The sequence below is a fragment of the Alosa alosa genome, chromosome 9 (genome assembly GCF_017589495.1).
Source record: "Alosa alosa isolate M-15738 ecotype Scorff River chromosome 9, AALO_Geno_1.1, whole genome shotgun sequence".
NCBI lineage: Eukaryota > Metazoa > Chordata > Actinopteri > Clupeiformes > Clupeidae > Alosa > Alosa alosa.
This window is the reverse complement of record NC_063197.1, coordinates 8,355,479-8,486,844: the sequence shown is the minus strand read 5'-3', so window position 1 is coordinate 8,486,844 and position 131,366 is coordinate 8,355,479. Positions and strand designations below refer to the sequence as shown.

Here is a 131,366-nt window from a genome sequence, read left to right as displayed (position 1 = left end):
AGCACGCCTGGTCTTCAATCAGCCAAAGAGGACACATGTAACTCCTCTCCTAGTTACTCTCCATTGGCTCCCTATAGTAGCCAGAATTAAATTTAAATCTCTCACTTTGGCCTATAGGACACTAACTAGATCTGCTCCTAGTTATTTTAATTCAATAATCAAGCCTTACATCCCCAACCGCCCACTGCGGTCTTCTGGTGGCGTTTGTTGTGTCGACCAGTCATGAAAACTGGGTCTAATTCCAGACTCTTTTCTTCAGTGGTTCCATGTTGGTGGAATGAACTGCCCAGTGCTCTCCGTTCCTGTGGTAGTTTTGGGTCGTTTAAGAGGGGTCTAAAGACATTTCTATTCAACATATGCTTAGTTGTTTAAGCGCTTATGTGTTATGGTTTATATAATGTTGTTTTATTTTAATTGGGCTGTTAATTAATTTGACATTATTGTTTATTATTGATATTCTCCTTAATGTAGTCTTAGCATGTCATTGTTTTTATATTATTGATTGAATTGACATTATTGTTTTATTATTGCCTTTCCCCTTTTTTACATTGCTTTTTATTAGGCTATTGCTTGAATTGATATTATTGTGTACTACAACTTTTCTCCTTACTATATTTGACCTACATTTTAATCTGTTCCCTGTTCAATTTTAAATATTATTATGTTGTTTTGTATTTATGTGTCGCTTTGGACAAAGGCGTCTGCTAAATCCATAACCATAACCATAACCATAACAATTGCTTGTCATGTGCTGCAGCACGAACACACTATTGCTTCATCACAGGGGTCTTTGTTCGTAATGGAATTCCAATTAGTGTGTCAGAATAGAGCACATGGCAACGAGGAGAGACAGGCCCTCATGCCACCGAAGAGACAGTAGTGCCCTCATGCATCCACTTGTCACAGATTTGGATTAAGTTAGAAACTACTCTGTGGGCCTGAGTTTGGCGGCGATATAGGCAGTGGGAGTTTGGCGGCGATATAGGCAGTGGGAAGCTATGTCAAGGCGGGGACTGAAATGTGGGAGACCTCTCCGGGGAAGTGAAATTGAATAAACCAACCACATGCAACCAGTGTTAAATTCTGATATATCTATCTATCTTTTAGTAATTAACTTCGGCCTGACTCTGCCCACTTTGTGCGTTTGACTTCGCTCTGGCCACAGTGCACATGCACCGTCGGCAAAATACGCTGTCAAACTCGCACCCGGAGTCATTTCTGACCGGTTTAAACATACACTATAATCTACTGTGATGATACAGATTATATAGTATACTGCCATATTGCCATATAAATGACCAGTGCACTGGACAGAAGAGGCCTTCATGGATCTGCTTGTCATGTATTCAGATTATCATATTCTGTGTAATTTCTGACCTATTCAAACATACATTGTAATCTATGGTGAGATGGAGGATACAGTTTACTGCCATGTGAGAATATAAAGATTATACCAACAGATTTGCTCATGTCCAGTTCTTTGAAGAGGGTAAGAGGCAATTAGGTTTGGTTAGTCACATGGGCAGAGCTCTAGAGGTAATTAGGTTTGATGGGAGTCTGTGGAGGACACTGTTGGGTCTCTTCATTCATATCCCTCCCTCTGTTCCATGGGCTCAGGGGAGAGAGGGGAGACGACACACACAGCCGAGCAGGTTGCAACCGAACTAAATAACCTTGCAGGTGTCACTTCAGAATAGCACATAAGGACAAGGAGAGAGAGAGAGGGAAGGAGAGGGAGAGAGAGAGGGAGGGAGGGGAGGGAACAGAGGAAGAAACTGAGAAGCTGGCCGCCATGGAGCTCGTCTGAAAACTCTTCAGGGCGTGATTACTTTCACAATGATTGCCACACACACACACACACTCACACACACAAACCCCACCAACTCGTCTACCCGACCATCTCTACCCATTATCCCTGCTGTCAGTGTGACTTACTGTGAGACAGCCGCCCGCTCCACAATAGCCTCAGACACGGCCTCGGAGAGACCATGATGCATTGCTCTAATGAGGTGTCTGCCCTGGAGCACGGCGGTTTGTTTTTTAGGGGATATTATGAATGGTGGCCTTTTGGGTTTGCCTCTTTAATTTCATCAGTGAAGGCCCATTAAGCAGCAAAGGTCTGGAGGGGAGCAATAGAACCATCTCAAAGGAAAGTTTCACAGAACTCTGTAGGGCAAGGGGGTTGTGTAACCATTCCTCTAAGAGTTGGCGTGAGGGTGTTTTTTTTCTGCTATAATGTAGTTCTTAGAAGTTATAAAAAAGCATTCTCTGGAATTCTATGTGCTGTCAAAGAGTCTCCCTGAATGATTCTGACCACATTTTGAACTTTTGACTTGAGTAATGATTAAATATACCCATTATCTAGACATATGGTTTCATCACGTTATGACAATATCAATAACGAACCATTGATTTTGTTCTTATTTCGTGGTAATTTAATGTTCTCTAGGGAGATGTCAAGGTCCATAAACTCTGGGTCTGAGTAGTGTAACTAATTAAAATTAATAATAATACTCTTAAGTCACATCAGAATGTGTATCTTCAATGTAGCCTCAACACCATGCTGACATTCTAAGAACTCTATTGCATGAAGATGCAGATTCTTTAGTCTCCTGTTTGTAGCAGCTTATCTGAAGTCTTGATTTAAAGGCTCAGGCTGAGTAAATGATCTCCTAAAGAGCCCTCACATAAGTGGACACTTAAAGATCCAACCTCGGTTTATGGGTACCTGATATAGTATTTGCACTGATATGGTTATCTAACCAAATGCCCCCTCTGAGGCAAACTCTTACTATGGCAAGGATTAACCCTCCTGTTATCCTGGGGGTCAATTTGACCCCAAGCAATGTTTAACATCATAAAATATATGGTTCACTTTTCATGACTTTTATGGTTCACAAGTTTCATGACATTTCCTCAATTGAAGGGTACAACAGAGTTAGCATGAAATTTGTACAATAATATGTTTTCAATGTCCTGTACAAATATTTTGTACATTGATATTCCTTGGGGTCAGTTTGATCCCAGCTGTATGAAACATAAGATACATGAATATTTGACACATTATGGATATTATTATTGTAATATGAGAACATATTGTTATTATCATTATTACATATACAAGTACATATTACATATAAGTCATTTTGGCAGAACTGTATAAGTCAAAAGGGGAAGCAACAGCAAGCATTTGGGCTGCTGACACTGGATGGGCAATATTGCCAGCCAGGGTTCCAAGGTTCATAAAGTGGTGTGGGGGGGTGGGATTGTTTTGTAGGGCTTTTGATGGTGGTTACTACACTCTTGTTAAGTACCTGTCACAAAAAAACCTGGGTAACAATATCAATTATAACACAGTAAGATAATATCATTTGTGCTGTTGGACTGAACGCTCTGTTTTTTTTGTATTCTTTGACATAGTGCTTCTATGAAACCCCCCCTACCGGCAAGGGTGTGTGGGAACAGGCAGCTCAAAGGAGTAAGACACATACAGTATATCGGTCATGTTTTTGAGGGTGAAATGAGGGAGTCTCCTTGCACAGCTTTGGCCTCCATTTTAAGTGGGAGCTGAAGAACTGTCAACTTTCAAACACACACACACACACACACACACACACACACACACACACACACGTGGCACCTGGGTGGGGACAGGGTGGTTTCCTGTGCACACCACACACCACACACACCGCATCAAATCACAGAGAAGTGAAATGTGAACAATTTTAGGGTCAATCAAGCTATTGAGCTGTGACCTATTGTGACATCCCTAGTCTGTGTGTGTGTGTGTGTGTGTGTGTGTGTGTGTGTGTGTGTGTGTGTGTGTATGTATGTCTGTGTTGCTACACAATGACAGTGTAAATACTGTGAATGTTTAGAAGGACATGTCCTTGTACATGGCGTCTAATGAACCCAGCATTATGATCATTGGACACTGCCAGCACATTGAGCTTGCTGCTTGTTTTTATGGCCCATGAGAGAGTATTGAGGCTTGCTGTGGTCCAGAATAAGGAAACTGGGTCCGGAGAGATCGTTGGCCGAGGAAGAGAGGAGGCCAGAGAGAGGATGTGGAGTCGTCCTCCGGGGGCTGGCCGCGGTCTCCATGGTGATCCCAGAGCAGCTCTGGACCCTGCTTCGCTCGCATGAGACTAGGTTTGCGGAAAACCACTCTTTTTTTTTAATGGAGACTCCGTGGTCTTTGGCCACTGTTAAATCACATAGTTAGGGTTCTACACAGCCTGGGTGATTTCATGAAGAAAAACACAATACTATTTTCTTTGACTAGCCCTGTCCATCTTCTACTGCCAAGCTCAGCGATAATATCTAACAATAACACATTGTATATGCTCCTGAACTGATTTGCAGACCTGATTGCAGAGAGTAAAACTGAACTGTCTTTTATGATAAATAGAACAATGTTTTATAGATATTTGTAATCATTCTCTCTTTGACACATTCAAGTCAGGCCGTTCTCGCCACCTGAACTTCCTGGGCCATCACAGAAATTACACTCCTAGTGCCATCCTAACAGTGAATCATTGACAGGGATCTGTTAGGAGATATTTAAGTTTCACTCCCAGCTGATGGCCGTGGTTAATTTGTGAAGTTTGTGATACAACCGAGATGGGCCTGAGAGAGTTCCGTACAACCTTGACTGAGATAAGTGAATCTCAGACAACAAAAGGTGTGAAGGACTGGAGATGTTAAGACAATGGCCCACTGATGGTCTCCCATCAAGCTCATACCTGGGATGATAGGAATGCTGTCAGGGCACATTACAATGAGACGGAGTGCGGGAAAGTTCCTCACCGTAGATAAGCACTGATACAAATTCTGCTGGATTGCTCTACTGTTGAGTCTCTTATAATAAACAGCTTAAAATAAACAGCTTTGTTTATTTTGTTGACAAGGTGTCATGTTTACAGAAAAAACACAAATAACATAATAGCTGTCTGTATATACGTTGAATTGTCAGTGAAACACAAGCGATGTATTGATGACTAATCAATCTGTATGGGAATCCTCTGTATTTTCATACTCTGTTTTTTTTTTATCAAAACCTCTGACCACAGTGGTTGTGTGTGTAACTACCACTCGGATTTGATACAGTCAGACGCAGGATCACAGAGCATACATTAAACACATTCTTGAGTCCCAACTGCTTTTCTATCTCCTGCGGCTCGTTCTGGTGTCCTCTGGCCAAAGCTCCAGTGTGCTCTCATGCTGGAGGTATGAAGGGCCTAGGAGAGGGAAGAGAGGCTAGCAGTGCAGTTCTTTGGGAATGGCCCAGTATCAGAGCATTGGCTCTTGGCCCTGAAGTGTGTCTCGGTGTAAACAGTGATTTTGGTGCTGTTGCCGGGGCTATGCTCGAGCCAGGCTGCTCTAGGGGTCAGCTGCAAGCAGGATAGCAGGGAGCAGATGGTTGCTATCTGGCACCGATTACGGCGCCTTTTTATCTCTTCACAGAACTTTGCCAACTGCCCTGAAACAGACTAAAATGGTCCATGCTCCACGAAACATAATGGACAACTTGGGATGGACCAGCAACATTCACTGGTTTTGATACTCTGGCTTCCCAAACCTAAAACCTGGTGACTGTAAGCAGCTGTGAACTGACCTATCCTGCAATTAGCAGTCATCTCATGGGAGCTGGGTCTTCTTGTGTTAATGCAGAATATGTTCAGTGCGTCTACACGGCCACATTTGCAGTAGCTGTTTACACATCATCCACAATGGCCGCTATAAAGCAAAGGTTTCAGTTACACCCCATCTGCAAGGGTGTCCCATACCTCCACAAATGTAGCTACATGGACACATCACACTAAAGATCTAATATTACATTACATTACATTACATTACATTTGACGCTTTTTTAACCAAAGCGACTAACAACATGGTAAACAGTAAGTTTTAGAACAATTCTCACAATTTTAGGACAGTTTAAAAAAACACATTAGATAGGCATAATAGGCAACAGCAGAACAACAAACTATTTTAGAATTAGTGAGAAGTTCTCAGAAAAAAAAAACATGATCATCCTTAAATCATAGTGGAAGCCCAAGTTTCCAAATCTACAAAGGTGACAATGTTTGTATGCATCTCTGTGCTGTTGAAAACTCCAGTAGGCATAAGAGAGAAAGTTAACCTGTTGAGGAGTACGGTCACAAATATGTGATCAGATGCAGCTGGGCCCCTGGGAGTATGATCAGAAATATGTGATTAGAACGTTTTCGAAAAAGGTTCTATAACATGATGCAACAATTCCCCTTAGGGACTTTTCTGCCATTAAACAATTTTAAGAACACTGGAACTATAGAATGTTCGCGTAGAATTCTAGAAGGAGCCAGGAAAATAATTCACTCTCTGGGGAACGGCATTGTCTTAAAGAATTCACTCCTCAACAGGTTAAGTTATGTGCTTGTCTTTCACATTTAAAAGAGAATCAAGTACGGGCTCTGTACTCTGTTTTTCTGTGTCTGAGTAGCAAACTCCATTCTCCACACAAGACACACAAACCCTACAGGCATGGCCTTTTTCATCTCATCTATCCCTCTCTCTTTCTCTCCCTCTCTTTCTTTCATGACCCCCTCCATCTATCCCTTGCTCTTTTTGTCTGTCACTCTGCTTTTCAACCCTCCCCCTCTTTCTCTTACCCTCCATTACCCTTCCGTGTCCTCTCCTTCCCCTCATGAGGGATAGTTTAAAATTCATTTACCAACAGGATAAAATATTCACCTGGTGGGATGCAGCTGATCTTTTTTTAAGGTTCAGAATCTAAAAATACTGTTGTTTCCTGGGTGCTCCACTTCGATGTCTCTGGAACTCTTCACATGCTTCAAACTCACACTCTATTCCTGGAACTGGTCAGGTTATTTTTAGACCTCCAAAGGGTGGCAGTTTTCCAGCAAGATCAAAGGCAGTGTGTCAGATTACAGCACATAGAATCAATGTAATTTAATTTAATTTGAGCTCCCCTTCATTTTTAAGCTCTACTAAAAGTGGCATGTCTTCAGCAGGTGCTCTGTAATGTGATTGGAATTGACCATTTCTTCCTCATTAACTGATTAAGCGTTACCCTGAAAGGATTCATGGGCATAACCTAGCACATTGCCTGGGCATTTTGAAATTCCTCCTCCAGAATGACTTTTGTTTCTTTTTATGTTCATGTTAGTAGGCACAGAGCAAGGCATCTTGGGTCAATTTCTGTTCTGCTTTTAGAATGTAAGTGCTGCTTTTAAATAAAGATTGCTTGCTAACTTGCTACTTATTTACTTAATTACTCATTCATTCATTCTATCACTCACTCACTCGCTCGCTCGCTCAGCCAATTACTCACTCACTCACTCACTCACTCACTCAGCCACCCACCCAAGGTTTTAAAAACCTTCTAGGCCAATCAAATCACAAATGGTCATGCACTATTTAATACAAGTGTAATTGACCGCTATGTCGCATAGCGATCTAATTACTCAAATCACTCCAAGGTGGTCTGGGGTGCATTTAACCACATATGTACCCTGATGCGTCCCTGTATTGTACAGTAACAGTGCCTTCACCCTTTCCGCAACATAGGCAGTATAATGAAATCTAACCACAACTGGTCAGCCAGCATCAATACATTGGAGATGCATGACAGAAACAGGTTTAAATGGTAATGTGTGTCAGCAACTTATGATTTAATTGCCCAAGATGCATTTTAAAAACCAAGTGTGAACAGGGCGTTTGCTGCTTACTTGGGTAGCTGCACTCTTAAAGTGAATGTGTTGAAAACTTGCGTTGTTTTTAACACATCTCTGTGTCCATATAGGGACAACACATTCGTTTTAAGAGTGTATCTCAGTACTGGCCCTGATCTGGCCTAGACTCATGATCACTCTTGAGTCAGCCACTCTGAGAGGACCGTTCTGTGGTTCTTAAAATCAGTGATGCGATTTCCCTGTTTGGTTTTGGACTTCCTTGACCAGTGGTGGTTTTTCGATGAGCCACTTTTATGGGACCACTGCGCTGCCACATAACTTTGAACTCCGCCGTCGGCCATAAACCTCAGAGCTCACCCGAGGGAGAATGGAAAACTCCATTATTGTCATTTCAAACCTAAGGGTGACCTTTGAGTCTCTCACACACACGCTGCCCAGAGCCCAGTGGCCACCGGTACTCATAGCTCACACACCCACAGCGTCCAGGCCGTCACCTGGAGGCAGCCTGCGCAACCTTTGGAAAAGAACAAAGTGTTACCCGAGTCCAAAAAAACAAAAAACGTAGTAGTGACTTAGTCGAGGTGTCGAAATCCTACTCAGCAATGCACTACACTCTTAATGTGGCAGGTTGCTCTTTCAGGACAAAGTTTACACAACTACTCATCCAATCATTGATAAGATCAGTTAATGTTTACACTAACGATGCTGATAACTCAAAGGCTTCTGCAGAAAAGTTTGTTTGTGAAAAGTTATGTTTGTCATTCCAACAGCATAAATACATTTAATTCTCCCAGTCCTTGTTCACTGACAAGAAATTGATCTGGAGGTGCATTTACAGATTTCTGTTTTACATCGTAATACTCTATTCAGTGGAATAGAGAGACAGAGGAGAGTTTATGTGGTTTAATGGTTTCATCATGCACGTTTCATATGCAGTAGCCAACTCAGTACTCAGGTGTCTCATCTCTCCACACACACACTCTCTCTCTCTCTCTTGCTCTCTCGCTCTCTCTCTCTCTCTCTCTCTCTCTCTCTCTCTCTCTCTCTCTCTCTCTCTCTCTCTCTCTCTCTCTCTCAATTCAATTCAATTTAAAAGTGCTTTATTGGCATGACAAATAGTTAGACATTTGTATTGCCAAAGCAATTATTACATACATTGAACATACAGGTATAAGACATGGACATAACAACAGACAAGGAATGTATCAGTGAATTATGTGCCTAAACGGACATTTATATAGAAAGCCTATAGTATGAATTATCGTAATATAATATCATTTTTAAACAGAGGGTAGTGAGGGTGCGCATGTGTGTGGCTTGAGATATATCAGTGTGTGTGTGTGCATGCGTGTGTGTTTCTGTGTGAGGATGTGTACAAATGTAGGTTCGATTTAAGTCACTCACTGTCCCTCAGTTGGTGACAGGCAAGGATGTACTGGGCAGCTATGATACAGCTGGATTTGTCTTCACCCAAAATAAAAGGTAATTTGCTTTGGATTGGTAGAGTCATAAAATTAGGATATTTTTCTTCAAATTTTGGGAAGTAAATTTCACGGATTGCTTGATTGTTTTGCATTCTGTTAAGAAATGGAGTTCAGTTTCAACAACATTGCCATTGCACTGCTTACAAAAGCGTTCCTCTTTGAGCAGCCAGGTTTTCTTGTGTCTGCCAGTTTCTATAGCTAAGCGGTGGCTGCTGAGTCTGTATTTTGTGAACATGTTTCTCAAATTGGTTTCTTTAATTTTAGTCAGGTAATTTGCAAGTGTATATTCTCTGTTTAGGGCCGAATAGCATTGCATTTTGCTTTGTGATTTGGTTTTTGATTGCTAATATTGATAATAATTATCTTTTAAATATGAGGAAATTTGCTTTGGTGGAGTATGTTGGGTAATTTGGACCTGGTCTTGCACTCCTGGGGTGTTAGTATGTGTTAGTAGAAAAGGTTGGCTGTGGACCAGGTTGGTAGGAGAGGTCTTGTCTTTGCTCAACTCTTGGTATTGCAAGGCTTTGTAATGGAAATTGTGTGGGTCACTTAATTTGAGGTGTTTCCAGAATTTGATTGCCCTTTTTTGAATTTTAATTAGAAGAGGATATTGGCCTAATTCTGCCCTGCACGCGTAGTTTGTTGAATGCCGATGGACTTTTAGGATGGGTTTGCAGAACTCAACGTGCAGGGTCTCAATTGGATGTTTTTCCCATTTATCCAATTCCTGATTTGTAAGTGGGCCCCACACTTCACTGCCATAAAGGGCAATTGGTTCTATCACTGATGAGAATATTTTAAGCCAAATTTGGATTGGAATTTCAAAAGGAACTTGTCTTTTTATGGCATATAGAGCCCTGCGTGCCTTGTCTCTTAGTTCATTCACTGCCATGTTAAATTTTCCATTGTACTTGATTCTAAGGCCTAGGTAAGCATAATCTGTAACATGTTTAATTACTTGTGGTCCTAAGCTAAATTAATGCTCTCTTCCCTGATATCTGGATCCTTTTTGAAAGGTCATTATTTTGGTTTTGTTTGTATTAACTGCCAGGGCCCAGGTCTGGCAAAACTTTTGAAGGAGTTCTAGTTGAGTTTGGAGTCCTTTCCCCATTGATGAAAGAAGGACGAGATCATCTGCAAAGAGCAGGAATGTGGCCTCACTGTCGTGCAGAGTGGGTCCAGTGGCGGGTGACTTTTCCAGTATAGTCGCCAACTCATTTATATATATATTAAATAGGGTCGGGCTTAGAGGGCAGCCCTGCCTCACTCCGCACTCTTGAGGTATATATTGAGTTCTTTTGGATCCAATTTTAATGGCGCATTTAGCTCCTGAATACATTGATTTTATAATGTCATATGTTTTACCCCCTACACCACTTTCAATTAATTTGTAGAATAATCCATTGTGCCAAATATAATCGAAAGCTTTTTTGAAGTCAACAAAACAAGAGAACAATTTTTTCGATTTTGGGTATGTTTTTCTATTAGGGTGTGTAGGGTGTAAATATGATCGGTAGTGTGATAATTTGGTAAGAATCCAATCTGGCTTTTACTCAAGACATTGTGTTTCATAAGGAAGTTTAGGAGCCGTGTGTTAATAATACTACAGAATAACTTCCCCAGGTTGCTGTTCACACAAATGCCTCGGTAATTGTTGGGGTCAAATTTATCTCCATTTTTATACATTGGTGTAACTAATCCATGATTCCAGATGTCAGGGAAATAACCCACACTCAGAACTAGATTGAATAATTTAAGAATAACCAATCTAAATTGTCCATTTATACATTTTAGCATTTCATTTAAAATGCAGTCAGGTCCATATGCTTTTTTATGCTTCAGTTTTTTAATGTGGGTGAGAAGGTCCTGTTCAGTGATTGAGGAGTCAACTGGGTTTTGTTATTTTCCGTCATTTTGATGAATATTGTGAGTTGGCTGTGATCTGATAGGGGATCTGTGATCTGTGATTCTCTCTCTCTCTCTCTCTCTCTCTCTCTCTCTCTCGCTCTCTCCCTCTCTCTCTCTCTCCCCTCTCTCTCTTGCTCTCTCCTTCTCTCCCTCTCTCTCTCTCGCTCTCTCTCTCTCTCTCTCTCTCTCTCTCCCTCTCTCTCTCTCTCTCATTTGAACTGCCCTGCACTGCTGCCCTCTACAGTGTGTTGGTGTGGCTGTGGGGTGAGAGGTCAGCGGGCTGGGAGGAACCTGGAGTGATTTAATTTGTTTGTTTGAGGGAGGGAGAGAGAGAGAGAGAGAGAATAAAATCAGGAGTAAAATTTGAGCTCTCATAATGGGAATGTTCTCTATTCATTTTTTTCACGCCTCAGACACTGAAACTAATTAGGAGTTGAGTTATCGTTGTTACATTTTGTTATTCACATGTGCTCTTGGGTTTGTTGACCTATAAAAGGCCTGCGTTGCTACGTAATTTCATCCTAATGGAATCTGTCTCTGTTCAGTGACTTCTTTTGTGAGCCAGCCAGTAAATGGCGAATCCCTCAAAAAGATGACACAAGCTGACACTGTCCTTTGCAGCTTGCATGTAACACTGATGAACAACATTGTTATACAAAAGAGAAGGCTACGCTGCAGCAGGAAAGACTCACATATGACTCATTTGTGTGGAAAGCCAATAATCAGTGATTTTTTTTTTTATTGTCAGAGAGACTGATGATAGCATTCTCCCTGAGCAGTGATTGGCCTCCGTCCTCACACACACACTGATGGCAACAGCACAGATGGCTTGCTTTGTTGCCTTTGTTGTCTTTTAGTCTAAACATTGTGAAGTACCAAAACCGAAAGGCAAGCAAAGCCTTTCTAGATGTAAATATTCATTATATAAATATTCCTCTTGGTAATAGCCTTTTATTCATTTGTAATCCCTGGTAAACCTGTCAGGAGCTTCATCCCCCCAGTTTATGGGGAATGTGCCAGGCAAGTCTACTTTTCTATCCGCGAAGTGGGAGGGCTGGCGGGCGGGCAGGTCCTCCAGAAAGAAATAAAAACTCGGTTTCCTAACTGTACGTGTCTTTAAAGCTCCTAAAATTACACTCGTCTTTGGACTGTGATAGAGAACATCTGGGCAGAGCAAGAAACCTTCCATCCTCGGCTGTGCCGCATCGCGTTAGTCCCCCAGCCAGACGCCGACTCACACACACACACACACACACACTCTCACACACACACTAGGCAGCCCTGCTCCAGGATGCATCCCGCTCTCCTGCCTCGCTCACTGCCCTTACAGCTGCTGGTGCTGACTGCCCTGGTCTATGTCCAGTCCTACCCTTACGACCAGTACCCTCACGACCAGCCCAACTACATCTACGACGAGCCATGGGTCAACCAGTTCCGGCAGGGCTTCAACTTCCAGTGCCCACACGGCGAGGCACTGGTGGCCATCCGCAGCTACTTCAGCGAGAAGGAAGGCATGGACCGGGTGTGGAGCTTCGAGTGCCAACGCACTCCCTATGGCCTCGGTGAGCCCACCGAGTGCTGGTGGGACGACATCAACCGCGCCGGGTTGGAATGGTAGGTGCCCTCATCCTCTGTGCATATGTGTGTGTGTGTGTGTGTGTGTGTGTGTGAGAGAGAGAGAGAGAGAGAGAGAGAGATAGAAAGAGTCACTTTTTAATGAGTGTGTGCTGAAAGATGTGATGGCTGGCTAGAGTGAGCTGTAAACTGTCCATAAGATGCCCAGCAGTGGCATAATCTTGTCCCTGAGCATCTGGCTGGTGCCATTTCGGACTGCGAGATTGCAGATATTCCCAAGTCATCTGGTCTCACAGAAAATTAACCAAGAAAGTATGTGACACTATTTTCACAGAATTTTCAGAGCTAACAAACATGGTCGAATGTCTCATATCATTGATGGATATGTAATTCATTTGTTTTAACAGGCTTAGTTAACCTTTTTGCAAACACCGCGCTCTCCTGTTCGTTTTCTTGTGGGTGCGTGATCCAGGAAACCTACAGAAAACCAAAGATTGGTCGAACTCCAAAAAATTAATTTTCTCTCGCTGATTTATTTTATTAGCAACAGGGGTAAATGAACAAAAGTTTTGGCCTTATGGCCTTCGTCAGTGTGTCAGGCTTAAATTTGGTTTAATCTACAAAACCCCACTGTAACCTGATTAAAATATCAGTTTCTTCCATATTCATGTGTCATTTAAGGCAATATAGCAGATGAGTATATTCAGTAAAAGAATCAACGCCAGGTTGTCTGCACAACTGTGTAATCACCCTCCACTTAGAATCCAGATCTCAGTCTCATTTCAGCTTTCTCTGGAAATTGAAAGGAAATGCATGTTTTTTTCACGTTAACCCCATATTTTATATACATTTTATGGTTCATGGTTTTTATCTATTCAAAAGTGACTTTAGACAGTATAAATGGAGATATTGTGATAAATGTACTGTACTCTAAAACATTTCAATGTAAAAAGATCCACAACAGTTTGCCAGAGAGTCAGTTTGATTCCAAATATGAATGAGACAATAGACAATATGCAATATGCAAAAGACAATAGACAATGTCAGTCACAAGCCAGAAAAAAATATAGCTATGGTTAAACTGTCTTGGAGAGGCTGATGCGGGAGGTGGCTTCCCATCATCCAGGATCTACTGTAGTCACACTGCAATCTTTGTGGAGACACTGGAGTGCTCGGAAGACCCAGACAGACAGGAGTCATTTCAGTATGATTGCGCCAACAATGGAGGGGAACAATAAGGAATGTTTTTGTGTTTGCATGCTTTGCATACCTGGTATGCGCTTGTTGCCAGCCTTTGCATATAGATTTACATACACAATGGGAATAGAGAATGGTCCGAGTGGCGACTTCTCACTTCTCGTCATTATGAGAAATGGACGTCTGATTGGTGTCATTCTAAGAGCAAATAGGGCAAGGACCAGCAGCTGTTCAGCATTAGCGTCTGAGTCATTTATTTATCATGGACAGCTTTATATAGTTGATAAATAGAAACAGGCAGGGATGCGAGGCAGATGTGTTTGTGCCTGTTGCATTTGCGTCCAATTTACTGTCCAGTTCCACACTCTGGCTGCAGAGCGATGACCGCACATCCTCCCTCTCAATGCAAGAACATCGTGGCAAAGTGCAGCTGCTGCTTGTTACTCTCCAAATGACCATTAAAATGAGGCTGCGCACCGGCTGTGTGGCGCAGAAGGCCTGGACACAACCCACCTGTGGTCAGGCTGTTCTCAAGCTAACATGTTATTTCATCTTTATATGCTGGTAAAAATGTCAGAAGCCCTTAATTATAGCATTAGTGTTACGTGAATGCAATGAAATTGTGCAAAATGCTTTTGAACAAGAATGACAGTGACTGTGCTGGGGGGTGTGTGTGTTTTTGTTTTGCTAGTATTGAATGCAGTCTTAAAGACATTGAACAATATTATAATTTCTGTAAAAGCAAATAGTGTTAATGCAGTGCAACAACTATGTCACAGCCCAATATAAAAGTTGAATATCTCAAGATGCATTTCCAACATTTCCATCTTATGTTTCTGGAAAAGTGCAGGCATGGCAATTCACAGCCATATGCATTAGAGGGGTTAAAGCAGCACTAAAGATGATTTCCTCTCGGGGTCCCCCTACAGTTTAGAAGCGCAATAATAAACAAAGAGAAAGAGATTTCATAATTCCTGTAGCATATAACAGCTCTTTTCCATTTCGATTTCGGAAGGGGGGGGGGCCAGTGTTCCTACCCGAACACATAATGTTGCTAGGTTGGTAATCGCCTATGGAGGTTATGTCATGTAATGAGGTTATGTGCCATCAAAATGATTTTGAAAATGTTATGATATCTCTTACCTGTTGAAAACTCTTAAAGGAACCATATGTAAGATGGTGGCCAAAACTGGTACTGCAATCCCTTTCAAATTACTGTAGAGCGGTGTATCCCCTCCTCCCCCTCCCCCCTGACTCGAGGTTGCCAACCCGGAATGCCTGAAACACTACTGACTTTGTGATAAGTAGATAGGTGGAGGGTGGCGCATCAGGCCAAAACACAACATGACATGACAAAACACAACATCAGTTGAGGGCTGCAAATTCACTTTTTAAATGACAATATCCTGGCCGGACTACTGTTGTCAGTGATATAAGTATTTGAAATAAACATGATTTCTTAATGTCTAGTGACTTATCAGGGCCATTTTATGATTAATTGAAATACAGTTCTTACATACGGTTCCTTTAAGGGTGCATTTAAGAAAGGCGTCGGAGAACAGGTAAGTGAATGCTATTTTTCTCAACTAACAAAGATAGGCCAGAGCTGCATGTGTTAGTAATGTATTAATACAGGTCTATGTATAGACAACATCTGCATACTTCATGGCCATTAAAACAAGCTCTACATGCTTCCTGAGGTCAATGTGTTCTGCATGTGTTCTGGTTATCATGGGCTTACCACAGGCTTGTTTTGACCAATGACACACATGTACGCAAACCACGTAAAGGTCATTATTGTCACACAACACACGCCCCTAGGTCGCCTTGCTTCAGCTGACTTTGGTCTTGTTGCATGAACAATGACCAGGTGCATTGCTGATTTGACCAGGAACAATGACCAGGTGGGCTACTGCTCAGTGACCATCTGTAGTAAAGGTAGTAGTAAATGGTAAATGGTCACACAGTAATGCCTCACATTCACCCATTCACACACACATACATACACACACACACACACACACACACACTGATGGTGGAGGATACCATGCAAGGCACCAATCAGCACATCAGGAGCAGTTTGGGGTTCAGTGTCTTGCTCAAGGGCATTTGACGGGTTCTGATTACAGAACAACTCTTCCTCCTCCTGAGCCACCACCAGTACTGTCCTGCAATCCGCAAACAAGGTGTACTACACGGCTATAGGATCAATTAAACAGTAAACAGGTGTAGCATACTACATCAAGGTGTACTACACGACTATAGGAACAGTATAAGTTTATATACTTTTTTGATTCCGTGAGGGAAATTTGGTCTCTGCATTTATCGGGGTCGGGGATCGAACCGGCAACCCTCCGGTTACAAGCCCGAAGCCCTAACCAGTAGGCCACGACTGCCCCAGTTAATCAATTAAACAGTAAACAGGTGTAGCATACTTCATCGCTGCAGGAACTCTGAACTGGTGTACTACATCGCCACAGTGTTACAGGATGCAGGATGTACAATGCTACAGGAAAAATTAAACAGGTGTAGCAACAGGCACAGACTTTGCCTCAGCTCATTTGTATTTGTCATGTTCATTCATCAAGTAGATCCTTATCAAGTCACCTGCAAAATAAACATACCGGTATGTCTTCATTCAATTTAAGTTCCTGGGCGTTACCATCTCAGAAGACCTCACCTGGGACAGTCACACTCAGAACACTGTAAAAAAAGGCCAACAACGTCTGTACCACTTCAGACGATTGAGTCTGAATCTTGAATATGTCTTCATTCAACATATCTTTAACATGATGAGTCAGTCATATGGTTGTGTGGAGTAGGGAAACCGTTGGCAAACAGAGAGCAACGTTTCTAATGGGGATGATGAATGTGCTCAAGAGTACTCTGGGAGTCGGATTACAGCGCACATCATGACAGCTGCCTGCTCCTCACTGCGTATGAATGGCATGCCTGCCTACGCATGGAAACACCTACAAGTGAACGCGTGCTGGCTGATTATGGATTGCAGACTGTGCGGCATGTGATCCCAGGGCCTGATGTCAACCCTTCTTACAATGAGTTCCAGTCCATGCATTATGATCTTATTCAGACTACATGTAACTGAGTTTTATTAACTTGTTTTAGAAAACAACATCTGAAAAAAATAAACAATCAAAAGCCTCAATCTGGCTCCCAGAAAGAAACAAAAAATGTGTCTCCCTAAAATATCCAGAGAGAAAAATATAGCAAAGAAACAAAAGAAAACCAAAACACACAGGATTGCCAAACAGACACGACAAAGCACCATTTCCTCTCAGTCTCATTATTAGACATCACACTGATTCCCTTGGCAAATGCATGCACTCTCAGGGGACAGCAGCCCTCACAGGCTTCCTAAGGGGTTAAAGCAATCTAAGAAACAGGCCCCTCTAATCAGAGGCTTGTTTACTCCTGCTGCAGAACAGCAGCATGGGACCACATAAGCTGTATTATTCAGCACAAAAACGCCTCCCAATCCGCTTCCCAGACTGGTCTTATGGGTTTGTTCGACTTGTAAACTGCGGGGAGTCACTGCACTTTACTGCATCTCAAAGACCAAGAGGCGCCACAGAAAAGCGTCCCTCACAAAAGCGATATTTACAAAACCCACCTGAGGAGGCAGAGTGACTGGATGGGATTGTGATTAAATGTGTAGTTATAGTCTCTCGGAGCTTAGTAGTTTGTGTTTGACTACTACGCTACAGAAACCTTGCATAGTGTAGCACAATGTAGAGACGAAGAGCTCAGTAAATTCACTCTTTAAATAGAGTTAACTAGCTGTTAACCAGCAGTTTGTCTGTTCGTATAAGTTTGTTACAAGTTTGTTATGCAATCTCATGTAGGCTGTAACATGTCGTGCGGCCTGGCTAAATGTATACTCCCAATGAAAGCCCAAATAGGGCACCAAAATTACCAGGGCAAGGGGCCCAGGCATGAACTTCCTCCTCGAAAAAAACACGACCGCTGAAGCCTATGTGGCTCTGCTAACTGGAATGACCCAAATGATTTGTGCCACAGAAACAGAACTCAAAGAGTTGCTGGAGTATCCGAGGCATTTGCCAGCTTCAGTCTGGCTCCCTCGCTTTGTACTTGGTCCATGTTCTGGTGGGGCCTTTATCCCGTATACTGGCGGTCTCTCAACGTTTCCACAAAACTTTCCATGTTGGGTCTGCGCTACAGGCCCATAAATGTCAGTGCCATATCCTTTTTATTTGGAGGTGCACTCGTGTTTGGCTGGGTATTATGGTGAAAGCACCTCTTGCCCTGGGGAACCCTGATGTGGTTTGTCCTTACATGACCGTCAGTCTCCAGTGAAACATGACCAACTCTCTCTCTCTCTCTCTCTCTCTCTCTCTCTCTCTGTCTCCCCCTCTGTTTATGAATTCACATCGTAACTCTCGAAACGTTTATCAATCTTTTCAATGTTCCCGGATCAAAGCTGTCAGGAAGTGATGGAAAACAAAGCTAAGCTGGTGAAGCAGAGAACTGAGGAGTAAACTTCATGTCAGTCAGTGTCACGGTCAGCCCCTTCTCATTCACGTGCCGTCCTCTCCCTCCCCTGCGGCTTATTCCTCTTACTGGACAACAGACAGGGATAGCCAGAGAGAGAGAGAGGGGGAGAAAGAGAGAGAGATGGGGAGGAAATGAGAGAGAGAGAGAGTGCTTGGTAACGTTTCACTGATGATTGACGTCTGAGAGAGAGTGGATAAACAGTGAGAATACTGTGAACTGTAGGTATCAGAATCAATATTTATTAGAAGACGTAGGTGCATCCACAATGGCTTATGTAATGTCTCTAATGAACTAGTGATCCCCAGAGCCTGTGTTTGTTAAAGTGGCACGCAGAAAGGGCTGGGCACCAGGTTAATTGGATACACCAACACTGCCCATCATGCAGTGGAAAATCTGCCCCTCCACCCAGCCCTCCATAGAGGGTTTCCTTTGTGCATGTCTGCCCAGCCCAGATAACCCCCACCCCACCCAAGATTGCTTGGTTGATATGGCTGTATGCCTCCTGTTTGAATAGGAGAGGAGTTAACCAGTCTTGTTCCAGATGTCTGTTTACCAATGTATGAATGTGTGTTGTTCAAACACAGACTTGAGTCTTCTGTATTTTCAACCACAAAAGATAGATAGATAGATAGATAGATAGATACTTTATTGATCCCCAGGGGAAATTCAAGGTCTCAGCAGCAGCATACATACAACACAAACACATTCTTTAACAGCAGAAAGAGTAATTAAAGTATATAATATAAAAACACAACTAAGCAGTAAGGACAGTAGAAGATAAAGAATATACAAGGATACAAGGATACAAGGAAGTTTATTGTCACATGCATATAGTTACTGGAAGTAAGAAATGCAGTGAAATTATGTCTGGTGTCAGCCTTTTTGTGCAAAGTGCATAAGAAAGGTGAGGGAGGATTGGAATTGGGGGGTGCACCAACAAGGAGCACCCAAGAGCAATGAATATGCTAAATATACTAAAATACAAATTATACTAACACTTAATACAATATATAAAAATATACTAAAATACAAATTACAAAAATGCAAATTATACTAACACTTAATCTAAATCAATTCTAAAAACAGTATCCACATAGTGGTGATTAATAAATGAGAGGCGCTTAGATAAGAGTGCATCTTTGTACACTAACTTAAGAGTTGTTTGTTTTGGTTCTCTTCTGAAGTGTGTGTAAACAAGGCAGATCATTGTCATTGATTGCTTCACACACAACCCCATATGTTTCATTTGTCCACACTTCATTGCATGTGAACACACATAGCTACTTCCTGAGGTCCCTGTACGATGGTGGACTTGTTTACCTCCACACAAAGTGACTTGTTTACCTCCACTTAAAGTGCGAATGCTCTGGGTTGAACCCTTCCACACCCCACCCTGTGGATCAATGGCTGATACTCTTAAGGGTTCCCCCTCTCACTCTATCAATGCAGTCACTTTGATTTGCACTCAGGCAAAGAAAATATCACTCCGCTGGGAGAGGCCTTGCCTCATTCCAATTGGCTGGGCTCCGTTGCCCAGGGTGCCTGTGTTGCCATGACAGTGCAGGGGCAACATGTGGCTGATGTCGCTCCGTGGCTCTGTTGTGATGACAACAGCCAGTATGGGCCATATACAGGTTGTTCTGTAAACAAACCCATGCTTACACAAAACCCGAGGACAACACTGGTGCTTCGGGTAACTCAACACCACCTGTGACTCCACACACACACACACACACACACACACACACACACACACACACACACACACACACACACACACACAGAAACACACACACACACACACACACACACACACACACACACACACACACACACACACACACACACACACACACACACACACACAGTAGTCCTTTAAACACTGTTTTCTTTGGCTGCTGCTATTTCAGATTTTCTCTGATTGAGCTTTGCTAACTCTGGCTGTGATAGATCAAAATCTCCAGAGCTTAAATCTCTGAACGAATCAGAAAGATCACGGCCTTGCATCAAGAAATCAGAAAGATCACGGCCTTGCATCAAGAAATCAGAAAGATCACGGCCTTGCATCAAGGCCCAAGTTTCCACCTCTGCACTAGGCTTGTATCTAATTAATTCTTCACTAATTACAGGGGAATAACTGACAGGAGCTTTCAGATGTGTGGAGTGTGGAATAATTGTGAATTAGGATACAGATCATTTTCGTCATGGTGACAGTGCCAGAGACATCAGTGGCTCCCAATGGGGTTGTTGTTCTCCAACTGTCGACGTGTCAGATCGGTTCTTCTTCTTGCATTCCTGTTACCTGCTGTGCTTATGAGGACCCACGGGTATGTCTCATCTTCACTGAGACAGATGTGAAAACCAGCTAGACATTACAGTGGGATTCATGGTCTTCAAGGCATACAATTCAAGTTAGACTAAGGCCAAACCGACCTACAAACAAATTAAAGTGTGTGAACAGGGGGATGACAAGCACTGGCTCTATATATAATTTGACAGAAAAATGAGAATACATCCATTATGTGCTTAAATTACACAAGAATACATCCATTACGTGCCACAACCACTATGCTTCCAGAGGTGGTGTAGAAATGTTTTTGCAAAATTATATCTCTGAAAGGGGTCTTCACTCATGTCAGCAAAGCTGATGACATTTAGCTGCCTGTCTAATGCAAACGAAAAAATGCAAACTGTTTTATACAGCAGTAGCCATCATTGGCATGGTTCACATATATTTTCACCTGATCCTTAAATGCATACAGGACTATTGCCAATTGCAAAAAAACAAAAAACATAAAGATTCATCTGGAAAACATTTGCCACTATAGACATTTGTTTGATTTTCATTACATATTTATGTTATAAGCTTACATTTTCATTTGGGCGATGGTAGTGTAGGTTAAGGAGCAGTAGCCTGAAAAGTTGTGGGTTCAATTCCCGGCTTCCACCGTTGTGCCCTTAAGTAAGTTGCTCCGGGGACTTTGCCCCTCGTAATATAATTGACATTTGGATAAAAGTGTCTGCTAAATGGATAAATGTAATGTAAATGTACATTTTCAACAGTGTGATTCAATAACAAGTGTTATTCTTTCTTTGACATCTACTGATTCCTTCTTGTGCCTTATTCCAAATTAAAGGTCATATATTTCTACATAGCCTTTTGTGCTCTCAGTGCATCCCACCAATAACTTTGGTGTCATGGCAGATTGCCATGCCAGGTAAGCTACAAGAAAACCATTTGCGTCAAACCCATTTAACTTCCTTCTCTTGTGCTTCCCAGGACTTCCATGTGCACCAATAACGGGCTGGTGGCCGGTGTGCAGAGCCAATACTTTAGCGCGGTTCTGGACCGCGAGTGGCAATTCTATTGCTGCCGATACAGCCGCCGGTGCCCCTACTCCTGCTGGTAGGTCTGGGTCAGGTCATTCAAGGTCATTCTAATAACATCATGTGTCCCTCCACCTGTTCACTATGTCAGGACAATGTCTTCACCCTGTAATAAAGACTGTATATTGTATTCCTCTGTAGGAAGACCCAGGAGAATCCTAACTACTATCAAGAAGAATCTGACTTTGTCATCCCAAGCTATGGCTACTTCATCCGAGGGGCCAGCACTACTTTCAGTGGAGTGCTCAGGTTGGCTGATAGTAATGATTTTTCTCTTCTTGCTGCAGATTCCTGACATACAGTGCCTCTTTGTTTGCAGATGTTAAACAATGGCATTGACCGTAGCCATGGAGACAGTAACCTTCTTTCTGGTTTGTTTCAGGGATCGGCAGTGGAAGTACACCCTGTGCAGGATGACAGAGCATGACTGTCACTTTGAGAATTTTTAACTCACGCGAAAAAAAGTTGTGATTTTAACTCACAAGTATGGTGCTTCCACACACACATTTTTTTATACATTTTCACATTTGAACCACTATTATTCTTGTAAATGGAAAGTATCTGTAAAAACTAACTCTATTATATTGTTTGACTGACACTGTGTAATGTAGGCTAGTTGTGTCCTAGTGTGTTATCGTTTTGTTTCTTTATGATCTTAATCAGTCTTTGTTGTTATTTACATTTAGATAGAAATACACAAACAATAATTATTCTCAAAATATAACAACACACTCATGATGTCATGTCAGTTTAAAAACACTCAATATAAACACTTGTAATAAAACTAATAAAATGATACTGACCTAAACAAACCTGCGTCTGCCTGTTCTGAATCTCTCTCTCCATGCTATTTTTTTACAAATACTCGGAAATGTTCATTGTGACACACAAATCGAAACTCCTCATACCTTGCTGGGTTGTGCTAGCTCCAGGTAAATAATATTTATAAATTATTATTATGTTTATATGCTCAAAAGCAGTCAGCAAGTTCATTATCAGAGCGCAGACAGAATGGGCTGTTCGTGCATAAGTGGCGAAGTGCTAATCATTTCTTGAATGTCATTTTTTTTTTATTGTAAGTCACAAAGCTGAATCAATATAGATGAAGTTGAATCGCTTATATTTTCCTCTGAGAGGAGCACACTTCACTGTTTTGTTTTCCAGTAAAGAGACTTGACATAAATCACACTGTATCGCGCGGCCATTGCTTCCTAGCTCGAGACTCTTATCGCTACGGGGCAGTAATTACTGCTGTCTGCTGGCTGTGTTGTGTTGTGTACATGGTGCGTGTCTCACTTACCCTGACCACACCAAGTCTGGGCTGTCAGAGACTAAACCCACACCAGTGTCTCATCCAGCAGCTTTAAAGACGGGCTGTGCCCTCAGAATATATAGCGGGTAGGAAATGGCCGTGTGTGGTATGCTATTGAAGCTTTTTAAATGGCATATCCAAAGACAATACTGGCAAGGCAGCAGTGACCAAAGGGGAAGCCCATCTGTGCTTTGTGTTTAAGTGGACTGGCTACACCTCAGTAGTGAGGGCAGACAGACATGGGTTCTGAAGGTCACTCTCTATGGTCAAGGTCATTCACTCATTCAGAGACATAGCATATGGGACTCAAAATAGAATAGAAAATGTATACAAATGTGCTTTGCCAAGTAAACGATCAGGGAATGAGTATAGATGAATATAGAATAGTGTAAATAAATGTCCAGTCATACCTTGGAACTTTCCAGAAGCAATATGTTTACAGCCCTTAACACAGGCCCCAAAATATCCTCGATTCATAGAATGATAAAATCAGACACCATAATATTTACACATACCACATAAGTTAAGACTGCTGTACGCCTTTAGTCAGCCCACAACCTTTAAAAGATTACTTCATGGGGTATTTCAAGACTGTGGTTTAGCGACAATGAGCTAGGTTAACTCAGAGTAACTTAGCTTTATCACTAAACCACATTCTTGGACCTTCATTCTTAAGTAGCAAGTGCTAGAACATAGCTAGAAAGTACCATGACAGCTGTGAACCGCAGTTATCTCCTCCTCACACATGGGGCCAAGTTTGGTCTGGCCATCTCTCTCCCTTATTCCCTTAGGGCTACTGTTTACAGCACGGGTGGCGGGTCATTGGCTTCATCCCACCCCCTACCCCGTGCTGGGTCCAGGCCAGCAGCTGCAGCCACCCTCTCCAGTGTGGACAGTTGGGTCCAGGCCAGCGGTCCTCCACTCTGTTTATTTATGGCGACTGGGCCAAGCATCACAGAGTAACACGAGCCGTCTCTCCAAGCCCCTGCTCTGCTCTGACCCACCATGACAGGACACGTCACTGACCATGGGGACACATGCAGCTCCCCAGTGTGTTTGTGTGTGTGTGTGTGTGTGTGCGTGGGGGTATGGAGGTCTCCAAGTGGTTAAGTGCACATAGTGTTGAAATTCCTCCTAATGAAATGAACATAGTGATAGGGAGGTAAGGAAAGTTGATTTATTAGTTCAAACCCTTACACATCTCCTAGCCACTTGGTAGCGACACTTCCACAATTGACAGTAGTGGAGATGAGAGATGGATTATTCTCATAGCAGAATGAATGGGTGTGGAGATGAGAGTTTATCAGTTATGCATTTCTGTACTACTCTTCAGCAACCTTTCCAGTCGTTTAAGTGCTAAGCTGAGGGCTTTAATGTAAACACTGTCAATTCCCAAATGCAATTAAAGTTTAAATGTCTGTAATTATGGTCTGAAGCAGGAATGAGTGGGGCTGCACCATTTAAACAACAATCACTCTGGAAAACCAGTCAGTTACGCCAAATGTGTAATTATGGGATAAATCCCAAACTGATGAAAAACACAAAAATATGTTTCTCTGTTTCTAAGTTAGCTCAGTGCCTGTGCTCCACAGGCTGTTCTTATCTCCATGTCCTCCTCATAGTAGCAGTTTATGGCTGATAGGAATGAATGCTTTTCAAATGGATGCACAATGGAGTGAGTATCAAACATATACAAACAACTGTATGCTACATGTCAACTAAAATGAGGGTGTTCAAAGCCTCTTCATAAAAGCCAAATCTGTGTAACAAAGAGTACAAAAACACCCTGTTTTTTCAAAGCATCACAAAGCACGCGTGATACAATGTGACAGTTTATATAGACATCTGCTGCATGGGTGGACTAAACATACTTTGCAAGCCGATTGTTTTGCACTGAACCAAAAGTGACATGGCTGCCACAAAGGACAAGAACACGAGACTGAGGCTATATGGCCCAAGGCTGGAGCTATAGGTCCATCCCTGAAGTCAACAGACTGGATCAAGCATTGAGCAGGGCCAGACCAGCATCAGATCTGGGCCAGTGCCCGTTTGAAGTTGTGGACACGTGATGTTTTTGACCGTGGCATGTGCCGGGTGTGTCGGGCGTACAGCAGAGCTCCATTCTTTAGTGGGCCTCCACGGAAGTCTCTGAGCGCCGGCCCGGGGTCCAGACGACATGTTCCATTAGGCACGCCTCGCCGGAGGACAAACGTGCCGGCGGCCGAGACCAGATTGAGAGCGGCGGGGGACTTTAGAGGCTAATTGGGGATTAGGCACTCCGGTTTTGGGAATAAGTGGCTGATGGCTCCATAGCTGGCCGGCCACAAGCAGATTAGGACATTAAAACCACTGGTCACTACAGGGGTGCGGCCGCCGGGTGAAAGTGTCCAATTCGGTGGCCTGCTGAGGGGGGAGGACGAGTCGGCAACTCAAAGTAGCCACGCCACACGACCACAACAACGGAGCCACACACACACACACACACACATACTGACACACAAACACACATGCATACTTACACACACACACTCACATATTCACACACACACATGCTCTCACACACACAAGTACTCACACACACAAGTACTCACACACACAAGTACACACAAACACACACACACACACATACACACACACACACACACACACACACACACACACACTGTGCAGCAAGAAGACATCTTGTTTTACTCCACACACACACACACATACACAAAGCACTACAGGGGCCCAACCTTCTGTTACCCCCTGAGGTGAGCGCCTTGTTTTCCTTCCCATTCTGTCATGTCACAGAACAACAGGCTCTTGATATCTCCGAGTTTTCTGCTGTGTCTACCTGGCCCTGACCCTCAGAAGACCCTCAGAGGAGCAGGATGGACCTCCATCTTTTCCAGAGAAGTCCAGCTGTAGCCCCTGAAGCACAAAGCACAAGTCACACACGACCACCGCTGTTTCTCACATTTGTCAATAGTCGCACGCCACGGATGTTTCTCATGCTCATGAACACAAGCTGTGCATTAGTGAAGAATGGTCAACATGGAATGTGAATGGGAAACCCTCACTATGCATTTAGCACACATGGGCCCTCTGCACACAGTGTCCAGTGAAGTGGATAGAGAATGGTATTACTGTAACTTATTACACGGCTTTTCAAAAGGCAAGTAGAACGCTCCATTGACTTAAATGGAATTTCCCAAAGTTCTAGCGGTCATTATTTCCGAGGAAAGGACCTCTGAAAAAAATAATGACCGCTGTCAATGGCAACGGAGTTTGTGCTTCTAATTCAGGTATTTCATATCACTACACAAGGACTGGAACTTCATTCAAAAGTGAAAGCAGACGGTTGATCAGCTGTGTTCTAAAGAATGTTTGATTCAAGTTCAGCGTGTGTTGTTGCGAACTATTTGTTTCAGCAAATGCCATGATGAACGGTAACAAATAGGCTAGGCTATGTAGGCTAAAGTCATATTGTGGGGAGTTTATTATTTCGTTTTGGCAAGTAGCCGAGTAATAAGCGGGATAATGTATAGAATGCCGGTCATTATTGGGAAAATAAGTCCCTTCAGGGCGGAACAAGACCCCTCCACTGCGTGTCGGGTCCGGTTCGCCCTGTCGGGACTTATTTTCCCAGTAATGACCGGTGTTCAATACATTATCTGTTACATAATATGGAAAGAGATGACTCCTTTAAAGGCGACTCCATCGTAGTAAGCAGACTATACACTATGTTTTTAGCGTGCCACGTGAAGAACTTGGGTGAATGTAGGCAGTAATGGAATCAGATCTGAAGAGTAATATACTGGCTATGCTCCTAAATCCTGAAACTGTGCACTGTTAATTTAACTGTTGCATTATTTTATTTGAAAGTCGCTTCGGACAAAAGCCTCTGCCAAATCTCATAACCATAACCATAACAATAAACAATTCTGTGAAACAAATGGGCTGTTACTCTTTACAGTAATCTCAATGTTTTCTCCTCTGTTGGAAGTTTGTTTGAATTAATAAATGTAAGCAATCATGTATGTATTATGTGTGTTGTGTGTGTGTGTGTGTGTGTGTGTGTGTGTGTGTGTGTGTGTGTGTGTGTGAGTGATAATGTTGAGGTAAAACCATACGTGCTGGTGTTTGTTTTTTTTTTGAGAAATTTCCATCAAGCTAACCCACCCCCCAACTTTTGTTCTGGTGTAGTGAGTGGGCAGAGACCATCTGAGTGATTTAAAGGAAAACAGGATCTTGTGCTGGCCCTTGCTGTGGTGCCGGTCAGGGTAAACAGCCTCTTCTGCGCTCCTCTGCACAGACAGGTGTAGTGTTACGCTGGGGCCGGTCCAGTGTGGAGGTCAAAGGACACTGCACTTTCTAACCACCTCAATGTGTCAAACAAACTCAACAAACATCCAGGCACCGCACAGCTGGTTCGGTGAAGCACTTAGACTGAAAGGGTTTATGTTACACGATTACAAAACCTTTGTGTTCATTCTAACATCCCACTGCTATGTGCTTAGATTTTAGCTGTGCTGACCAGGGGCTCCCCACACACTGCATTGGGATAGTTGGGTGGTTGTCAGGTTGTTCGTCTGGTTGTGTCAGAGTTACACTAATGACATAATAATTGGCAGATTGACTCTCAAGAGTGCATTCTCAATCTGTCATTGTAAGCAGGATACTCGATTGCACTCAGGGCATTGTCCATTTGTTTGAATATGCACATAAAAAACTGAGAACAGCTCATTCGCTGCAACTCTTAATGACAGGCATTTCACAGAAAAGTAGAATACAAGCTCATTCACCCTTGTAAAGAGCAATTGCGCAAGATGCGTGAATTGAGTGTGTGTTTGGGGAATCGTGTTTCTGGAAATGCACAGGTCAACAAACTCTCTAATGGTGAATAGATGTTAGTTCAGGGCAACCAAAGACAGAGTGAACCGTGGAATTAATTCTATTGCTTGTACCCACAATGCATCTCTGTTCTTTTGGGAAGATTCCTGTGCATTATGGGAACAGAGCTCCATAGTTTTAGGATGAGCCACCGGGCCCTTCCTCCTGAAGTCCCCCCCATTGAGAGTGCTCTCCTGACAAAGGTCTCATTATTTCTTCCATATGGGGCTTCCACGACTTCATGGTTAATTAAACCTCAGGGAATAAATCAGGATTTTAAGAAAGCTGCACAGCTCAAATCTGCTGTGACAAAGGGAACTAGTAATCTCTTATTGTACAGCAACCCCCACCCCCCACCCAACACACCAAACACTTAGCCAGCCGCTTTTCTCAATCTTACTGGAAAGGGCTAATCATGGATCCAATCTACCTCATGGAGTATTAAAGGCGACCTCTTTAAACTTTGATATTTAAGTAGTGTCGCGGCCTTGTGACAATTCCTTCCGCACCGGCAGAGCATGATACAGTATCTCCGACAGAGTAATCATCAGGGCAAGCCTTTAGAGAGAGGAAACTTTTCCTCATGGAAACACCACTGCTCACGACAGCGACAGAAGTGGGAGGTAGGTTGCTCTCGTTGACGTTTGAAGAATGTTGTCTGCTCACTCGGGAATAACTGAGCATGGGGGATTGTGAAATGGTGCTCGCTCGCCCTGGAGGAGGATGTCAGGGTACTAATCCGAGGCCTTGGCCGTTAGCCTGGACTAAGAAAAGAGCAGGTCTCTTTCCCAAACTGGCTTTGCTCCGAACGCAGCCCTGTTTTCACACCGCCTGGCACGCTCAACCTGGGCCGGGCCAAGATACCGCCACCCCCATGCACCCACACTTAGTAACCCAGGGCAACTAGCCTACCTCTTCTCTGCCTGAGAGTGCCTGGAAAATGTGACGAGGTTAAATAATTAAAAAGTTAAAATACTTCAATAGTTCAATATTTCAGCATTAAATAGTTCATTGAGCAATGACAATACATGCATGTTTAACAAGAGAAGGTGCACAGGGAAAAATAAAGCGACTGCACATTGTTAAACTTACATTGCCATTCTCTGTTGTATTGTTGATACACAGGTGTGTTGTGGGCCCAAACTGTTAACATCTTGAGTTTAACTGAGGAATGACAAACAGGAGTCAACTCAAGAGGATGAATGACTTGTGACTGGTTTTCTAGGAGATAATTGTTATCTGACTGACACATTGTCTTACACGGCATGAACATGTATTTCTTTGGAATTGAGTAAACAACTGCATTTAAAACCTTTGTTTACAAGATTGCTACACTTCTGAAACAATTTGGTAAGATTTTAATGCACCAATTTAAGTTTATAAGTTTTAAGTCAATGAACCTTTTCCAGATCCACTCTCAATTACAATTGAGAAGTTCTGCATGCTAACCAGGCTAATTCAGACTAGGATTGTTCCAATTTGCATACTTCTGTACTTACATACCTATATGAGTGCGTATTAGAAGTATGCGAATTGGAATACAGCCTACCTGTCCCCAAGCCCTTGAGGAAATTTGCAGAAGCCTAGCTACTATGACAGCCTACTATAAAAGAAATTCCCTAAAACTGTGCAGTCCTGTTAGCTCGCCTTCCTGTGTCATCTCCGCAGCCTTCCGTTCCGCCCAGTCTTCCCAGAGTGACTGTGACCTCACCACTTGTGAGTGTCCCTTAACATCCCCACTTGGGAAGTGTAACCCAAAACCTCCATTGTCTGTGTGCCTCTCGCTGAAGAATAGATCAAGGACAAACGGCTGTCTCAGAATGGGGCAAAAACCGAGCTAGTCCTGCTTGTTCCTGTTCTGGCTGGTTGTTTAGTAGTGGAAAGACACCAGGCAAAAATTCTTTCCTTTATAAATAGGTACAAGAGCTCCCCTACCCGCCTTTGGCATCAGATTGAATGGCCTGTATATCTGTGGCACCCGCAGTGGTTGCCTGGCGATGGCAAAGTACTCTGGGAAACAACACTCATGTATTGTCATGTCATGGCAATCTGGCAATCTTCTCTCTCTCTCTCTCTCTCTCCTGCTCACACTCTCACTCTTTCTCTCCCTCGCTCTCCCACATTCTCTCTCTCTCTCTGTCTCCTACCTCCACTCTCTCTTTCCTCCTTTCTTTTTTTATCTTCCTCTTAACTGTCCCTCCTCTTGGCAGTTGTCTTGTCTTAGGTGGAGTCAGACCCATAGTCCTGAGTAGCCCTTGATCTTATAGTAGGGTTTCCGTGGGATCACTGTTTGACAAGCGTGATAAATTACAGAGTGCTCCCATTGACCAGATCAGCGGAGTGCATCTGTTTGCTTTAGAGCCTGCTTCGACAGAGAGGAAATACAAATATGATATACAACAAATCAAAGTATGAGTCTCTTCATTCATACAAAAGCATTAGAAATGTGAGTTATATGTGAGTGATATTGAGTCAATTCAGCAAGCTCACTTTTATGACCTTGTGCTGAGACTCTCAGCCTGAAATGTCCTTGAGAATGTAACATTTTTCTGACATTAGTTCATTTACACCTGGTGGGGCAGTGAAAGAAATGCCACATCAATGCGCCCCCTGTGGAAACTAGGACATAATTACAACACCATGGTCACTGGTGTGGAGGTTCACTGTGTAAATTGCACAATACATTATGTGATACCAAGGAAGAAAAAAAGCCGCACTTTGCATACAAAACATGCTTATTACACAGATGCATTTAGGCTTAGCGCCTTCTTCAGTGTGCTCTGATAACAATATGTTATATGCACACATTCACACAATTGCTTACTCATCACACAGATAGTGGAATGGAGTTAGGGTAGGATAACAGCATCTGCTCTTGTACTTGGAACAATGAGCTTACTGTAACATCTCACTGTGACTTAAAACATTACGCCACTCTGAACACTGGGATAACACATACAGCACTTTGAAACTTTTTTTTTATAAAATAAAGATTACATTATTGTTGTTATTATGATCTTATTACATCTTATACAAAGAGTTTTAGATTTGTACAAGGGGCACCAAAGACAAAAAAACATGTTAGTCCCACTACTCCTGGGTGGACCCTTGAGAGAAACAAAAAGGCCCTGAGCAGAACACAAAGGACCCCACGGGCCCCCATCCTAAATAGAAATGGTCTGGAGCTACTGAGCTAATCAGTACTATAGTTTGCACCATATGCAACACCCTGTATGTCCTTGAAAGTCTAGTGAATGTCAATGACAGGGTCACTAGAATCCCCTAATCAATGCCCTCATACTTCCTTTTCATGGGTTTATGGCACCCATGGTCAGAAAATACTGGGTCATCATATTACCTAGTGTGTGTTTTAGCAGTCATCAAGGGGGTGCAATAGGCATTCATGCCCTCAATTTCACAAGGCCTCCAGATGAGGTCTATGATATAGTTTCTATCAAGATTGTCCCCTAGTCCCCTATGTATTCGTCCTCAAGTCTTGCCCACCAGATCTCCATGGATCAGATAACCACTTGACTCATGTGGTGACGTATGAAAGCAGTCACTTCTGCATCTTGTACTGACCCAAAGCAGGTGGCTGCCAGACCATTTTCAGCGTCACACCTCCAGGGTGAGCTGCTGCTATGAAAACGTAGGCTGAATGTCTCCATTTTCACAAGATACGATTTTTCCACTTAACTGCAAAAGGGAAGTAAATGAGACACCCTTATGCTAAGCCGCTAGAACTTGGCAAGAAAGTCCATGTTTACAGTAAACACCGCCATGCTGGGGTAAAACTATATGCGAGCCCTTGAGGATCTGGGGCCAGAGCTGGGCCGGCTCCGCAACAAGGTAGAGTACTATCTGGCCACACACAGTGTAAACACTTCACTGAAGTGCCCACTTAAGATGTGGGCCATAGTGGACTGAATGGAATGGAACATCCCACTACTACCTGTCCTGGTCGAGCCTCAAGGTTAAGCCCTGGGCAGGGGACACACACACAGCAAGGATTTCACACCTCCAATAAACTAAAATAAACACGAAGATATCACCTTTTCCTGCACACCTGCGAGCCGTTCTGGTGTTACCTCTCTTTGGTGTCTACCCTATCAAAATGTGTTAAATGATTCCATGTTGGCTTTTAGTAAGATCCAAGACAATGTAGTATCAGGGAAATATCATGGATGTTCATGTGCTCTTTTGCTTATTGGCATTGCCTTACATATCTGACACATTAGGCCAATATTTTTAGAGAATGACTAGTGCAGTCATGCCTTTGTAGACATTCAAGTGTCATCCTCTCATTATCTTTTTAAGTACTGACCTTTGAGTCAGAACTGTTAACCTCCGTTCACTCTCAAGAACGAGTGAAGGCAAGGCAAGTTTATTTACAAAGCACATTTCGTCAATTAAATTTGCTTTATAATAGCAGAAGTGTAATTACAAGAACATAGCAGAACTAACAGTATGTGGTAATAAAGAGCATGTGCTCTGTACGTTGATAATAGTGTTACAAATAGTATGGTCACAGGAATAACGCCCAGGATATGTAAGGAATCAGTAGTGGTGGATGCCACACTTATTTGTCAGTCATATTGTTTTTTCTGAGCACCCGAGGCTCAGTTTATGTTGCTGCAACTGCTGTACAGCCATGGTAAAAAATGTAACAGCATTTGCAGTCTCCAGTAAATATGACCTATCAGTCACGACACAGCTCTCCCAGAGGAGCTGTCTTGGCAAGAATACAAAATGTTCCCTGGAATCCCACATGGAGACAACGTTTTAACACCCTCTGTCTGTAGAATATTGACTGAAAATGTCAAAAGAAAGTTATGTGAAACTTGAGATATGTAGCATGACTAGGCCTATAGTTTAGCAACAGAAAGTTATTTACAGTTTTTCTCGATTGCTTTATTGCTTGTGTCAACTCTGACATCACATTGTCAAAACAGTTAACACACAGGTCTAAACAGAATCACTCTGGCCAAAATGACACATTTTGCTGGCAAAAGACTGTAACACTCTCAAAACATTTAAAACAAGCAGAAACAGCCAATTTTGCCTTCAAACAACACAACTTGCAGTCAAATCACTGTTCGCTTTCAATCTATCATTACACACTGCACAACAAAATGTTACAGTTTTTCTCGATTGTTTTGATGCTTGTGTCAACTCTGACATCACATTGTCAAAACAGTTAACACACAGGTCTAAACAGAATCACTCTGGCCAAAATGACACATTTTGCTTGCAAAAGACTGTAACACTCTCAAAACATTTAAAACAAGCAGAAACAGCCAATTTTGCCTTCAAACAACACAACTTGCAGTCAAATCACTGTTCGCTTTCAATCAATCATTACACACTGCACAACAAAATGTTACAGTTTTTCTCGATTGTTTTGATGCTTGTGTCAACTGACATCACGTTTTCAAAACAGTTAACACCCATGTCTGAACAAAAGCACTCCGGCCAAAATAACACATTTTGCTTGCAAAAGGCTGTTACTCTCTCACACTGGACAACAAAATGCAAAATAGTTCTCAAAATGAGCATTTTTGCTGTTTGTTCCATTTCTTTCTCATTTTTTTGGTATCAGAAAAAACTGTATGTACCAAATAAAAAATAATTGTATTCATTCCTCCCAAGATGCAAGACCTATAAGCACCTATACAAGACAAATTTCAATGAACAACTTTTCATTGAAATAGACCTACAGTAAAACACCTTTTGTAGTTTTCTTCACCAAATATAGGCAATACAATACTTCCTCTAAATATGCCTTAGATCCATACTTGCAAATAGCAACATAGAACAGACATGGTATCTCTTATGGATGATTGCTGATTGAAGAATTTTGCAAAGGAGTTTTACACAGGTGTATCAGAGATTCAGACGTATGCAAGGAATCTCAACCACCTGTGAATAGTTTTCCTTTTGTTTAGCATGCAGGGAAACCAATAGTTTGGGGTCTTTGAATGACATCTGTAACTGATTTGCAAAAGGTGTGAGAAATGTGTGAACCCAATGAAAAAGTGTAAACACATTTGCAAGAGATGACTTCTGCTGTGCAAAGAAGGTGTTCATAAAGACCAAGTGAATATATCTAAAAAATCACTCACAATGTAAAAAAGTAAAGAGTAAAGAGCATGTGAAGTGATTAAGGTCTGACCCAGTGCACTGACCATGATAATGTGTGTTCGTGAGCATATGTCTCCTGGCAGATTTCACAGGATAACACAGAATGAGCCTAGGCAGGAATGTCTCTTCGCCAGATTACATCATAGCTGCTTGGTTAATGCAGTGGAGGAAATGATGATGAGTCATTGCTCCCCGGCAACCTGTGTCGGCTACCGGTTAATAATTTGTCCCTGTCGTGTGGTGAAGACTAGATAACTCAATAATATATTTGCATGCATATAGGTTTACATTCCAAACGTTTGAACTTCATTTTAGGCTATTTGCATATAATCCAGCATCATGAATAAGCTTGCAGTGAGTAGCCTAGCTAAAAACCACACAATAGGCCTAAAGTAGCCCACAAAACAAAAACACCCACCACATAGGCTAGTTCATGTAGAATTTAGTGCAGACAAAACATACACTAAATGTTTATGACCATCATTGGTCAGAGCCATAGAGGGTCAGAGCCAGAGAATGTCTAATAAGGGACGTAGACGGGCCCTAGTCAGAGCTCTGTCATTGGTGAAGCAACAGTGCCCCTTCGCGTCCATCCAGGGTGGTATTTATCCTCGCATTTTAAACGAACTAAAGGCTCAACTTACGAGACAGCAGTGTGAACGAAATGGTGGAAAAGGGCGTGATATTATTATCAGAGCCCTTATTAGACATTCTCTGTTATTATTATACTTTTGAAGTAACGTTTTAAAATTTGAAAATTAACTGTTCCTTGACTTCCGTCGCAAATATTCTACGTCAGAGTCCTTACTAGACTAGCCGCGCTGCACACGTGTGTTAGGTCTTTTTGCTTCATGATTCGCTAGACTCTGAACGTCTGTATGCAGGTCGGTGAGTATTGATTAGCAAGTAGCATTAACCTAATTAAGTTACAATATTACCATGCTAATATTATGTGTTCTATTAAAAGCTCAAGAAAACACTTGTATCACACGTTGAAAGCATAGTGTTCGGAGAGTAGTTCAGTTAGCGTAACAGTTAACATCTGAGTAACGTTAACGATTGCTAGCTAACGTTAGCAAACTTAGTTGGCTTTTCTCCAGAGTAATCAATCCAATTGTACTTTCTTCATAAGCAGATTGAATATGTTAATATATATGATAAGTGGTAGTGAGTAGGCAAAGATATCTAACGCTACCAAGATTACTATCTGTCTCTTTCTTTACCCTCGTGTGAGCCTACACGTGTTAGAAGTCCAGATATTTTTACTGAGTTACTACTTTGTGATTTGATGGTGGTACTTAAATGAAGGGAGTACACTTCCAGTGTAGGATAATTAGTATGATGCGAGAATAATGTGCACATTGTTGAACAACGCATGTATCCTGGTTTACAGTGAGCCTGTTCCCTCAGTTATATTTCTTAAACTCTGAATTTCTTCCTTCTGTTAGATGTTTGCGATTGGGCGTTAGAATGTTCTGGAATTCTCGCTTGATACTGCGATTTTCAAAGGAGGTCATGGCTGATTCAGGTAAGAAGATCGGTTTCAGAGTGACATAAACTTCTAGTATTACTCGCTGTGATGACGTTTATTCCTGCCATTCGTAGTTTCCACCAGAGGTTGTAAAAACCAAAGATGGCCCAAGTACCTTCCTTGGATGTCTGAGTGAGAATTGATGGTGAATTATACAAGATTACTATGGAAATGTTTTTAAATGTCTTCTCATCATTCAGGTTATACTTGAATACTCCCTGTAATCATTGGTGACTGGGTGGCCCTGATTTACATACTGGCAGCAAGAATAATGGAGACAGTGGTGAGTTAATTGGCCAGTTTTCTTGGCTTGTATGGGACATCGCTGTGATGACGTTTATTCCTGCCATTCGTAGTTTCCACCAGAGGTCGTAAGACCAAAGATGGCCCAAGTACCTTCCTTGGATGTCTGAGCGAAACTTATAATGAAATTGTTACTGCCGTAAGAATGATTATGCTTTCAGTGATTTCCCTGCTTCTCTGTGTTTCTCATTAGATGATGGTCCAGGATGTCTTGGATCTACTGTGTGAGGATACAAAAGTGGTTTGAGGTGAGCTCTCGGTGACCGTCAACTCAAGATGGTAAATCTTGTTTTCTAATTACGCTGTGATGACATTTATTCCTGCCATTCGTAGTTTCCACCGGAGGTTGTAAAACCAAAGATGGCCCAAGTACCTTCCTTGGATGTCTGAGCGAAGTTTAGACTTCATTTTGTTTTTGTTCTGTAAATTTTAAATGTGTTAATTGTTGCCGTGCTCTTTTGATTTCTTAGGTGGACGATGACCGTTCTGGGTCTGCAGTTTCAAGAAGATCTGTTTCAGAATATGGATTCATGTGAGTGTCTATCTGACCCTGGTTTTGACATTGGTCTTTCATCTCGCTGTGATGACGTTTATTCCTGCCATTCGTAGTTTCCACCAGAGGTCTTACGACCAAAGATGGCCCCAAGTACCTTCCTTGGATGTCTGAGCGAGATGATTGCATGCCTGTCTAGTATGAAGTACATTTTTTTAATGCATTTGAAGTTTTTCAAAGACAAAAATCCTCTCCACTTTTTACAGGATTTTGGGTTGTGAATCTAATCTATCTATGTGGCAGTTTTGTCTCGCAAAACCACTGGGAGTGATGACTGCAATAAAGGAGCCCATTACCACTATTTGGTCTTGAACATCAGGTGAGGACTGAAATGGGCTGTTGAGTTGTAGCTAGCCTCGCTGTGATGAAGTTTATTCCTGCCATTCGTAGTTTCCACCAGAGGTTGTAAAACCAAAGATGGCCACAAGTACCTTCCTTGGATGTCTGAGCGAGAATTGATGGTGAATTATACAAGATTACTATGGAAATGTTTTTAAATGTCTTCTCATCATTCAGGTTGTACTTGAATACTCCCTGTAATCATTGGTGACTGGGTGGCCCTGATTTACATACTGGCAGCAAGAATAATGGAGACAGTGGTGAGTTAATTGGCCAGTTTTCTTGGCTTGTATGGAACATCGCTGTGATGACGTTTATTCCTGCCATTAAATAGTTTCCACCAGAGGTCGTGAAGACCAAAGATGGCCCAAGTACCTTCCTTGGATGTCTGAGCGAAACTTATAATGAAATTGTTACTGGCGTAAGAATGATTATGCTTTCAGTGATTTCCCTGCTTCTCTGTGTTTCTCATTAGATGATGGTCCAGGATGTCTTGGATCTACTGTGTGAGGATACAAAAGTGGTTTGAGGTGAGTAAACTGTCAACTCAAGATGGTAAATCTTGTTTTTAATTACGCTGTGATGACGTTTATTCCTGCCATTCGTAGTTTCTACCAGAGGTTGTAAAACCAAAGATGGCCCCAAGTACCTTCCTTGGATGTCTGAGCGAAGTTTAGACTTAATTTTGATTTTGTTCTGTACATTTTAAATGTTAATTTTTGCCGTTCTCTTTTGATTTCTTAGGTGGACGATGACCGTTCTGGGTCTGCAGTTTCAAGAATATCTGTTTTAGAATATGGATTCATGTGAGTGTCTATCTGACCCTGGTTTTGACATTGGTCTTTCATCTCGCTGTGATGACGTTTATTCCTGCCATTCGTAGTTTCCACCAGAGGTCTTACGACCAAAGATGGCCCCAAGTACCTTCCTTGGATGTCTGAGCGAGATGATTGCATGCCTGTCTAGTATGAAGTACATTTTTAAATGCATTTGTAGTTTTTCAAAGACAAAAATCCTCTCCACTTTTTACAGGATTTTGGGTTGTGAATCTAATCGATCTATGTGGGAGTTTTGTCTCACAAAACCACTGGGAGTGACTGCTATAAAGGAGCCCATTACCACTATTTGGTCTTGAACATCAGGTGAGGACTGAAATGGGCTGTTGAGTTAGTTGTAGCTAGCTTCGCTATGATGATGTTTATTCCTGCCATTCGTAGTTTCCACCAGAGGTTGTAAAACCAAAGATGGCCCCAAGTACCTTCCTTGGATGTCTGAGCGAAGTGTCTATGTTGAGCTATGAAACTTCTCTGGGGGAAGATGAATAATGTTTTTCTCCTTTTTCTCCAGAGTTGAGTCGTCTTTCACTGCATAGAAGTGCCACATGAAAAGATGTGCCATGCTGTTCCGTCAACTACTTGGCAACCAGATGGGATTACTGGACATTGGATTCCAACACTTGTGAGGTGTGTGCGTGTTTGTAATTTGAAGGGTCATCTAGTTAGCCATGCTGTGATGACGTTTATTCCTGCCATTCGTAGTTTCCCCCAGAGGTCTTATGACCAAAGATGGCCCCAAGTACCTTCCTTGGATGTCTGAGCGAGAATTTAACTTTTGTTTCTATTTGATTGTGTATGACTAGGGTTAATTGTATTCTTCTATCCACAGGTTTGCCATGCCATTGATGACCACACCTTCCACAACATCACTATTGCAAAACAGTCATTGGTGTTTACCTTCAAGGCCATTCACAGTTAACCTGGCAATAGCCAGATGAATTTCGCTCCGCCTAGCTCCACTCATCCATCTGGAACCGATCCATTGAAGTGTTGCTTCAGAAGGCTGGGCCTAATCAAAAAATGCTTGCATATGATTGAATAAGCCACTTGTCCGTCATCTATTGACGTGCTACTTCAACCACTCACATCAAAGCCAACCCGTGACGCTAATAACACTCAGTCGCTTCTACGCTATGTCACATCTATGAAACTCCCGCCCTGCGTCCTGATTGGCTAAACCGTAAAGGTGGTTGGAGAAATCCTTCTCAATGGAAGAGGTCCCAGATGGATGTGAGTGAAGCTAGGTGGAGCTAAGCGGAACGACATTCATCTGGCTAGGGTCAGGTTAATTCACAGTACCACCTTGGGGCATTCAAATGAAAGGCAGATTTTCAAAGCAAACACAAGGGACCAGGCTTACTGTGTTTGTTGTTTATGGTTTCACATACTTTAGAGGGCTATCCTCATGTTTTCAGGCAAATTAAATAAAGGCTGGATGAAAGAATCAATGTCTTGTGATTAATAATGACTTATATTTTACTTGGGAGTTCTGAAATTGGTGAGTTGGACTACACCAATGATGTGTTCCCAGCTTGAGTGCAAATGTTTCCTATTTTAAATTCCACTGACATGGGAGGAATAAGGTCATGGTTCAGGTATTAAAGCCCTGATAAAGTGTGTGCTTAATATTTGGACGTTTGGAAATTGCGTGTTTGTTAAATGAGCCAGTAAACTAGCCTACAGCCTCAATCACTGTCTAACTTGAATGGTAAACGTTTTCCAAGTCCGATATTTGTCTCCCTGAATACGAGGGCATTCATGACACCCCTGATTGTGTTCAAATTCGCATATTTCTGTACTTAAAAAAAAAAAATAGTGAGTACTCATCAGGTATTGTGAGTAGGAAGTATGCGAATTGGAATATAGCCCCTATATCAGTGCTTGTTTGGCCCACATGATGTAGCGTTATCAGAGAATGTCTAGTAAACGGGCTCTGACGTTACTCATTTAGCCCAATGAGCTGGAATGATATGAAGTTCATGTGTCATCCATGCTAACATTAGCCTCTTAGCTCGTTATGAAATATTGACTCAAATTCGAAGAAAAAAAACGAAGGCCTTTGTAAAGAAAGCGTTTCAATAATTTAAACATGCATGCATAAGTACGTTAAGATAACTGCCACCAACGTGTGTGATATCCGGCGAGAAACACTGATTTAGAAATGTTTACATATCATGGCTTACAGTCCCGTCCGGAGTCGACGTCCACCATTTTTAACGCAATATCCGGTTGTGCAGCAGCCATTTTGTCTGTTCATGAAAGTCCACCCCACACGGTCAAGAACTGCAGTTCCCACTTGGAAAACAATAATAATAATACTATTTGAGTCGCTTTAAAGGTTCTTTATGGAAACGGATAAAGGCTGAAAAAATATCTGGTCATATTTTAAGTTCGAGGAGGCTTCTCCCTTCGGCTTAGGTTTTTGCGGTGTAAGCGCTATTAGAGCGTGATATGTCGTGCGAGGAGAGCTACTTAGCCATCCGGCGGTATCTGACCGACGAGCGGGAGCCATACGCACCCGGAACGCATGGTAATACCAAAAGAAAGATACGCAAGGCAGCGGCTTGTTATGTCGTGCGGAACGGAATTTTGTACTACCAGCGTCGGCAGAAAGGCCAACATGAATTCACCGAGCTGGAAGTTGTCTTACAGGCCGGACGAAGGAAGGAACTTATCGATGAAGCACACATCACTGCCGGAGAACACCTCAACCAACATCAAACTTGGGAAACCATCTCTCAAAAATACTGGTGGAGGGGTAAGAAAAAGTCCACAGGCAATGTCCTATGCAATAACAGTTTTAGACGTTCAGCTAACATTATGACCTTACCCATTTACCACTAACAGCTAGCTAAATAGCTAGCCTTAGCCAATTTACATTAACGTTAGCCGTCCTAGTATATTGACATTATCAGATAGACGAACGCTATTTTCTAAACTCATCATCATGAAGTACGACACTAACTTGACAAAGCCACACCTGTAAGCTTTCAGTCGGAGGCGAAATGGACTTACTTTACACAATATAGTGAGTGAATAGTTCGGTCACATCCAAATTTGACATCTGAGCTAGCTCACTAGACAGGAACATAGCCTCTCATGAACTTGACAGGCATTATGTTGCGCATGCATTACATCAGTTTGGCTTTGCCAGCGTGAAGTTAACAGTAAATTGTAATTTTCACAGGTATCCTAAAGCAAGTCAAGGATTACATTAGAGAATGTAGTCAGTGTCAAAGTAGGCAGGACCGCGGCCGAGCTTCCACCGAGGACGGCATCGTTCAGGGGTTTGGTGGGCGGCCAGGAAGACGCAGAGCTGTCGCTGTTGACGTTAGCGATGAAGAGGAAGGTGAAGATGAGGAAGAAATGGACGATCTGGACTTTGTCTCGTCCACCCAGTCCAAATCGAGGAATCCTCGAGGAGTTGACAAGCACGAACTGGTATTTGTAAGTGACCGATCATAACTAGTCCTATATATTTTTTTTATCAACAGGGGCAGGCATTTGATGAATGGGTTGTCCTTCCCTGTGCTACACTGTGTCGGTAGTTTTTGCGATATTGTTGACATATATTTTTTCTTTGACACTTACATATAAAAACGTTGACACTTGAAATGGAGGGTCTTGGTTACTCACCCCGGACTGGTCCGTTAACCTCTGATTAGTATTCCTGTTAAACTGTAATGTGAGTGCTGGCCAGCAGGCAGGAGAGGCAGTAGGAGCAGCTACTGTACTACACTGTTGTTGGTGGTGTGCCCCACTCGCCTACTGCCCTGCAGCACTCATCCACTATTTTGTGCCACTGAAATGTAATGAAGCAGTAGCAGCAAAATTGTACATAGAAGTAACACAAGTTGTGTGACTCCAAATTTGTGCACACTGTATTAACGACTTCTCCCTTTTTCTTTGTGTCTGGGCAGGTGGACTCCAAGGGTGTGGTAAAACAGTTTTTGACCAAACATGGACAGTCCATGTTGGACAAATTAAACCAGCAGCGGCTCAATAACCAGTTCTGTGACATCACCCTGCTGATCGAGGGAGAGGAGTTTCGCGCCCACAAGGCTGTGCTGGCTGCTTGCAGTGACTACTTTTATGAGCTGTTCATTGAGAAGGGGGCGGCGGCCAGCCATGAGGCAGTTGTGGACCTCTCTGGTACGTTTGGGAGGGAATATAAAAGCATAGCCAGCATTTATATTTACATGTGTTCATTTAGCAGACTCTCTTTATCGAGAGCAATTTACACATGTCAATTATATTACAAGGGCAGTTCGGACGTTAAGTGCCTTGCTCAAGGGCGCAACGGTGGAAGCCAGGAATTGAATTTCTGGCTACTGCATGCTAGACAGGCTCGCTGCTTTCAGACACGTCCTCCACAGTATGTGTAGGTCTTTATCAAACGGAGGTCCAACCCTTCGGGTGATTCAGATATGATGCCAACATGTGGACATTATGTGTGAACGACACTGTCAGACATTAGCTTATTTACATAATGTCCGTCGGAAATACTAAGAGGGATGTGTAAGAGTAGTGTAAGAGCCAACTAAGTATGGAGTTCCAAAAGTCCGGTTATGTTCAGATATATGGCCCAACTGCTTGACATCCGCAGAACATGGAGACTTACACCAAGGCTGAAAGTCTAGTTGCCAACACTGTGTGTCACACGCAAAATGCAAAAAATACCAAAGAGGCAGAGTAATCCACTTTTTAAAATGTCTTTTGAACTGAGTGGATTACTCGGCCTCTCCGGCCCTTTTTCTCCTTTTTAGTGCGAGCTTTAGCTTTTGGGAATTGCTTTCTGTGTGCAGGCTTCGCACCACCACTTGGAGTATAGCCAATTCAATTAATTAATATGAAGTCTTACTAGAAAAGACCTGAATATGAGTATGAGACGAAGGGGGTCTGACCCAGAGCTCATTCCTCGCTGTTCATTGGGGTGTTTGCCTTTCTATTGTAGGTTTCAGCAAGGCCAGCATCTTGCCTCTGCTGGACTTTGCCTACACGTCCAACCTGACGTTTAACTTCTGCGTGATGGCTGAGGTGGCCACGCTGGCCCGTCACCTACTCATGTCCGAGGTTCTCGAGATCTGCGAGTCGGTGCATCGGAAGGTGGAGGAACAGAAGCTCACCGTCTACCAGAGGGGTGACATTCACACGGTGGTGTCGACGCAGACCATGCCCCAGCAGACTGCCACCGACCAGCCGGGAACCTACATGGTTACCATGCAGAGCGATGGCCAGGCTGTGGTCACTCACACTGGGGATGGTGAAGCTGGACAGCCCCTGGCTTTGATTGCCCATCCAGGGATGACTGAAGCGGGGGAGTCCCTTGCGCTGCTCGCACAAGCTGGGCAGGTCGGGGCTGGAGAGTCCCTGACTCTGATGGCCCCCAGCGCGGATGGTGGTGCTGGCGAGACCATGACTGTCATCACTCACAGCGGGCAAGCGGGATCAGGCGAGTCCCTGGCTGTGGTTCAGGCCTGCTGGAAAGTGGAAAATGGGGCACAGGGCGATGCCTCAGCTTTGCCTGAGGGCATGGAGACTGGTCCTTTCCTCATCAGTGTGGACACAGGGAAAGTGGCCTCCCCCGTGGTGGTCCAGATGAATGCTGCAGTGCCCCCTTCAGAGAAGGAGGACCCTCCTCCTTCCACTCAAGAGATTCCTGCTCAGCCTGACCCAGCACCTCCTCCCCCGAAGCGGAAGCGAGGACGCCCAGCCAAAGCCAAACAGGAGCCGGTCCCCGTGGTGGAGCCTGAGGAGGAGGTGGTGACTCCAGAGCCAAGCCCTGCAGCGCTGGAGGAGGCGCAGAAGGAGGAGCAAGAGAGTGGCTCAGATGACCCCAACAGGAGGCGCCTGCGACAGCGGTCCATGGGCAAGGGGGGCTACGTGCGCCTCCACATGGGTCTCGAGCAGGAGGAGCAAGAGGAGGAGAAGAAGGCTCCAGGAACTCCACGTTCCAACACTTTGAAGGTCATTACACATTTACTCATTTATTCCATAATGGGTACAGGCTGATGCAAGTGCCATCTAAATATAGATTTATTATACTATATAGATATAGCATTTCAAGTGCAAATCGTTATAATTGGGTTGTTGCTGTCTTTATTATTTTGAAATGTCCCTGATGTGCAGAAATATATTTTCATAATGTTCAGAAATGGAACAGCAAAAATAGAACACTCATTGATAAGATAAAAATGTATATTTTGCTTGCGAATAAGCACTCCCATTGTGTCAGTGCTGTGAATTATTCAATGGGTGTCATCAATCAATCAAAGTATCAATCAAAGTTTTTGCTGTATTTCCGTTCAGGCAACTCCGCGGGCAGTGAGGAGAGGACCCCGTGGCGCCCAGACCCCCAAGAAGAGCGACTCTGAGGAGACTGCAGCGGCGGCTGCCTCTGTGGCGGGGCCTGTATCAGAGGGGGTGGAGCAGACCGAGAGCCAAGACGTGGCGGCGGTGGCGCCAACGTCGACAGCGGAGGAGGCTGGGCCAGGTGGCGAGGAGGTGATGGAAGGCGTGGCGGAGAAGCCGGCGGCTGAAGCGGAGCTGGACAGCGCGGTGGACGGAGAGCACACGTGCGGCGATTGTGGCATGGTGTTCGAGCGGCGCTACTCACTCATCATGCACACACTCAAGCATGAGAAATCCCGCGGATTCAAGTGTGGGGTAGGTAGCCTCTGTGTCTCTGTGTTTGCGTATCTGTCTGTGTGTGTGTGTGTGTGTGTGTATGTCTTTTGTGTGTGTGTGTGTGTGTTTATGTCCTGATGCAGTCTTACTGCCTCTTAGTGAGGTAGTGCATTTAATCATTATTCTTGAAAAAATGTCATAGTATAAAGTACACACCAGCATAAAATCTCTTTCGCATTAATAACGTAACGTAAAAAGAATACCAGTCTTGCCCGCCTAATGTATTCTTTTTAGACAGTTCCGCATTAGTAACGTAACATAAAAAGAATACCAGTCTTACTCGCCTAATGTATTCCTCTTTCCTTTGTGTTTTAGTTTTTGTTTTGTTGAGTGCGCACCACCTTGATTGAAGTAACCAATACAGTATTAAAGTATAATATTGTGTCTCAACACTTTGTTACGCCCCTTTATATGACTATGTACACTGCTGCAGGTTCCTCCTATGACTTATTACCTCCCTCCCCCTACACAGCTGTGCAATAAAGACTTCCAGTACGCGGCGTCCCTACGAGCCCACATGGCCCGGCACAAGCACCAGAAGACCCAGCGGGCCACGCTGCCCCGGCCGTCGGCGGACGACGCCCCCGTGGGCGACGAGGGGGGCGAAGGAGAGGGCAAGGTCAAGCCTCGCACCAAGCGGGAGTTCGTGTGCGACATCTGCGGCAAGACGCTGCCCAAGCTGTACTCTCTGCGCATCCACATGCTCAACCACACGGGCGTCCGGCCCCACGCCTGCCGCGTCTGCGGCAAGACCTTTGCCCACAAGCACAGCCTGAAGATGCACCGCGCGCTGCATGACGCCGCCAAGCAGTTCCACTGTGGCATCTGCAACAAGTCCTTCGTCAGCAAGCGCAGCCTGGAGGAGCACACCAGCATACACACAGGTCTGTCCGCATGACAAGGAAACAGTTTGGCCAATGTGGTTCATCCCTCTTTGAATAGAAAGAGATCAGAAGTGGTGCAACATGTTGTTGACTAATAGTCAATGCATGATGACCGAAGATGATAATATTTGAATGGTTCTCATGAGTCTCTATTTGTCAGAAAGATGTTGTACCACATTTGAGCTTTTCTGTTCAAAAAAGGGTGAAACGCCCAAAAGATGGTTTCCTACTCTTTGTAGAGTCATTGTAATAAAGTACAAAAAAAAGAGAAATGACTGAAATGACATCTTCCCTCACAGGGGAGTCCAAATATTTATGCACAACTTGTGGGAGGTCGTTCCACAGGGCGTCAGGCTTAAGTAAGCACCTGAAAAGACACCAGCCCAGGCCGGAGGTCCGAGCCTTCCAGTGCTCACAGTGAGAACACTTTTAATTCGCCATCTTTTTTTTTCTTTAGTTCTCTCTCACGCACATGCACGCTCACCTTTTCTCATTTTGTCACTCTCTCTTGAGTTTAGTTACCGTGACCATTCATATGTTGGAAAAGCGAAAGTCAGAGTGATAACCTGAATATAATTTATTAATGAAGTAGACTACTTTCTATTAACACAATGGAACACAAATAATTCTAAAAATATCTCAATTTAAAAATTGCACACACAGTCCTTTTCAATCGCCCACTCACTCAATCTCTCTCTCTCACACACACACACTCACATTCCCTCTCTTTGGTGCACTGCTGGACAGCAGATACGCATGGTTTCTTTATCTGTGTTTGATTGTCTCTGTCTAGCTGTGATAAGAGTTTCTATGAAGCCAAAGACCTGCAGCAGCACATGAACAAGCACCTGGGCCTCAAGCCCTTCCAGTGTCAGGTGTGTGGGAAATGCTACAGCTGGAAAAAGGACTGGTACTCCCACGTCAAGTCCCACACGGTTGCAGAGCCCTACAGGTGAGCTACTTCTTCTTCTTCTTCTTCTTCTTCTGTTTCTTGGCAGATTGCTACTTTTTGTAGTATACCGCCACCAACTGTACAGGAGAGTGTGCTGTGTCTTCACAGGTTATTCTCCTCTGGAAGGGCTGTGCGACTAATCAAATTGATTAATTAATCATCGATTATATTTTGCAACAATGCCTTGAGTTTGAAATAAATCTTTGCTGGGTTTTTTTTTGTTCCAAAATCATTGTTTCTAAAATCATTGAGTAATCCTGTAAAATAATCATCATCTCAAAATAGAAAGAAATAATCCTGATTATGTGTTTTTGCCATAATCGAGCAGCCCCACTTACGGGTGACTGTCTGTTCATAGTCCAGGCACTGATGTGATTGTGTCTCTGTAAGAGCTTTAAAGGTCTTGTACATGAGAGAGAGAGAGAGAGAGAGAGAGAGAGAGAGAGATTAAAAATTTGCATTGTTTTTTTGAATGATGCAACATCCAAAATAATCCTTGGTTGTGCAATTTTTATGTGAATTTGATGGAAGATTATAATTGACTGTTTATGAGCTTATACAGTTTAAGGGAAAAGTCTTTGTCTTTCTTTTCTCAGTTTTCTCTTTGACAGTAGTTCATTGCTAATGGCCAGAGCAACTGTGCAGTAACGCCTGGAAACTAAACCATTTCTGGGTGGCAACTGCTCCGGTCAGGGCTTTAGACCTTGTGAAAGAGAGGTTCATTTATCCCTCGGTTTTTACAGGTCTCCCCCTGTGAACGCCTTGTGATGTTTTACCGATTAGTGTTAGACGTACCTGTGTTTCCTCCTCAGATGCAACGTGTGTGGGAAGGAGTTCTACGAGAAGGCCCTGTTCCGTCGGCATGTGAAGAAAGCCACGCACGGCAAGAAGGGCCGCGTGAAGCAGAACCTGGAAAGGGAGTGTGAGCACTGTGGACGCAAGTTCACTCAGCTCCGAGAGTACCGCCGACACATGAACAACCACCAAGGTTAGTAGTACACACACACGCACATACATGCACATGTGAGTCTTCAAAACATTGTTACAGATAACACAGTAACAAACAAACAAACACTATAGTGCATTATCTAGGTACCCAAAGTGTACATTCAGAGATTGTTTTCATTAAAAATCCCCTCATGGCCTTAAAAGGCTTAAACAGAACTTCACTCCTTCTCCCTCATATCTGTCCTCACCCACTCTCTGCACACTGTTCATCTAGCAGGTTCTTTGTGTCGTGATGAATTGTCCCACTCCCAAGCTCTAAGGATTGGCTCTTTACCCTTATGTTTCACTCATGGACTGATGCCAGAATCGTCCCACTTTGACTGCGATTGAAACGATGGATTGAAACGATTGACGAGTGGTTGAAACAATTGATTGAAACGTAGATCCAAAGCAAAACTCCTCGGCTATGACATTGACTGGTTATTTCACACATGATCTTGTAAAATGTAGCAGACACCATACGGACATGTTAAGGTTAAAAGGTTGATTTTTCTCCAGAGGTGGTCTCTAATGAATGTATCCATGTGTAGTTGCTAATTCAGCTCTGCTTGCCTTTCTTGCCCAGGAGTGAAACCATTCGAGTGTCTGACATGTGGTGTAGCGTGGGCCGACGCTCGCTCTCTGAAGCGGCGCGATGCGCCGCGCTGCCGCAGGCGGCCCCGATGCCCCCTGTGTGCCAGGAGGCCAGCGGCCTCGGCCAGCGCACCCTCCGCAAGCACATGACCAAGCTGCACGGCGACTACCTGCCCGGCAAGATCATGCTGGAGAAGGACACGCTGCAGTTCCACAACCAGGGCACGCAGGTGGAGCACGCCGTCAGCCTGCTGGCCCCCGAGCTGCCCCCCGAACTCCGGCCCGCGCAGCCCGCCGCGGGCACCGAGGAGATCGAGACGGTGCTCATCACCGAGGAGACGGTGGAGGCCATGGAGGCCGTGCAGGCCGTGGAGGCGGGAGCGGCGGCCGGCGTGGCGACGCTCTCAGACAGGAGCATCATGCAGGTGGTGAACTACGTGCTGGCCCAGCAGGCCGGCACCAAGATGGACGACTCCCCTGACGTCATCCAGACCATGGAGGTGGAGGTGGCGCACGTGGCCGAGGTGGCCGAGGTGGAGTGAGACCAGAGAGAGACCACACCCCAGATGGAATAGACAATGAGCTCAGACGTAAGAGGTCAACACCGCATCAGCTGACTCGGTTCTGAATACGGTCTGCAGGTCGCAAACGGAATGTAATGTAAATAAAAAATCTAATGGTTTTGTGAACTTTTGTCCTGTGTTGTACAGAGACTGTATCCATGGAGACTTTAATTAGCAGACCTCTCCTCTTACCTGGTCAGGATAAATACCTGCGCGTGAGTGAGTGAATGAATGAATGAATGAGTAAATGAGAGAGAGAGCTTGTAAAAGTTATGTACAGTTTGTGTATAGTCTTATTTTGAATGCTGTGTTCTGTTTGAAAATAATGTTCTTTTCAGCAGTAGAGCACTGGGTTTAAAAATGTTTTTGAAACCCTATGTACATTGTAATATTTTTTTTTTTTTCATTTGGTTGCAGTTTCTATGCATCAAATATGTGTGTTCTTCCATGTTGTTCTTTTGTTGGGTTCCAAAGGAAAAGCCCAAAACACCTGGCTGTAGCACTGGATAAGGCCGCTGTGGGTTTAGCATGTTCATCAGGACCCTCATGTGTCCATACCTGAAACAACACAAATAGTCCAAAATAAAGAGCCTTTGGCTGCAGGGAGGCTACATGCTGTTTAGTGTGGTTATCTTTTCAAACTCATATCAGTGGGTCTCTAGCATGGTTGCGGCAGATGTGAATGTGAAGTCCAAGGTCTACTACTAGGCTGTCTTAAGTTGCCTTATTTAATGATAACTTGAGTTTTGACTTGACTTGAGACCTTTGAACACGTTGCATTTTGTAAACACCTCCTGTCAGTGATAATGCCGCTTAAAGGATTAAACCAAAAATATAAACTGGGGAAAGGATGGCATACTTCCAAAAAGGTGTGTGTGCATATTTACATTTGATCGAAGACTGTTAAATGTCGCCATCTGCTGGAATATAATGGTCATAGCATTTCGATTTATGAAACGAAGAAGGCCTACAGGTTGCAGAGAGATGTTCGCTTTACTTCCCATCTTATAACGACGGTGGATACACGGAAAAATAACCATTTAGCCGCTGACAAAATAACACTTTATTGCATTTAAAGGTATGACGTTAAGTCGAACAGGTGTGAATCCTGGACACGCACAATACATTCAATATAATTTTAAATGTCCTGTGATCTTGTCTACAACATCTTCGGGCCCTGGTCCTACAGCAAGAACTGTTTTTGAACCTGGGGCTGTCTGGGTTCTCCCTGCGTCCTGGATCAAACTGACAACTAGGCCTGATTCCTTGGCTTGGCGATAAAGTTCAAGTAGAGACTCTTCATTGTCGGCCTTGACCACCACTTTAGGCTGGCCACAAAACTCCCACTGCTGAAGAAGATTCGGGTTTCTTTTCTGAAGCTCCTTGTATGCGTTCACAGCAGCATGGGAACACTGAGCTGCTACTTTGCCTTTTCCCATGTTTAGGTCCTTTCGTACTACGAGTGTCAGCTTTACCTCTTCACCCAAGAGGCCAGTTTTACGAAAACTGCTTCCACTTTTATGCCGAAGAGCTGTCATGATGACAGTCCCTATACGTCCCCTGAGATGCCATCCAAGGAAAAGTCCACAACCGCTGGTGACAACGCCCATTGCCATTAAACCATATGAGGTATCCGTTTGGCCAGTATATGAGTCGGTCATTTCCCTACGTCCACAAACATAGAAAACATGTCTTTTCAATTCAACACCTCGGAAAACATGGATGAGGCACAAGAGAGGGCACACTAATGTTGGTCTCACATTGATGACGTTTAGCACACTTAGCCAATGAGAACTTGACTACACTATTCCCGGGTGTGAGTTCATTCTGATGCGACTTTGAGACAGCGTTTGAAAATGGTAAGATAAAGCATGTTTGAGGCGTAAAACGTACATTTTGAGTTTGTAGGGGCTTTATTGGCAAATTCGAATGTTACCAATGTAACTTTAGTCTGTTTTTGTTTTTACCAGTGAGCAGATTGTTTTCTATAAACCACACTTGATGCGACGAAGCTGCTCATTCATTGTCATGTTTCTCTAGCTAGTTGGCTAGCGCGATATCTAACATTTAAGCACAATTTGGTATTGATAAGTCATCCATATCAAGGATTGCAGTGTTGAATTGCAGGTGATGAAAGTTTAAAATACTTGCAACAATTAGGCCAGGTGAGATCAGTGATTTGTTATCGTTGATTTAGCGCTCTGAGAATAGTGTTCATCATGATCCAAACTAAGTACCTAGCTTTTTTTATCAGCTAGCTTGTGTAGGGTCAGTCGAATAGTGTGTACACCAAAGCGTGTTTGGCTTAAAAAAGACCACTGTGTCTGACAGCGAAACACTCATGTCAGTATCCTCTTTCCACAGCTATTCTATTCCTTCTTCAAATCCCTTGTGGGCAAGGACGTCGTGGTGGAGCTCAAGAATGACCTGAGGTGATTAAACACTTAACCGTTAGGTACATGACATGTGCACTATTATAGTGGCACGTCTTGTAATTGAAACAATTGCACCAAACACAATGATATACAAGTAAAACCACTGATGCCCTTGATTATGTTTTTAAACAAATGTCCATCTTTTGCAGTATATGTGGCACACTTCACTCTGTGGACCAGGTAGGACTCCAGATCTTAAATATGTAGACAGCTTTACAGAACATTTTCCTGTGGCTTACATTAACAGACTCTGAATCTTCCCTTTTTTCTGAAATTTAGTATCTGAACATCAAGCTGACAGACATTAGCGTAACTGACCCAGAGAAATATCCACACATGGTAAGTTGTTGAGCTGTTTGCTGTACAGCACATGAAGAGTGTTTGCTGTTTATGGATGCTTGTGTTTGGCATGTTTCCTTCAGTTTCATATTTAAGAATCCCAATATATTATTCACATACCATTCTCTCACTCAAGCCTCAATATTCCTTGCAATCTTTCTTAGAGGCAGCTAGTTGTGGTATCAACTTTGAAATTCATTCCATCTGGTGAAAATATAGGGCAAACTTTTAAAAATAAGACGTTGTCAATTATATTGCCAAAAGCCACTAATGGGTATGTCCACACAATACTTATATCAGTGTGTGTTGTTGATCCTGTTGATCTTTCTGCTTTTTATGTCAGATAATGGACCATATGCACAAAAGGCTCTTAAGCCAGATCATTTATTTCCGGTGGAGCCAAGTGTTGTAGCTGCTGCTATTGTTAATGTAATTAGTAGTGATGGGCAAATGAAGCTCTGGTGAAGCACTGAACCACTTTGAACAGTTCTTCTTCTTCTTCTTCTGTCAGGTTTTATGGCAGTTTACAGGCAAAGTGTATTACCGCCATCTACTGGACTGAGATGCAATCAATTGGATGTTATTTCAAGGAAAATCATAAAAATAAAAAATAAAATAAATAATAAAAAAAAAAATAAATAAATAAAAAAAAAAAAAAAAAAACAACCAACTAAATCCTATTTGCTAATTGTGTTTCTTTGATAAATGTGATGACAGCACTAGTGATGTTTCCTGATCTAGGCTCACCTAATAAGGTGTCTAAAGAGAAGGCTTTCTTGGCTCGTTCACTTCCCTCTTTAGCTTTTCTCTTTGTCTGGAGAATCTTAAGCATTTTAAAGAACATGATCTACATCCTCTCATTCCACAAAACTCACATTTTCCAGTTGGATGTTTATTTACAACATGTAAGCTATTATTCAAACCAGTATGGCCTATTCTCATCCTTGTAAACCAAACCTCCTCTTGTCTGTTTGGGTACATAGGTTTGTTATTTAGGATATTCTTTTGTATATTATATAAATGTCTACCTTTCTTCTCCTTATCCCATTCAGCTTGCCATATTAAGTTAACTTTGTGTTTGATGATTACCTTAACTTCTGATCTGCTGAGAGGAATGTTTAACTGAACTTCCTCTTCCTTAGTTGCCTCTTTTGCCAGCTTGTCTGCTTCCTCATTACCACCAACTCCTTTATGAGCAGGTACCCATACAAACTGGATTGATATTCCCTGTTGACTGATTGCAAATATGATATTATTAATTTCATTCAATAAATCCTGTCGGCATGATGATTCTCCATTTTGTATAGATGTGAGAGATGACATTGAATCAGAACAAATAACTGCTTTAGGGGGCCTAGCTTCTTCTATCCACTGTAATGCAATAATAATAGCTGTCATTTCAGCTGCAAATATGGACAGATGGTCTGATGTTCTCTTTTTAATAGAGATTTTGTGATCAGGGATATATGCTGCAATACCTGTTTTACCCTCTGAATCTTTAGATGCATCTGTATAGACCTGTGTTGTATCATAATACATACTTCCTAGATATTGCTCTACGTTCTGATACACTCCTCCAGATTTAGCTATCTCTTTGGTTTCCATAATTACCATAGGAGAACAAAACAACCAAGGTGGAGTTCCTACCAGGGGCACAGTCTTACTACAATTGATACCATCTATTTCCAGTTGGTTTGCTATTTTATTACCATCCCAACCAAAGCTACAAATCTGGGATCTACCATATTCCCAACACTTTCGTTAAGAACTTTCTTAGTGGGGTGTGATACATCATGTTCCTTTAAATTAATCCAGTAAGCCATACTCAACTTAATACGTCCTAAGGCTTAAGGGCATTTCTCCTGTTTCTATTTGTAATGCTGGTATTGAAGATGTTCTAAATGCACCACAACATATCCTCAGACTTTTAGCCTGCATTCTATTGATTTCACCAATCAATGTCTTAGATGCTGAGCGATACACAATACATCCATAGTCTAACACTGATCTTATCAGTGCAATATAAATTCTTTTAAGGGACATCCCTGACGCTCCCCAGTTGTACCCTGACAAACATTTCAAAACATTAATGCCCTTTTTGCACCTCTCATTTATTTTCTGTATGTGTTCCTTAAATGTTAACTTGACATCAAACCACACTCCCAGGTACCTAATAACGTTAACTTGTTTTAATGATTGATTATATAACTTAAGTTCTAGTGTGGGATTTATTCTTTTCTTTGAAAAACAAATAAATTGAGTCTTCTCTATAGACAAATGAAAACCCCACTCACATGCCCATTTTTCTACCTTGTTAATAGCCAGTTGCATTTTGGTTGTAATATTATCAATATTGCGTCCTTTTACCCACAAAGCTCCATCATCCATATAATGCTCTATTAATTCTAATGTCGTCTATTGTATTGAAAACATCATTAATCATGATGTTGAACAGCACTGGACTGCATACACTACCCTGAGGTGTTCCGTTTTCTATTGAATAGATGTTAGAAAAATTAACCCCAACTCTCACTTCTATTGTTCTATCCTTTAAAAGTCTCTAATCCAGTTAAACATCTTACCACTAATACCCATTCTATTCAGCTTAATTAACAGTCCCTCCTTCCATAGCATATCATGCGGCTTTCTCTATATCAAAGAATGTTGCTAAGACTGATTCTTTACTGACTTAGCCTTCCTTACTTCATTTTCTAGACATACAACAGGGTCCATCGTGAAATGCGTCCATTCTGGAACCCACTCTGGTGTGGGGAGACAAGACCTCTTTTTTCAATTTCATACATTAGTCTTCTAGTGATCATTTTTCTCCATAAGCTTACATAAGTTAGATGTTAATGCTATTGGCCTGTAACTTTTAACTTCAGTCTTATCTTTCCCTGGTTTCCCAATAGGAACCACTACAGAATGTTTCCAGCCCAAAGGCAATCTTCCTTGCTCCCAAACCTTATTGTAAAGACTTAAAATTATCATTTTAGCCATATCATCGACTTCATTAATCATTTTATAACATACACCATCCTTCCCGATTGAAGTATTCCTAACCCCATTTAGCAGCTCTCCTAAGTTCAAATAGCGTAAATTCCTTATCTAGTACACTCTCGTTTTTATTACATGTTTCCCCAGTAGCCCTTTACTCTCATCCATAACTTTAACTCTCCAAGACAATTCCTCATCAGTTAGGTTTTTGAACTATGAACCTTAACAAAACTTTTTGCAAGCATCTCTGCTTTCTCTTGATTAGTTACTGCCTCTTTATCATTATTTTTAATTACAGGTAGAAAATTCCTTCTAATGCCTCCCATCTTTTTTAATCATGCTCCAAACATCACCCACTTTGACTTCTGCTCCTATTTTACCACAAAAGTTAAGCCAATATGTCCTTTTTAGCTTCTTTTATGACTCTTTTAACCCTTGAGTGTAATTTTTTATATTCCATTAAGTTGGTATAGGAATGATTTGATTTAACAATTTTGAAAGCTTTATGTCTGGCTTTAATTGCTTCCTTACAATCATCTGACCACCAAGGTACCATTCTTCTTTTCCTCATCCCAGAAGATTTGCCAAGAACCTCCTCCGCTGACTCACATAAAATATTTGTAATTGTTGAATTTAACTCATCAACATCATTACTCATTTCTGACATTATTCCCATTAGCCTGCCACTTGCCTTCATGCTATATAACCCCCAGTTTGCTTCTTTCATTCTCCATCTTGAAACCAATTCTCTTCAAGGCACACATTTTGATTTCTAATACCTAACCAAATAATATAGTGATCACTGCCAAGAGAATTTTCACTAACCTCCCATTCACTTACCCCTGCTATCTGATCAGATACTAATGTAAGATCTATTGCTGATCCTGTTCCATGAGGCGCATCATACCTAGTATTCCTTCCGTCATTTAAACAAACCAACTTATAATCATCCATAAACTCCTCAATAGTGCTCCCATTTTCATCCACCTTAGTACCTCCCCACAGAGTGTTATGTGCATTAAAATCTCCACATAATACTAGCTTCCCATTTCCCTCCTCACACATATTGTCTAGCATTTCTCTCAGGATTCTTTTACAAGGGTTATAAAAGTTGGCGATTTTAATCTTAGTTTTACCTACCCAGATCTCAACCAGGACTGTTTCAACCTCTTTATCTGCATTTAAAAGCTCTGTAATTAATCCCTGCTGAATAAATGTGGCCACTCCACCTCCTGCAGTATCCCTGTCTTTACGTGCTGCTGTATATCCATATATTATGAAATCAAGTGATGATTTTAACCAGGTTTCCTGTATACAGATAATGTTGGGTTTAATATCTAATTCCTCAATAAAGTTTTTAAGTTCCTGACCATTAGCAATTAAACTTCTGGCGTTCCACTGTAAAATTGATAGACTCATTCACTGAACTGCCACCTGGTACCTGGCTATCAGAAATTCCTAATACCATGTTATGAATAGAGTCAACTGACAAATCATGAATCTCTAGATACTTTTCTGCTGCTCTTTTAATTATTTTAATTCTATCACTTCTACTTGCCACTTGGGCTGAACAGTTAACCACTTCCACCATAAAAGCAATGAAACTTTTCTTATCCACAATTAAAGTATCTTCAGTTACCTTACAACATTTCTGGGTCGTTTGAGCTTGACTAGGGGTTAAATCTAAAGGGGCCATACCTACTTTAACCCTTGATTTTGCTTGGTTTTCTTTGTCAACCTTTTTAATGGCTTCAGCATAAGTAATGATCTCTTTTACCTTAACATTTTGCACTTGAACTGCTCTTTTATGCATTTCGCACCCTTTGTAGGCCGCACTATGTTCACCTCCGCCAATTACAGCACTTGATTTTCGTTCCTTCCGCACATTTACCATATTCATGTTAGCCTCCACATTTAGCACATCTGGGTTTTGATTTGCACGCAGAAGAAATATGTCCATATCGCTGACATTTAAAGCATCTAGTTGGTGGGGGGATGTAAGTCCTCGTCATATAACTTACATACCCAATCATGATTCGTTCAGGCATCTTAATCTCATCCAACACTAACAAGACAGACAAACTTGGTCCTTTACTTCCATTCCTAAGTACTTGCAAACGCTTGACTTTGCTGACTCGAACTCGTTTAACATTGCTTTTAATGTCTTCTTCTGACAAGTCTGTCGATACTCCAGATATCACCGCCATTATTTTACCCCTTTCTTCCCAGTCTTGGGCTTTAACACTTTTCCCCAGTAACGTTTTAAGTTTCATCAATCCCATTCTCTGATCACTGTCTTGACAAACCACTAACAGGTTACCATCTCTTAGCGTTCTGGACGGAGCGAACTTCTCCTATTTGCTTATAAATTGCTTCACTGACTTTTAATGGGTTTAATACACAGGGGTTTGAAATCGAATCACTACTTTAACCTCAGTCCTAACTCTTTTCGTTTCATCTAGTTTAGTATTTCCTTTTCTTTTCTTCGATGCTCTTTGAATTAAATTCCATTCACCTTCGTCACCTTCGCTTATAGTACTCTCACTATCATGCTCCCCTGACAACTCCTCCAAATCATTAGATCTAGTTTCAAACTTATCCATGCTTAACAATCCATGATCACATCCCAGTCCACCAAACGCCATTTCCAATGGGTCTGGCGGCTTTTTCGCATTCCCGGAAGCACTCATCGCTTCCGACGCCCTCCAAACAACCCGCTTGCCACCTCTCGCCACGAACTCTGCCTCGCGTCCACTCAGACCGGACGCTCAGTCAAACCTCTTTGAACAGTTGATTCGAAAATGGGTTCATTACTCGAAGCTTCAGTAACGGCGACCTCTCCTGGTGAAAAGCCAAGACTGCATCTAAATTATCCCGGCTAGATAGTGGACAGGAAGCTTTACTAGTGAAATAAATCTAGTGCACGCACCTAACCACCCCATCCCCCCACATACGTAGCGTACATGAATAAGAATGGGATATCATTCTTTTTACAAATAAAGATTGATCAGGAGCGATCAGAATAAAGTTTTCCCACGTCTCTCTTACATTGTAATAAAAATAAATCAATACGAACGAACTATGCTTGTCACAGTAGAGGCTACGAACCAAACGGAATGTTGTGCATTAGCCTAAAGTGTTAATGCTTTGAGTGCGCTATAATTCAGACTAGAAACGAGGCCCTGCACGTTGCAGTGGCAGCACGATTGGTTCGCGAGGCTGTGGCGCTGCAAACCACTCAGGTGATTCATTCAGAGAATGAAGCAGTTTCTGCTTCGGACGTCATATGTCAAGGTAATTTTTCCGTACCAAAGCAACCTTCGGAGCAGTGGTTCAAATAGAATTGTAGTCAGGGCCGTTTCAAGGAATTTGGGGGCCCCAAGCAAAATGGACATGGAGGCCCCCCCCACACCGCACGCAAAGCCTACAGGAACCACTGCATAGCCATACAGTTTAAGTTTACCCACAGTTTATATAAATACAAAATTTTGACAGTGCAAATACTGCAGTTGCATATATATACTGTGCATTAGTTTTGAACTTTATAAAGAGTGCAGGTTGTATTTAAAAATCCAACATAAATACAAGTACACACAGTCACACACACACACATAAGATTAACCTTTCAGGCCATCTTCATCTGTGGAGGTATCCTTAGGAAGAGCCTGAGGGCTGAGAAGTTTAAGCAAAGCACCTTGAGGGAGAAAGAAAAGATATGTTAGCATTTCCATATTTTGATATGTAGAAGGGATGCAGTTGCTTTCACAACTACCAATGCTTACTGTAAAAACATCCCAAGCTAATGTTATACATTGACCTAGGCCTACTTGTAGCTTAACATAGCATTTAAGCATTCTGCCGTTTGAGAATTAGACAGACGCACCTGGTGCTTCAAAGACACTAAAAAGCTGGCGTGCATGAAAACTACTAGACATGAAAGTTCCAGTCTACTTTGATGCACAGATTTTATCGTGTGGTTTTCCTAACCCCCATTTGGTAAATAGATTATCACGGTGAAATTGTTAGTAGGCCTATAGCAGAGAAGCTATGCCACTTTCATCAAAACCTATTACAAAGCTATAGTAATGTTATGTCATTAAATACGATAAACAGTGATTCTGGAACAGATCTGCGTCTTCCTTATCCCGTTAATAAACATATTACAGTATGTAACCATATTCCGTCCATTCGGAAAAAAAAGTTGCGCTAATTGTTCTAGTTTGTTACAAGCAGCATGGGCCGTCAGGCAGGTAGTTAACATAAACAATTTTTGCTAGGCTAGCCTTCCTGCTGCAACATTACACCATTTGTACAAGACAAATAGAGCTATTTTATCCAGTGTAATTTATCACTTACCACTATCTTGTTTTTTCTTGTCATCCTCTTCCTTTCTCTTCTGGCTTCCGGACGCATAACTCCGCTTCATTATGACCAAAGATTGTTAAGGCGGAGCAAGATACTTCGTCGTAGTTCATGTCTATGGGCGCGAAATGGGGATCGAATCCTGTCTGCATAAAGAGGCGTGTCGATGACGTATTGACGAAGCGTTGCGTTGCCAACCGGCCAACAGCAGCTGCATAAATAACCGGCGCGAAATAAACGTGCCCGAAATTCACATTCCTAACTCTATAGAACCAAGACCTTAGCATATGTGGTGAAATTCTGAGCTATGCCCATAGACTTCAATGGAGCAATCGCTGCCTCTGCTCTGCATAAAGGGGGATTTTGACCCCCCCTCGTGCGGTCCGGGTTCCCGGAAGTGGCTCCTGATGAAACATCTTGCTCCGCCTTAACAATCTTTGTTATGACTGCCAAGGTTTTATATTTTCGCGGCAGCAGCAGAGACCACAAACCTGGCTGGCTGGCTGCTGTCAGCGACTACTGAGAGGGGCCCCCTTGAGGGGGATCCCGGTATTGCCGGTAACAGTGTCGTTGCACTTTACTGCATTGACTATCAAAGGGGCGCTCACAGTTTGTCGTTGCATTTTATTCTTAACCAGTCGTTGTCTTGGGGCCCCTGGCCAGCTCGGGGCCCCAAGCAATTGCTTGGTTTGCTTGCCTTCTAGCGACGGACCCGATTGTAGTTAATGGTTTGAAGCACGTATCGAAGCTTCAGTGTCAGACTGCCATCACTAGTAATTAGTATCTACATGGACCTGGTTGGGTGTTGCACCTAGTGATTCAGCACGTTACGATGTAAAAGGACTTATGCGTGTGTCAACATTTGTTATTATTGGGCAAACAATATGTTTAGTGTCGGAGTGAACATGTAAGGAGCAAACTATTATAGAAGAGCTGACGCTTCACCTAAAATAAATGAGCTGGCTTAAAAGCCTCCCGTGTATTTGGTCCTTTCACAAGTTTTAGACCAAAAGTGCCTACATGTTTTACTGCTCATGACCATGTCAGTGCTCCTTACTGCTTTCTTAGACAGGAGGGCCTGTTCTACATTTAACAACATGCAAAATCTATGCTGTGTTTGACATCTGTTCTACATTAACATTCAAAAAATTGAAATGACAGTGTAGTAGCATACCTCGTCAAGAGAAAATGAGATGCTGATACAAACTATGGCGTGTGTATGGTGTGTCTGTCTGTGTGTGATGGATTTTCATGCTTGCTCACTCTGTCCAGTTGTCAGTGAAGAACTGCTTCATCCGCGGCTCGGTGGTGCGGTACGTCCAGCTGCCCGCAGACGAGGTGGACACCCAGCTGCTGCAGGATGCTGCCCGCAAGGAGGCCATGCAGCAGAAACAGTGACGGAGACTGGACTGGGATGTGTGTGTGTGTGTGTGTGTGTGTGTGTGTGTGTGTGTGTGATGCTTGTATGGTTGTTTGTTTTCCCTTTTTCTTCCTGTTTTTTCTTTAAATTATGCTCTCTGTGTGAGACGCATGGATCGTAGATGTTTAGATCTGACATGATTGACAGAACGTTTCCCTCCAAATTAAGTTCAGTTTGTTCTGTCATAGGAAGTTATATGATCATCTTTGTGGTAAATGTATGGAAGTAGTAGAAGAATGATTGAGTTCATTACACCATGGTGAAATTATTATGTTCTTTTTTTGACCCCCCCTCTGAGGATTTTGTGAACAATATACTCCGTACTAAGGTGTGACATTCAACAGGTATTTTCTCATTTATTCAGGATTCATGTAAATTGTGTTTGCTCAAGTCTTTAACTTGTAACTTCTTGTAACTGAACATATTTTGTTCATTTAATTAAAATATCAATAATTTTGTAATAAAGTTGAGATAGATGCCAACACATAAATTGGCTGTGTAATTGTAAAAAAATCTGCTGGTTTTTGTTAGTCAGTATACTTTTGGACACAATTATAGCAATAAACACTCATCAACTATGTTCTTTGTCAGCATTATTGATGCTTTCATATCAGGGTTAGCATTTAGCATGGAACATTTAAGATCTTTGTGTCTCTAGAATAAATAGATATAGCTATTTCCAGTGAGGTGTTACATGCAGAGTAGTTTAGATGTAGCTATTTCCAGTTAAGTCTATAATAATAATAATAATTATAATTACATTTATGTGATGGTTCTATCAAGCAGGTGCAGTACCAGCATACTGAATATCTGTATGTTTTGCTTTTTATGCTTGCATCAAGAGTTTTCAACATTTTCCTTTGATTATCATACATTATAACAAACAATCAACAGGTAACAACCAGTTACCTGATGCAACCCCATAAGTTTTTGGTGTGTTATCGACTAGAAGAGGATGCTTAAGCAATACTTTCTCCTTATAGTATAGTAGTATATATACTCTTTTGATCCCGTGAGGGAAATTTGGTCTCTGCATTTTTCCCAATCCGTGAATTAGTGAAACACACAGTGAGGTGAAGCACACACTAATCCCGGGCGCAGTGAGCTGCCTGCAACAACAGCGCGCCGGGGGGCAGTGAGGGGTTAGGTGCCTTGCTCAAGGGCACTTCAGCCGTGCCTACTGGTCGGGTTCGAACCGGCAACCCTCCGGTTACAAGTCCGAAGCGCTAACCAGTAGGCTGAAGTTCCCTTGAACAAGGCACCTAACCCCTCACTGCTCCCCGAGCGCCTTAACTGTTTTTGGAGCCCACATACAAGACAAGGCAGGCTTACATAGCATAATTCTCACACATCATCTCAGATTTTTAAAATGTGAAGTGCATCAAAACACTTGAAGAACCCAATTTAAAGGGACACCAGGCAAGCCTGATGCTTTTTCTCTACGAAACTCCCCCTCGCTCGGTCTGAAGCTCTTTTCCTTTTCTTTGTGTCTTCCGTCAAGGGTTTTCGATGCTTCTTCGCTGGCTCTGCCATTATACACACGTTTGCAACAATCTCTAGCGTTTCGTTAGCCTGCCTCTGTGCTGTAAACTGATCCTGCTTTGGTCGGCGGGTAGGATACACCGAACTTGCAAGTGGGATATTCTTCCTACAGGCAGTAGGGGCGGGCGAGAGAGCCTTCATTCGCCCCGTAATGAGTCATTTAACCATATACCGACTTACGAAGATGATTAATTAACACGAAAATGTTGCCTGGTGTCCCTTTAAGAGGATCAGAGCAGAGTCAATTACAGTGCATGAAAATGCACTGTTCTGTTATCCGAAGTCGTAGGTCTTGAAAAGGACACGTGGGGAATGTATTTTTCACTTTTGTAAACTTTATACTTTTTGAGATATTAATAAAAAACAAGCTTATTTTCCCCCTTAGACTTTGCATTAGCACTATGACATCACAATTGACTAATTAACTTGATTTGCACCTGTATCAACTTCCAGCTGCTCACTATTAGGACCCATCAAAGGGCCAGTTAAACTGATTGCACCTGTATCAACTGCTTTCTGCTTAACTAGGCCAACTCTCTCTGTGTCTCTCCATTCTACAAGGATATAAGGCACATTCCATCCAACTTTCTATCCATTCATCCTCTTCAAACCATTCACTCATCCACCCATTAAACTATCCATCAACATCCATTAAACAATCTGCCTATCAACATCCATTCAACACTATCTCCACACTATCTAATTTTTTAAATTATATACTCTGTCTCAGGCTTTATGCATACAATCTGGCTCTCTTAAAACTACTATTTCCTCTGCCCACAACTGTTTCAAAATAAATGTCCTCACTACAATAATTCACTATTAAATAATTTAACTATTTAACTGTTCAGCCATTTCAACTGTCAGTTGTTATCAACTATGACTCCTGCCAACTGTTTCCAAATAAAAGTTTGTTTGGCATTTTATGTTAATATACAGTATGTTTATATTTTCATGCACTGGTAATTTCCTCGAAATTACATTTTCTAGTTATATCAGTTAACTAAAAGCACCTTGCTATGATTGGAGCACCTGATGACATCTGGAAATTGATTCCAGAGCTGAGCTGCATGTCAGCTCAAGCCACCACACAGCAATGCAATTTGTTAATTTAGTGTTCAATGAACTCAGCATGGTATCAATTATCTTAAAAGGAATGTGGAGAAACACTGCCACCTGCTGGTTAAAGTATAGTATTGCAGTGTATTATTGGCCTCTGTGAAGCCTGGCACATTATTAACCAATAAGGAGCTAGCTGCTTTATCAGGACCAGATTTGTTTGTTTGGAAGGAGAACTGTTGCGCTCTGCATCATATATATTGAAGCTAAATACCGCATTGGGCTCCAGAACTTAGCCTACGTAAGTAGCGCCACCATCATGGTGGGGGCAACGATCACTGGAAGCCAATGGAGACACAGGTGTCTCTGATTGGACATCAGGACAGGTGTCTGATTGCCGTCCAGTGTTGCCCATTATAGGTGTTTAGCCTATGCCACCTAATAGAACTCAACAGACAATATGATATCTAGCTTTCTAATGTCTGTGCTCTGCATGTTTTGTGCATATTATCCTAACTTAAACTGCTAGTAAGAGAGATGCGCTCAATTTTTTTGTGTGTAGTGCAAACATACGTAGCCTAACTGTCATTCTCCAGGCAAACACTTGAAGGATAAAGAGTGTTTGTATGTTTCTTGTCAACAAGGATATGGTGAGTAGGCTATGGTGATAAAGATAGAAATCCTATGTAAATCACTCACTGGTGGCATTCCACTTTCTCAAAGAAATTAGCATTTTTATACACAAAAGTTAAAACACATGAGAAAATAGTTTGACAGCAGCAATCAGCATTGCTTCCTTATGGGACTGTTCAATCCAGTAAACTTGCTGTGGTGGTTTTCTCTTACAGGACAAAACCGTGAGGAAAAGCTTCAGCGCTCTGTGCAAGCCTGGTCGAGAGCAGTTCTCTGAGGAGGAGGTAGGTGGGTGCCGTGCACTGCTCCAATAATTAGGCCTAATCAAGGCCCAGCATGTCCCAGTGTGTCGGTCACGCAGGACATATTCCTCCCCCCCAATGTAACAATATTCCCCTTTCAACAGTCTTACATGCGTTCCTGTGAGGCAAAGACTTGAAGTGTTGTCACATGCTGTTATGTAACAGAGTGTTCCATCCATCCCTTAGTTCTCCGTAGACCCAAGTGCTGTTGAGGTATGCCACGTTAACAGCTCCACTCTACTTAACTTGACACTTGAAGAGTCTGATGACGAGGTACAAGCATTAGCTCTCTTTTGCAGTTACCAGGGAATCCTATTGGAAATAAAAACAAAGCTTTAAAAGATTTTTTTTTTTTTTTTTTTTTTTTTTTTGTCGTTCCTCAGATATCTACTAAGAAAGAAAAACACTGGCGGCTTGGGCCTGAGAACCTCAATGAAACAGTTGCTGTAGAATTTCTAGACACTGAATGAATGATTCAGAGAAATGCCAATACAAGGGCTGTCTTTTATTGCCCTTCTGCCTTCCTTTTAATTTATGTAAATATATAACATTCCTAAAATAAAGCTATCATATTCCATCCAATTGAGGTCTTTCTTTTTTTTTCTTGAAGTACATGGTCAGGGTGGTGATCTGATCTCCAGATGTGCAGCGTAGTGTACACAAGCCACTGACTTCCAATACAGACTGTATCAGAGACGACCCTGATCTTGCACACATCCAGTGGACTGCATAAGATCAGGCCAGCATCTCCTCATTGCTGTGTGGCAATTAAAGTTTCTATTCTATTCTCTGAACACCTGTGTCTGTCATGGCCATTTGAGTGTGCAGTGGCAGAACACACAATGGAAATGGACACAGTGGGACACTGCACTCCTACTACCTCTGGGGGTTGCTGGAACATTTTTCAGCATTTGCGCCTCTGAGAGGGAAGTATCTAGACTCCTGACATGTAGCCGTCCTACCACATGCCCGTTGGACCCTATACCTACGAGCCTACTTCAGTCCATCAGCCCGACCATCGTACCAGCTATCACACATGTGATCAATGCTTTGCTAACCTCTAACATTTCCAGAAGCCTGGGTGACACCGTTACTAAGAAAACTTCTCTCAATCCTGCTCAAGTCGAGAACTATCTCACTCCTGCCTTTCCTATCCAAAGTTATTGAACAAGCAATCTCCAAACAGGTCTCTGAATTCCTTTCACATAACAACCTCCTGGATCCAAATCAGTCTGGGTTCAAAAGCGGCCACTACCGAAACGGCGCTGCTGTCTGTAACAGAAGCCTTAAAGGAAGCCAGGGCGACCGCTCGGTCATTAGTACTCATTCTGCTTGTCTTAATGGCTGCCTTTGACACGGTTAATCCTTCTCTCTATACTCTCTAACATGAGAATCTCCGGCTCTGCTCTCTCCTAGTTTGAATCCTACCTCACAGGACGCTTGTTTAACGCATCATGGCTTGGACCGCTATCTGCACCTCACTATCTCACCACAGGGGTCCCCCAGGGCTCAGTGCTGGCCTCCCTTCTCTTTGCTATCTACACCACCTCCTTGGGACAGATTATCTGTTCGCATGGCTTCTCATACCACTGCTATGCAGACTACACACAGCTCTATCTGTCCTTTCCACCTGATGACCCCTTGGTTTCAGCACGGATCTCGGATTGCAGACATATGCTACCTCCAGACCGTTGCACTCCTCAGACGAACAACGTCTAGCTCTGCCACCGGTACGCTCAGGCCAATTCAAACTTTTCTCATCTGTTGTTCCTCGTTGGTGGAATGCACTGCCAGTTTCTACAAGGGCAGGGACATCCCTCTTCATCTTCAAAAATTCCTGAAGACCCAGCTCTTCAGAGAACATCTCCTCTCATAGCACTACTTACAACTAGGCCTACTCTTGCTGATCCTAGCACTTACCCCCTGTCTAGAACTGACACTCAACTGTTTATAATCAGTACTCACTGATGCACTTATTCTTACTGTACTCTACCTTTTTTAAATTGTCCTATAATGGTTGAGAGAATTGCTTTAAAACTTAAACTGTTTGCCATGTTGTTAGTCGCTTTGGTTAAAAATGCGTCAGCCAAATGTAATGTAATGTAATGGAAACCAATCCTATGATTTGACCAGTCCTAAGATGAGGATTACTGGGTGTAAAGTACACTGTTTGACACTTAGTAGAAAGTTCAGATATGCGAGTCAATCTCTCAATTCGATGTTGTTAAGACTGGACGAGCGTCTCAGACCCAGCATGGATGTAGATGAGTTGGTGTTGAGTGTAATGGTAGCTAGCTGGTACATAGCTGTGCAGTAGGCCTGTATGTGTGTTGGGTAGGCTAAACCTCCCTCCTTAACCCTTAGATGACCTACCAACACCTACACTCTTCTATGAGTGGGGTCAAAAATTACCTCAATTAGAATGAATGCGTTTTATGCTGTAAACTTAAAACATTTCTTTAATTTTGGTTAAATACGATGATGATGATGATGATGATGAATAATAATAATAAAAACATTTAGAATGTTTTTAATTTTTATATATTTTTAAGATGTGTTGCCTCATGGCAACATTGTACCATAATGGTAAAAGTGAAATAATTCCTATTTTTAAGAATTAAAGCTAACTTATTAATTTAAAACACCTATCCTTATAACAGAACACTAACACAAAAATATTTATCTGGTTTTCAATGCATTACAAGTATCATACATCAAAAATTATACATAACAGTTTTTGCCCCCAGGCAACATTGTACCATTGCAGAATGAAAATCAATATTTTACAGTTATAAAGTTATAATAATAATACAAATTATCATATGAAAACATCAAAATCACTGTTATTTACTAGTTAAAAGCTCCATAAATCTCCCCAAACATTCTCAGGTACAGTATACACACACAACCACACACACACACATCTATGGGTTTGCACACTTACACCCATGCATACTCATGCGTACTGATGCACACACACATTACAACATCCACTTTCCCTCTGAGACCTGCACCTGACTTTTTCAAAGTTTAGTAAGCAATTTGTCTCAAAAGAGAAACACAGGGGGTAGGCCTATAGCAAATAGAGGAATCAGTCAGGCCTCAAACTTGGGGCTACAGGGTAGCAAGTCTGCAGCTTCACCGCAACACCAAAAAACCTTGGATGTTGGTATGATAATCAGGGCACATACTCAACTGTAGTGATGGCATTCTATAAAACTTAATAAAACAAATGCATGTTCTTTACATATACAGGTCCTTCCCTATTTAGTATATTTTGCATGGCCATATGCAAATCCGTTATGGTTCAATATTGCCTCAGGGCAACATGCAGTTTTTTGTAATTTTCTATGACACCTACATTGATATGTTATGAAAAGTTGTTAATAATACATCAGTAAATGTATATCTGATAGTCACAGTTGATAAAATTCAAAGGTTCCTAGGGTTAACCTTTTGAAATTTCATTTTTAACCCCACGTATGGAAAAATGTGGTACTGATACAAAAAATGCAATTACTTATTAGATACAAATCCAAATGGCCTCATGTCAGACAGCCTATTTGAGGAATACATGGAAGATTAAACAATACAAATTTAAAATGACCAATAATTTTTGACCCCACTTATGCATCTAAGGGTTAAAGGAAAATTCTGGCTTTTTTTCACATAGATCTTTGTTTCACAAAGTCACTGAGTTCTGTTGGTATGAGAAATCCCCCGAAAACAATCTGTGCTACCTAGCTCAAGTTGCTGCAGCCAACAGTTAGAAAAGCCAGGCAGCTACAGTGCTATACTATGGAGGGCATGGTTTTAAATAGGCTCCCAGAGTGTAGCACTATAGCTGCCTGGCTACTCTAGCTATTGGCAAGGATGGGCAAAAATACATCAAAATGTTTTTGTTTTTTTAATTAAATATCTACCCTAATTTTAAGTGTATCAAAATTCAAAATAGACAGCAAAATTCATAGCCACATGTATCAGAATAAAATACTGTGTTTTTGTATTTTGAAAGTACTAAAAATACTGTTTTTCCATATCTTTCAATTTAATTTATTTTTTCATCAGTACACTGACTCTGTTGATTTAAGTGGACAATGCTTGAGAGCAACAGCTTTTTTCTGCCTTTGAGACATGTACCTGCAAACAATCAATAGATCAATATGCTAACTTGCCTGTTGCATCTAGATCCTAAATGCTGTACAGAGATGCACTCAAAGTCAAAACTGAACTTGTCAAGCAGTACAAAGTGTCTTACAACGTCGATGCATGCCCAGATTGAGCAATGTTGCAGGACAACCACGTATAGGGTGAACCAGTGACGGACTGGGATTAAAAAACGGCCCTGGCATTTTCACCAACCAGCGGCCCACACGGGGACGCGCATGCATGTGCTCGCAACACACAGATATAACTTCACATGCACGGACATGACACGTTTGTAGCACCATTGGTGATTAACTCTAACTTTAATATGCATAAAGACTGAACCAAGAACATGGATATATCAATGCACAACTCCAAAAAAATGAATGCAATATGAAATATGAAAATGAAAAAAGAATAGCCTAGAATACATGGATTTCTATGTAACGTCACGAAAACATGCGTGCGCAAGAGGCAGAAAGCACCATAGAACAGCATAGAACAGTGCTCTCCATGAAAAGAACAAAATGTGTTTTTGTGCTGAAAACTGCACCAATTCGAAATCACGATGGTTAGAGAATGTTCAATATGTTCAATATCCCTAAAGGAATGCATGTCTTCGCCAAAAATGACAAAATACGATGTTGATGCAAATGAACGGCAAACTCTGAAATATAGCCTGAAATGAGATGCTATTATCATTGAGACAACAGGGGACCAGGGGTATATAAAAATTCCGATTGTAGCTTACAGCAGCCGACTATTTAAGTCAAGTTTATTACGTTGTGGCACCAAGCGTCTTCTGCCCCACGGCTGCGCGCGAATGTAGTTTTGTTGATAAAGGGGAAACCCATCAGAGCAGCCGCTCCACAAACGTGTCTTAATTAACGTCATGCAGTTAACAAGGTGTGATAGACAGGGTTGCGGAGAAGAGCAAGCTCCATCACGTCATCAGCATCCAAGTTCATTATAGGACCTCTTTCTCTGTCGCCATCAGCATAAAGGCCTCCAAATTATCCTGTGACAATCGTGTCCTTAGGCGATTCTTGATGAATTTAAGAGTGGAAAAACTCTGTTTACATGGCACTTGAGTACATGACCGTGTTGGTAGGAATTAATTTGCTAACCATATATAGTTGTAGGTAGCCTGACGTTGTCATACTCAAATTCTAGTCAGAATATGAGCAAAGATGGTTGATTACGAAGATCCTTCATGAGAGGCAATTTCCTGTCCCTGGAAATTTATGCAAATAGGGTAGCAGTACACGCCAACGCACATTTATGCAGTGATCGGCTCTCTTTTTAACATTGAGGTCTATGGCAGAATCCAAGAATTTCCCAGAACCTGTCCATCATCGTAAAGCCTGATTTGATTGGTCCGCCCGATTTAGGGCGAGCATACTTACAACCGGACCCGCGTCACACAGAGCAGGTTGTTTGCGCCATGCCCCTTTTGAGGGGAAAACATTCCCTCAGAACAAGCCAGAGTGAACCGGTAGACATGTACCAACCACACAGCTAAGAACCCTCCTGAGTTTCTTTTGCCTACCATGTCCTCAAAAAAAATCCTGACAGAAGAAAATTATGGCTACAAGCCATAAGAAGAGAAGACCGTATGACACTTCTGGTCACTGAGTGGGGTTGTTGCACCACTTCGTAGCCTACTCGGGAGACTGAAGGGACATGTTTTTATATTAATTGAATTAAGCTTTTGTAGGTATCTTTCACGGTCAACGACCGGCAAAGTGGTTATGTATTGAGTGGTCATATTGATTTGTGGTATTTTTTGTTATTATTTACTCCTGCGATTTCTGTACGAATTACGTTTATTGACCCTAATTTGCGTTGGAGTTAATGAGAGGGGTTGTTTGTTTTCCCCCCGAAAGGGGCGGGAACGTTTGTCACGAGTCAAGTTCCCGGATGTGCCGGTCTAACGTATACTTGCCACACAATGGAGCAATGCCAGACCGAACTTCCCGTGGGGCGGGACTAAGTTCGGAATGGCACCCAGGCTAAGTTGTAGGCACAGGTAAAGAGGTTTAACTTCTGGAGAAGGAAATAGCAACAGATTGCACAATTCTTGCAGGTAGCACATTTCTTTCTCACCAGGTTTATTTCTGTATCTTCCTATATCTCCGCGGCATCATCAAAGTCCGACCCTTTGACTGAGGAGACTTTTTCAGGCTGTCCCAGTGCGTGGCGAGATGTGTCAATTCCGACTGTAGATTTTCAACCGTAGCACCTTCACTAAATTTAAGCAGACATTCTCTTATGTTTCGAAGTGCATTTGGGTGCAGTTTATTAGCTTTTATAAGGGGAAAATTCCGAGGATCAAGGCATGCTAGATCGGCAATTCCCCGTGCTGAAGGAAGTAGACGCATTCGGTTTTGAAATTCCCAGAAGTCATTGCTTCATGTAGCCTAACTTTTGTAAACCAATAATAAAATAAAAGATACAGGCAGCATATTTATTGTATTTCAATTTCAAACAATGCACTTTTAAATCATTTGATTGAATAAGGTTACAAAAGAATGTAGACTGATGTAAATATTGAGGGTCACCATGACTGTATAGAGACTCATGTCTGGTATAAATACTGATCAGTTTCCAACTATAAAGGAGGAAAAGGGAGTTAAAGATAAATGGCTTTATCGAAGTCAAGCAACACTATTGATGCTTGATAGAGGGCTGAGAGATAATGTAAAACCGTCTTTACGATAAGTGGGCATCGCAAACCCGACAAGCATGCCGGCCCACGAGGGGCCGCGGTCATTCTGGCATATGCCCAAATGCCAGACCATCCAGTCCGTCACTGGGGTGAACTCAGGTAAATTGGGCTATCAGCTAAAATGGGCCAGATAAGGTTGGAGTTGTCTTTACATTCTAACAACCAATCACAGTTCAAGAAATTTTAATTATTGCTACAATGATACTTGCTTTGACTGTTAGATTGGTCTGAGGATATCAAGGTCAGTGGGGCTTTACCTTATATGGACAGTGGCAGGAACATTTGAAAGGTGAGTGAATTCAGATGAGAAATACATTTCACTAAAATAAGGTTCATATAATCTTCTGAATTGAATGAAGTAATGAAAGCTCTGTATTAATTGCGTCAACTTGTGGTTAAAATTCAGAGAAACGTGGTTGTTGTAACAAAAAAATTCCATCTAACTTGACGGCCCATTTTAGCAGAAATCGCATCATGGGCCACCACGGTCAGCTCAAATGGGCCACACATTTAGTAATTGTATCCCAATATTCTTTAGATTTAAAGAGAAGATAGCTTGATCAAGTCTATTTTGTGAGTTAGATTAGATTAAATTAGATTCAACTTTATTGTCATTGTACAGAGACAACGAAATGCAGTACATGGAGAAAATACAGCATAACATGAGGAGAGGGGAGGAGAAAAAAACAGCCCCCAGACTATGCTCCTATGGGGAGTAGTGTGGGAACAGGGAAAAGCACCTCAGCATCATAAGCACATAGTCGGTACACTTTACAGCATGAAAAACACACGGCTTGCAACAGGGGAGGGAGTGGGGGGTGGAGAGAATCCAGCGCAGGCAAGCAGCCATCTGGTCCTGCAGCCATGTCGGCGCTGGTCACAGACCTGCTTGTCAGACTGGGGGCACAAAGCTATTTTGTAAGTTCCATGTGTTCCGATTATATGATTATCAATATTATGATACACAAAGGGTCTGGGTAAATTATTAATTAAATTATTTTTTCATCGTGTTGCTTTAAGCGAGACATGGGGCAACTTGTTGCAGGGCAACCACATAACCGGTTCCAAGTGTTCCGGTTCCAACTGGTTCCAAACTTGAGGTTGGTGTGTGTGAGCAACGTACACGTTACTCATCTTGCACTGGATCATCTTCCTGAATCTCAATGTTCTGATCACAACAACTCTGGGCAAATTACAAGTCCGCACCAATCAGAAGCTGCATTCATTGTTTTGCACTTTTATGATGTCACTACAACTACAAAAATACACACCTATAAAGTATTTTGATACAAAATTCAAAGCCATTTTCATCAACAAAATAAAATACAAATGACAACATACTTTTTTGTATTTGAAATACTTATTTTAAATACATGTATTAAATGCTGCCTATCCCTGGCTGCAGCAACTCAAACTAGGTAGGCCTCCTGATTTTTCTGTGTTTGTGTTTATGTCCATTTTGATCCAATTTGACCGCTTTGCTATGCTGCCCACCCAAAATTTCTACCAGCCAACCCAAACGTAGTAAGCTAAAACCGCCCCTGCGAGCAATTACCAAGTATTGTGTAAAAATCTTAGTTATGACGTGAATTATGTTTCACAACTGAGTCCCTCAGGCAGGCTAGTAATGAGTCTCTTATGCCAACTCAATTTCCCTTGGAAAAGCAGATTAAATGCTACAAAAGCTGTTTACTGACTGGTATGTTTCTAACGCTCAGTAAATTAATTACTCAGAGCAATTAATGGACCTTGTGTTAAAGAACCTTTAGACTGTTAAACAAAGTTTACTTTAAGAATGTAATCCTTACTTAATGCAACAGCACGGTATGGCATACTGTGTCATTTTGTCATTTGCAGACCGTTGTGCAGTTTGTAGGGGAAATCAGTTGCAGGCTACCGTGAAGGCAGTGCATATTATTTTTGCGAGCTCTTAGACTGTAATACACAGTAGTCGGAGAATGAATTATATTAAATAAAAGCCCTAGTGCTGTTTGGTCTATTGGTACCCTGAACCAATAAAGGGCAAAAATACATCAATATATTTTAAAGTAAAATGCCAAATGCCCTAATTTTATGTGTATCAAAATAAACTACAAAATGATGTTGCCACACCATGTATCAAAATAAAAATATTTAAAATACTAAAAATACTATTTTTATACTTTTCAAACCTTCCATATCTGTCTAATTAATGTATTTCTTCATCAGTACACTGACACTGGACAGTGTTTGAGAGCAACACCTTTTATCTGCCTACAAGACATGGCATCTACAAACAGTCAACAGATCAACTATGCTGACCTGCCTGTTACATCTCGTAATCTATACTGTAATAGAGGTACTTAAAACGTCACCAATAGGCAACCAAACTAACCTATTGAGAGCCACAGAAAGTAAGCAAACCAATGCAATTCTATTACCTTAAAAGAACAACTTCAAACTCATGGTACACTGAATATGGAGAATGTAGTCTCTGACATTGTCAATGCATGCCCAGAATGCTTAATATTGCTTTAGGTGATACATGGAGCAACCTTTTGAGCAGGACAACCGATTGAATGATCATGTTAATTTCCCTACTAATGATTAAAGTTCTCAATAAAAAATAAACTGCCCAATATTAAAGGGAATGTGCCAGGACAACAATACTCAGGAACAGTGCCTCGCAACATTGCTCAGAAAGATGCCTTGTGTACCAGCTTTAGAGGACACATACACATCACTGCCAGTTGTTCCAAAGTTCTTCCAAAAACAGGCAAACTTGTAAGAGTGGGTGAGCAAGTAACCATGTGGAGTGAGTGGGTTAGTGTGAGAGAGGGAGTGTATTGTGTGTGTCAAGGTGTAGGTTTGCATATGTAATTTGCATAGTTATGTCCACTCCATACTAACATTTTGGGATGACAAAATGTTTCCTACCAATATTTTGGCGAACGCATTCGTAATATTTTTGATGTGAAGTCATATTCATTCAAACTTGTCCTCTTAAAGTGTACATCTCCAGGACAACCAAAGCTGAGCCCAAACGCACACACATTGTGTGTAGATTTTCACCAATAGCTTGAGCCAGGCCTGGGCCCTGTGTCTGCTCTCGCCTGTTAATATGGGTGCTGCATGAAGACCAACAGGTAATGCAGCCGCCACACTGCCAACGCACCCAGTGTGTCACTGCAGGTGTTTATTTTTCACTCCAAATGCCAGATTATTGCTGGCCAAATTCTGAACTTGTGGTTAAAATTGCAGGGATGTACTTTTTTTTTTTTTTTTATTATTATTATTATAATTTCCTGAGCGGGAATTCCTAAAAAAAATATAATATTTCCAAATCCTGGAGAGCCTTAATTATGTCTTGAGAGTCAGGTAAGACTGTACTGCACTCTGATCTGTGTATATTGTGGACACAATCATCTGTGTACTGTTATCACAGTATACTGGCATCGCAGTTTCTCTCTTCAATTTTCACTTTTTTTTTTTTATCAAGTGCACTGTTGTTATTTTAGGGTGAGCAAGAATGTGTCATAACTGTTGACCACCATCTTTTTATGTGTAATATTACTTTTGCCAAAGCACAATATGTGGTTCAAATGTGAGGTGTATCTAAATCCATCTATATTTACATGGGCAAATACAGTATACTCTGGTTTGATACATAGAAATCCAATACATTTATTTTACATTCATACATCTATATTGTACAATAAGCTTAATGCAGGTTTTTTCTTTTTTTAAAAAGCCCAATCCCAAATCCAGTCCAAGATGTACAGCTCGAGCAATGATGAATTTGCATGTTTTCAAAGTTGGTGAAAAGCAGTTTAAAAATATACACACTGGAAAAAATAAACATAAACAGACAAACAAACAACAAAAACAGGACAAGTGTTGTCCTTTAGTAGTACCTTAATAGAACTGGGCTGAATGCAAAAGAATTCAGTCACCACAGAAAGAAGGCACCTGGAGTACACAGTGTATGTACAAAAACAACAGAACTGGACAGTACCTGTTTTTAATATCTTTTACTTAAGCCTCTAGTACAAGGACAAAACTGTAAACCTTCACTTGCAAAAAGAAACAAAAACAAAAAACTAACACATTTCTATACAAATACATTTGAAGCAAAATATCTTCTTGGTCATACCAAAGCAGTACCATTTTTTAAATGCATATTTTAACATAAAGGGCCCTATCGTGCAATTTTTCGCCATGCGCTCCACTTTTATTAAACCTTGCGCCCAGGTGTGTGGCAATTAACGACATAAGGTGTGGTCTGGCGCATGATCCAAAAATCGCTATCTTACACCCTCTAAAAATCATTACATCATTGACCAAGAAAACCTTGGCCTATAGCGAAAGATACATATAAAGCACAGCTGAAGACGCACCGTCACCACATGTAAGCAGCAACTCCTCTGCAGGATAAATATCCTTTAGGATTTTTATTCAGTCTTTCGAACATTATTGGGTTAAGTGTTGCTTTTTTCAGGCTATGTTTTCAATGGTAACCCCTTGTCAGTTAATAGTGAAAGTAATTAACTGTGTAGAACTGTTTTGTCGTTAACTATGAGATCACAGTGATGTTAGTTTCACTTTGCCTATGAGTTCAAATAATAGGCGAGTGCAGATGCATGTAGGCTATACTCTGCTAGTCACAAACAGGTTTTAGTAAAGCAAGATTTAGTGGAATCCCTGTTCTATATGGTCTCGCATGCAAGCAGATTCCTTCAAATGCGCCGCTGACTAATCAAAATACCAATGTGCTGTTTGAAGTTGCGCTGCTTGCTGTTAAAGGGAATGACAGATGTCATTCTGATTAAGAGACATAAGAACAACCCTTTTGCGCTTGGCGCCCAGCGTTTGATCACAAAATCACATCATTAAAATAGTGAACATGGACTGGCCACACCTTTAATGTCTATAACATTGACCACCCGTTTCTGATCGCCAAGATAGGGCCCTTAATGTTTTCAGATTGATTCTGCCAGCAGAGAGCAATCCAAGGGATATAATTACACATTATGTCACTCATTTTATATATATGTGACCCAACGCCGCCAGTAGTTGCCAACCCCATGCATTTGTCCTCTTAGTAGAGCAGCTATCATTTCTTGAGTATATAACAGGAGACAATTTGGATATCAAACATTTTCGACACAGTTGGGTTTTCTATTTTTTTTCCCCATGAGGAAGGTCATTCTACATGGTGTACTCAGGCGTTGGCATATAAAACCTTTTTTTTCTATAGTTTACACAATTCTTTACACACCCAGATATTCCCAAAATATACCGCCCTTCGATCAAAATTCCCCCATATACTTTCTGAAAAGTAAGCTCTTTGATATAAAATACTATATTCTCAAAAACTGGATTTCATTGTTTTACATTCCGTCCTCTTTTTCAACAAAATAAAGCTTTATGTAACTCAAAGCTTATAAACACTCCCAACATTTCTTTACATCTATATGTAAATATAAACAATAAAGTGACTACAAGAAACCGTTTGTGGTTCTATGTTCACATGTGGACGAAACCCGTTTAGGATGGCACCGACTGCCCGTACATTTTTTCCCCCTCGTCACATTAACACAGTGTGGCACTACAATTTTGGATGATTGTACAAAGTCAGGGTCTTTTTGAATGCCATGGTCAAGTGGCACGTGTGCACACACGTACGTCCTCAGCATGTCTTGGTCAGGTCCGTGGGCATGTCCGCCGTAGACATGCGGTACTGGATCTTGGTGTTGGTGATCGCTCCGTGCTTCTGTCGGAGGTGCAAGCGCAGCTGGCTTTTGTGACGGAAATGCAAATTGCATTTCTCACACTGAAAATGCACCAGAGAAAAATAACAGAAATAAGTTCAATGCATTGAACTTATCACCACAATTAACCGATTAAATCAGGCAGTACACACTTCTCAAGCAGAGCTTTGTGAGCAGCATGAGCAAGCGGTCTCTGAAGAATGCTTACATGGTAGGGCTTTTCCCCTGTGTGTATGCGTAGGTGGCTCTTCAGGGTCTGCAGGTGACGGAAGCGCGTTCCACAGATTTCACAGGGGTATGGCTTCTCTCCCGTGTGGATCAGCACGTGGGCCCGCAGGTGTGCCACCTGAGAGACAAAAAACCCCACAGCAGCAGCGTTAGCTTCCTCACTCATGTTAAGGCTAGACAAGAGAGCTAGGTAAACAAGCCGCTAATATACAAACATGAGAGCTGGCTACACATTGGAGGTCTCCACACACACACACACACACACACACACACACACACACTCTCTCTCTCTCTCTCTCTCTCTCTCTCTCTCTCTCTCTCTCTCTCACCCACCTGCACAAAACGCGCCCCACAGGTTTCACACTTGTATGGCTTTTCCCCTGAGTGGATGCGCGTGTGAGTCTTGAGGTTGGCTGGTCTGTTGAACTGAGCACCGCAAATGTTGCAGCGATACGGCTTCTCTCCTGAAGTGACAGAAATTAAAGACAGAAATGAGACACATGTTCATTGTTTGCTGATGAAAACATGATGTAAAAGACATGTAAAGGGTGAGCTGTGGCTGGTGTTGTCTGCGTACCTGTGTGAACCGTCTTGTGGCTGGCGAGGTTTCCTTTGTAGCGGAAAGCAGCCTGGCAGCGGTCACATTTGTATGGCTTGTCACTGTGGACCTGAAGCATGTGGCGTTTCAGTGCCTCCTCCTCTGTGAACTTTGAGTCACATTCGTTGCAAAAGTATGTACCGTTTTCTACTGAGGAGAGGAGAAGGGGGCCGGGGAGAGAGGAAGAGGGGGAGAGAAATGCCTCATAAGTGGCGATAGGTTGAAAAAAAACACCACAACAAGAGCTGCTAATTCTGCTCAAATGCCTTCTTAAAACCGATAACCGGCACGGCGTCTGCTGACTGGGAGGGGATTCTTACCAGAGCTGGAGTCGGAGTACTCGGAGTGCATCTCGGCCATCTCCTCGGCCAGGCGCGAGGCAGTGTTTGGGCAGATCTCAGAGTGGCGCGGAGACTGGGAACCGCAGGACGTGCACTTTAAGTGACCCATGTACAGAGACGAGTGGCTGTCACTGCTCCGCTGGGATCCCTCCAGGGTCCTAGCACCCACACCACAAGAAAGGAGGGAGAGAGGAAGAAGGAGGGTAAGAGAAAAGAGGGGGGGGAGAAAAAAAGTCAAACGTCATTTCCCTGATATCTCTCCACCAGAACCACTGATATGACTGCTGCCATCCCGCTTTGAAATTCACGAGACATTCAATGAATTTCACACCGCTAGGCTGCGAGGTAAATCCTCAGTGTGCTAAGAGGATTGGGGTGGATGAGTAAAATTCAATCTGGCTTTAGAAAAGGGGGCCATGGGAGGGGGTACCATTTGACAAAAACTCCCAAAAACCCTCAATATTCCACGGCGGGCAAATGCATAGAGAAAGGCTGAGGGCAATTCTGTCGATTCCAAGACTACATTTGTCTTCTAAGTTACATTAGCGATGAGGGCCCTCTACTATACTGCACCTACTTACAGCCGACAGCTGGCTGTCACTTTTAAGGAGGACAGAGAGAGAAAGAGAGCTTACCTGTTAATGATGTTGTTGAGACGGCTAGCCTGGGGCACGTGGAAGTCCTCCGCGTGCTCGGTGATCTTGGTGCCGGACTGCACCGAGTCTGGGTGCTCGGAGTCCGCGGGGTGCAAGAAGGGCGGCAGTCCAAGGCGCTGGGGTGAGCGCATGTCCGCATCGCGGGGACTGACCTCCTCCTCCTTGGTGCTCTGGTTCAGCACGATGAACTTGTACTTCTTCCAGTTGCGGGCCTTGGGGTCCTGTGAGCCCTGGGTGGCAAGTGGCCGGATGGCCTGCGACAGGGCTGCGTTCTTGCTGCTGCTGGACTCCGTGGGCGAGTTGGGCTGGCAGTCGGACTTGAGCGGGCTCTGCGGGCTGCTTACCAGTGCCTTGCGGCCGCTGGCGGACATGCCGATAGGGTAGTGCTGGTGGCCCATGTCCTCCTCAGCTGCTGGCCCCTGCTCCTTGCCTGCCTCCTTCTGTCCCTGATGCCCCTGTCCGTGATGCCCCTGCTGTGCCTGCTGCTGCGCCTGCTGCTCGGTCGCCAGGCTGGGGTAGCCGTGCTTCCTGGAGCTCATGCCGATGGACTGCACCACCCCCTCCAGGCTCTCCCTCTTCATCTCCTCATCGCGCACCAGCTCCCGAGAGGAGTAAGCGCCTGGGTGGCACACGCCAGCCACGCTGCCCCCAGTGGCCACCCGCGAGTACTCGGCCAGCACCGCCGCGCTCGGGTTCTCTGCCGGTGGCGGTGGACAGTGCTTGTGGTGGATCACTCCCGGCTTGGAGAAGTCCGCAAATGTGTTTTTGGTGTCGGCCAGTTTGCAGAGGGGAAAGGGGAAGCCCTGCACGGGGAACTGGCTGTACAGGTGGTAGGAGCTGCTGACCGGAGTGTTGACCGCGTTGAACATCCCAGAGCCGTATGGCCTCCCGTCCCTGAAGGGGGTCACTCTGCTGGGGAGGTTCTCCGCCATGTCATGCGGCCTGTAGCTGTGGACATCCTGAGGTAACAGCAAGGGACTGACCAGGAAGTCCTCTCTTGGCAGTTTGAGAGAGGAGTCACTGTAATAGAAAGGGAGAGAGAAAGAAGAATGGTAAGACAGAGATCTAGAGACTCTGGACTCTACCTGATAAAGCACAACACAGCACAGACTCGGAGAGCAGAGGTGTATCGGCCCTACCTGGACTTAATGAATCTGTGGCAGGTGTCGACGACATGGTCCATCTGCAGGTAGATGGCTGTGTTCATGACAGTCATGATGAGGCTCTCCTTCAGCGTCAGCCGGGACGTGTACATAAATTCCAGGAGGATGGCGAAGCCCTCTGGATCCACTTTAGGGTCCAGGCTGATGGCGTTCAGGTTGCATTTGAGTGAATCCGTGAAGATGGTATAAAAGAGCCCACTACAGAAGAGCAGGGGAACAGACCACTTATACTGCATTCTGGGAAATATCCCATGATTTAAACAACCCCACACGCGTCTGTCAAACAAAACACAACCAAACCAGTGTAAACATGTACTTGCGACCAACCTGCAGGCCATGAGGACGGTCTTGTGAGCGCGAAACTGTTGTCTGTTGACCAGAATGGTGACATCTGTGAGGATGTCCCTGCTGCGCAGCCGGTTAAGGTTGAGCAGAACATCACTCGCGTGCCGTGTGAATTGGATGCAGCTGTCAGCTGCGCAAGCCATTTTGTCAAGATCTGTAAAGTAAGGAACAGAACAGGCCTCATTAAAACAAAAGGGGCAAACCTGTAAAGTCAGTAACTTTTATTTGCAGAACATGTATAATGGGCATTGCTCAGGGCTAAATACATTACATGTATAAGTTGGAGTAAGCCTGAACTTTAGGACATGAATAACAAGTCCATGAATACATTCTACACAAGGACTGCATTTAAATGCTTTTTCCTTCTTTTTTTAAAACAAACAGAACCAATACAAGGAGGGACAGTCCATCAAATTGAGAACAACAAAGATCCCTTTGTAGATAGATGCACGGCCGTGTATGACAATCCTGTTTTACGCCATTAGATGGCGCCAAACATCGTGCAATGGAACCACAACCGCGTCAACCGCTGGATGCTTCTAGGGTGTACAGTTAGGTCAGTGATTTTACACTCTGTCGTAAGAGCAGGCATAAAGTATTTTGCCCCACTGTATTAAGTTTCTCTAACTTGCAACTCTTGCGTAAATCAGCGAGCGTTTTCTTTCTGTTATTGATTTCCTTTTTTTATTTGGCTGTAGCGAGTAGCCTAAAATCTCCATCATTTGTTAACATTCCTCGCTGACACAAACTGGGCTATATGAAAATAGGTCCAAGTTGTCTCGTGATGGGCTCCGTGAAGGACTATGTTGTGAATAAATGCACAAACAGCTGGTTAGACGCCAAACAGTCCGCGTTTGGCAAAACACTTGTAGGCTAGCCTACATTATTACGAATGACAACTGGAGAACTGAAAGTGATTTTATGGGAGTAACACATGATTTCAAGTGGAAGACACGCATGTAAAAGTGGTGGGCAGTAAACAAGACATAGACAACAGCATTATGACTCCCATAGCTTGCACCAGAAATTAAACCAGAAATGTTTACCAGTCTTATTAAAGAAATCTTTGCCCGTGTTTTACTTTATCTTCAGGTTCTTGGCTGAGCAATTTGAAGATTACTACAGTGAAAATGGTGCTTACAGGAGTAATACACCTTGCTTTCAGCACATGCACCGGGAAACACGGGCGTCTTTAAATAATTGCGCCATCTGAGCATTTCTCACATGTTACAAGTTACATTCGGTCTCGGTGCGGGATTCAGTTTCCATTGGCTATATAACGATAAACAGCTTCATCATAGACATGCGTTTGCTATTAATTAAACTTTAAATAGCCAACGCAGCAAATGTATACCTGCATGCATAGGCTATTCACCTGACAAGCAAGACCCGTCTAAATAGCCTACTATGGCTAGACGAGGAGCCACTGTGCACTATAAAAACTTTGACAACATCAGCATAACAACATTTTATTCCATTGATATATATATATATATATATATATATATATATATTTTATATATATATTTTTTTTTTTTTTTTTTTTCTTAAATAGGCTATAACTCTGTATTAGGCGTCTTTGTGCCGCCACAACTTAACATTGCGAGAGTAACACAACCTTTTAAACCTTGGTAACGGTTTTAGTTTAATTTCTATTTAATTTCTCAATCTTAACTGCCACAAGATGTCAGCACCGCATTGTTCTACCAAAATATTCCGCGATAGAAAAATAAAAACAAAGTGGGTAGCCAGTTTTGGAGTTTGTGCGACTTTAGCTGTCAAAGCCCCCTGATATAATTTTGACAAGAAAATACTCCATGGACAATCTACATTTCGTGTGCATTTAACTTTGTCATTCAATCTCTATAAATGTTCTACAAGAGCACACATGCAACTTGCATACGACATCGGAAAATGAGAGTTAACACATTCTCTTGCACAGTCTTCCATGAACTTAAAATCGAACAGGTAGGCTATCTCCAAGAATAGCTTGTTGAGTCCTTCGTAACACGCAACACGGAGCAGATATTTATGACCGCCTCCCTTCAATGGAAAAGTATCGGCAGGAGCTGTCACCAAACACCTTGAAATAGGCTCCGTTTTTAAATCTGTCACTCAAGCGCTGAAATATCAAAGAGCATTTACTCAATAAGAGTTATCTGCCTCACACTTTATAAAGGTCAGGGTGAGGTATAATTATTTAACCCATTTTTTAACCCAACTGATATTTGAACAGTTATTAATGTGCGAATAACACATTGAGTTCTGAAGCTCAAAAGTATTTTGCCTGACGCACGAGCCTACATTTTTAGCAGGCGATTTCAGGAACGCCCGCGAGCTGTTGCACGGCAGTGACAGTTTGTTCCTCTAAAAGTGTTCTTAACTTTTTTTAATATCAGGGCACGAAAACCTTTGCAGGAGATTTATAAACTGTGAGGAGTGTGATACTGCAGGACGAAGATCAGTTGCTTTATAAATAATCTTATATTACAGCAATGTTTCCAACTCCTTTTCTGGAGCGCAATGTCAAACCTACTCACACTTCTGCGACAGTGGAAAGCTACCAGCAAAGTGAAAAAAAACAAGGTTGTCATGAAGACTAAAGCTAGGTAGTTACGCAGAAACAACTTATTACCAGATAGGCTATGTAACAAACACATTTTACGAAAACTGTTTCTGCTACACATCAAACCAGGTTTCAAAATGCCACTACTCTCAAAACTTCGAGTTAGCATAACATACAACGACACACAGATGATGGCTTTCTGAAATCTCCCTGACCCGTCCCACACTGTAGCCTACCCGATGAAATCTCAGAAAATACGCAACATAATTTATGTTCACACAAGCAATCGTTGCGCGCAAAAAGAAAAATCTGCCTCCACAATTCGTGATCCAAAGTTAATTACATATAGTTCAAGTATCACTTTTCGGAACACTTTACACAACTTGTTTATTTGTAAGTGCCCCCCGTATCTGACAGCTCGGGGTAAGATACTGAAAACCCCATCTTTTATATTTTCTGTTTCCGTCGAAAAGAGCAACCTCTTCCCTACGCCTCCCGACTTGCCGTGGTTGAGCCACCGCGTTGAGAGAGAAGACAGCGGGGCTTCAGACAAGGGAAGATAGGTGGATCAGTTCAGAGCATTGTCAATAACCAACACTCTCCACACTAACTGTATTCCTAAGCATATGACTGAGTAAAACACTATTCGAAATAGAGACCTTAAAAATACAATTCGAAAAAGGTATACCTATGTCATTTTCGAGACCCATAACCTGAGAGCACACGAGCAACATCGCGCCAGATTACAGATGAAGAAAATAATTTAGAATAATCACCTGGTAGTGCTTTCCTAGAAACTTCTTGCATCACCACTTCTAAGAACCCCAGTTCTAAGAATCAGGAGAGCTCAATTCTCGGAATTTGAGCTTGTGACTATACCATTTGTGGAAGGCAGGGGAGTGACACAATTTCGTTGCGCTTATAACTACATATGCTTTGATTTCTTTTAGAAGATGGTACTACTCAACTTCAATAATAATACGTGAAAAATCGAAATAAAGCACGAAACTGTTAATATAAATTGCCAAATTGTACTATATTTTGTGAAAAATATCAGCCAGGGCCAATACATTCTCCCTTTCACTTGGAGGATCCCATGGATAGACGGTCACATGGGCAGACGATTTGGCTACGTAAGCCGTGCCTGTAGCCCAGCCTCAATATTCTCAGAACTAATTTGCTATTCCATGACATAAGCAAAGTGTCCATTTGTAGCCTTTCCTGTATTAAACCCACAGTCATAACCTGTACAGAACAAATGCGGAGCGGTTATTCACACGGACATTCGTTTCTTATTTCTTACAGTAGGCTTTTTATTTCTCCCGTGGTATTTTTATTCTTATTTTCACAACAGATGTATATTGCCGACCTTTGAGCGCGCTTGTGTGTTGGTGGGAAATTATTTATGCTCCTTAAGACGGTGATAGAAAGCTGTTGTTTAACCCAAGGAACTTTTATTGATAGGCTACAGGCTATTGTCGCCCAGTTTGATGCGAGTAAAACGCTCTCTTTAGCCATGGATCGCGCATAATTGTTATTTTGATGCGCTTGTGCGAACTGAATTTGTGAGTAGGTTACTTGTAACGTGGTTGGAACTAGAAGACTAATACCCGCGATCTTTGAGATATTGAAATTTTCGTTGTGCTGCCGTGGAAGGCATTGCATTGTTACTCATTTGGTTCAACTGTAAAACCAAGGCAATTTCCTCATAGGTTCATCTGTTTTTGTTGGACGTGACTGATTTTTACCAATCACTTTCATTCTTTCGGTATGTTCCCCACAAAGCTTACACGTTGGACTCACTTCGCAGGGATAATGACATCTGTAGGTTGCTTCATGTTGGATGTGAAAAGCGGTGCATTGGTGAGAGTTTAAAGGTTTGCATACTGTAGCAGTGGACAGTAATTGATTGACACTTGTGTAGAGTACATGTATTAACACAGACGGTCTAAGGCCATGTCGCCCATACCAAAACAGGTTTCACAAAAATAATGTAGGCCTATTGTTATAGTATGTTAGTTCTACATTTCAACTTATTTAAACAGCATAGCAGAACGTTTTTGCCTTCCTGGACTAGCCGACTGCTAAAATGTGTTTTAGTGGCCCATCGGGCCTATTTGTCTTCGGTTTCTGTAGCAGGTGAATGTCAGGTAGCCTAAACTCCATTAACATTGGAATATACATCTGAACAGTTTTGGCCTAGCTTATGTGATGGACTTAAGAATGCTTCAGACTTACTTCTACTGCCAAAGTATAACACGAATGAACTTTATAACGTAATAATGTCATAATATATTTGATATAATTAAGTAGGCCTATAACTAAATCACTCAAGTATCCGCTGAGAAGTTAAACTGGTGTCGCAGTGGCCTATACCCTCTCGGCCGGTTTGCATAGTGTAGACGGGTTTTCTATCCACATTTTTCTGCCTTCTGTTTTTTAAATGCTATGCATCTGTAAGACACAGCTACTCTGCAAGTAGTTTAGACCATTGCCACATCGTCCGTGGAAAACCTAGTGTAGTTGAGATGAATAGGCTATGTCTTCATAGGCCCTTCACTTTTGGTAGGGACAGTCTCCGACTTGACTTAAGTTATTAAGGTGTTTGTTCCAATAAAATATGACATTTCGACAACTATGTAGGGTAAGTGCGCCCTGTTCCTACTTAATTGCCTATCTGCGAGTTCTGTCTTCCTCCTCTCCGACTGCTTGCTCTAATTTGTCATGTCAAGATAGGAAGAAGGATGGCCTTCAACAAATGTTTCAAATACACTCATAGTCTTTTGAAAAGCTCAAGTTGCATAGCCTTTGGCTGGTAGAGTTGCCGTTCAAGCGCATTAATGGGTTGATTTGATGAATTCACAGTGAGTTGCCCCTACTTCAGAGGCAATGTCTGCTTGTCAAGTTATGAAGTTTGCAACTAGTCCATGCATTTTTTAAGTCCCAGTCAGCTTTGGGCATTATAGTTAATAATTATCATAATTTCAATAATATTAACAATAGGAATTTGGCTTACAATGACAAAGGCAGTATCCTATATAGGCCTGCCTAATCCGACAAGTGTACATTATGTGGATCTTTGTCACCTGGCTGCGCTGGTGCTGATGTTGCTGATGCCGCATTTTAAGGTTATTGTGTCGGTTCAGACAGACATTGTAACGAGTGAATTTACATTAAAGGATGTTGAGAGAAACGTCTGTTGTGCATAGCTGACATCATGATCACGAATGATTCCATGGCCATTGAATCAATCCTCTGTTTGGCTAATTTGATGAGCCATTGTGCATGTGTCACTTAACCTGTACACAGGTTAGTTCTTATTTAGTCAACTTATTTTCTGTGTCATCAGCCAGGGTAATATCATATTAAATGAACTGTAACGGAAAAGAGATGCGGATTTTTAAACGCCTCACGGTGTTTGTTTACACATCATTGTGTTGTAAGTACTGCTTAAACTGCTAAAGCGCCAAATTAAACTGTGCCTGGGGTAGCACACGCTAATTAGCGTCTTTGTATGTGTGTTGGGGGAAAGGGGGGGCACAAAAAACAAAATTAATTCTGTGACCTGTTGGTGAAAATGGTAGATATATTTTGTGAGTCATTAGGGTGGATGGGCGTTTTTGTCCATGTGCAGTAGACCTGTTCTGAGAGATCCATTATAACGTTATGGTAAGCCCCAAATAAATAGTTATACCTGTATGTGGTTAATGAACGGCATGTATTTTTAAAGAATAATGTGGGTTTTTAAATTGTTGGCAATTATTGTGAAATAAATTTGAATTAAACCAAACAAATTTTGAGCTTTTTATTATTATTATTATTATTATTATTATTATTATTATTATTATTATTATTATTATTTTTTTTTTTTTTTTTTTAACATACCACAGCTAATCCTGCGCATTTTCTCTCCCCCAAAAAGGGAAATGCCCAGTAAAATATGAACTTAACCCTGCCTTGCAGCTGAACAACACGCTAACTATTCCTCTTACAAATTCTTCAGAGTGCAGTGTGTTGAGAATGGTCTCCTGTCATATAAGCCTAACTCTCCTTTCCTGCAAATTCTCTAATATTCCTATGCTCCATTAAAGGCAATTTTGCTCAAACATTGCACTGGGGGCTGGAGAGTGGAGGGGAGGGGAGGAGGGGTGCTAAAGCATCATCTGTAGCATCACCTACAGCATGATGCATCATGACCAGCAGGGGAAGTGTCCGGCCACACAGATGTTGTCTGGTTCTAGTTAGTGTTCCCTCATACATGGGCTACATGCTTGTTGAAGCTGCAGACGTCGGGGGCTGGTGTGTAGTAGCCTATGTCTCAGGGGTACGTAAAGGGAAGAATGCGTGTGTCATTATTCACCTCACTTGTCAGTGAACATCAGAGCTTGCCGTCTTATAAATTAACATAACTCAAAACCATTCATGACCGATACAAGCGGACACAGGAGTTGAACCTGGCCCGATCCGCCATGGTTCTGACCCTGGTTTAACAGGGTCTATCTGTGATTCATGCTCTAACATCAGGTGTATGTTTATGCTGATTGCACCTGCACATATGGGGTTAGTGTTTCTATATGGTTATGCACTATTGTATGCTCTCACACCTCGTCAGGGCCTTCAACCCTGCTGATGTCACAGTCAGTATGTTATCACTAGGTTTCTTTCTCATTACAACTGTGTGTTACTTGATCTGGATCAATTAATGACAATATAACACTTTATTTTTTAGGTTATTAACAAACTAAACTCACTATTACTAAGTTTTCAAGCATCGCCTGACAGATTTGTGGTGCTCCAAGAGATGTTTGGGGTGCTTTTGCTGAATGACTACCATAGTTAAATGATAGTGAGAGACTGATGATGTTTGAGCACTTTCTGTCTCCATGGTCACCACAGTGGTGGCTCATCGATGCTTTCGGGTAAGGCACCCATGGTCTGGCCAGTGCCGCGTGGGAACACGTGCCGAAGGGATGCACATCGGGACGTAGTACAGAAATGGGCCTGACCTGTTAAGCCAGCTGCTATTAGGGGTTGGGGGGCAGCATGTTATGCAATCGAGACTAGTTCATTCAGATTTTATGTTTTAGTCACTTTTTAAATATCATAATGATGCTAATAATTAAAGTAGTATTAATCCCTGAGTGTGTTTGTTTGTGTTGGGGTCTCACCAGAGTAGTTCTGCTTGTGGTGGCTCCATGCTGCGGGAGGGCCTTCCTCTCGGCCTCTGGTCATCCCTGGGCAGAGCAGCAGCATGTGCTGGGCTGTGGTGAAACACAAGAGAAGGGCAGAGACTCGTCAGACAAACAGATGCTAATTTTCTCACACACACACACATACGTTAAAATGTTGACTTTTTACATTGACATTCATCCAAAACAGTCTCTCCAAAATAATTATCTGAAATTAATTTGATACTGTTGCCAGTTATTTTTTGCAATAGGTGTATACATACATTTGTTGTTTTTGTATTTAATTAAGTGTGTAATTCCTTGTGTACAGGCTCCTGTGAAATCCTTCACTGCAAAGGGTTAATTCCATTCTCAACAGGCAATGCTCTGGCCCCAGAGACTGATCTGCACTAGTTTATCTTGTTGTTTTCATCTCGTGCCGGTGCAGTCTGTTTTTCTCTCCAACGTGTGTGTGTGTGTGTGTGGGTGTGTGTGATAACGAGAGACGGAGAGAGAATGTGTGTGTGTGTGTGTGTGTGTATGCATACATGTGCACACATACGTGATTTCACATAAGATTTACGGTTTGGTTCCGATGTCATGGGAGACAGAGAAGGAGCACACACAAAAAATCCCATACAAAACCTGAACTTTAGTGACCTCATAGAATGACTCATAACATACAAATCTTGCAGTGTAAAGGTGATTTGAAACCAAGAATGAAGAATGCCATCTTCTGTCAATGGTGTTGGATGGTTGGTTGTGATTGTTTTCCACACCATCCATTCAAACTTTTACTCATTGCTGAAGTTGATAAGTCTGTGTCTGTTAAGTTCACACATTTACTACTGAAAACAAAACTTCTGTTTTCTTCTGAGTCTTTCTGTTTATTTTATTTTAAAATAAAATTTAGTTTGTCATCTGAACGTGTTGGAAAAAATGCATCAGTGTAAATCCAAGGTTAACTAAGTGCACTGCATAATTAGCGCAGTGCGGCGGCAAACACTATTTGTTGCTCCACTTTGAAAGGTCAAAGTGCTCTCCTAAAGGACGTTACTGTGCACAGGCAAGATAATGCCAAACTAGTTGTTTCACATGCACTGTTTAATGAGAACTTAGATATAAACGGCAATGAAAAAATATATACCACACATATACCTCATTTGCCGTAATTCAAGCATTGAATCCCCAAGGCAGCATTTTTATTCCATTTTTTACAACATTTACAAAAAAAGAAGGAATTTGGCAAGTTAGTGCCATTGGAATTTAGCATAGAATCTGTCATGAGTGCTTTTTTATGTAATACATCCATTTTCTGTTTGTTTTTTGTAAACAAAAATATGTACATGTTTTGAATGAGAAATACAGGGTATAAAAATAAGTCAATTCTTAGCCTCTCAAAATCTGTTTCTCTTTCAGCATAGTGGAGGACTACTTCACAGGGATGCATGCGAGCATATGGAGGAAACCTGTCTTCAACTCTTGCCCTCTCACCCTGCGGACATATATTTAGGCTATTTGCTGGAAGAGCTGTAATCTTCCATAGGCTTTTGGCTCCAGAAACAAAACGGTCTCTCATGTTTCCCTAAATAAATTCAGTCATACAGTGCAAAGATAAATGCCTTCCCAATATATTTCATTTAAAAGTAGTATATTTGCATTGCTTTCAATTTGTAATTATACTATATATTTTTAACTTATGGATCTGTGCTTTTTTTGTATATTGAACATTTATTGTGGTGTAATAACATGTTTACAGTCTTTAATTACATAAAATCTTCAGTCACATAAAAATCAAGCAATCAAGTTTTTTTTTGGTGTGGTAAGAAGTAAAGTGTTGAGACAGGAAGAGGTGTTTCTAAAAATAGGGTTCCTCTGCTGTGTTCTCTACCTTGGCTGGCTTCAGCTTGCGTGTGTGGGCCGACTCTACCATGCATGCTGTGGGGGCCCTGCACTGCGGCCCCCACAATGGAACTCTACAGTCATCGTCTCACCGAGTGGGGAGGTGGGTAGAGGGAGTGTGACTCGTACAACCGGACTGACAGTATCAACCACGCAGCCGCCCCTTTACAGACGTTTAACCCGTGAGCAGCTTTACAACGTTCTCCGTCAGACGTTTGGAAGGACTTGACCTGCCGAGTTTGACCGAGCAAATTTGACCTGACCCCAGCTAGTTCAGGATTGTCAATAATAATAACACCACACTGGACATGTTAACTGGACTGTGCATTAACTGTAATGCAATAACAAGAAAATTATATCTACACACACACACACACACATGCAAAAATACACAAACACACACATACAGACGCATACATCATTTGCAATATTGTTTTAATCCCATGTAAAAAAATGAAATAAATAAATACATTTTGTGTAAATATATGCTGTTATCTATCCGGATTCATACTACAGCCTGCTGTAAATCTTAGTTAGGCATTATGATGCGACCATAAATGTGTAAACCTTTGAGTTTATTACTCACTAGAAACATTTCATTCAATCTAGAAGATGTGATCATACAACCCGCTCATAACCTCCACATAAGGTTGGAGATGGCGTAACTTATGGCCTTGCTTTAATGCAAAGCTTATGGGACTCATTTAGGAGCTGACGCTTATGTGAAATTCATCTCTGTGTGTTCCTTACCCCCCTTTTTCTGGATGTGGAGAGATTGAGTGTTTTCTTAACCTTCACACAACAGTGATCTCTCCAATGAAACAGTAAGAACATTTTTCTCACTGGAATCGCCCGAGCATCCGCCCATCTGGATCCGGCGTCCCACTAAAAACACCCCAGGTGTTCGCAAACCAACGGGGAGAAAACGTCTCCAAAATAATTAAGGCCTTTCTCCTTTCTCGCTACAACAATCTCCGATTCAGCACTGCCAAATAAAGACTATGTTGAGCTCCAAACAAAGAGCAGCGTCAACTTTATTTCAATTCACTCGGGGGTTGTTTAAGGCGCTTCTACGCAGTAATGCATAATGCACGACCATAAACCATCCAGGAGTTTGGAGAGAAATGTGTAATTTACCAGGCACCCCCGCTGTGCCCCGCCACACACGCATGAGATAATTACTGCAAAACCTTGGCAAACTTTTACTCAACCAATTCCACACAAAAATAAATGACCCACTTAGACAAGACAGGAAGGGGTTGTAGAGGTAGGGGTACTTGATCAATACCAACTGTTTTGGTCCATTAGAGGGCCGCTGAGCATAAGCTGTGCTTTGCCTCCCCTGTGCTCTGGGATGTGAGTGCCGTATTATCTGAGCCGTTGCATCATCATCATTATCATCATCATCATCATCTTTGTCATCATCATCATCATCATCGTCGCCGATGTTATCGGGAGGCTCAAAGGCCACAGCCACAAACCAACCATAGGGGCACAGAGCCAGCAACTGTTGTTATGTTGTTTGCAGTGCACATCTCATGAAACCTCACTGTTCCCAAAACTGCCTTACTGTTTCTTTGCTATTGCTGCTTCTGCCTGTTTTTGCCATTAATATCAGAGGTCAGTTCTCTGTTCCCACATCAATGGTCATGGCACATCACTAAAATTGAGTGGATACACCATAGTTAGGTTTGTTTCCAGGTTAGAATACTAATTGGAAGAGTGTGTGTGTGTGTCCGTGCGGTCCGTACGTGTTTAAGTTTGGGTGCTCTTTTGTGTGTGTGGACAAAAAAAAAATCCCCATCAGCAATACCGGCACACTTTGTATTTGCTGTGCTACTCAACTCCTGAAGAATTTGAATAAATAAATAAATAAATAAATAAATAAATAAATAATTAATTAATAACCACTCCAACAAAACAACTGGAGCAGATGGGCACCCAATGAGACATTTGATCACAACAGCCGCTAATGAAGGCCTGTGCCTCAGACGCAGCCCCACGCAGTCTTTTACAAGGATGGCAAAAATTTTCTCTTATTCCCGAGCAAAAATTCTGCCAGCTTCAGCGCTCATCGTCAGGGAAGACACGAGTGAGCCGAGTGCGCTTTTTCCGCGGCATGATGCAACGAGGGTGTAACATGCCACGGATCTGCTGTTAGCAAGTACTCTGAGGTCTTTTCAGTTCCTCACTTCTGGAAAAAAAATGCTTTCATGCTTTTATTAAGTTTTAAGAGAAGCTTCCATCCACACAATCCCCTATACCCTCTCCCCAACCCCTGCACACTCGGATCCTTAGAGGACAGTCACATGGACACCAACACTTCATTATTTGCCCATCAGCGTCCTGCTAATAATTTCATTCTCTCTCTCTCTCTCTCTCTCTCAAACACACGTATACACATACAGCATGTTAATGCGTTCATGCCAATACTGTATACAGTGCTGGATGCTGCATTGCTAACGGCTTGCTAACTTCCTGTCTTCGTGTCTTCCCTTCCCCTCAGAGCTAACTCCACACGTGCAGAGTTGCACACTGAGGCTAAAGCCAGGACAGGCTGAGAACCTGGCCAAAGGATGTCAGAGAGGCCTTCATAGAAAGCTCTTGCATCATGAAGAGTAAAATAAGGGCTGGATGGGGGTGGGGTGGGGGAGGGGGAGGCTTCCTGTCACCCAGGACAAGTGCACATATAGTCTATCTACAGGGTGCCTCTGCAGACCTTTGGTGTATGGCTCTGGTTTTATGATGAAACTTCCTTCCTGACAATGGTTACACTTTCACAGTTTCATGAACATCAACTATTGAATAACCATTGTTTATATACTAAGTAACTTACAGTATACTTTGGTTAAAAGTGTCTGCTAAATACCATAAGCATGAATATACACATAAACATAATTGACATGAGTTACATCAAATAATTGCAGCTTGAGGCACTTAATCTCAGGATTTAAAAAGTGTCTTGCTAAAACTGTGGCTGGGCTTTAGGAAATGCTGTCATCTGACTTTTAGCTTTCTCACAGAGATAACAGTATGGTTGATGAAAATCTATGAAGTGGTTTCTGACTGAATAAACGTCTTTGAAATGAAGGATGTTACTGTCTTATCCGCAGCGTCGGACCAGTAATCAGTGGATTCTCTGTTGTTTCTTTCATCCTCTGTATTTGAATTCAGCCTGCAGATAACTTCAGCCTTGTTTTCCAAGTGTCCAACCATCAAACTGTTTTTCTTTTGTGCAGAAACATTATGGGGCCCCTAATCCTTAATATACAGAACATTCTGATCCCGGGAGGTAAACCATGTAACTTGCCTGCATATATGGGCTGTTCCTGTTGACCTTTCCAGAGGCACACTGCAAGTATGATCAGTCCAAACTGTATTTCCACATTTCACAGTTATGAAAATCAATCTACACATTCGTCTACATGACAAAGAAAATAATTAATCTTTAACATTTATCAGAGGTTTAGAATGTAATGGATCTAAATAAAGGGAATGATTAAGAATGTGCCTTTCTGACATTCATAGACATCAAACTGGGAATAGATGCTTTGATATTTCTCAGCATAGGGCACAAAGAAAAATGGTCGTTGTCCCATAAATTGCTGATTGTTGATTTGATGTATACAAGCAACAAGGGCTTGCGGTTTGTAGGGTTATGTAAACATTTGTTAGAAAAAAAAAAATATTTATTATATATATATATATATATATATATATATTAGAAATAATAATAATAAAAAAAAATATATATATATATATATATATATACTACTGCAGCAACTTGCTGCATTAGCCTCAAAATGTATTATTATTATTATTATTTATTTATTTTTTTTCTTCTTCTTCTTTATTATTATGTTAAATGTTCCAAATGTAAAGCACTTTGAGCTGCATTCTGTGTATGAAAGGTTCTATACAAATAAAGCTTAATATTATTATTATTATTGAACGTAATTGCCTTGGACAGTGCATGGATAGAGTGTTCAAGGGTTTAAATCCCTCAACGAGTTTGGAAAGGGTTGTAGGTGTGAGCTTTCACTATAAGTCACTCCCCGAGACTCACAGCTCGATCTCTGCAGACTCTGTCTCATGGATGTTCCTCACACCCTACACTGTAGCATTATGGGAAAATACCCAAAAGGCCCTAGTGACAGACCTGTGTATGGGAATTACGTCACACAATCATACCCTTTTTTTGGGGTGGTGTCTCCTCTTGTGAGCGGGAAGTATTTTTTGAATGACTGGGCAAAAGCCCTTTTTTTTCTTTTTTTTTTGGCAATGTCTGGGAAGTGTGGGTGGCAAAGACCTTTATGATGTTTCAAAGGATTATGGTAAGAAGTACGAGAAAGATTAAAAACTGAGTTTTCAGTCCAGTGCACACCTTTTGTGAGCTACATCCTTTGTAATTAAGCAATCGCTCTCTGAGTCATAGACGCAAGCATTCATTGAGGAACATCAAGAAAGTGTGTCAGCAGAGAGTCATCACTCATCACTCATGTCAGGCTAACTGTTAACTGTTGGATGCGCTGGTCAGGAAGTAACAGGACGGCATCAGCAATACCTCAAACACAGAGGTTTGTGTGTGTGTCTGTGTGTGTGTGTGTGGTTTGATGTTCACTGCATGCCTCCTTGCAAGCCTCTTCAGCTAAGGAATCACCATCTTGTATTTTTTCTCGTGAAGGCTATTTAACAATGTTAGTAACTGTTGGGGGGAGGGGGGATTCAGCAAGGGTTGCATGTGACATATCTATTGCCTGAAGCACGATCAGCAAGATTGGACGTGGGCACACGGTGTTTTATGAAGGCAGGGACCCCCAAAAAAAAATGCATGTCTACTTTTGACACCAAAATGATTGAGATTATTGCAGTGGTTTTGTCAAGTCTCCGCTCTAGAAGGGGGGTGGGGGGACAGGCAGGTGTACATGATGTGTGTATGGGTGTAAGTGTGTGTGTGTGCATATGTGTGTGTATGCATGTATATGTGTGCATGTGTGTACATGTACTGTATGTGTGTGTGTGTGTGTGTGTGTGTGTGTGTCCATGTTCATGCATGCTTTTGTGTGTGTGTGTGTGTCTGGTGTGTACGTATGTGTGTGTGCAGGTGGTGGGCCCAGTGCCTCTGTGTGATGGCCGCCGCCTCTGTAGCCGCCTGTGTGTGTGTGCTGCCAGGACGCCAAGCAGAGGAAGTGGTCTCTGAACGCAGACAGACAACGGCTGAGGGGTGGTCCCACCCCACTCTACCCCACACCAGCAGCGAGCAAGCAGCTGCTGCAGAGACGCGAACGCAAAGACACTGTTCCACTTTTTTTTTTTTTCACACCAAGCACCGTCACATTATTGTTTTTTTTTGTTGTTGTTTTTTGCTGTTACTTGCAAGGAAGCTCACACCAAGGAAGAGGATGAGCGCTTTCAGATCAGCGGGGGTGAAATGATAACGCTGCAGCCAGATATGCACATGCACTGCAGTGAGGTGCCCTCATATCTGATGATTTTGATGTCAAGGATCAGATAGTGGCTCATAGTCAAAGCTTCAAGTGATGGGAAGCAAACCTGTTCAACTAGAACTAGGCATTTCTGGTATGGCACAAGCTGCCATAATATTCACAAACTGGATAATAACTATTGCCTTGTTGCATCCAAGAGAGGCTCAGCTGTTTGTCTAGCTGTTACCTGTTACCTCTTCATACATTTGAGACGTGCTAGCCATGCATTTTTAATTGGAGTTTGCTTAAACAATCTTCCTGTCTTACACAAGGGAAACGCTGTGGAAAATCAGGCAGATCTTCCTGGTCCAACTTTCAAAACAAAAATATCTCAAAATACGAACAGCAAAGAATACCATGATATTTGACCTCCTTTTCAGTTGATGACACGCAAGGCATTTCTACAACTGGAGCTGACAATCACCCTCATTTCAATCACTGATCCATCGGCTGCATTGAGGAATTTTCCACACACAAACACACTACAGTCCCCCTGCCCCTCCCTCTCTCCTTCTCTGTCTCTCTCTCCCTGTCTCTCTCTCTCTCTCTCTCTTTCTCTCTCTCTCTCTCTCTCTCCCTCCCCAGACTCCTGGAATTGTGTGCATGCAATGAGAGCTGGGCGTGCCAGTTGCCCGGGGCCACCACACACACCTGATGCAATGTCAGAGAGGAAAGGAGAGGAGAAGAATGTGTGGGGCGGCATGCGCTGCGATGTACTACACTACACTACACTACACTACACTACACTACACTACACTACACTACAAACGCTCCCCAGGGTTAATGCCACCGAGGCACAAACCTGTTCCGTCTCACCAGGGATGGACGAGGGCATCTTTTTAATGGAGACTGTTGTGAGCAAAAAGCTGGCAGGCTGGGAGTTTGTTGATGGAGGATTTTGTGAATGAAGCCTTGCGACTTTTCTCTGACGCGCGTGACTGCTTTTGTTATTCATCTGATAATATCTTCTAGAATATATTCAGTGTCAGGGAAGCTATTTTTGGTCTTAACACTGAGATTTCACCCTTTCTAAATAACAATACCAATAACAAATTATTATTTATTCATATAATGATGCTTATCTACAATTTCTTTTTATAATCATCTGCTATTAATGTGAGACTGAACATTGATTAAACATTACATTAAAAAGGGAATAAACTCAAACTCAGACATTCACAGTTTGTACCTGAAGGTACAGTATCTCCATTTCCACCACCAGATTTCTAATAGCAGTATATTAGCCAAAGGTTAAATGCTTTGTAAATTTGGTGAACGTAACCATCTGTGACCTTCTTACAGAGCAGGAGTACAGGCATCATCACACCCACAGCAGAGTTTCTAATGACTAGCTCTCCACGAACCAGGAAGTGAAAGCAAGGTTGTGTTTTGTTAGCCTCTGGCTCGTGTGAAAACCACGTTGCCGTGCTGACAGGAATGGCTGGTTGTACCTCAGTCACTGACCAGCATTCAGTCAACCCCGACGGTCTGCTGTTGCTGAACTACTGGGCCTTCATTCAGCCTACCCCCTCTGTTCGATAGATCTTTAAAGATATTACAGAAAACAGAGGCTTGAGCTAAGGCTGGCACTTGCTAGAAGTTCAGACAGATCAGGTCTTGCAGAGTGAGAGTTTGGGCGGCACTCTATAGAGTCTAACAAACATGCCAAGAATGCAGGCTCTTATAAGGAGGAGTGTTTCCTCAGCAGTATGCCATCTGGTGGAGAAGAAGCCAGCAAAGGCTTCGCCTGTTTCGCTTTCATTTCTCCCATGCTCTGTTCTGAACAGGGCTAGGTGTGTGGGATGTTGTTGTTGTTGTTGTGTGTGTGTGTGTGTGTGTGTGTGTGTGTGTGTTTCTTGTAACATAAGCAAAACGTGTATGTGTCAAGAGAATAGAAGCTAAGGTAGTCAAGAAGGTTAAAAAGGGGAAAAGAGAGGGTGAAAAGTAGGGTGTAGTCTTGTAGTGTTTTGAGCCATGTCAGTGAAGATGCTGAAAGTCTTTTTGTCGGTGAAGAATGTCACGTTATGTGATGTGACGTATTTACTGTTGTTCAGCTGAAGGGACAACACCAGCGGACGGTATCCCGGTGTCCCCATCTCTGAGGTCCTGGTGAATTGCGAGTGCTGGTACAAGGACTGTTTCTTACTCACCACAACACAAAATGTCAAGATGACATGAGATGGTTAATCATTGCCAGAACAAGGCGCGCTTTGTAGGCAGTATCTATTGTCACATGCAGTCTTTTAGCCAAGTTTTTATCTGTTGCTCATGGACCAGAGACTGAGAGAATTGATACTATTGGTAAGTAGGCCTAAAGAGTAAAAAAGAAAAAATTATCAAAAATAAATACACATTTGTGTGCATGAGCAAAATAAATCCCCTCACTAATTTTTCAAACCTTGTGTGTGACCCTCTTTGAAGATGGGACAACATTGCAGCATATTGCTTGAGACAATATTTTTTAAAAACATTTAGAACAATTGGTTTGCTCAGGGGCTACACTGAACCATTTTAGATGGTTCTGTTTCAGTCCAAGTTAATGAAAATTGCATTATCACTACAGACGCTGAAAACTGTGCCTGTCCTCAATTATTATCCTCAAAGGACGAAGAAGCAGTTCAATCGATCAAGCAAAGCAACATTGTCCCACTTACCAATAAGTGAATGAGTGACAGAGGGCACAGGAGAGTTGTAGTTCCTTACTATTGAACATCTAAGGAGCCATCATGAAGTTGTAAACTGGCCATACAGTGTCACATTTCAGGGTAGACCTATAGCAGGTGTATTAGACTGCACCAGTCAATGTATATTTTAGGTTCATGCTGTTGCATATGCACTGTACACTTGTTTAGCTCATGGATTCAGCACACAGGTGCCTTTTTTGAAAATCAAGTGGCATTGAGATTTCGACTGTTTTTTAACTGTTTAGTTATATATAAACGTATTCACAGTAACTTACTGGTCAATTGTTGCAAGTAAGTTACTGTGAATTTTACGGTAAATTTACCTATACTGTAGGTGTCATGAAAGTGTGATCCCTACGGCAGGGTGCTTGTTTTGTTCTTGAGAACAACGTTAAAAGTTGGATAAGACAGATCTTGCGTGTAATGGTTTGAAGGCAGTGCTTCGATGTTTTGTCAACATTTACGCGGCAGATGAAGTACTTTCCCCAGAGTTGTGGTAATTTTCCAGAGAGGGAAACCAGCTGCAGAGTGCAGTTCAGGAGAGTTCGTTCAGAAACCTGTCAGACCACTTCTGAGTATGCATGTTAAATCTCCCATTGGGTGTTGTCGAGGTCTTCTGTTGTTGCTCCAATCTGGAATGTTGGGAAGCTCGCATTGATACGCTCACATAATCATGAATGTGCTTAAAATAGGCCTATGGGAATATTTGGATCATATCAGCTACAGGCAACCCACTTCCTCATCGAAATCTGTTTGTTCAGCCAAGCTATTTTAAATGTGTCCTGTTCAAATAATCTATGACAAATTGCACACCAACAATTAGTAAGCCACATAAAAAGCCAAAATGTCAACTTTTTAGTTTTATATATATATTTTTTTCATCTACAATGTTGAAGATCAGTCTCCTGTGTTGCATTTATCTGACTGGAGTTTGAGAAACACTAGAGATGATGTGATAGAAACTCTTTCAAACAGTCATTAGTCCTGCCCTAAAGAATCCTTCAGGCCATACTCTACAAGCTCTCTTCTGCACGGATGACTACTGCAGTTGGGGAGGATGTGAACTGATTCACAGCCTCTCTGGTTTTGGCACTCAGTCTGTTTATTCGTCTTTGGATCAGGGCCTCTATGCTGTCTAATAGGGGGATTTTTTACTGTGCCAAACTCTTTTTAATATCAGAAAAGATAGGAAATCCAATCTGCTTCCAAATACCAATGCTGTGTGTCCATTAGTGTAGTCGTGGGGTGTGGCATCACATGAGCTGTTTTTGCCAGCCCCCAACCCCATCCATCCATCCATCCCAACTCCGCGCACCACATCCTATGCTCATTTCGAGCTGTAAACGCAGTATAATCCATGGCAACATAGAGGCAGGGGGGTTGGCCAGGATGAAAGCAATTCCACCAAGCCCCAGAAATCACCCACTCTCTGAACTGATTTGATTTGGGTATCCTCCAGCTCCGACCAATTCCACATACCCAAAAAGCAGATAAACAAGTACTTTCCGGGATTTTTAATAACATATCAATTTACATGGGATTTCACAGCAGGATTTGCTAATTTTTATATATATATATATATATATATATATATAAATTTGCAAATCCTGCCTATAAGGAAGAATTGAAGACTACTTAAAATATATATATTTTGAATTGATATTGAGCTCTCTGAGTACATTGTGAAAAAAAGCCAAACTGCTGTAGAGCGTTGTTGGTGAACAAAACCAACAAAACTAATCCCATCTGGCCGGGAACTTTCATTTTATTAATTTAATATTTAATTTAATTTTAATTAGGTTGACAACAATCCATGTGCCATGCTTGGATGGACCACACTTTTTTTGTTTTATTATTTTTTATCACAGGTTTAAATGCTGGAGTGATTGTACAGTTCTTTAAAAGCCCTGGACAATTTTTGCACCACAATAATTTCCCCCAAAAGGGAGTTTGTTTTTGTGACTTGACATTATTTGCCCATGATCCATCCATAGAGAGTTGGTCTATATGATTAGTACAGTGGGAGAAAAATGGTGGTTGACGGCGCAAAAGCACTGTCCCTCCCTCTGTCTCTGAACGAGCAGTCTTTCGAATCGCACTCCAGCTTAGTGGCAATTCGACGGAGAGAAACGCCCTGATACACATACGCACCACACACAAGTGTATGCTTTTATTCTTCTATTCACTCTGCAGCATTAAACCCAACACAAACACTGGGCTGTGGTATTCAATAGAAATGAACCCTACTTTCCTAGAGCCCACAGGTTAATGTAGGGACTCAGTCTGGCTTTGCCCTCGTTATCCGGATTGATAGGTCATTCATGAGGAGAAGGCGCTGCTGTGCATGACAGAACAAGGCTGCTAATGCAGACAACTGCCACTGACGTCGAGATGGCAACCTATAGAGTGACAGTGACTGGTCTCAATAGCATGTCTCTCTCCTTGTATCTCTTATCTCTTCACTTCATATGCATGATGCAACTTCATACCAACATCTCTCCTAGGGGAAAGGATTTTTTGTTGTTGTTGGTGCTGTTGTCTGACTTGATTGACTTAATACGCATGAGCAATTGACAGCAACTGACGTGTGTGTGTGTGTGTGTGTGTGTGTGTGTGTGTGTGTGTGTGTGTGAGTCATGCAACATACTTCAGCAACTTCATACCAACATCTCTCCTAGGTGGCGGTGGCGGTGGCGGTGGCGGTGGCGGTGGCGGTGGCGGTGGCGGTGGCGGTGGCGGTGGCGGTGGCGGTGGCGGTGGCGGTGGCGGTGGCGGTGGCGGTGGCGGTGGCGGTGGCGGTGGCGGTGGCGGTGGCGGTGGCGGTGGCGGTGGCGGTGGCGGTGGCGGTGGCGGTGGCGGTGGCGGTGGCGGTGGCGGTGGCGGTGGCGGTGGCGGTGGCGGTGGCGGTGGCGGTGGCGGTGGCGGTGGCGGTGGCGGTGGCGGTGGCGGTGGCGGTGGCGGTGGCGGTGGCGGTGGCGGTGGCGGTGGCGGTGGCGGTGGCGGTGGCGGTGGCGGTGGCGGTGGCGGTGGCGGTGGCGGTGGCGGTGGCGGTGGCGGTGGCGGTGGCGGTGGCGGTGGCGGTGGCGGTGGCGGTGGCGGTGGCGGTGGCGGTGGCGGTGGCGGTGGCGGTGGCGGTGGCGGTGGCGGTGGCGGTGGCGGTGGCGGTGGCGGTGGCGGTGGCGGTGGCGGTGGCGGTGGCGGTGGCGGTGGCGGTGGCGGTGGCGGTGGCGGTGGCGGTGGCGGTGGCGGTGGCGGTGGCGGTGGCGGTGGCGGTGGCGGTGGCGGTGGCGGTGGCGGTGGCGGTGGCGGTGGCGGTGGCGGTGGCGGTGGCGGTGGCGGTGGCGGTGGCGGTGGCGGTGGCGGTGGCGGTGGCGGTGGCGGTGGCGGTGGCGGTGGCGGTGGCGGTGGCGGTGGCGGTGGCGGTGGCGGTGGCGGTGGCGGTGGCGGTGGCGGTGGCGGTGGCGGTGGCGGTGGCGGTGGCGGTGGCGGTGGCGGTGGCGGTGGCGGTGGCGGTGGCGGTGGCGGTGGCGGTGGCGGTGGCGGTGGCGGTGGCGGTGGCGGTGGCGGTGGCGGTGGCGGTGGCGGTGGCGGTGGCGGTGGCGGTGGCGGTGGCGGTGGCGGTGGCGGTGGCGGTGGCGGTGGCGGTGGCGGTGGCGGTGGCGGTGGCGGTGGCGGTGGCGGGCGGTGGCGGTGGCGGTGGCGGTAGGTCGCTCGGTTCAGTCGCTTGGTTGGTTTTGGTTGGTTGGTCTGTGGATAATGAAGCAGGAGAGGACTGTGACATGTGACAGGGACTCGGCCAGGCTCAAGTCAACCTGCCAGTGACCTTTTCTTGGCTGAGTGTTGGGCCCACATGCCCACGTGCTCCCATGGATGGAGGGATGGACGGATGGATGGATGGATGGATGGAAGAAGAGCACAAGGGGGATGAAGAGGTGGAGGGTGGGAGGATGGAGGGACGGAGGGAGCGAGATAGGGCGAAGGACGCTAAAACTGGCCAGGGCACGAGGAGGCGACTCGGAGGAGAAGCGGCGAGGGTGTCGGCTCCGATCTGCCTCACACCACTGAGCTGACCTCGTGCTGACATCACCGGCTCGTTTGCCCAACGCAGTTGGCTTTCTCCCGAGCCGCGAGGACAGCGGCCCATGACCACAGCTGCACAGACATTGTCATCGCGTCAGTGCCAGCTCGCTGGGTCCAGAAGTGACCAGACTTTTCTCAGGGGACCGACAACTCACTTTGAGACCTCTACGACCCCATGGAAGATTTGTTTATATTTGTTTAAATCCCGTTTGACAAACAGTGTTTTACAATGCAGCATTAAGTATTTGATTATACCATGGGAATCAAACCTGGGCCATTAACAACTGGTCAGCCCAGGTCATCTGCAGCAGCATACTGGGTGAACCACTGCAAAGATACCAGATTCAGGAAGTCCTGTCATTGTTGCCCCTCTTCCTTATCCTCGTGCACCAACCCAGTTGATGATAGGTAGTGTACACATAGCTCTGGGCTGTTCTAATTGACATAACGATGCCCAAAGCTTTGCACACACACCAAGACCCAAAGCATCAAGCCTCAGTTTCTAAGATCTCTTCAGTAGAGATGTGAATTGCGGGGTGTATGTGAGTGGAGGTGGAGGATTCCTTATTAGAGATGTGTGCAGGGTGTATGTGTGTGTTCTATCTGATAGAGGAGGGAATCTGGCAGAAGAAGATGTAACTGGCTCTTAGGAGCAAACTATCTTTACCAGGGTTCCCCAGTTCTCTCCCCGCATCAGGCTTTGGATGATGCCATTTTAAACAATTGAGTGGATATTTAATTTCTATTTCTACATTAAAGTATTTTCTCTTGCATTTATTTTTATGCTTTGTGTAATTTATGCAAAACCATGTATATGTGGGTGTACTGGAAAAGACTGCATGCTTCTAACTGATAAACAGGATAAGTCTCAAAGAGTCTGTATGTTCTCAAGTTCAGTTCATGAAGTTCACTATGTTTTAATTATGTCATATGTCATATGTTCACTATGTTTTATATTTAATTATGTCATATGTCAAAGACAGTGTTATTCAATCATTGCAAAAATACTGGGGAAAAAGCTCGAAAGGACACCAGAACTACAGACATTCATTCCACTCTGTATGTGTGTAGTTTACATGGCTATTCATAGCATTGAGCCAATTTCCTCAAATAAAGTTAAATATGTGTTTGCATTATCTCTGCCCTGGGGGAAGGTTAGTTGTAATTTAAAAAATATATAATTTATTTATTTTCTTAGTCTCTTCACTGAAATTGACCCATGAGTCATATTAGAAGGACGGGAATACACCTTGCCTTTCACTGTTGTTCATATATTTTACTGGTTAAATAGTTTTTTTTTTTAAAGAAGGGAAATTGATATATATATTGAAAAAAAGAAACATAACATTTTACGTGTAAAATATTAAACAACTGCCCATTTGTTTCTCCTGGCTGTACAAATCAAAACCCAAACTACAGCACTGTACACAATGTTAAAAATCCAGTTTATTACGTAAGCATAATTCAGTGAAAGGATTCGAGCAGCATGCTTTAGGATTGTTTCTTGTTAAGAGTTTGTCAGCAAATGTCAAAAAAGAGAGAAAGCTTACACTGTGACAGATAAGTGAGTGTTCAGCCTTAGCAATTCAGGTTGTCTTCTGATAATGCTATTCTTAAGAGCAAGCAAAAGCTTGTCCTGATATTAAATATGAATGCATTTTGGGGGGCAGTGGGGAAGGTCACAGAGTGGACCGTTTATATTCGAGGCTTCCGAATTAAATTAATTTCAATTACCGCCTTTTAAAAATAACAGTAGTAATATTTATTTCATATTAAGGACATTCATTTGATAACTACAGTTTGCACAGAGGTTATTTTGTGCTGAATTCATGCTGTCAACATCAACCCAGAATATGGTCTATCACTGACATTTCAATCAATATGTTTATTTGACCCAAAGGCTTGTTGTAATAGCACACACAAACATCCACATGCATTTATACTTTTATAAACATCAACAACCAAAACATCACAACATTCCTTATGTATCCTCTATTTTAATTATGACTGAGCATGTTCAAACTGACACTAAGCAGCAGCCACCTTGAGACAAGTCTCTTTAAACTTTCACAGAGTTTACAAGATGTGGACGTGCTGCTGCTGACCCATGATATGGGTCCCATGATATGTCATCCATGATAAGTTAATCAAGTAAGAACGCCATGGCTCGGTCCTCTGGCTCCTATTTAGTGTCATTATTTTTATTTCAATGAATCTGTTTGCCTTTCATTTGTTTCCGCACGGCTGCACACTTGCAGCCTCAGCAGGACGGAGACGTGCAATACCACTGAGACGGCAAGTGCACAGAAAACTGACATTTCTCCGCAGGAGAGCGGCGAGGGGAGAGAGAGAAAAAAAAGGGGGGGATTCTCACCGTGCTTCTGCTGGAAGGAGTTGGGCATGTTGAGAGCGGAGATGGTGTGAGTCGTGGACCAGCGGGGCACCCTGGTGACAGAGTTCTCGGGGTCAGTCTCAAAAGCAGTTGAAGGGATGATGTAGTTGAAGCAGTGGAGGGTTCTTCAGGTCCCGGTCCAAAAATGTGGCTAACAAGGTTCAGGAATTCTATTTTTTTTTTTATCAGTATTTCTTCTTTTTTTCCAGTTTTTTGGGGTTTTCCCTCTATTTTCTGAAGTGGTGTGATTCAGAAAAAATCAGTCACAGAGCTCAATTATCTGCGCAGCCCTGGGGGGAGGAGGAGGATGAGGGGTGGGGGGGTGGTGGTGGGGTGGAGGGTGAGAAGATATCCAGAGTTCACCGGGAGGGAAGCGGGGGGATTGTGGCGGGCGCGGCGGCACTGGGGTCAGAGACGACGGGCGCGGGTTGGCAAGGCTTTAGCGGCGAAGCAGAAGCAGAAGCAGAAGCTGGCGTTGAGGCAGAAGCTGGCGCGGCGAGCAGCGGAGGTGGTGGTGGCGGGCGGTGTGGGCAGATGCTGTGGTGGCGCTCAGAGGAGCTTGCGAGCTACTGATGATGAGGAGGAGGAGGAGGAGGAGGAGGAGGAGGAGGAGGAGGCTGGTGAGGCTGGTGAAGAAGATGCCGCCGGTGAGGATGCTTGCGCGTGGCTGGCAACACAGCGCAGCGCAGCTCAACACAGCAGATCAGAGCGCAGCCTGGCGTCTCGTGTAGCGTGTAGCGTGGCACACTAGAGCACAGAGTAGAGTAGAGCAGAGCGGCGCAGCGCAGGCTAATCTGGCGCGGGCTCTCCCTGTCTGTCTCCCTCTGTCAGCAGCACTGGAAATAACCCCGGGGTGGCAAAGTTGAGCCTGGCAGGATGGCAGTAGCGCACGCGCGTGGATGCCAATGCCAAAGCGCAGGGGCTGAAGAGAGTCAGCGCACCGCGACTGAGCGCGCTCGGTCGACACTAGCAAAGCGGTCCACAGGGCATCGGTGGCGCTCTCTGCTGATAGGTCGTCTGCGCTCGGGCGCTCATTGATTGATGCGCTGGCGTGGTCCACTTTCCATGAATGTTAAAAATCTCAGGGCATGCTCCATTTCCCCGTTGGAAAAAAAGGGGGGATTAAGCTGTCTTTGTCATAATCCCTGTTTTTTTCCATTTATAATACGTTTCAATGAAGGGGAATCTGAAATCTCATTATTTCACATAAACTCTAAAGCTCGGACTACTATTGCCTTTAATATGGACCAGCTCTCAGACTTTAGGCCATCTGCCATATAAGAGTCTTTCGTGAACAGCAATGACACATTGTTTTATAAACAGAGCTTTTATACAACAAACATTTCAGTGTTCTAGAGTATTAATCTACCTAAGCTCATCCTTGGAACTGGATATTGCTCTTTATCACTTGTCTAGCTGGGGAGTTGATATTACATCACACCAGCTGTCGCTTCAAACCTGGCACAGCCAACAGCGATGGGCACGGATGTGCCAGTTTGCCATAAAATTGGATGGTAATGCCAGCGATCATGCTAAATGATGTGTGCTTCTCCTCCCTCGAACATTTTATTCCTTAGATGTCAACCTTTTCAGTTATTATCACAGATGTTATAATCTCGTGTAACAAACTCAGTCTTCGTTATCCTCTTTTTTTAGGCTTATGCATGGCTGGGTCCACTGCTTGGCTATCCTCTTTATTTTCTTAGATAATTTTGCAGGGCGCTAAGGTCTCTCATGGAGTTGACCCCCTCTGTGCTAAATCCTCTATTTTCCCTTTATTACATGTCTTGACATAAAGCCACCCATATTGGGTTTATTTTCTGGCCACGTATCTCTGCGCCGCAGAAATTAATGTTAAAGGATAAGAAGGCAGAGAAAAGATTTCGATGTGCCTTTTTTAAAGAGCAGACGGTTCCATTATGCTCCGTAAGTAAGAGGAGGCTAAACTGTGGCTATGGAGGTCATGTCTCTTAAGCAGGGGGGGGAAGTCATCGTGTATCCCACTTGCGAGCAGCGAGTGTTTTCCCCTTGGCTGCACGCATGGAGAGACACTGTTAAATTTTAAAGATGAAAGCTGAGAGGCACTCTTAGCAATAACATACACACACACACTCCCTGTGCCGCTGCATTTCAGGCAATATGCTGCAAATGTGGCATAGGCCTGCAGGCATCCGGTCGGAGCAGAGGGCAGAGAGAGAGAGAGAGAGAGAGAGAGAGAGAGAGAGAGAGAGAGCTAGAGGTTTATGCCCAAGCCTCAGCAGCAGCTCTCCACGGGCCTCAGGACAGCGTCTCAATCTCTACAGGGCAAACCTCCCAGCCCAAGGGCTTTGCTCCACTTCATCTTCCCCCTGCTGGGCTTGCCCTTTGTGTGCAGCTAGGGCCCAGCAGCCGGGGGGTGGGGGGTTGGTGAACGGCAAATAAGATATCCAAATCCTAATGCTCACTGGACCCCACTCCACTCATGCCTCTTAGGAGACATCCTTGTCCTCTACCTTTTTTGTGTGTGATCAACTGTGGTGGATAGTTGGTGTTAATCTGTAGGCAATGGGATAACCCTAAACCCAATCCCATCCATATGGGTGGCAGAGTGACAGCAGCACAAAGGCCAAAGGGTAAAACCTAAACTGGCTTTGGAGCAGGTGACAGCAGAAAAATACAGAAAATTAGTCCATCGGGACTGTGAGTGTGACTGCCCTCCTCTGCTTGTGTCATAAATCATAGAGTGAAGAAAGGCTTTTCATCTCTAATGGGTCATGTACGGGGCCTTTCCTTTTTTATTTACAGTAGATTTTTCTCTAGAAATCTACTGTAAATAAAATTGTCTAAGATAAGAGAATGGCAATGAAAACATAATTATTTCATATTTATTTTCACATTGTATGCATTTAAAACATATATATTTCCATAATATTCTATTCTTTTTAAAACACACATACATGTACATACAAACACACACAAGGGCTAACACATATGCACACACATTGATTTATTAACTTACTGCACACACATTAACCTATTTTCTCCATCTGGAAACACTGGTAAAATACATACAGGTATTACCTCAGTTCATTTTAAACATAACACATTACCTCAGTTCATTTTAAACAAGCTCAGGCCCAGATAAGAAGGTAGTATTTCTGTATCATTTCTAAATACAATTTCGGTTGGTAAAGTTCATACTAGTATTTCTGAATTGAGTATAAAACTGTGCATAAGACAAAGGTTATCAGAGGATTTCCTGAGCCCATACAATAACTTTCTTTACAGAAACAGGTCTGGTTTTAATGCAGTTCCACCTGAGGTCCAAAAACCTGTGGCCATTCAATATTGTTTTTCAGCCCTATCCCTAGTTTGCAAAGATTTCTCTGGATTCTCTGAATATTTTCATGCTATTATATATTGTAGATGATGAACTAAAATTTCATGTTAAGAAGCATTAAAATTACATTGTTTCATCATTTGTCCACACAGGGTAACACAGAGTGATGAATATACCCTACATCTTGACTTCTAAGAGACACTGCCTCTCTGGGATGCTCTTTTTCATACCCAATCATGTCGCCAGTTACCCTAATTAGTTGTGAAACATTCCTTCTTTTGTTTTCTTTATAATAACACAACCTTTCCAGCATTTTGTTACCCCCGTCCCAACTATTTTTGAAACGTGTTGCTGGTATCAAGTTAAAAGTGAACATACTTTCCATGAAATAGTCAAATTTGTCATTTTCAACATTTGATATGTTGTTTGTGTCCTTTTGGCAACTAAATATGAGTTTAAGAGATTTGCAGATTATTACATTCTGTTTTTATTCACATTTTACACAACGTCCCAACTTTTTCTGATTTTGGGGTTGAACAAGGTCACAAGAAGGTCCCAAGGGCACATTTTTGCAGGATGGCTATAGTCCCTAGTCCACAGCAACAGTAGTGCCAGAGCAAAGCGACGAGTCAGGATTAACTCAGCGTGTGTAGCTGTAGGCAGGCTGGTGTTTTTGTGAACCAACACTTCCTGCGGTAGAGTTCAGCAGTATCCTCCTGAGGCCACTGTTATCCCAGTGTTACTGAATAGGCTGCACCAGGGGCTAGTGGAGCCAGGTCTAACCCCCCTCCCAGCAGGGCCCAGGCCATGGATGTTCACCACGCACAGGTCCCGAGGCCTCTCTGGGGTTAGGACATGGATACTGTGGGGTTGGTTTCCTTTTGGAGCCAGTGGGGTCAGAGGTCACTTGTTTGTTTGCAGTCCCATTTATTCACTTACATTGATAGATAGATAGATGTTTAATTATCATTATGATATATTAACAACCAAAAATGTACAGAACATAAAAATGATTGACTATACATTATCTCAATGTATATTCAATATATTATAGAGGGAATATAATATAGCCTAGAGGGAATGCACCGACAGCAGTCTGTAGAAAAATTTTGTGAGATCTGTAGCATAGCAGTTCTTTTCTGTTTTGATTTAGGAGAGGGGGCAGTTTCCTACCTGAAACTAGAAAGTTGCTAGGTCGGTAATCGGGCTTCATTGTACTATGTATATTTAAGTGGGTGTGTGTTTGTGTGTGTGAGAGAGAGAGAGAGAGAGAGAGTGTGTGTTTCTGTTTTTATTACAGTGTGTGTGTGTGTGTGTGTGTGTGTGTGTTTGTGTCTCTGTATTCTGTATATTTCTGTGTATCTGTATGTCAGTGTCTCAGTGTGCATTCGATCAATTTGACCAAAAGATCTTGGGAAGGAATAAATATGTATGGGTATTGTAGCATAAATGATACAATTTGTTTTTCCATCAACATGCTTTTCACTCAAAATAAACTAAGGCCATAACAAATTGGTCTGAAAAACATTATTCTTGCATAACAATGTTTTAGTAAAAATGTGAAACAAGTCCATTTGATCTGAACACACAAGGGTTAACGGCTTGTTCCCTGTTTCTAATGGCATCTAAAGCCAGACACACCATCCTCTCTATGGTATCACCGTAGTGTACTGGATGTCACTGACCATTCATGTAATCCAGGCTTGAGAGGAAGTGACATAAGCAGCCCAGTGGGTCTTCAAATCATACTGATGTCCATTATGACAAAAATATCCAGTGTCACAGAAAGTGGTGTAGCTGATGTTGTAAGGGAAGGTAGCATGGCAGACATTTTCTTATTTCTGCCAGGCATTCTGCAAAGACAGCCACAAGTAGCAGTAGTAATGATAATGATAATAATAATAAAAATAATAATAATAATAATAACAACAATAACAAGATGTACCGCAAAGCGGTACAAAATATGACCGCCACTCAGTCCTGCACATTCTCTCCGCAAAAATAAATCACGCTTGTCAATTTGTCCCCATCTCCTACTCCATCCCCTACTCTTGCAACTTTTGTGTATGTAAATGAGTGTGTGCAGGTGCATTTGCTTTTTCATTTTAGGTGGCGCTATACTTTAAATAAGTGGATATGGGATGAGTTGACATGGCCCCTGGAGGCCAACATACAAAAAAAATTGGTCATCCTAGACCTTACGGTTCTTGAGATATTCACAGAAAACTGTGTCTGCCCTACCCTCCTTTCGGGGGGTCCGGCAGGGGGTGGGGGCTTGGGGCGACGGGTCAAAACGATGCCAAACAAGTTTCATGCACCCTGGTCTTTCAGTGTCCCATAAACACAAAATTACTGAAGAAAAAAAACTCTGACTAAGCCTATATACTATGGGTCATAATAATAATAACAAAACAAACATTTTATAACAATAAAAACATCTCTTCATTAAAGCACCCAGTCTGAAACCTGAACACATCAGAACTGTGTCTGCCCACACTAACCTAGCAGCCAACCCATGATTGGATCCAGGACTGATTGGATACAGGTCAGGCAGCCGCGGTCAGATTTGGGCAGCTATTATCGAAATGGTGCCATGACCAGCACTGTCAGTGTATGCAATAACATGACTATAAGGTCATGATGAGCATACAGTCTTTTCCACGAGTGGCTCTTTCCGCATACTGCTGCACCGCCCTGTGCTGCGCTGTGTGGTATGTCAGAGGGTGTTTTAGGGGGAGGGCGAGAGTGCCCAGAGTGACCTTAATCATGGGTTTGGTTGGGGGTGGGGGTGGATTTTTGTATTTATGCTGCCCAGTTGAACATGCTCTGTGGATGTCATCCTCACTTTTTTTTTTTGGCTGGCGTTGGCAGCAGTGAAATATCCCTGGGGACGGAGGGGGAAAGGGGGTCAACAGGGACGTGGTTAAAACTTGTGACATCTACTTGTGCTGCTCCAAATTAAAACCCAGGCAGATACTGTACTGGCACCATGTGTGCCATCACCACAGGTTAAAGATGCATCATTTGCACAATAAAGCTATTTAAAGAATGGTCATGTTTTATTTGAAGGGTCCTCTATACTATACAGAGATACTCAGATTATAAACCAACTGCTGAAATTCTGTTTGCTACAATGCATGGTTAGTGTAAAGGTTAGGGTTAGAGGTTGAGTTTGGACAAGGTGATGTTCAGTGAACAATTAGAAAGACTGAACTTGGATTTCAACCAACCAAATATATCCCCCAAAAAGAAATGGACGATGATTTCAATCGCTTTATTCTTCCAGCACTTCCTTGCTTGTGCTGACGTACATGCAAAATCTGGTGAACCACACAACTCTCTCTATCAGCTTCTCTCCTCCTCTTTATCTGTTTGTCTCTCTCTCTCTCTCTCTTTGGTTAACACAGAGATGCATGATGTAGAATATATTTTTACAAACTATGGATGAATTGATTTATTTTAATTGTTCCTAGCAGGCACTTTTGCACTTTCCCCTGACCTATATCTATTGAGCTACAGGAGCCATACTCTATGGTTTGTTCCCCCTGTATTTGGAATACCTTCAAATACACACTCTTCTAATACATGCACAACTCTGCGTGTTTTCTGTTGCTGTGAAATACACTAAACTGACCTTCAAAGTCATAATGTTGGTGTAAAAGTATTTTTGTGTTATTTCTCTGTTGCAAAAACATGTCTGACTGGCTGCAATGACAATGTGTTGGAATGTTAACTATGTGTTTTACTGTATATAGTAGTACAATGAAACTTGTGTCAGCAGCTGTCTGTTTCTCAGAGCAATCAAAAGATTTCACAACTGCCAGATAGTTAGAGTATCCTGAAAACAAATTCCATGGTCAGGATTTCCACTGATTTAGGGGCATCCAAAGAGGCTTAGTTATGCCTCCACTTTTATCCATAGCATATAATGTCAAGTTTGAATGGAAACTGTTCAGTCATGAAATCCTTCATGATCAGGGCTTAATTTCAGCAACCAACTCTGACTTAAACTCAGATAACTTGAATCAATTATTTACTAGGTCACCGTGATTTCCGTTACATATTCAGTCACCCCTGTCTTGCCCTCTTGTCCTGCCCTGATAGAACCTTTTACTCTCTCTCTCCCCCTCCACTTTCCCTTTTTCTCACACATAGTACACCAATTACAGTATACCAACATAGTACAATTATGCGTGTGTTTTTCCAACCATGCTAGTGACACAAATGAAAGTCAACATTCAAACTCCAACATGCTCTAGCCCTTTGGTGCACTTAACAAAAGCCAAGAGGTTTTAATTCCAACCTCCATGCCTGATTGAGGGTGTGTAAGTTTAATTCACCTTCCCTGACCACACACACACACACACACACATACTTAAGGTTGCCTAAGCTGTCATCGATCTCGGGCCTGCCAGTGGGTTTCCTGGAGAGATGCAGAGCCACAGAGCACATGGTGACCTTTTTTCTCTGAAGGATCAATGATTAATCACGGTGTCAGTGTAAGATAATCTGCCTTTGCAACAACAGAGGTCATTTTTTCCTTCTCTCTGACCCGTTATCGCATGGCTTTGTAATCTAGCGCCCCGTGTCAAACTTACTGTTGTCCCATGTCACCAGGCACATCCATGAAAACTGTTATCATTTCCAATAAAGGTCAGTAAGGCCTAATCACATGGGGTTTTGCATTGGGTGGCATTTACAGAAGGGACAACTCAGAACACTGAAAGGTATGCTTGGAAAAGTAGACACCATCATGAACATTCTCAGGTGTGGTCATGTGATGCTTTTCAACAAAGCAATTTGAACATTTACAAGTTTTATCACATTTCATAAAGAGAGGAAACATGGTTTTCAATCTTTTACATAAGATCGACAAGTCTTTTATCTTTTCTAAGGATGCGTGTCAGACTGTGGCGCACAGACACTGTCTGTGAGCATTAGCTAATTTCCATATCTCTAAAGCCTGATCTAACTGTAGGATCTGTTTAAACACATATGCAAAATCCTCTTGACAATAGCTTCTATCAATAAGGCTTCCTTTTTCAAAAGTGTTATACAAATACATAGGTTGCTAAGTCCCGGCATCGTGACCGCTGGCACAGATGGTCCACCACAGACAGTCAACTTCATTTGTTTGGACCGTCATAGACTTATCTTTGAGAGCAGCTTGTCTTAGAGGTAGATTGATGGGTGGATCCTTCCTGGGTCCATGGTTTTACTGATAATGAGTAGTGTAATTCTCCTGTGAATCCATCAGCCAACAACACATTCCCACCAACTCAGCTATGAAACCTGTAGGTTTCAAGTCTCTCTCTCTCTCTCTCTCTCTCTTTCTTTTTTTGATCATCAGATGTTAGTGTTCAAACATTTGACGTACAGAATTACAATGACTAAATGTAAGAAGTATGCAGAATATAAAACACACTTGAGGGATGACGGATTATATGATTCAGGAAAGATTATACAATGTAATATCTATACTGTCACTTTGCCCTAAGTTACCAGTCATTTTTAAAACATCTAGTCATATTATATTTGCACTGGATTGCAATTGTTCTTCTACTATTTCATATGCAAAAGGACAGAATGGGAAAAATGTCACTTATTCTTTTATCATGTCATCTGTGGGATGATTGCATGGACATTTCAGGGAGTACAAAGGAAGCAGTCATGAAAGGCAGTTTAAAAAAAAAAAAAAATGAAAAGTAAAAAAGAAAAGAAGAAAAAGCCATCCCTTCATCGGTTCAGGCTGCTCACGGACTGCCTCTCAAGGTCGCGCAGCCTATAAGGTGCTCACACACTGCTCCGACAAACGCCATCAAACTCCAAAAAGGGCAGCAGTTGGGTCAGTGTGCACTGCTAAGGGCCGTTCACACCAGGAATCATGACTATAACAAAGTCTCTCCTTGTGTGATGGCTGTTAGCTTTTTATTGTTCTCAAAATCGCTCTGAAAGTGATCCCCAACATTATAGTTCTTCATGTCTTTATTATTATAGTTTATGTGTGAACGTCGTCATTAATATTAACAAGAACGTTTTTTTTTTATAGTTATCGTTATAGTTTTCGTTCTTGGTGTGAACAGCCCCTTAGTCTGTGTGTTTGTTGGTTTGTTGGATGGAATTGTTTGAGTTTGACTGTTCTAAAATCAACCTTTCAATTCCTCAGTGAGGCTACATATGCATAACAATCTGACTAAAGTTGTGTCTACATTAAGCCAGAAAAATACACATATGCATATTTGAAGTAAAAAACAATCTCTGTCCACATTATTATTTTCATATATTTTTTTTTTTCAAAAGTTTTGCGTCCACACTAGAACACCATAGAAGAGTTTGTTGTTGTTGGTGTTAGGAACAATAACTTTCACCAGTTTCATGGCAACTGTATGTCATCGTATCTGAAGCTTGCTGTTTACCCTGTCCACACGGTGCGAACCCAGAGTTTTCAAATTTATCAGATTGAAATCGACTACTCTTTTTTTTATTCTGATTTCAGGAAAATTGGATTAGACAATTTACATAACATTTTTTTAAACTGAAAGATTAATGAAGAGTATAATTAGACTGAAATCTGCAATTTGCATGTCTGGGCAGTGTGGAACTGGCAGTTGGTTTTCTGAACTTTCTAAAAGACCAAAGATCTTAGAGTGGAGCGCTCTATAATCTTTACTAAAAACTGCAACCAACAAACCCTAACCGTTTAGAATGTTGGGTATGTTGTCATTTGTTGGGGCACAACTCCCAAACAAGTCTCACTCTCATCTCATCATACACACAGTGCAGAGAAGACATGGGCCAGTTGGATGATGCCAACGCTCACTTCAATTCAGTTCAGGCAACTTTATTGATCCCAACAAGGGCAATACCATAGCAGCTTACCCAATGAAAAGTCAAACAAAATTAATTAAATGGTAGAGATGTGATAATAATTAAAACAATTTTGATAATTTCCATGTTTGTAAAGATTTAACTGCACTGATGAACATCATGATGAGCCACACAGAGAGTGAACGATTCTGACCAAACTTATGTTAGCACAGATTTAGTCGAACCTGACAAAGTTTGTCATGCAGCTCACAACGCCTGGATTGAAGACACAACAATCAATATTCCACAATCGGGTTAGATTTCTGGCACTTCCGAAAATGTTGTCGGCAGTGTGAACACAACAAAACACGTTGTAGCCTGAACACGTCATAGCCAATACAACTGAGAAAAATCGCAGTGTCTTACTGACTCTGAGAGTTGAATAAAGTTCAATGTTCAGCTCCCACGTCACTAGTGCAAGGCTAGCGATATCAACCAGACTAACCATGGCCGTTGTGCTCTTTAGCAAGGTTCTTAACCCCAAGTTACTCTGGGGACAATGGCTCTTGTAATATAACTGACATATGTTAGTCACTTTGGATAAAAGCATCTGCTAAATGAATAAATGTAAATCGAAAACAAAACAAATCGAAATGTGCTGTACGAATGCTACTTTTCATCAACCCATAGCTTGAGTGGCATATTTTCTGGAATGTTCTTTGGCATTCCTCAAAGGTACTTAATTGCTGCCATGAAACTGTCAACTGGGCTCAGCACACTTGCTCCCAACTGCTGACCAGTCAAAGCTGAATAACTAATCACTGCGAACCAAAGCTCCGCTTCAACCCTCTCTGCTCTGAACCCTTCCTTGGCTCTCAGAGCCACCCTCTGCCCCTGTCCTGACCTATGAGGGACAAACACTCAGGAGACAGAGAAAGGGAGAGAGAGAATGAGGAAAACAGAGAGAGAGAGGAAGAGTGAGAGAGATAGTGAAGGTGAGAGAGAAACAGAGAGAGAGAGGGGCAAGAGAGTGGGGCAGAGAGATAGGTGCTCTCTAAGTCTCACTGCAGGTCGATTTTCACTGCGCATCCCCAGAGCTGCCTCCATCAGCAAGCTGGCCCGCAGACACTGCCAAGTGGAGCCGCTGCCCGATTGATTTTTCTAAGAAGCATCTCGGAGTCCCTGCCTGGCACACCGCCTCCCTCGCGATCTGCAGGCATCGGCAGAGCTGCAGTCCAACTCTCTCCCCCTCAATCTAGACAGTGCGCCAGTCTCCATGCACCCTACTACAGTATGTATTTCTGAAATTCGTAACAAGAGAAGCTGGGAATGGGTCACCGTATTCACAATGTTCCTCACATGCTGATGGGCCTTAAAGTTTAATAGCCGTGTGGGAATGTGTGGTCTGGAGAGCTGGTCAGAAAAAGGTCGGTGACACAAGCATGACATAGAAGGAGGCTGAAGGGGACCTTTAAATGATGAACAGGCCTTAAAGGATAATTCCGGTATTTAGCACATTGACTCCCTTTTCTGGTTTGTTTTGGATGAGCTAGAGTGGTGGACACAGAAATGTTGACGATGGGTCCTGTCTTTGTTTTAAGGACATGTTTGTGCATGCCTGTAGCCAGCCACACTGAAGCAGTCAAAGGCGATTCTAAACTAGTCAAAAAGTCGAGACAGGACCCATTGTCAACATTTCTGTGTCCACCACTCTATTTCATCCAAAACAAACCAGAAAGGGGCTCAAAGTGCTAAATATCGGAATTATTCTTTAAATGAATAATTTTCTTTTCTTGAATTTCCCCTGGGGATCAATAAAGTATCTATCTATCTATCTAAATGGGAATTCTGCCGATTTTTCACATGTATATCTGTTTCTCGAGGTCACTGAGAACTGTCAGTACGAAAGAAACCCGTAAACAATCGGTTTACCTAGCTCGAGTTACTGCAGCCAACAGCTAAAGTAGTCAGCCACTGCGCTACACTCTGGGGGCATGAGCATGGGGGCTCCCTAACATGCCCCCAGAGTGTAGCACCGTAGCTGCCTGGAAACCCGATAGACAGAGATCTACAGTGATGTGAAAAAGTGTTTGCATGTTTGTCACACTTAAATGTTCAAACATATCAAACAAATTTAAATTTTAGTCAAAGATAACACAAGTAAACACAAAATGCAGTTTTTAAATGAAGGTTGTTATTATTAAGGGAAAACAAAATCCAAACCAGGAAAGGGAAAACACTTTTTCGCACCACTATATGTGAAAAATGGTATTTCTCCTTTAATAGTATGTGAGAAATACCCCGAACCTGCAATCCAGTGTCTTCCCTTGAGCAAAAGGAACAGCGATTTACAGTTTTGTTGTCACTGTGGGATTGTGCTCTTAACGGTGTGGTTTGAAATGAGCTCAGGCCAGTTTTCTGCCATTGTTTGGGGAAAACGTTTTTTTTGTGCATGAAAGAAAGGAATCCACGAAAGAGTATGTTTGGCTGCTCCATTGTTGCCCACTCTCCTGCAATTGCATTGCTGTGCGGTTTAAATCTTGCTCCCACACAACCCCGTAACCCCTGTCTAAAGAATTACACTGTGATCTATATTACAGTAAGGCCTGCCTCAGACCATCAGCTCAACAGGAAGACTGAGCTGTAGGCTTACAATACAGCACTGGCTTTTGGGAGAGATCAGAACGGCATTCCAAGTTTTCTTTTTTTCTCCCCCATTTTTAAATATTCTGACTTCACTAAGCAAACAAAAAAATCCTCCCACTTTCGGTAACCAGATGAAGAATACACGATAAGTCACGACAGTAAATACAAACTTTCAAATCCTCAAATTGATTTTGCAAGTCTTCTGAGAGAATAACAATGAGGAGCCTTAAAGAGCCGAGGCTCCTGTGTTTGTGCTGATCCTCTCCCTGTTTTACACTCATATTCATAAGCCGTGGCCACAGGCGTGGATTGTCTGCTTATTCCTTCCTAATGAATATTTACATACTTAAACACTCAAATTAGAATTCATTAGCGTTATCACAGGTCTAGATCTAGATCTGGAGTTGTCTGATTACTAGCTGGGGGACATGTTTTTTTGTGCTTGGTGTGTCTTCCACCTTCTTTCTTTCATTCTTTCTGTCTTTGATGCCAGCATTCACAGGACGATATGGCAGCTGTGCCAAACTCTTTTCTCTATTCGTCCAAGCATATTCTCTTGTGGCTCGCAAATGTGGGCCTCCACAACTAAGCCTTCCAGAAAGAGCAACCACAGAAACGGCTGTGTTGCCCATCTCCAACATCAACTCGCTTCTTTGAATCTCACGCTTTAATGAATCTTTTAGCTTTGTTACTAAGTTTAGATGAACACATATATGAGGATTTATCGATGAAGTGGCAGTGGAATGGTGACCTGGTTAAATAATTGAAAGGGTATTCCATAATGTTATACAATGTTTCCTGAAAACATTGTGGCTTTTCACATCATGAAAGATTCATGGAGACTCTTAGAATACACTCTGAAGGTTCTCCTTCATCTCGAGGAATGCCACTGAGCTGCAGAGGATTGGGTTCTCACGCGGGTCCGCTGAGAGAGAGGGGGGGGAGATCGAGGTCTACATTTCAATCAGGTATAGGGACAACGTGACTCGTCTGTCACCGTTAAGGAGAAAAGAGTGAATGCCATGTGCACAGTGGAATTGTAAAGTTTTTCTCTTGTCCTTCCCGTAGCTGTTCAAGGTCCTTTAGCATGCACATGAACGAAACACTGTGGTAAGTAGAGAGAATTACCCCCCACCCCCAAACACACACACACACACACACACACACACACACACACCTCAAATAAAGCACAACAGGATATCCCTCACAGGAAACATTTGCCTTGACGTTGAGACTTGCTGAAATATATGTTACTGATATATTGATTATTGTGATTATTGTCCAAAACAACTGTGTGTAGCAGGTTATTGCCTGCTTGTATACATACTGACAGATGTTTGGCAGATGTTTTTCTCAAAAGCAACCCACAGTCCAGGTAGAATATGCAGTTGTTATTAAATAGCCATGGACATTGGTTACTGCCTTCGTGTCTCCATACTGATTCATTTGGCAGATGCTTGCAACCCACAGTCCAGATTTATAGTTATCACTGTGTGTGCTCCTTGGGAATAAAAACAAAATCCTTGGCATAATTGACATCTCACTCACAGTTTCACTAAAGGCAAACCATTTGTTAGTTGTGAGCCATGCAAGAAACACTTTTCTCTCTCTTCACATTCTTTGCTCTCTGTGGCTTAAAGTAACACTATGAAGTTTTTCCCATAAAATGATGTTTTAATTGTGATGGTACAATGACTTATACTAGGGAGAATGGCGTCATTGCAACTGCGTCCCTGAAATAGCTGATACTATGTAACTTTGGCGTACTTTGCAGGAAACATGGCCTTTTTGCATCACTTTCCAACATACAGAGCAGTCTGATAGACTTTCATAGGACCCTTCATGACACCAAGGGGTAAATACTAATTCTCACATCATTTTGCTTGCATTCTATTTGTTTCCTATTTGTGAAGTGAAGTTAGAAGCTGTTTGTGACCTCTCCCTCTTCTACTCTTGTGTGTGTGTGTGTGTGTGTGTGTGTGTGGTGTTTGGGATCCTCACGTGTCACACTCACTGCCACAAGTAAAATCAGGCCTCTAACCTGCACTCTATTGAAATTAACTGCCACTTGATCGACAGCTTGAGTAAAAGGATTATTAATGCCCTTTAAATTGTTTTCAGGTTGGTTTCGGGGTCTTTTGAAAATCGGCTTTGAGAGGAAGAGACAGAGGTAGGGAGGGAAAATAAGGGGAGAGAGAGTGAGTGAGTGGAAAAAGGGTAAAACAATGACTCGTGGACCCTATTAGAAAATTGCGAGTAAGCAGAGTTGCAAATAAGCTGTCACACAGTACAAATGGGATTACCTTACCGATGTGCCCTGAAACCTGAACACAAGTAGCACTGCGAGCCCACTGATTTATCTCTGTGCTTGATCTTCAAGTTATGTTCTTTCAGATTTTTTCTGCCATGCAATGTGTGCAAAGTAGTTTATAAAAGCGCTGGAAGCACCAGTTAATCAGTTGTAGACAACCTCTGAAGTCAGTCAACGCAGACACTGCCAGCAGTGATCTAACCCCCACACCTCTCTTCATCTATTGTTATCTATCACAAGGGATCCACGCAAATTGTGGGCAACTTTGTTTGGAAATGCCATTTTCAGCACAGTTTCTTTTCTTTTGGAGTGGCAGCAATGCTTTCTGGGATACCACCACTACAATAATGTATTCCTCTGTTCTCTTAAAGCGATAAAATAAATAAAATAAATAAATAAATAGTGCCGCAGTGTACTAATCTTTGTGAAATAGAAGAGCCATAAACAGCAGCAAGGTTGATTTTGTTATGTGTGTGCTTTATTGCAGATCAGCTGCTGAGGCGCTGCTCAAACTCAGGGTCTGTGGATTTAATTTCTCCTGGATGCTATGTCCACTACAGAAATCCCCCGACCGTCCAAAAATAGAGATCTTTATTGGAGGAGATTATGAACTCCAATGGCAACGTGTTTGTCCTAGAATTATTATCATGCTGACAGATGTGCAATAAAAGTTTTCACTATCATTTTTCTGTCATATCTGCTCAGTGGCTTTATTTGTATACAAAAAGCCTTCCAATGAGACGTTTCATAGCAGGGCGACAGACCTAAAACATGCACTAAAATACTATCTAAACATTGATGGCTTGTTTCCCGTACATGGATTTAGCCAAGTGGTAGACTGAAAGCCTCAATGGATATTTTTACTAAAGTTTTCTTTTAGTCTAGGTCTAGGACTAGGCTTATTCCATGTAGGCCTAACCGGCTCAAGAATCTTTTAAAATGCAAGTCACAACAAATTCACGTTTACGTAGAATTTTGAATTATTACTACATTGTTAGCTATAGGCTAGGTATCTGTTGTGGTTAGCAGTCTTGGGACATAATCCTTATCTTGAAATAAAAACCTGGAATATAGTATAGGCATTTCGGTCAATTTTGTGGTAAAACTATGATTCATGCCTGTAGCTCAGGTTCCTCCACTGCCTGGATAGTCTAAAGCAGTGGCTCTCAATGTGTGGGGCGCGAGGAACTGGAGGGAATTTGTTTTTTGTGTCTATTTTTAATAATGCCTTTCTTTTTTTGACAAGGAAGATCATACATTCAAAACAAAACAGCCACATGCAAACATAAGTGTCATAAACAGACCAACATATGAATTAAAATAACATTAAAATAACATCTTGATCCAGCGGACTGAGATGAGAAATGTAACGTGGAACCAAAATGTGAAATCAGGCAGGGCTTGAAAATTCCCCACCTCCAAAGTGGGGAATGACAGAATAAGTTTGAGAACCACTAGAGCCTTCTTTTCATGACCCTAAAGGGTAACCTACTAGAGACAGGCAGTGACCCCTTATGAAAATTCAGGCCAGATTTGGTTCCACTGTGCCCACACAACCTCAACTTTAACACTCAACACTCGTCCAAACCCTTATCTCAATATGATATCACAAGGTTTAAAATTACACTGGGATTGAAAACAAAAAATGATTTGAGAAAATTGTTCAGACAGCTTCTTTTTTGGAGCAGCAAAAAGCCAGTCATAACATAAGTGTGGCGAACCTCAATCAAACAGTTATCTTGAGGCGCTGACTTCAGGCGTGCTCGTGTGGTGCTCCTGAGCCATAATATGCCTACTTAAAAAATCAGAGCCCTGAGTGCAGTTATGATCTTTGCATTGTGCACGCCATATGCAAACGGGGTGATTTGCCTTGCAAACAACACGTGGTCAAACCCCTGAGCTGTAACGCGGTGAGGCCATAAACTGCTGTATTTATTTTAGGCTATCTTAATTTCACAAAGGTCAGGAGGTGAACTGAAGTGAAATAAAATAATTTTAGATAATTGAATGTATCATGCATTTACATCATTAGGCTGGCACGGAGTAGGCTACTTTCAATGAATACAGGTCTATGTAACTTAAAAAAAAAAAAAAAAAAAAAAAAAACGTTGGTCTCTCAGCAGGCTTCAAACTAGACCACACCTTGTTCATAGCCTCAGTAATATAATAGCCTACATTAAAAATAAAAATGTTTTAACATTTCTATTTTAAATGCATGCTGACCACGTGGATTCAGTTGTGAGTTAAAGACATGGGGCCAGAATACTCTAACGTTAATAGCCAAATATTCATTAGACTATTTAGCAAACAAAGATGTTGTTACAATCACTCACAGAAAAATGGATGCACCTCTCCTTTAAAAGTACGACCACGTTGGCTGTTCAGCTATTAGGCTACACTGCATAATAACACAAATACATGTTATGAGGAAGAGATTGCAACACAACAGGGCTATAACGTTACTGCCATACATGGGCAAATTTCTGGACTGACTAACTGGCGGCTGGAATTTTGCACTGTGACGTCACTGCCTGCTGCTCTCCCAGATTTGGGGAAAAAGAAGTTTCACTTTATGTGGGATTTGAAACTCTCATTCTTAGAAAGCGAGGTAAGAGAAACGAAAAGGCTGCCACGGACTTCTCCCACTATTGCTTCGGTGGTAGATTTTTGTCATAGGCCTGTACCAATGTTGTGTTATATATTGTCTTTGTGCATGAACTCTACAACAAAACTGGGGTATTCTTGAAGATAATGTTTATTCGCGAAGGTGAACGAGTTCTACTGTAGTTCGGCATTGAAACTGAGGGCGTGGGCTTGCTCCGGAAAAGGGGTAGCCTACATGATGTTTTTCTCCCGCAGAGTTTCTAAAGCGTAGGCTACTTTAAACTGTTGTCTGTCCTGTTTGCTAAAGTTGGTACATTGTTGCTCAGACTAGCTTCCTAGCATAGGCGCAGGGACTTCTCTGTTGAATGGTTTAATGGCCATGATTTGTGAAACGGTACGTGTGCTATGACTCGGTAAAACCATCAAAAATGCGGAAGTAGTTGAAGTGGATGGTCCTGCCAGTGCAAGCCCAGGCAATAAGATATCTGATAGGCTAGCGTATGGCCATCTCAGTCAGTGTTACTTTTCTCAGCTTGTCAACAGGGGAATTCTGTTAGCAGCATTCTGTTCTGTATTTTAGTCCAATGTAGACTGGAATGTCTTCGCCTATATCATACATTCCTACGGCATATAGACGTATCTCAGCATAGGTTTCCATTCATAGGCTATTGTCTGACCAGTTTGTTGTGCAATACGTTGCTTAACTGACAGATGCATTACATCGACCATGTTATTCATGTTATGCTGTGAGAAGAATGACACTTTCATTCAATTGCTATTTCACTATTATTCAGTAGCAGTTTTTTTCCCCTAATGTTTTTAGCATATGTTCACAAGTCTGTAGTCTGTAGACTGAAGCTCATTTCTTATCAACATGAAAACTGGCATTCTCACTGCCAGTGATCTGAAAATCAGAGGGTGTTAAAATGACTGTCCTTGCACAAATTAAATCTATATCCAGGGAGCCAACCGTGTGCTCACTTAAACAGTGGCCTATTGAAAATAAATACTATACCACAAGTGGGCAAACACGCCTAGACTATAGACATTGTTCGTCTCAAGTCTGGTTAATGCGCTGAAATATTAATCAGCTACCCCGCAGGAAAGATATTCAGACTTTCGCTTTGATATGAATTTCAAATCAATAACATCAAGGCTTCTTGTGAGCTCAATCATCAAACTGAATTTCTCTGTCACCCCCACATTTTTAAACTCAAGCAGCATTAGCCCCGGCTGTCTTTAAAACCTCCAGCTAAAAAGACATATTTGACAGCCGCACTCAGATGCAAGTTAAAAGTTGAGTCTTGCCTTTGAGCCTATCTTCTTTCAGCGAGAGACACTTGAATCTCTGTGGTGCCGATGTTATCCTTTTTTTAGGAATATTAACTATGCCTTCTCATAACCAACATGGTTGCTTAACACAGAACACCTGGTAGGTACTGCAAATGTTTATAATATTTCATTTGTATTGCATGTTTACAGACTGTGTTTAGGAAGAACCTGTCAGCAAATAAATTGTTGACGAACGTTGTGGTCATTACTTTTTATCCATCATATAGATGACAAGTTTACATGTTCCATAGGACACACAGGTGTCCACTCCTGCAATAAGAGAAGAGAATATGGATCAGATATTATTAATAGGCCTATGACTGACATTGATGAGTTAACTTGAACCTCAGGCCTAAAGCCCTTAGAAAGAAAAACCCTGTATGGCTTTGTTTTGTTCGGAGAATGAAGCTGTCAGACCCCTCTATTAGAAGTTTGCCATTTAGTCTGAGTTAACTTATCCGCCTTAGTCAGTGAACCACCGAAAACCCTGTAGGTTTGGGAGAAAGTGGGACGGCACCTTGATAGTTCTGAACCGGAGAGGATTGTGGGCCCCACAGGCTCCCATCCTTTCCAGAATCTTCTACGGTGGAGGCTGCACAGGAGGTCCGATTGTGTGTGTGTGTCAGGGTTGTGCAAAATTCAAATTGCAATTCTGCTTCCTGTTTGCTACCTCAATTGAAATGCAAGTGAAATTCAAGAATTGAATTGGAATTTAATAGCCAGTTTCAATTCAATTCTGGAACTTTGCACAACCCTGGTGTGTGTGTGTGTGTGTGTCATTGGACACAGAGCATAGGGGTAGCTATTCTTCCTAACGTTTTAAGTGATGCGCCAGAGAGTGACTGATACCTGCACTCATGGCCTCTGAGCCTGTTAGCCTTCTTGTTACCCAGAACCCCAGGTTCGAGTAGGGTGCTGATCTTTGCTTCTCAAAATGCAGGTTTGGGTATAGGATGGGGTCTGGGTGAGGCTTTTATCAATGTTTTGCGTTCTTATCTCATCTCTGAGTCCCAGAGAGGAGACATTTGCATGTTGCATGAACCAGTGGATCATCAATTCTCAACAAACAAAACAAAGAGTCAGACAAACAAACAAACAAACGGACACATGTGCAAATGAACACATAGTGTAGTGCAGCGATCAGACATGGACCTGAGTAATGGAGGGAGTATTTTTAGACAATCATATCTGACCCTGGTTTTGCAGTGGGGTCATAAGTTTAATGCACTGACTGTAATATCCTGTTTGCAGTTGTGGTTATTGAGTCACTTTGTTGCACTGCGTCTCAGTGTCACAAACTTGAGTTGTAAGGACCCTTTGCAAGCAACTGATGAGTTTTTGTAAGTTTTGAGTAAACAATTGGATGCACGGAGTAAAATGTCACTGAATGTCTAATTATTTTTGGTTTCAGTTCTACCCTGTGGATGAGCATCCGAAAGGTCCCGGTGAAGCAGTGACGGAATACCAGAGCTGCCCCGACAGAACATTGAACGAAGAAGGTGTGTTTTAAAATTTAAATTACCAACTGATTTCCAAATAGATCAATCTCTTCAGTGCTTGTGTGTGTGGAAAGTGTGGTTATACAAGGTAGCAATTTTAGGACAACTGCTTTAAAAGCGTGATAGAAATAAAATATATTATTATTTAATTTGTTAGCTATCGGCACGCTCAGCAGTTAACGTCTGTGTTTTAAAAAACAATGTTTAAATCAGTGGAATAACTGATTTGGTGTTGGCAGAGAGCAGTTTTTAACATCCAAGCACGGGCTATTATATATGAGCAGTCTGTGGGGACGAAGTTGTACTGGTTACCTCCTTCACATATCCTGTAACTGTTCAGGTCTAGGACTTCTTATGCCAGGCTGTCATATCGAGCTATCAGCCCAGCCTTCTGGATGTGGGTTTAAGCATGTCCCTTGACCAGTCTTGCACATAGGGAGTGTTCAGGGAAATGTTTAATTACATTTTTGTAATCACAAGAAGTCACTCTATGTGACACCGTTTAACCTTCTACTAAATGGGTTATTATTACCTTGAAGGCCTCCTTGGTGGTTTCAGGTGTGAGCAAGTGTTGTAGCTCCAGAACGAAAGCACTCTTAAAACAGGTGCACCTGTTTCTCCTGGGCGATGTTCAGGGTATGCCTCTTTTATGTGGGAATACTTCTACATCTGTTAATGTGGTAGGTCTATTATATGAGCTAATAGTAGCATTCCTTTGTGTTGCATGAGCATTCTCTGTTGCTTGATGCAGTCAATAGTTATATCTAAATGTCCAACAATTTCTGTGGAGGCTTAGACCAATATACACCAGAGTGAGGACTGTATCATGAATGAGTAGCATGGCCTTGCAAATGTAGTAGCTACATTTAGTTTAGTTTTCACGGTCAGATTTAGCAAAACATCGTCAAGCTGTTTCCTTGGTTTTTTGTGATTCTTTGTTGTGATTTCCTCATGAAGAAGTCCATTTTGAAGGGGTTTTTAACTAACTGCACTCTCTCTCTCTCCCTGGTTGCTGTCTGTCTAGTAGTGTCCTCTCTGTTGCCTTATATGTTTAGCTAAACAGTGTGGGGTGAGTCATAAGGCCGTTGTTGGTGGGTGTGAAGCTCAGTTATCAGCACTCACTCATTCAGTCAAGAGCCTGTCCTCACCTCACATGATGGAGGGGCTGGTGCAATGTGTCTGCCCTCAAAGAACTGCAAACAAAAAATAAAATAAAATAGGGAACAGTCGTTAGAAGTTCATGTTTTTTGCATGTCTCTTTCTGTTGTCCTCTCACTGTGCACTGATTGTAACCTCTCTCTCAATTTGTTTCTCAGCCATCAAAAGGTTTAAGTTGCTCGCTGAAGTCCAAAACATAGCTTAAAGAATGTAGATAGATAGATAGATACTTTATTGATCCCCAGGGGATGTATGGCATTTCAGCAACAGAAACTGTCAATCTTAAAGCAGCGGTTCAGTAAAACTGACTCAATTGGGGTCACGATGGCATTAACCCAAGGCTTGTTGTGTTAGTCTTTTATTATGTTATACATTGATTACATTGCTCCATAGAGAGTTATCTACAAGGGTTGTCTTGGGACGGCCTCACAGGGAATCCATGTCTGCTGTGATCCTATGAGTAAAATGCAATATGTTGAGGACACGGGATGGACTATGTGGTAGCTGGTGGCAATTGAGAAGAACGGCTGACATCACTTGTAGCTCTAGTTGGTGGTGATGTTGTCATCTGTGTGTGTGTGTGTGGGGTGGGGGTGGGGTTCACTCACCAAATATATGTTCATTCACGATGTTGTCATATTTGTAGCATGAATGTGTGTCTATATTGGCATTGGTGGGAAAATTAATTGCGTTACATCATTTCCTATTTTCAGACAGGCCTGGCCCTCAGTGTGTTTACTCCCAGGTGTTAACGCATGTTTATGGGTGTGTGCATTAGATTCCTCTTCACTCCCTGCCAAGTCTCTGCCACCCCACTCACATACTTGCATTTCTTGTGTTGTTCTAAGTGGCCTGTGATAAAAAATCTTGCATAGCCAGCAGCTATAGGTTTTTTAGATGCCAGACTCTCTCTTTCTCTGCCTCTCAGACATAAACACGAGAAGCTGGGCAGAGCATGTGGTTTCTTGATGAAAAGGTATGCTAATAGCCCTCTGAGAGCACTGCTGATTGATGACTGCACAAGCATTCTCCATATTTGGGCTGTCCCAGCAGACTACTCCCTAAGCAGGAGTTACAGGGAAAATCTCAGTGTGGTTGTGAAAGAAGAAAGTGAGCTATCACATTTAGCTCTCCGTCTCTCTTTCTTTCTCTCTCTTTGTGTGTGTGTGTGAGCAGATTTCTATTTGAATATGTATTTGACCATACATGCTATTTATCTTGAAAATGTATCCCCTCGGACGTGCACAGTAGTTTGTGTGTGCTTTGTGAAACGGCCCTGTTAAATATCTGTGGGATATTTCTATGGAAATATCTATTTGTCCGATGTTATTATCACACAGCGTTGCCCAACTTTTGTGACAAGTCTCACACAGTCTGGTTGGCCCTGATTACTGAGCCAAGCGTCTGAGCATAGACTTTAGTCTTAAGACAGACTTCCTCTTGAATAGCTTTCCGCAATTATCATTGTTATTCCCTGCGAACGGTATGAACCACATATTTGGCTCCTCAGTGACTCTGGCGAGCTGAAAAGTGGCATTCCAGGCAGATAGCAAGCTGAATCGATTTTGCCCCAATCTTTTTTACTCCATTTTTTCTCCATATTTGGAAATGTTTACCTCCACATGGTTGCTGAGAGGGTGGATGAGGGGATGTGAGTCATTTTAGCTGCAGCATAAGCCACGCTGAAGGCTACACACTGATTCCCTCTTTCTCTCTCTCTCTGTGTCCGTGGACTTCCAGCTCCCTCTCCACTCGTCTGCAGAGACCTGGGATGCTGTGAGTATCACACTACCTTCCTCTTGGCTTATTCCGCTCGTGCGGCGGGCAGGGTGCGAGCAGGGAGGAAGTGGAGGTAGCCGTTGGAAGTAGCCAGTGAAAATGGGTCAGGCTAGGTGCTCGTTAGCGCTTTGTTCGTTTATGGGTTTGTTGAACTCTGTCACCTGAGATTTAAACAGCTGTATGACTTGTTCACATACCTTAGGGCGCTTTGTTGTAGTTTTTTTGACTTGTGACAAAGTGGGTCACCTCTTGAGAGTCCAGTCAGCGATACAGTATTGAAACGTCTTGTTGGAACAGGAGCCTCTAGTTGATATTGGTTAATGCTCCGATGCAGAACAACACTGCTCATTGGCTGTTGACGGAGGAGGGTAGGCTGCTTGTCATGGAGATGCGATGGGAGTCATCCCCCTTGTCAGTGTGGTCCATTTATTACACTGCCCATAATCTCAATGTCACACCGATCACGCAACCCATCGATGGGATGACATGCTAAATTTCTGTTTTGTTTTTCCCGCCTGTTGAGCGTCTCTTATTTGCTTGATGAGTAACATGGAGTGCTATGGGACTGAAACATTTGAACTCACTGACCTCTCTCACTCTCTCTCTCGTTCTCTCTTGCCATGTGTGTGTGCAGATGTGTTAATATCAGTAACCCAGAATAGGAGACCTAGTGATCAATGTTGATAAATCAGAGATCAACGCATTATTTGTGCATCCATGAAAGAGAAAGAAAGCAAGAGAGAGTTGAGAGATGAGACACCGTTGTCCTGATTAGTGAGATCAATGCCTTGCTGAACAGCATAGTTTTCCCGTCTGTTCTGTGTTTGGGCCGGACTAGCGCCATTATAGATATTCATACGTTACAAGTGTGTCTCGTGCATTTTTCAGCTGTATTGGAATATGAATCTTTGATGAACCGTGCATCAGGGGCAGTCAAGGGATTGTCAGATCTTTCAATGAAGGATTTCTGTCTGTGTGGATTGCCCAGTGACGTAATTTGTGTTTGCAAATCTTTCACCCACTTACTTGGCAGTCTCTTGATCAGTAGAGAATAGCACTCATTGTAAGGGCAAAGACAAAGCAAAAGTGTGTTTCGAAGGATGTTTGAATCATCATTGAATTCATATCATCTTTAGACATGTTTGGTGTAGTAAACGTTGGCATGTGAAGAGGATTTGTGTGTGGTGTGTCTTTCTTCACCTCTTCTATGGGACAAATGCTCTTTAAGCACACTTTAAGCATGTCCCAAAGATGGAGATGCAACAGTGTGTTTAATTCTATCTTTAGATGAACGTTTAAGCTTCTTTAAAGTTTAAATGTCAATTTTTGTATTCAACTTTTATTTTTATAGCTATTCATTTTTCAAGTTACAACTGACAATTATAACAATCTATGTTTGTCTGGTAATATAAGTGTTTAATATAAGTGTTTATACACAGTTGAGGTTACAGTAATTTGTTAAGGTTATATCCATATTAAGATTTGGATTCCTGATTGGGGACTGTGTATGAGAAAAATGTTGACAGAAGACTTAAAGTGGCTGCCAGCAATAGACTATTAGCTAAGAGTCTGTGGCTCTTGGCTTGAACTTTCAGCTTCAGCTTCTATCCACAGGGCTGCCCTGTAATGTTTCTGTCTCTTGTGCCTAGTGCCATGGATACTTCAATACTACTGAGGCCACCCTTAAAAATATTTTCGTTTGCCGTAACCCGACCGACCCTGTCAATTTAGAACCGACCCAAATATTTATTTTTTCCCCTTTTAGTCCGACCGACTTGCGGTTGTAAAACTTATGTTAATACCGACCGATTGTTTTTTTTTTTTACTCTAAACAACCAATACAAATGCAATAAAATAATATTTATTTTAGTAGGCCCACGTATTGTGAATATAAATTGCCTACATGCAAAACCTGGCTCACTTAAAAAAACCTGTGGCGTCATCTCTACACCATTGGTTTTACGATGTCACACTATGGCCTACGCCGTTTCATTCACACAAACTGATAACGCTTTTACTTGGCACGAAGTTCTGGAAGAACTGTGGCCAGATCTTTTCTCATCCCTGCTCCCCTAGTCTAACGGTGACCGTGTCGGAGTATTGAAATTGGTTGTGGTCTATTCAGCATTTCTCAAAAATATGGGTCCGCAACATGGAGACTGCTTGTCCGCTGGAGTCGTGGAGTGAAATTAGGCCCGGTGCTTCATCTGATAATTTGCTGCGCAGTTGATCAAGAAACCCAGCGGATGGGCGAAAAAAAAAAACAAACGCGTTTCTGCTATCGATGTCATTAAACATGGAGCCCTACAATTAAGTGGTGGTATGAGCATTCATTCAATGCTGGCGTCTGCTTGAGAAACTGAAACTAATCGATAGCGTTGGTATCAAAGCTCCGCTTCAACCTGTTGGAAGGCTATTTATTTATTTAACTTAAAACTTAATAGAACGGCGTTGTTTTTTTTTTGGAACTTCCTTAGAAACAGAGCAGAGACTGTATAATACACTGTATAGCATTGAGTATTGCATAGTCAAATTTCAATATAACGTGGCAAGAGCTATTGTAGCCTTCTTTCTGGGTACATGTAGATGAGCCCTATGACCCAAAAGTCTGCCATGACCGGACCTCAGGTCAAAGAAGTTTGAGAAAGGCTGGTCTATATAACCTGCATCAGAATGAGGTTTGCAATGGTGCTGCCTGAAGGCACGGGTTGAAGACCCAGTCAGTTACGTCACGATATGCACATTTGTGTAAATTCATTCCTACATAATCACCATGACCAAAATTGTACTTTTTTTTTTACTTTGAATCTTGAAAAAAAATATTGACCTACCTACCGACCCATTTTTTATTTTTTTTGGCTGTTACTGCAAACAAAAACATTTTTAAGAATGGCCTGAATTTGCAATTACTTTTTTTTTATTTTATCCGTGCTTTAGTTCAAGATACTGTTCAATATTCCTTAGATGGACTTTGCGTGGGACATGCGTATGGCATGGTGTTGTTTTAGTCATAGATTTCTTTTTCTGTGAAATATGGCCACTCCTTTCACAGTGGAGGGTGAAGCACACTGTGTGCTTTGGTAGGTTAGGTGTCTGGCTCCATGTTTGGTCAAAGAATCTACTAATGTAAATTCAAAGCTTCTTGAGCCTTTTATTTGCTCGATGAGTAACACGGAGTGCTATGGGACTGAAAGGGACTGAAACATTTGAACTCACTGACTCTCTCACTCTCTCGCTCTCTCTCGCTCTCTCTTGCCATGTCTGTGCAGATGTGTTAATATGCAGTAACCCACTATAGGAGACCTAGTGATCAATGTTGATAAATCAGAGATCAACGCATTATTTGTGCATCCATGAAAGAGAAAGAACAGCGCCGGTGGCTTCTTGAGATAAAAAAGTGACAGGGCAGAAGGGAAATACCCATATCCTTGACTGATGTCCTTGAAGAGAACAACAACAGGCCCTTGTATATTATAAGACTATTATATGTAGCACATGCAAAGTAACCCTACATGTCACATTAGCTTTAAAAGACAGCGACAACTCCACCAACTTGCCGTTGAGAAGGCTGTAAACCAGGCTGTGCTTCAGATGTAGTTTTTGGTTACAAAACCTGACTTTTTACTTTTTCATATTTCTCGCTAGGTATTGCAAAATATAAGGCCACAAACCCTGAACTTACCTTCTATGAGTTAGCTTTGCCATCTTGGATAAAGTTTTCGATAGGGATGCACCGATCCAATTTTTTCAGTCTCAATACTGATTCCGATGCCTGGGTTTTGTGTATCATAACTGATACCGATCTGATACCATAGTTAAATTAATAAACTACCATGTGGAAAAGACTAAAGGCATCAGGCCTGACTTACAGGATAATTGCGGTATTTAGCACTTTGAGTCCCTTTTCTGGTTTGTTTTTGATGAACTAGAGTGGTGGACACAGAAATGTTGACGATGGGTCCTGTCTCGACTTTCTGACTCGTTTAGAATCGCTTTTGACTGCTTCAGTGTGGCTGGCTACAGGCATGCACGAACATGTCCTTAAAACAACCCCTAAAGTTCGTTTTCAAAACTGTGCAACTCACCGAGCTGTTGGCCCATGGATCTGCTTGTTTTTCCGATCCCCGATCTAGCTATTTTGTCAATATCAGGGCGATATCCGATCCTAATATCGGATCGGTGCACCCCTAGTTTTCGAGTTAACTTTCAAGCAACAAACGTCATGTCACCTTCACTCCGATTGGCAGTCGC

The 131,366-nt window shown here is 42.5% G+C and overlaps 6 protein-coding genes, 2 long non-coding RNA genes and 5 other non-coding genes across 21 annotated transcripts in view; 10 read left to right on the top strand and 3 right to left on the bottom strand.

Moving 5' to 3' along the window:
- The first annotated feature begins 12,201 nt into the window (after positions 1–12,201).
- On the top strand, positions 12,202–22,551 carry dpt (dermatopontin). Its single transcript, XM_048253021.1, has 4 exons — positions 12,202–12,703; positions 21,675–21,800; positions 21,923–22,030; positions 22,164–22,551. The coding sequence occupies exons 1-4, from the start codon at positions 12,381–12,383 to the stop codon at positions 22,228–22,230; spliced, it is 624 nt and encodes a 207-aa protein (XP_048108978.1). The 5' UTR covers positions 12,202–12,380; the 3' UTR covers positions 22,231–22,551.
- Positions 22,552–25,739: 3,188 nt separating this feature from the next.
- On the bottom strand, positions 25,740–29,890 carry LOC125300823. The gene is made up of 3 exons (XR_007194611.1): positions 29,518–29,890; positions 29,061–29,132; positions 25,740–26,006 (listed from the first exon to the last, which is right to left on the bottom strand). It is a non-coding gene; the product is annotated as an uncharacterized LOC125300823 (long non-coding RNA).
- Positions 29,891–34,892: 5,002 nt separating this feature from the next.
- Positions 34,893–38,712, top strand: LOC125300579. 3 transcript variants are annotated; one of them, XR_007194587.1, is made up of 12 exons: positions 34,893–34,993; positions 35,558–35,637; positions 35,841–35,923; positions 36,137–36,191; positions 36,414–36,475; positions 36,703–36,815; positions 37,013–37,095; positions 37,311–37,365; positions 37,580–37,641; positions 37,868–37,977; positions 38,183–38,298; positions 38,501–38,712. It is a non-coding gene; the product is annotated as an uncharacterized LOC125300579 (long non-coding RNA). The 3 variants fall into 3 exon arrangements; XR_007194586.1 differs by having other exon boundaries at positions 34,909–34,997; XR_007194588.1 differs by lacking the exon at positions 35,841–35,923 and having other exon boundaries at positions 34,908–34,997.
- On the top strand, positions 35,963–36,057 carry LOC125301316. Its single transcript, XR_007194723.1, has one exon. It is a non-coding gene; the product is annotated as a small nucleolar RNA SNORD14 (small nucleolar RNA).
- On the top strand, positions 36,519–36,614 carry LOC125301315. Its single transcript, XR_007194722.1, has one exon. It is a non-coding gene; the product is annotated as a small nucleolar RNA SNORD14 (small nucleolar RNA).
- Positions 36,853–36,948, top strand: LOC125301312. Its single transcript, XR_007194719.1, has one exon. It is a non-coding gene; the product is annotated as a small nucleolar RNA SNORD14 (small nucleolar RNA).
- LOC125301314 lies at positions 37,685–37,780 on the top strand. Its single transcript, XR_007194721.1, has one exon. It is a non-coding gene; the product is annotated as a small nucleolar RNA SNORD14 (small nucleolar RNA).
- Positions 38,019–38,114, top strand: LOC125301313. The gene has a single exon (XR_007194720.1). It is a non-coding gene; the product is annotated as a small nucleolar RNA SNORD14 (small nucleolar RNA).
- A 1,188-nt stretch (positions 38,713–39,900) lies between the features above and the next one.
- Positions 39,901–48,949, top strand: zbtb11 (zinc finger and BTB domain containing 11). Its single transcript, XM_048253330.1, is given in 11 exon segments — positions 39,901–40,429; positions 40,859–41,118; positions 41,592–41,823; positions 42,626–43,638; positions 43,981–44,337; positions 44,831–45,242; positions 45,542–45,659; positions 46,036–46,194; positions 47,007–47,182; positions 47,768–47,860; positions 47,863–48,949. Coding segments are annotated over 11 exon segments (3,582 nt in total). The 5' UTR covers positions 39,901–40,122; the 3' UTR covers positions 48,318–48,949.
- Positions 48,950–49,383: 434 nt separating this feature from the next.
- Positions 49,384–50,092, bottom strand: LOC125301168 (peptidyl-tRNA hydrolase 2, mitochondrial-like). Its single transcript, XM_048253505.1, has one exon. It carries the CDS (start codon positions 49,997–49,999, stop codon positions 49,466–49,468), a length of 534 nt encoding a protein of 177 aa, XP_048109462.1. The 5' UTR covers positions 50,000–50,092; the 3' UTR covers positions 49,384–49,465.
- A 20-nt stretch (positions 50,093–50,112) lies between these two features.
- smx5 lies at positions 50,113–60,471 on the top strand. Its single transcript, XM_048253506.1, has 5 exons — positions 50,113–50,197; positions 50,703–50,770; positions 50,923–50,953; positions 51,053–51,112; positions 59,744–60,471. The coding sequence occupies exons 1-5, from the start codon at positions 50,195–50,197 to the stop codon at positions 59,867–59,869; spliced, it is 288 nt and encodes a 95-aa protein (XP_048109463.1). The 5' UTR covers positions 50,113–50,194; the 3' UTR covers positions 59,870–60,471.
- A 14,707-nt stretch (positions 60,472–75,178) lies between these two features.
- Positions 75,179–103,936, bottom strand: bcl6aa (BCL6A transcription repressor a). 5 transcript variants are annotated; one of them, XM_048252264.1, is made up of 10 exons: positions 103,643–103,936; positions 87,117–87,209; positions 79,365–79,536; positions 79,014–79,235; positions 77,854–78,894; positions 77,198–77,376; positions 76,857–77,027; positions 76,613–76,743; positions 76,260–76,397; positions 75,179–76,113 (listed from the first exon to the last, which is right to left on the bottom strand). In XM_048252264.1, exons 1-10 carry the CDS (start codon positions 103,668–103,670, stop codon positions 75,970–75,972), a joined length of 2,319 nt encoding a protein of 772 aa, XP_048108221.1. In that variant the 5' UTR covers positions 103,671–103,936; the 3' UTR covers positions 75,179–75,969. The 5 variants fall into 5 exon arrangements, with proteins under 5 accessions (XP_048108221.1, XP_048108222.1, XP_048108225.1 ...); XM_048252265.1 differs by having other exon boundaries at positions 76,857–77,024; XM_048252268.1 differs by lacking the exons at positions 87,117–87,209; positions 103,643–103,936 and adding an exon at positions 82,725–82,885 and having other exon boundaries at positions 76,857–77,024.
- Positions 103,937–121,163: 17,227 nt separating this feature from the next.
- LOC125300311 (LIM domain containing preferred translocation partner in lipoma) overlaps positions 121,164–131,366 on the top strand; it is a 198,350-nt gene continuing 188,147 nt past the window's right edge. Inside the window, exons 1-3 of one of the 3 annotated variants that reach the window (XM_048252090.1) lie at positions 121,164–121,351; positions 124,091–124,178; positions 127,077–127,112. The gene's annotated coding sequence lies outside the window, so the exon portion shown is untranslated. Of the gene's footprint in view, positions 121,352–122,468; positions 122,780–124,090; positions 124,179–127,076; positions 127,113–131,366 lie in introns of those variants that run through there. The other 2 variants (XM_048252088.1, XM_048252089.1) reach the window with 2 other exon arrangements.

Coding starts and splice junctions, on each gene's coding strand:
- smx5 (XM_048253506.1), top strand. Junction 50,771..50,922: donor GAGCTCAAGAATGACCTGAG/GTGATTAAACAC, acceptor CATCTTTTGCAG/TATATGTGGCACACTTCACT. Junction 50,954..51,052: donor CACTTCACTCTGTGGACCAG/GTAGGACTCCAG, acceptor TCTGAAATTTAG/TATCTGAACATCAAGCTGAC.
- LOC125301168 (XM_048253505.1), bottom strand. CDS start 49,999: ATGACCGACTCATATACTGGCCAAACGGATACCTCATATGGTTTAATG.
- dpt (XM_048253021.1), top strand. CDS start 12,381: ATGCATCCCGCTCTCCTGCCTCGCTCACTGCCCTTACAGCTGCTGGTG. Junction 21,801..21,922: donor CGGTGCCCCTACTCCTGCTG/GTAGGTCTGGGT, acceptor ATTCCTCTGTAG/GAAGACCCAGGAGAATCCTA. Junction 22,031..22,163: donor ACTTTCAGTGGAGTGCTCAG/GTTGGCTGATAG, acceptor GGTTTGTTTCAG/GGATCGGCAGTGGAAGTACA.
- bcl6aa (XM_048252264.1), bottom strand. CDS start 103,670: ATGCCCAACTCCTTCCAGCAGAAGCACG. Junction 76,744..76,856: donor CCACAAGACGGTTCACACAG/GTACGCAGACAA, acceptor CTGTCACTTCAG/GAGAGAAGCCGTATCGCTGC. Junction 76,114..76,259: donor CAGGGGAAAAGCCCTACCAT/GTAAGCATTCTT, acceptor GTGCATTTTCAG/TGTGAGAAATGCAATTTGCA.